Source organism: Ischnura elegans, chromosome 2 (assembly GCF_921293095.1).
Source record: "Ischnura elegans chromosome 2, ioIscEleg1.1, whole genome shotgun sequence".
Taxonomy (NCBI): Eukaryota; Metazoa; Arthropoda; class Insecta; order Odonata; family Coenagrionidae; genus Ischnura; species Ischnura elegans.
The window spans coordinates 139472531-139616709 of NC_060247.1; the positions used below are offsets into that span (position 1 = coordinate 139472531).

Consider the following 144179-nt stretch of genomic DNA (forward strand, 5'->3'; position numbering starts at 1 on the left):
TAAAATGACCTATGCCGTAACTGTAATGCAGAGAGTGAGACGATAGAGCACATAATTAGCGAATTTAGTGGTTAAATTAAATTAAAAAAGAAGAACTTTGTGATTTCACATTAATATTTATTCACGACCATGGTTTCAACGTTAGACGTCATCATCAGGTGAACTCTACAGAGGTCCATCACATCCTGTTAGTCCTGGCCTGGTATAAAAGGATGTGATGGACCTCTGTAGAGTTCACCTGATGATGACGTCTAGCGTTGAAACCATGGTCGTGAATAAAAATTAATGTGAAAGCACAAAGTTCTTCTTTTTTAATTTAATTATGAATCGCTTTCACCAAGTTACGCCTCAAAAAATCGAATTTAGTGGTAGTGAATACACCAAAAGACACAATAATCTCTGCAAAATTGTTTATTTAGAAATAGCATATGTTACCGGATTAAAATTGTATCATGAACCATTTTACCTGTTCACCCCTGCTACAGTTCTGGAAAATGAAAATTACAAATTATACTGGGACAACACAATTTACACAGACAAACCTGTTCAGTATAACAGACCGGACATAATCTGGATTAAAAAAAACGAAAAGCAGACCTTTATAATAGAAATAGCAGTTCCAGCTGACCACAATCTAAGAAGAAATACGAGGAAAAGAAACAAAAATATCAAGACCTCGCAAGGCAAATGAAAACTATCTGGAAACAGGACGTGGTCACCATCATCCCCATAGCAATATCATCAACAGGAATAAGACATTCATCACTTAAATTTGGAATTGAGCAATTAAAAATTAAAAGAGATACAATATATAGCATTCAAAAATCTGTAATACTGGATACATGTAGAACAGTTAGATTGTTTTTAAATGAATTGTAACTTGAGGCAGTGTCTTGGCAAGGCCCAATACTGGCAGACCTCCAAGTAAATCTTGTGGAAAATAAAGAAAAATAATCTTTATAATAATAAAACGTCTTTATTGGGCAAGATTGGGACTATAAAGTACCATCATTCATCTAAACCCTCGTCAAACATGAAATATTTGCAGTCAAATATATTGTCAAGCTGCTCATGAACAGAGAAATTACATAAAGAGACATAGAAGTTCCATTTTCCATCAACAAATAAAATTATAAGTTAACAAAGTTACCATTAACCAAGTGTAAAAAGATGTTAGCAAACGTGGGAAAAACCTAAGGATATTGACTGTCGTCCTTGTTGGAAAAAACCCACTGCAGGAAAACGCCCACACAAGAAGGGGGCGTGAATAACCTGCGAAAACCTACTGAGAGAGCTAATGTAAACCTATCTACAAATACAATAAATTACAAGGAAATGACACCCAGTACCTGTAAAGAAAAAGAACTGCAAATTCATAAATTGAAGTGCACAGCGTGCCTTATTCACACATGTCATTAATATTTATAAAATCTCTCGAATACAAACACTAGCACGATTCATACCAGTTTGTACAAATGAACAAATCACGAAGAAATTTTGCTGTCTCGACCGTTGATCCGAAAAAAGTGAGGAATTAAAAGTAGTATCTAAATTCTTTGCAAAAATACAGAGTAAAATTTTTCGCCACAATAAATTTGATGAAACATACCTCCGTCCTTTTACGAGTGATAAAATGCAGCAGAGGAAATATGTCCGTTCTGAGAACAATGGAAGAGTTCTACCGAAGCATAACACCGCAAAATAATTTTCTCGGATAGAATCCCTAGTGTTTATTCATAAATGGCATTCGCTGAGAAAGAAAAAAATCTTGTTATATCTATAGCCGTTTAAAAATATCTACTTTGCTTTGCAAGGAGCGAGACGCAGAAAGAAAGAATGGTAGCTAAAAAAATACATGAGTTGACCATTTATTGTTGACCAGTTGTTACATTTTATCATATGCAGCGACGCTAATTAAAAAATGAAAGATAACGAATCGCGGCAGTTATGATGGATTTGTGGAGATAAAAGTACTAAAGTTGATACTGAGAATACGTGTATAATTAATTTGAAGATGTGGTATTTCGTGAGGTGTTTTTTAGTAATTAAGCATTTGCTGCTGTGGTCAATGATTTTTTTTCCTGATAAGACAGTTTGATTTAGTGTTATATGTTTTTCGTCATTTGTGTATAATTAGACTATTGATTATTATTCCCAGATTTGATTTTATCATCAGTCAGACGAAGACGAGGAATTATCCTGGATCATGTTCATAAACCCATCGATCCAGCCATCACTTACATTCTCTCTCTGTGCTAATTATTAGGTTATGTACTACATCTACATCTACATAATACCCTGCGAGCCACCTCTAGGGTGTTTGGCATGGGGTGATCAATCACCAGCATGCAGCACTGCGCCATTTTTGACGGTATTAGTCGCGTTTTTTTCCCGAGGCCACTGATTTTTCAAGCGTGAGACGATGAGACTTGGAGAGGTCTTAAGAGCAGTTTCTCAAACGAACCGAATAGAACTAGGAGAATTTTTATAAAAATTAAATGGTATGGCAAAAATTTCTTTCATGATTTTCTTCATATGAACATCGTAACTATTGAAATCATACGCATTTTAATCAATTTAAGACAACTGCGTGTAGAAATCGCCGATTCAAAGAGTTCTGATTTGTTGCCTAAGCTTTTCAAGATCATCCTTTAACGAAGAATTTAGTATCACCTCAATTAAAACTTTGGTTTGAGGCTGGTTCGTATGGATCCTTATCAAAATGAAAATCATAGCGTCAAAAATGACCGAGAAGCTTGGAAGTAGTTCAAGTTTGAAGGAAGAATTCGCCTTTTCACCTTCTATAGTCTGGAATTCGAGTCAAGATTCCGGCTCCGGCCGATGGCCAGTGAATTAAAAAAGTAGGTCTCCTGGCCTCTCCTGTTGTGAGTGGGGGGGTCGGTCGTGGGACGGACGGAGACTTCAACGCGCTCATTGGCCGAGGTGGTCCTGCCAGACGCTCCATGGCGCCATGCGCGACGATTTTGTTTGCTAAATAACTGTTTTTTTGTTCAGAAAAAAATCTATTTATTAAAAAAAACGCTTTAAAACCAGCAAATATAATTTCAACTCAATTCCACCGGAACGATATGCATGCGAAGAGATAAATAATTGAAATGAAATACCCACTGAATTACTTTTTGAACGTCCTTTTGCCGTTTCTGAGACGCTTGAAATAAGAAAATAAATATTATGAAGCTTACTCATGTCAGTAAAATGGAAAACTATTGAACTAAATTATAATCTTTAATTTCATTTATTCATTGCTGGAGATTAATTTTTCTCGAAAAAACGAGTGTACATAAGGTATAATTCTTATTTAATATATTTTTTGCAACAATAACCTTCATATAAACTAATAGGACAGAACGTAAGAGGATTGATATAACATTTGACAGCAATCATTTTTCCAATTTTTCCCAAAAAGCCGCCAACGAAAATTTTTACCAAAAGCGAAAATAAGAGCCGCCATGATTTTAGGATAAAGTAAGCACGTCAAACATGGAGCTACAAGATTTTTTCAAACATTCTTTTCGGTTCATATTTTGTTCAAAATTTGAGAGCATCGCAACTAATTTCGCATCTTAGAGCAGCATGCCTGAGCAGAACATAATTATGGCCTGGCCAAAACAAGTGAGCCAGGTAGGTGACATCTATCTATCTAAACACTACCCAACAAGTCATCTCGATAGATACCTCGGAACATCAAACGCTTGCAAATGTATGATGGAGTTATTAAGCTAGCTAGCGATTATTCAAGTCATCCATTGTTTGGGGAAAAAAAATTCGTACACCGATCTGATCGGCAAATATATTTCCTACTTTTCTGATTATTTTGGACATTGAAATATGGAGAGGTTGTCAGTTAATGTTTTTCGTGACGTTCGGAAAGATATCTATTCTCAATCCCTCTAAAAATCTAAGACTGGGTGATCGGGTTGATGTGGTAGCTAGAGTATTAGCTTCCCACCCAGCGGGCTCATGTGCAAATCCCGGCAGTGGCAGAGAATTTTCAGAGACTGCCCGATTCCAGCTTGAATTTAATGTGGAGGACATTTCAAGCGTAACACTCCGTCCGTCGGATGGGACGTTAAGCCGTGGTCCCCTTGGCGCCTTAAGAGCAGGCTAATGCCGACGCCGGGTTCCTCCCCACCCTTCCTTCCATGCCCTAACCTCATGGCGCAAATGACCTCAGCTGTCGGTCGCCTCCTCCAAATACCATACCAAATCTAAGCCTAGCCAGCAGCCTCTGAGCTTTTAGCGATTCACAGCCTGATTTCTATAGACGTACGATAACGTACACTGTTTACTTGTGTCAATTTTTAGCGAATTGTCCCACTTTCCTGTGTATTTTAGTAATTTATGGACTGAATATTTCTGCGCCGATTAGAGCAAGCGTGAATAATCGTCTTACTTCATAGATTTAAGTTTCATTTTTAAGATTTACCAATTTTCCTCTTCTTCGAAAATCATGGCAAAATTCCTAATTTGGAATAACATCAATGGTATTTTACAAAATACACGTGCTCGAAATTTGAAAATGAAATAAAACTAGAATTTTGCTCTACTAATGGTGGTTTGATAAACTGTTTGTCAGGGAGAGGGAGAATGCTTCCAAGGGTAGAGTTTGTATTGCTTTTTTCTTTATCATCAATATGAGCACGTGGAGATAAGAGTTTTCCCAAATATCTCAACAGAGAATTGAAATAGTTTCCACTCCTTGTCAGAGTGTTTTTTTCAGTCCGTTTAAATAATGATCGAGATTTCAATATATGGAGCATAAGGCGGGTTAGAATATGTTGTGCAGACGGGGTACAACGTAAGGAAGGTATCAGGATGCCTGAGTAAACAGTGAAAATGCTCGAGAAATGAAATCATATGTGTTTGTCCTCCCGCGGGGGCTTAAGAAGAGGGAGAGGGGGTGCGGTGGGGTGGGGATGACCCACTCACTCACCCCCTGCCACGTAATTACGTATGCGACTACCCCTCTTTCCCCCCTCCCCTCCCTCCTCCAATAGCAGCCGATCAACAGTACCTTCCTCGTCTTCGCAGAACCTCACTCACGATGTCGTGTGGAAGGCCAATCATGTCTCACGAACCGCAGTGTGATCCGCATTCGCAACATAACGTTCAGTTTAGGGACCAAAGGGTGTGAAATTATCCGTGTATGTTGAGGAGGTGCTCTCGGGTTTCCTTCCGCGTCAATTGGTCCACGCCCTCCTCACTCCATCCTTCTTCCTTTTGTGAAAGTGCCCAAGTCAGGAAACGAAACGTTGAAGGCCATGGAGTAATCGATCCAGACGAGAACCCGAGATTATTTTCCTGAAAATCAATCGCCAGGAACGAGTCTAATCCGTTTATTCTCACGTCGGGCCTATGGCTTTTACTATTTGCTTCTAAGTTCACACACCAACCGCTAAGATGATTATTCGTCTCCATAAAGTTTCCGGTGAGAAAAGCACGTAACTGTTTTGGTAAAGCTACGGGAACGTGGTAGCATTGTGTATGGATTACTTGGCTGCTGATTGAAGAGTCCCGGGTTTGAATCTTAGATGAAGCCTTTGGGCATATTCCAAATAAAATCCTTGTAGAGCGAGGTGACTCAAGGTAAGGATCTGGCCAATCTACCCGTAAGGTACACATGTGGCTTATTTAGAGATTAGCTTTACCCTCACTCATGAGAACTAACTTTCGCGCCGAAGGAGTAAGTGTTAAAGCGACGTCCGATTCATTATTTGTTACGAGAAGTCGATCATCTTACATTCAAGCCATATTCTGTGGCTGAAGAGGGGCGACTGTGGAGCTGAGGAAAGTCTGGCAAGATGGTCGTGTGCGAAGATGGTTTTTCTCTGTTTGAGGAACTTCGAGTCACCGTGATTGGCGCCTCATTTGCATTTTGTGTCCCAGAATTTCTCGGGCTTTCGCCTCAACGGTCCATCGGCATGATGCTTCATACAGTTCCGCCGTCCGACCAGTTATCCGGCGGGTGTTGCAGAGACGCAAGTGTTGGCTTCCTACTTTGTGGACTCGGGTTAAAATCCCAGCGGTGACACACATTTTTCAGTGGCTGCCGTATCCGCGCTTTGGCAATTTCAAGTTCAAGTTCAGCAGTGAGTACGTCAGATGGGCCGTTAAGCTGTGATCACGTGGGTTTCTCATCTCCCGTCCATCCCTAATCCCTTCTCTCGTGGGGCAAATGACCTTAGCAGCGGCTGCTTCCTCCAAATATCAGACCGTACCATACCACATCGCACTGTTGCTCACCATGCCATACCGGTATGGATAAGAAATGAACGTTGTTTGCGGCGGGAAAGTCCACTCAAGGATAATTTGGAGAAAAAGTATGAATTTTAAATTTGAGTTCCTAGAAGAGCTCTCTTGAATATTTTCAATTGAAAACATCGTCAGCCCACAATATTGGTCTTCATGCTTTAATCCATACGTTAGAGAATTGATAACTTCCTTCAAAGTTGCACTTGTACGATCAACACCTTCGGTCACAAAAATATTTTGGCGATATTAAGTACTTTAGCTAATAATGCTGAAATATGCAATAATTGATTTCAAAATTTTCAGGTGAATTGAAAATTCCTTGATATCTTTTGATGCTATTAACTCGGCAACGCCCGACGTCACCTGCAGGTGACACAGTTTTGTGAAAGCATTACATGCAACAATGAAAACTTATAAGTGAGACACGGCATATTTTTGTAACATTTAGTAGTCATTTTCTGAGTCACACAGCGGAATATCATGATGCTTTGGCGAAAGAGAAGTCTTCAGTACACCTGGGAATAGAAAACAGTGAGGTGTCGCGCATGGGAACTGACGGGTTAAAAACATCAAGATATTTATTATCATTACATATTTCTATCTTACTATATCTTATCTTATTTATCTTTCTTTACATCGAAGCACGATGCTCAGGGGAACGTTTTGCGTCGTAAAATATATGTTTCACAATTTTAATGGTTTATCTTGTGAAAGGACTCCTAATGATATCCCTTCCCATTATTAAAATTGCTCAACCAGGTTGTCAACGATGTATGTAAATATATTCTAGTCAATGAGCAGGGGCAGATTGGTCAGGGCCCTGGGCCTCTACCTGTGTAATTCATTCGTGCCGACTGTCCCGTGCACCCGAATATACTGCGAACGAGCCTTAATAATTAATCCAAGATACTTCCGGGCTGTACAGCTTTTTATCACAAGAAAAATTTGAGAATTTTTTTCTTGTTGAAAGATTGTCAGCTCTTAAGGTAGACAACGGCATTGTTGTGAATCTGTTTACTCAATCCTCAGAAAAGCTGCAAACACTGGTAATTTAAATTGTGAATTTAACTGGTTAGTTTCAATCGCTCAAAAGTGCTCTCGTGAATGTTTCCTTTCACTTTTTAAAAGGGGGGAATTCACCTGCCTACCTTTTGTGGTCTTTGACCCCGTCGCCATTTTTGGCTTTGGCCAGCCATTTCGCGCACCGGCACATGCGTTACATGAATAAAGCAGCAGTCAGACCTTTGCAATTCAACTCTCTCTTATCTTCAGTCTAACGAGGAAGGAAGTTTGGAAATCAGCTACCCAAGTTAAGTCGCGTCATTATCTCGCGGGATATTTTGAAGTGGGTTATTACGGCCGCTGTGGTGAAAAATTCTGCGTTCCATACTACAGTAAATACTGGTCACATTTGTCGCTCTCGCTCATTCAGTGATTCGAAGTTTTAGTTAATTATGGTAGAGCTCTCCCCTATTCCAAATTACTCGTTTACAAATGCCGTTGCAACTTCAATTAAAGATGAAGATACCCCGTAAATCTCAGGGCAGGCGAGAGATGAACTTAAGAAATTCAGTCGAAAAGTTTTCTTCTGCTTTCATAGGAGCAGTGTGTTATTTTGGCTGATTTATGCGCATTTTAAGCGATAAAGCGCAATTTAGGTTAAACCTGTAGATCTTAGAGACGAGCCAGTTCACTAGGAACGGAAATTTTACGTACAAGCGAGCTGATCTACATGTTTCTCTTGATTATCCTCCTCTCTTTCCATGCGATACTTTGATGCATTAGAAATATCAGCTTTTCTGAGTTTTTTATTTGAGCGAGGAAGCAAAATTGAAACCTCGTACATCCCAGAATGTCCTATCTTGTTAACTTGGAAATGAATTTTAGTCAAGTCGATCCATAAACCGAATTTTTCTAATGATTACTGTAAAATTACCTTGTTAACTTGGAAATGAATTTTAGTCAAGTCGATCCATAAACAGAATTTATCTAATGATTACTGTAAAATTACGTCAAATCTTCATCAAGGCATTTGGTTATTCCATAATGGAAATTTGGAATTTATGGCTCCCAGCTACCTTTAATACCTGAGGTATTCAAATAATTAATTACTCTTAACTTCTCCCAAGCTGAATTTCGAATTAAATCATCATCACACAATCTTGGAGAAATATAGTATGATTTCGCGCGTAAGAAATATAGTCAGCGCGTAAGATACTGAAGCTTAAGAATGCTTCACACTCGGAGACCAGTGTCACAACTATCTCGTCACAAGTTAGTTTATCTCCACTCTGAAATTTATCCTGTCATAGGGGAACAAAAAATCCATAAAATTATGTTTAAAGCTGTTTATCTCCAATATGCTGCCAATAAAATTTCAGCAATACCGTTCATTGTATGCCAGGAATAATATGTCCGAGGGGGGACATGTAATCATAGGGGGGATCATTTCTGAGTCAGTATGCGAAACGGCGTGGATATTGACGGCTATTACGAGTCCCTTTAACGGTTTACATTCGAAGAGTTTTTTGACCACTTCGATTTTTGAGATGGCTGAAATTCGAGAGCAGCGCGCAGCGTTGAAATTTTGGTTTCTTCTCGGTAAATGTTAGTCGGAGTGAGCAGTTGATGTATTGTCCTCAGCTTATTGAGAACAAGCCTTAGAAAGAAATCAAGTGCACGAGTGGTATTTGCGATACAAACGTGGCAGTATGTTGATTGAAGACATTCAACGCCCGGTCCGGCCTCCCACGTATAGAACTGAAAACGTGAAAAAAAACTCGTGTTTTTGTGCACGAGAATAGGAAGCGTACTGTTGATGAACTCTCTGAAAAACTGATCTTTTGTGGAGTAAGCTGCCAAAGATTAGAAAAATGAGATGAATCGCTGCTAAATTTATCCCCCGCTTGTTGACTACTGATCAGAGAGCGGCGTGTCGCTGGCGGCCGTGTCTTGAGTTTTTGGCGAAATACTGTACGAAACTCGCCCTCGCTCACCCTACTCACCAGACCTCGCACATCGTGATTGCTTTTTGTTCCCCCGAATGGAAAGGGTGACGAAAGGGAAATGTTTGGTCACATTCCGAGGGTGAAGAGAGAATCGAAGGCGACGCTGCGAGGCATCGGAAAGGACGCGTATCAAACGTGTTTCGCGCAGTGGAAAAACGTTTGAACCAATGTATGAGAATAAGTGGAGAGTACCTCGAAGTTGTATAACATTTATGAAGCAAAAATAAAAAAAAAATTATTTTTTTAAATGAAGGCCGGTTATTTTTGAGTTTCCCCTCTAGTATTACATTCTATGCCATGCCCTACTTATTGCAATGTGATATAGTACTTATATCCTGCGTAATTAGAGTTATTCAACGTCCAATTAACTGGCCAAATATATTTATTTTATTTATTCTACATATTATTTCTGAAATGAAAATGTTCTTAAATTGGTTAAAATCAGCAGTTGAAATAATATTTATTTGTCATTATTTTATCGATGAAAACTACGGACAGAACCGAAAGTATCGATAGTGTTTTCTACTTTTCTAAATAGTAGCATGAAGGGGTTGAAAAATTATATTAAAAGATATCTCGTCGTTACAGGTGTATTTTGTAGGAATAAAGCACTGCAATTGGGTCTGTGGTGGAATTATCCGTGTGCTGTACAGCTGCTGCAATTCTTACTAAACTGTTGCTAAGCCGTTGAATTGAAGGATGCGCTATGCAATATTAATCCCATTTTCAGACGATTTGTGAGGGGTTCCTTTGATTATTCACTGATGAAGAAGTTATTATCACATTAATTCAACGATATTAAGGATTTATCGAATCGCAAAGACACATCATCCTCATTGAAGAAAGAAATTCATTTAAATCAGGAATGAACGCTCAATCAAGAAACACGTTTCAAACGCAAAATATTAGCATTTCGTTGCATTTTCTCCAGAGGAATTAACTGGTTCGTTCCCGTGCATGATTTAAAAAAGACGTAATGAAACACCATTATATTCAGTGAGTCAGTTGACATAGTGGAAATGCAGCGGATTTTAATAGCAAAAATCTGAATGTAGTGGTTCGAACCTGTTCCAAGGATTATTTTTTCAATGACACAAAATAGCAGAAAGATATTTTTCTTATCCATTTTAACTCATAAACTCCACTGTTGTCGTTATAAAATTTGTTTGGCTGAATTTCATTTTGTTTTCCGCGGAAATCAATATTAATTTATCTTGAAATCTCATTTCACGAAGGAAAGGGGAAACATTTCAGGAAGGTCTTCTTCTGCATCAAGTGCTCCTTCGTATTACCCGAAACCTCTTCCCGAAATCCCCCTTCGCCACAGTTATGCTAATCGTTTTCAATAGTATGTGAACACTTTGGGGGGCTGGCATATAACGACCTGCATCCGTTGTCCTCACGACACCAAGAGCCGACAAAGACGGTCGAGGACGCGACTGAGCAACCGCAGCTGGAGTCGAACTCCAGGAGCATGAGCCCAATCGGAATTAAGGTTAGCGAATAGAATGAACTGAGGAAACTCACGTCCACGCACACGTTGGACGTTCGAAGTGTTTTATTTCGAGCTCCATGACGAGGTTTTTCCTTTCTTTAGATTCGTATTCGGGCTCACCGTTAATGATTCACAAATACGTGAATCCATAGCCGAGCAAGTGTTGTAGGTCTATTCTGTGCGCGGCATTTGCGGTGAAGATCTGGGATGTTGAGTCCAAAGTAATCAACTTTTTTATTTTTTAAAGGAGATATTTTACTATTAACACAATATTTGCATATGAATCAAGAAGAAACTAATTCTGAATTGTTTTCAACGACTGAAATCATTCAAATGATGACTCTATCCACACATTTATTTCTCAACTAATCCATTCACGGAGAAATAAGCAGGCGAGGTGCCACTGGCTGTATCTTCGTGCTCTTTCGGCTAATTACATTCAAATCTCCCTTGAGTAAAATTCCTACTCATAGTAACTACAATTCTCACTAAATTTCCCTCCTACTGATACCATAGAAAATATTGAAACTCAATTTTCAAATTGCGCCGAACGTGGCGCTGCTCAATTTGTGAAGAAACGTTTGGAAACCAGTGTACATACCAGCTGCATACCAGCGAATTATAAAGTTATTCCATCGTATCTTTCTTGAACTTCGGTTTTTTATCCTACAATTTACATAATGTTTGCATGTACCTATCTTTATGAATTATATGCGTGAAAAAGTTGTTGTAAACGGTTAATTTGATTTAAAATGAGTGAATGTGTATCTGTGAATTTTTCAAACCTTCCTCTGATGTTGACTTCGCCATAGCTTATACCAATGCCTCTGCACGTGTCGTTGGGTTACCTCTAGATCGGTCAGAGAAAGTTGAATGTCTGACCAATCTCGAACAACTTCTCTGTACGTGCGATAGAAATTTGGTATTTAGTCGTGTAGTCACGACGCTATATTGGCTTCTGTGTTCCGTAAAACCATCTTTATCAATGTCTACAAGATGTCGTTTAAGGAAAATTTGCCTAAACCAAAGTAAAAGAACTTTTTTACCTCAAAGATAGACGTATCTGAGATGTAGTATGCGAATTTTATGTATCAAATTCTCAATTTGCAGAGACATTCCATAATTGTTCAGTGATTTAATGTTTCAAAGGCGGTATTCATTCCAGAGGTGGCCTGTAATCTTTCACCGTGAAGTGCGCCCTTAATAACTCGCGATGCACGCTGAGTGCATGGCTCACTCGTGCGCAAATGCCGTGAGCCAGTTTGCGTGATCAGCGGAGGAGACGAATTGACTTATTTGAATTTTTAAATTTCCCGTTTTCGCGTTCTAGGTTTTCGAATGCAATAAGGTATGAAAAATTTTCCTGGATAACACGCAATTACTTATACCACTTATGTTTTACAGAGCGCGACCCGGGTTTCAATGAATAATCAACATCTTCAGGCGCAAATTATGATTTGTTTATCTTACTATTGGTAGCTAGTTACTTGATGAATTTGAATGGCTTCCGTTTTAAAATTCATCAAGTAACTAGGTACCATTAATAAGATAAATCATAATTTGCGCCTGAAGATGATGATAATTCATTGAAACCCGCGTCGCGCTCTGTAAAAAATAAGTGGTATAAGTAATTGTGTGATATCCAGGAAAACTTTTAATGGAATACCAAAAAGTAAATCAAGAGTTAGTGAATTTTATTATGGTATGAAAAACTTAAATGGCCGTATAATATAATTCTAATCGGATCGTCCACTTTACAAATCACTGTGTTGGTGTGCGGGAAGGGAAGAGTTTCACCGCAGGGACCGAACCGCAGCATTCCAATAGGCACTAATGGCCAAACTCGCTTGCATTCAAATGCACACGCTCTCATGCATGCAACAAAAACAATATACTTTGCGAGGGCTGAAGATACCCAAAGTAAGGCTTTATTGGTCGACATCCCGGGATTCTTCTTATGCCTGGAGATACTCTGCTAAGGATGCCTTGTTGTTGGCAGATGCATAGTGTACTAGCGCACACAAGCACCCACACTCAGATTCACTCACTCACAATTGGCTTCAATTTTTCAGGAGAAATTAGCTCTTAGAAGAGCATGGTCGATTTCCGCAAGGGGACGAAGGAATTGTAGAATATGTATTTCGGAACTGAAAGTGGCCCTCCTCAGCGAGATGAAGGATTAAAGGACTTCCAACACGAGGTCGAAAGTAAAGAGGACGGAAGGAGGAGGTAACTGAATTAGTCTTTGAGAGCTCAATTCCCCTCCTTGTAGCATTTAGTTTGACAGCTTGTTTCAAGTTTCCTCATGTTCAACCCTGATTCATGACTGTCATGAAATTGTACACTAATAGATGTCTTGAAAATTTTACCAGCAATAAAATTCTTGCTAGGATATTTACGCGATTGTGACTTACTCTTGATTGAGCTACTAGGGTATACTCTCACCTCTTTAAAACAACATTTGCGTTGTAAAGAGGTTACATGAAACTGCGGTTAAACGTGGCTATTAGATAACCAATTTTGTACGGCTGAACAGCGTCAATAGTTAAAGGAATCTTGGTGCTGGGCCGTAGGGAATCATTCAGATGAATAAGATGGAGGAGTTAACTTTTGCCATCGGGTGGGCTGTGGATGTCAGTGGCGCAGCGAGGGGAGGGGGTTTGGTGGATAAACCCACCCCCCCAAGAGCTGATAGAAACTTTTAAGTTTAATCCATTTTACTTAATTTGTTTAATTTACTTTTAGAAGAGTGTAAGGATTAATAAAATATCATAAAGCCATAAATTTCACCATTTTGAACCATTTATCTTAAATAAAAATTGAAGCACTTGAAGCATTCCCCCCCCCCCCCCCACCTCCCGCTTATCCTGGCGGTTATACCACACACCTCAGGTCTTGTTGAGCCTAAAACTCTCCTAGCCTTAATTCCTAGCTGCGCCCCTGGTGGATGTGGCATGCAGGGAAAAATTGACGATCTAGGAACGATAGCTATAGTAATCACTGCGTGTGCATAGGCAAATACAATTATGAAACCGAAAGCCATTCTGTATATCAGGGTCTTAAATATGAATATAATCTCAAACCAGTGCCCAAGACCGGTCTCCGTAGGACAATAATTTCATTTTAGTAATTTTATTCAAAATACATCCGACGTCAATTGAATTCCCTGAGAATATTCCCTGCGTTCTGCATTTGAAAACGTAGTTGGTGGTAATATTTGAATCAAGCTTACCGAATCTTCATTTAGAAATTACTCGCCGTATATGAAGAACAGATAATGGTATACTAAATGAAGGTGAACTGCTTGATAAACGGTAAGAGAGAATTTACATCGGCTCAGAAATTAACTTGGAAATTATTTCAATTACGATAATAACAAATTAATGACAGTTGTTGAATGGTTTTTCAAATTGCACTCTTATTCTCTCTTACATCTGCAGGCAAACACAGCCAGCGTTGAACACACAATATAATGATCTTTTCACTGCGAGCCTGAAAAGCGATGTGATTGCAGGTAATCTAAGTGTTGAAATGGGTTGATTCCTGATGATATCCCTCTCCCATTCATAAATGTAATCGCTCCTTTCGTGCCTTTTACGCGCTCTTCTCCGTCTGCGGCACTTTTCTCCGTTCACTCCCTTTATCTAGTAATCCCTCATTTCCTTTCGCTCCTCCCATGTCTATTCTATTTATTACCCAACTCATGAGGGCCGCCAGTCTTTTCCCATACTTCATCGAGTAAGAATTAATCTATACATTTTTATTTTAAACAAAAAATATGTTTTAACTACGAAGCGAAAAAAATGGGTTCAACGCAATACGTATCTTTTGTTGGGGAGACAACTTCTATCCCTTTGCTCTGTCAAAGAAATCCATTTTAGGCAATTCCAATAAGCAAATACCGCGCTGGTTTAACTACATCAATAGTGGATACAATATAATTAAAATTAAAAATACGATAATAAAGACGAAAGTATGCAAAAGCACAAAAAACAGAATCTCATTTTGGTCACTTCAATTTAGAATGGTAATGTAAAATGTTATTTGATATAACGGTTAAAAAATACCATTTTACAATTGCAAGTGCAAAGTAAAGTCCTCATTATACACGTTTATGCGATGCATAGTGCAATGAATGCATTTCAAGTAATGAATTTCGAGGTGAGGCAGGAATAATATGAAATCAAATATCTTGGAGTTCGGATAATGTCAAACCTATCGTTGGGTGTGTAGGTATAAGGAATATTTTATGCAGACCTCCGAAGAAGCTAGGATGCATCATTTGCGTTGGGAAAAGACTTGTGGACTTAAAAGTAAAAGAGAGGTGCTACTTATGTTAACACTCGTCCGGACGCACCCTGAATATGCGTATGGCGCAGACTGATCTAATCCGAGAATGAAATGAAACGTCGAGGAAAGGCATGTCAAAAATCGCTTCGGGCGAAAGTAGAGCCTCTCACTACTTTTACAGGCGCTAAGTTTTTATTGATATATTTTTTTGTTTTGAAGTCGGCGTTGTCATCGTAATTCAAGAGCAGTTGTATAAGATGGTTGCACGTTGTGAAGGTCGAAAACATTTGTAGATATCGTTGAAGTATTATGTTTTTGGGGTTTGATATTGAGGTAGTCATATATTTAGCAATTCCGCACGAACGCAGAAAGCGCCATTCTCATAAGCCGAGAACAATTCTTCTTAATATTAACTCTATTCATTTGTAAGTCTTGACTACCTTAAAAGGAGAATTTAATATGTGTGCGCACATGGTTGGATTGTGATAGTAGTGTATGCTTTGTCGGGAAAAGGAAACTGAAAACTGAAATTAAGCAACATTTGAAATGGTACATAACAATGTAAACCAAAATTAAATTGTGTATAAATGATTTTTATAATTTTTTAAATTAAGCGTAATTTTTCCTTTGCTTTTGATACTTTAGTAATTTTTAGTAAAATGCGCGATCCTGGATATTTTTTCTCTTTTTTAAATGTTTAAGTGACGAAAAAGTGGCAATTCTGCATTAAATTATTTTTCACTAATTACATAATTAATTGAAAGTGTAGGTAATAATCTTAAAATTAGGAAACACTTGGACCTGAAATACATAGGAAGAACCTAGCAAAGCGACTCATTTTACAAATGAGTGGTATTTCTGAAAAAAGTGTGCTTTTTTCCCCGTCAGCCTGAACTTGAAACAATAGTTATTCTGTATGGAAGAGCAATAATTGTGTCAGGAATTTTTCTCTTCTTTCACCGAAAAGACAAAATTCGCTGTTGTTTGTACAGAGTCGAGAAAAAGTATTTCACGAAATATCGACCGTGGATAGATGATGCCAGGATAAACAAAAAATATGGAGGATGTGTTGGCTGAAAACGCACGATTTTCAACCAACAGAAACTTTTTTCCGTGACTTCGAATGCTTGGTCTGCCGGAAGTTGCGATGCATCCAATGTGGCATCCGGCAACAGGGATAACTCGCGACCAATCGGAGCGCTTGGCTTAAAGGTTATTCTGTTTAAAAATTGTGCATTTTTGACCTGACTGTCAATGGTAATAGGGTAGTTTTCTTCATCAAAGAAAACGAAAGGCATTGATTACTATTCGCTACTCATCATTAGTGTATTCATAATACACAAATTATTTGATTTTAGAATTCTCAGTTTAGACAAATGTTAATGGTCAATTTTAACCGCCTTTGAAAAAAGCCAGATTGGCGCCCATGCGATGCCACTCCACGTGACATCACAGGGACCTAGTCTCTATACGAATAGATAGGAGTTTTACATCGCCTGAGATTACCATTAGGTACATTCTTTAGGCTCATATCTCAGGGAAACATCTCTTAATAATAATCTAGCAAAACTATCTATGGTCGGAAAGCTTCTTTCGTTTGATAAGGTATTAATAATCCTTATTTAAGCCAAGCACTGCCTGTGCCTGCACATGTTCTCGCCCCAAGGCCACCTGGCATGGCGACAGCGGGAACCACAGTGACGTCACACGGGCTTTTTCCAGCATTCATACTTAGTAGTCGCGTTTTCGCGCGCTTGAAAATGTTCACTTTTCATTTAATCGCGAAAAATAGATATCGTCATTTAAAAATCTGAAATCGTGAAATTCGTACTCCAGGAGTAATAATCTTTCGATCTAGGCAATAAAAAAATAATAGGAAACCACCCTATTTTGGTTCGTGATGGCATCAGCTATCCAGGGCCAATACGTCGTGACACAATTTTTCTCCAACCTGTGGATACTCTAGAGGTGCGGACCGCGGCTCCCGGCCGCGACGACACTTGGGAAGCCAAGAAGGAGCTGATGATGAGAGTGGGCGGTGGCCGGGAGTGGACGTGGGCCTCACAGATTGAGGGAGCGAGTGACCTACATAGCGTGCAGAGGAAACAGGAGGGAGAGAGAAGATTGGGGAAGCCGCTCCCCTCCAATGGTGGGTCGGGTCGCGAGAGAATTCGGGATTCGGATTCGAGGTCGAAGGGAAGGGGGAGGATTGGGGGGGAACGGTCAAATTTGGGACGAACCCCTCATTATTAGGGAGGGGGATGAATGAAGAGTCCTCATCGACTCCGAGATGGAGGCAAGCATCGACTTCCGAATGCCCCAGTCGTCGAAGATAACGCAATATCTGAGACCGTGGGAGACGGATTATATATCTGCGCGGGATTAACATTTGAAATTAATTAAATAATGATGGAGAAGAATGACGATGATTAAACCGACAGACCGAATGACAAATGCGGAAGTCATAAGCAGAGCAGGCGAGATGAGAATGAAAACCTTGACAAGAAGACGGAACAACCTTATAGTCGACATCTTTAGACATGATGCCTGAAAAAGACAATCGTCGCGGAACAAGTGGATGGCAAGAACGGAAAAGTAAGACCACGAATTAAATACATGGAACAGACAAAGATGGATGCGAAAGAACAGAAATACGCGGGTGTGGAAAGAAGAGCCAATAGGAGAATTGAGTGGAGAGCTGCGTCAAACCAAACTTAGGATAAACTCGATGGCAAACCGGATGAACCAATGAATGATGAAAGATTGAAAAGTTATTTAAATCGAGTACACATTCTACCTTGTACCTACAGTGAAATTTAACCTTCATCGAAAACTCCCCCCCAGATCTCAGACATTTGTTTTATAATTATAACATTTTAATGTGACAAAATTCGCAATTAATATTAGGTGGACGGGTGACTCACAGACAAAACAACAAACTATTCACACAGCCGTAAAACTCACTATTTTGAAATATTTATCTTAAAAATTGAGGGATTTAAAGTTGAGGGATGGCTCCTGCACCTTCTCCGATCACCCTGGATGTAATTCATACCCCCCCCCCCCCCCCACATCCTTCAGTATCAGCTGCGCCTAAAACACCCTAGACTTAATTCCTGGCTGCGCCCCTGGCCAGTTACACCACCAAACCATCTGCTTCAAAGGCGAATCTCTGGATGGGCTTACAAAAGCAATTATACGATCGTATAATCGTCATACATAAAAAAAATTAATGCCATTGAGGGTAATCTATATTCAGAAATAGTATATAAGATTCCTGGTGATAGCCCTCTCCACTTAAGTGTGCTCTCCCCAACAAAGACCTTTGCCTCCTATTTATCTTCTGTGGTTGTTCAATCCCAAACACTTCCAATTTATTTGTCTCTCCGACCATCACGTTTTCTCTTGTATGCATCAATTCATATAGATAATGGTAGCATCACTCAGATTGCGAGGCGGAAACGTGGATGCCTAGGAAAATTGAACTTTTATTCGCAGTCATCCCCTAAGCCATTTCGAGTATTTCTCCGATTCATCACTCCAACGCTTTTTTGGCCAGCTCATAGAACTTAATGATGCATTTGGTCTTCCCTGCCAAACTTCTCTAATATTATGTATGATTTTACATGAAAAGAATATTTAAACTTTCTCGGGTTTCTGAGTGGGTAATATATTCACTAATCTTCGTCATCTCCACAATTCTGTCAGGGTGTACCAGCCATCACAACTGTTTTCATTTAACAACTACGCCAATGTTTGCTTTCTTTTAATATTATCTAAATTCTTAATTTCTCTAATGCTTTATCCATCTCGTTCTTAACGCGTTGCGTACGGATGGCGAGAATTCTCGTCATTTTTTCCCGAACGTTCCGGACGGATGACGAAGATTCTCATCATTTAGGCGTGCCTAAACAATTTTAAAGCGTGCAATATGCATTCGTTAGTACGTTTTCAGTTGTTGTTCGTTATTCATAATGATTTGATGCGTGATAACGTTTGATTGGGTAAAATTATATTCTAAACATTAGCTTTTTAACCATGTTTAAATCAAAGGCATTACGCCCTAATAGGCACATATTTCCAATCTCAATCGGCCAAATACATTTTTTGATCATTGTTTTCAGTCATTTGCAATTTTTTTTGCAAATACTCCCAAAGTAGTCGGCAGAAAAGCCATTTAGTAATGCGGAAATGGTCAACATGATATTTCCTATTCATGTATATTTAATGCTTGGAACAACAATGGATTGCAGAGATTTTCAATATTTTCATGTTTGAACTCACTGGTATCATTTTTTTCCAGCATAAATTGGCCCAACTATTAAACAAAATTGCGGAAAAGTTGGAATTTTGACAATATCAGGCAGTATCAAATACTTCAAAATTAAATATTCAATATCTATAGCTTTATCACCGGGATAAGACAATTAGCAAGTTCCATCGAGACTTCTCGAGTCCTCGGAATCTTTCTGAAAAATGGCCAGGAACATCCGAAGTTATTACATTTAGGTGTGCGAATTCCACTAACACCCAAAGTCGCAATTCATCGCAAGAATCCGGAGTATGGAAGGATCACATCGGGAAGAGTAGCTTTCATCCAACCATTCTCTTGTAGCAACAGAACTTTCTTCTTTATGAATCAGTACTTTTTTTCACAAACTTTGAACTGAACCATTAAAAAAATGAGAACTTTAACAGTAACTTCTCCTCAAGTCAACTAAATAAAAACGTACCAATTATTCGTTTTTCCCTTTGTACCTGGGAAGAACGGATATGCCATATGGGCAAAAAGGATAACTTGAAAATTAAAAAGTTAGTCTTGGCAATCATTTTTGAATCACCTGCCTACTTCTTCATATGAAGTGCAGTTCTCGCGTGCCCTTCCTTTGAGCTGGCTGCACTATATTCAGTCTTTGATAAACGGCTCACTGTATAATTCAGTTCACACCAAGCGAAAAAATCTGATATTTTTATGATTTTTATTCTTAGATTTCTCTGACTCCTTGCAACTCCTGGGTCCTGAAAATGCTGTAATCTTTGTCTCTTTGTTTTTTAATTTATCATATTTTTAGCCTGCTCAGCTTTAACAGAAGTGGACTTCAATATCGCTGATTGTAGCCTATTGTATTTACGGTTTGTTTTGGGAGCGACCATAGCTGCTTTGGATATCATTTGTAGTGGTATGAATATCGCCGATGGTGCTATGGTTGAAAGTCCTTCTACTTGCCCTATAGACAATTAGTGCAAAAAATATATAAAACCTCTGCGAAAATCATAAGAAAACAGCAACCGGCTGCATTGCAGAAGCAAATAATAGTGGTAAGTGGACCCTTTCTGCACTGCTCACTACTTTTACTGAGTTAGCTTTTGCTTTTGATAGATAAAACTTTTGATGGTGATAGTGGTGCTGTCTTACACACCTGTTTTTCCATGCTATGTAAATGGTAGTCACATCAATGTTGTGTTTCTCCAATGAAGCGAGTATCTATCCGTTTTGCCCGAAGCCACGATATTAGAAAGATTCATATAACTTTTAGATATCTTTGGCGGTTAATGGAAGACTATTGTCATAAATGAAACTTTAAGAAAACAAATGAACATATAGAAAGTGTGATTGATCACTAAACAATTAAATTTAGAAAAAATACGAACAAACCTTAGCGAAAATCGTAAGAAAAAAGCATAAATCGTTCTTATTCACTTTAACGACAAATTAGCGTTTGCATTGTTTTGTTTTAACAGTTATAGCGTCACCGTGCCGATCAGCTGATCCGGGCTACGCGTATTGTGACGTCATCTATTAGCGATTTGTGAAAAAACCGCTGATTCTTCTTACCCGCACTATGGTTCTTGCCCAGGTTGCCCTATACCTTAAAATACCAACAAAAAACTTCATACTGGTGAAAAGAAAGTAAGTTATATATTTTAGGAATATAATTTCATGAAAAAAATTTTTTGAGTGAACTTTTGTTAATGAAGTGTACTTTGCACATTATTTTAAAACAAAATCTTGGAGTAGAAACCTGCTCTGCAAAACATTGACGCCCTTAGAAAATGTCAAGAAATGACTTTGATAATAATGAAATTAAATAAATATTTATATTTGTGTAAAAATACTTTTTTGGGTGACGTTTGTGTTATGGAGTTAACATTTTCAGAATTTGTTTGCAAGCATTGTGACTTAAGGAAGCTGATTACTGGTGATAGTTGCAGTACATTACTTGGGAGGGGTGGCCATAATCTTCCAGCTTCAAGGGATCTTTAATGCTTTGATCTGTGGGTACATTTCTCAGAGAACGCCTATCCTGGGGTTAAAGAAGACTGTGGCACCATTTCCGTTTATTATTGAACAATATGTTATATTATTTAACGAACCGAATTTGCAAAAAATTATATTATTATGTTATTTGAAATAAAAGAGTGGTATTCTGAGGAGCTTATGTTTTGATGACAAGATGATAATTTTACAATGAAAATCTTTTCAGAAAGTGTTTTTTCTAAACTTAACTTTATTCTTCCTCTAGCCTGCAATTTCATATACTTACCAAGAGTAGCAACGCAATGTATGCCCGTAATTGTTTTAAGCTCTCTGATTAATCGATCATTGCGTGATTCAACCCAAAGTCTTATATGAATGGGTGTTGATAGAAGCTACTTCATACTAACCAATGGATGTATCATTCAACCATTAGGGGGATATTACGAGAGTATTTGGAGTCCGAGGGCTTCACCTGCCATAAACCTGGTATCCTTCGGTCAGAAGCCAAGTACTCCACCCAATACAATACCATACTCCCAGGAAACTTGATTTTACAAAAACTGATTATATTGTTTGGACAGTCCTCTCTTAATTTGAGTTGTTAGAGCACAGTTGAAAGAACTTAATTTTCAATCAAAGCGAAGCGGAAATAGGATTCAATTCGTTGCATTATTGCACAGGCGTTATGTCTACCCATTTCATTTTTCAATGTTTTTGTACATCTTAAAATCGAGATTAATTCACAGCTAAAAGTGTTTAGGAAAGAAAATTTATGATAGGCAGGAAAACGTGCGAGACAGATGACATAGTGATCAGTCTTGATGGGCGTAAATTTTTTGTCTGTTTGGGGACAACGTTTAAGTTCTCCATCCAACAAGTTAAGACTCTTTTTTACTTGTGGTCCGTCACTTTATTAATTAAAGTGGATGTATTGTTATTCATAAGATGCTTAAAATATGTTTCATACTAAAAATTTGTAATCATTTAAGTTGGTAAAGTGTTACGTACTGCTGGATTTTTTCCGGAAACACATTAATTAAGTAAAAAAGTACTCATACTTTTAATAGGTAAAATATCTCATTAGGAAGGAATAACCGTCGCAACCTTTTTCATCGGCAAACGGTCTGTAAGAGGGGAGAGCTTTGTAGTAGCTCCAGCGGTGGCCACCAATTAATTGGCAGCACCGATCAATGAAGAAGCGCGGTGAGAGATATCTGATTGAGTGCTTTCCTTTGAGTGACATTAAGTTGACCTCAGGCGACTTAGCCACAGACAGGCGATTACATCAGTGGGTGCTCGGAGATCCTGAGTTCCCTCCGAAATAAGGAAAAATAGTATATAGGTAGTACCCTAGTCTTAATTAGTTTTACAGAATGCCGCGAGGGCCTTCTCGGCTTTCAATACGTGATGCTCTCTCAACTTAATATCACAACTACATGGTGACTTAAGGAGAAGAATACACGAACAATAAGAAGAGCCACGCTCGTATTTTTTCGGTCCAATGAGGGATTTGTCCTATCGTGCCTCGGATCGAAGACGCATCCGCGTTCTTCGGCCCGAGCACTTGTGCACGAGAATCTTCCTGTTGCTGATGAGTCACGTATCTAGCTCCTTATGTTTGCTAATCGTGATTATATAGGAATGTCTGCTTCCTAAATTCAATCTTATTGTTTTCATTTCTCTTTATTTTATGACGAACAATGATATAATAAAAGCAATCGAGAAATAGAAAGGAAAAAAGGATAAGGGGTGGCCCCGGATGATTTACATAGGACAGAATATAAAGGAAGTTAAGGGAAAGAAGTACGTCACTATGAAAGCTAGCGGGTAGAAGAGACTTAGAGCTGTTGACTTACATGTGCAAGTAAAGATCGTTTTTTTATTTGCAAGCCACAACTCCCAGCTCAAAAGCTGTCTCCTGTTTTTCCGAAAGAAAAGATTCATTCCAGGGAGATAACGTGATCACTTTTAGTTGCACACAAGTTATGGCGTTGTGAATTGGTTGATAAGTGATTTAGGATGTGCGATGTTTCAGAGTACATTTCGGGAGGTGGTGTTTGGGTTTAAGTGGAAGTTGGTAGTACCAAAGGTTAAGCAGTTGTTTATTATCTGCATAGGCAAATAAGTCAGAAAAATATTCTCGTTGTTTTTAATTAAGTCAGCACTGGATTAATCTTTAAATAGTTTCTAATATTTAGCGAAGAAAATCTCCTTCCAGAAAATTAAAGCTATAATGCAGATTAAGAAGTTGAGTTATTATCTGTGACATTTAGGCATTACCTTTATCATTGTTTCCCTTCTATTGTCATTACTTACCAACTATGGTATTGTTCTTTGGTTCCTTAATCCTTGCCTTATTATTATGTTACTTACCTTCACTGATAATTCTGCCAACTCTGAGTCTATCGACGAACTCAGCGATAAAATTGGCATCTTTGCAGCTTGAAACGAACTGCATTCACTGCAAAAGTCCATTCAATTGATGAGTAACTAAAAATGGTCCAATTTAAATGTTGCCGATTTGTGTGACCAATATCCGTGCTTTGCACGATAGCTCTCGAAAGCAGGTGGACTTTCGTGATGACGACGTAATTTTTAGTCTAAATTCACCCAAAATTCAACATGGAAAACATGATGTTTGTTCTCTGGTATCCATTTTATCTCTGTCCACTTTTCATTCTACATTCACCCCCATTCCCGCGTCCCCATCGCCTCCAGACTGTGTCATCATAAATATCCTTTCCTTGGACTGAAAATGGGAGTAAAGTAATACCAAACTAGAAACACGTTTTCCCACTATCTGATTTCTCTCACACTTGTCATGCGAAAAATTTGCAAGAAATAAACCGCTACAAAAAATTGGTCTCTGCTGCCCAAATATGATATCGGCTTCATTGAACATGCATTGGATTTAAAAATATACAAAGTAAGCGAAGTCAATTGTTGTTTATGTGGGAGCACCACATACATAATCTGATTGATATTTCCTTTACTTGATGGATAACTTCATATATAAATAGATAAAATATGGGAGACACTAATTTTCTGCATCCCTTTTTCGTTCGATGGCCACAATTTTTCTGTCGTAGTACATTCGTCGTAGAGCGCCGCGGTCGAGGGCGGTCGCTTTTGGAACTTTCGCTGCGAACTTCCCGCCGTCAACCCTCTCTCCCCCCCCCCCCTTTTTCCCTCTTACAGTCGCTGATTGGCGTTCCCGACAGATGGGGCGAGGCGCGTAGTCTGCCGCGCCTCGATTGACACAAATCCAACTCCTGCTAGGGGTTTGTGAATTAGGCCGTAGTTCAATCACGATGGAATCCACAGTAACTCTCACGCAGGAACAATCATTTAATTTAGATATGTTACCAATATTTTAAACAAATAATTATGACAGGTGATTCTCACTCTTTGGAAATATGTAGCCTCAAGTATCCTGCGATTGTTGAAAAATTGGTAATTCATGTGGGGTCTCCAAGGATAAGTGTGGTTGTGACAGCAAATAATAGTCAGCAAAAGCTGACTTTGAAAGGGTGTAACAAAATCTTTGACTTGTAATAGCCAAACACAACATACGATAGATATGCTGTACTGAATAAATGTGTGGAAGCGTGTGGGAATATGGGAGTTAACATAAGTTAACATTTTCATATCTCTTCCACTTAACCCTTGCTGCTCAACGAGGCCGATGCTTTACCTTTATTTATTATTACATCGTTGTCATACATTTAATCTGTTTTAATCAAGTAAGGGCCTCTGATGGCAGGTTAAAATTTTTTATGGTACTAACTATAACACCGTCATAAATTACCAGCGAAAATGTTAAACAGCAGGCAATGTACCATTTTTGTTTACTGCAACGAAATGGATAGGCTCCAAAATTGAGCCTTGAATACCGTATTGCACTCAAAAAGTTATAATACATATATATATGACAAGGCCCTCGTTCTTGGATATATTCCTCCTCGAGCCTTGTCAATAAGTTGTTATCAAATAATGTAAATATTTATTTTGACATGTAACAGAGAGAGTAAAATCAAAATCATCTGGAACTCTTATTCTTCCGTGGTGGCTTCTGTTGAGACGAGCGGGCAACCGGCGAAAACCCCAAATAGACCGCCGTGCAGGCATCAGGGCTGGTGATCCGATGTTTAGTGGCCGCTGTGTTATCTTGCGATGCTGCCTCGGTGTCCTTAGCGTTGCTGGTGCAGCCGACATTACGGCGATGCAGTTTATGAAGTGCTGTATTTTCATAAAATAATATTAGTGTACCACATTACAATTATTTTTTATGCTTGAAAAACTAGTCCTTTAGTTATAACATAGCCAGCAAGGTTCAATACATTAAGATTAATTACTATATCTCTATGTCAATATTAAATTTTAGTTCAATTGGCGGAGAAGAGTTCCCATTAATAAATTTTCATCGCTAAAGCAATTGTTATGTACTCACGCACCCATTTTCTGGAAGTAATTCGACATTTATTTAGGCAATTGGATCATGTTATATGCTCTCAACGAATAAGCTTAGTAATTTGAGATGATAAAATAGACTAGATGCTGCCGAAAGAAATCGCAAGAGACAAATGCATGGTGCCTGATGGGCGTAAAACTAAATTTTGAACTAGTTATTGAAGTAGGATTTATGACACTTCAAATTAGAATTTTTGGTATTTCATATTATTTTGCATAAGTGGCGAAGAAATTTTATCCAGAAACTTGACAGACTTTAACTTAATGGCTTGGTTTACGTTTAAGAATTAAAAAGGAAATTGTACTTCAAACACGAGAAAAAAAGTTACTCTAAATTTTAAGATTATTTATCCAATAGCGCTCATATATTTTGGGCGACATAGAAGAGTACTGGAGATTAGAATTTGATGAAAAGAACGATGTTTTCCCTCACCCGTCCGCCTTTTCAATGGCCATCATTCCACTCGCACCCGCACTTAGCGCTGTTCCCCAGGCCGTCGCCAGCCGCGCTGTTCAGGACTTCAGCCATCGACGTCCTCTCGGTTGGGCATTTGCCGGGTCTACACTAGTAACTTAAGTGACTACTTAAGTTGGCTCTGTACTTAAGTGGGTAGTGTAGGTGTCACCAGCTTCACTTAAGTACACCTCCACTTAAGTCATCTTAGAACCCAACTTAAATTGCGTTGGCAACTGTTTCCGCACGGTTGAAGCTCTTCAAGTGTTGTAAATGGCACATAATACCCATCTCACTTCTGAATCATCCCGTTGATTATGTTCTAAGTTGTGCTGTATTCTATGATGTGGTTATTGAGCGTTCTGTTTCGTTAGTTAATTTCTAGTGTTGGGGTTATTAATTCGACGAATTTATTTTGTGGTGTTTCTCATCTTATTGTTGGTTTTATTTCCGTGAAAACTATTTGCTATGCCTGTTGCTCACGGTGAAACTCGATTTATAAAACTTAGAAACGTTTAGGAATTTTAAGACTGACAATGAGACGACGGCAGAGGATCCGGTAAAAGAGTTTATTTTCCATGGTGTCATAATCGAAAATAACGTAAACGAATGCACTCAGTAACTTCCCACACAGTTATTGAAACTATTGCATAGGGCTTTTAGTCCCAGGGATGCCGAGGGAGATAAAATGTGGCGATTTCATTGAACGTGGGAGGAATTAATGGTTGAAATTTAAATCAATGGTTTTAATAAAGCAGTGGAATTTGACTAGTAATAAGTTTTTTGTTTACGTTATGAATATGTCATTCCACGAAGTCACGCCAGTCATGCTTAGTAATTCTAAATTCCTCTGGCTCCATCACCTCTCGCCATTTAGCGTTCCCTTAGGAACTGAAATCGATCTTTCCTTTTAACCTTCTAAATCCAAAATGGTTAATTCACCGAGTTTGGAAGTTTATTTCAAATAACAGTCGCTTTGGATCAAAGAATCACTAGTTGCTCTCCTAGACCTTCATCTGTCAACATAACTTTTTCCCGATATAGACAATCACGGTGCTGAAGTCGACTTAAAGCTCAAGTGTAGCTACCGCACCACATTTAAGATTATATTTAAGTGAAGTCACTTAGGTTAAGTCTGTAGTGTAGTCAAGGCAATTGGGACACTCGGAAGACGGAGCAGGTCCCCTTTGGTGACTCGGAAGCAGGATCAATGGAAGGGAGAATCGAAAAAGCGATCAGTGGCACTGCGTCTGCAAGCCCTTCCGGTTCTTTTGTACGCTGAGGGCAATTCCAATCGCCGGCGTGGTGGCCTCCACCGCAGTTATGCCTCGTTCAGATTGCGATTGTTCCAGAAATCGTCGGAACTATCGTGCATCCACACGACGCTGGTTAAAACCTGTGCTGCCCTCTAGTGCTGACATCTAAAGTGAACGAGAAATTGACGGTTAGCAAAGCTGTTGAGGTATGCAGGGTCAGGATATTACTTTGTTCAACGTGTATTTACCAAATAATTTTTCTTCCGTATTCCCTTATTCTTCCTTGATTGGACAAATCCATGAAGAAATAATATACCGAAGGGATCTTCGCGAACTTTTCGTCTTTCTCTTGTCGCTTCCTTTTTCCGGTCTCCCAGCGCCTAACCATCGTAAAGTAGCAACGTTCGGAACTACAGTAACTATTTCTAGGACATGCATTCACACAGCTAGTTCTCCCAACTATCGTTAGGACGATCGCTCAGACAATCGTAATCTGAACATTATAGCTTAGGCCGTGTGAGTAAACCGGAAGTTCTTAGAAGAGTAGGAGAGGTCTTCTAAAACCGTTGAGTATACGACCGAACTATTTCATAGGCCACATCGTAAAACACAATGGTCTAATTAAAATTATTTTTGAGGGACAGTTTGGAGGGAAGAAAGGCAGAGATAAGCCTTGAATGAGATGCACAGCGCTGGTGATGAAGGATGTAAAACGGAACAAAAAAGTTTATTATTCATTTATAGAATCCAATGCTGCGCTATTAATGTTTCCCGGAATTTAATAATATTTCATAACATGCAACACGAGTATAAATATGGGTTTTCAGATAAAAATGTTCACTCTTCAATTACGTTTAATATAATTGGAGGTTGACCCAATCAACCACGAAAAAGTTGCCTCTAGCTGTTTGCCTTCCTCTAATTTTTAATTTTTCGGACTAAGAAAGATATTTTAAGAGATAAATGTTTGTTAAAGGATACTAGTCCATGGGAATCTTAACCCACGGTAGCGCACGCACGGTGGAGAAAAGACCGACGGGTTGTACACGGTTAAATAGACACGTACAAGACGATTAGATAGAAATAAACACGTAAAAGACGACGGAAGTACTAGAAAGAACATTTATGTGTCAAATTCCATTCGAAAAATGTTAAAAAAATGATTTATATTAATTTTTTTGCCGTGAGTATATAGAATGTAAGAGACAATATTCCGACTACAAGTAACGCTATTTACAACTCACAATTAGTCATCCATTCCGTCGTCATTGTGGGAACAAAATATGCGGTTGAATACATAGTGCCCTCGGTAAATGGGCATTCATGCTGCATTTGTTTTTCTGTTATTTTTTAGATGGGCAGTAAGCACATCAGCCATCAGAATGGCTGCTCATGTTATCGCCTCTCTCAGGTATACCCAATATTCCCCACACCCGGAGTTGAATTTTTTTACTGCTTCTCCCATTACAGCGTGAAAAATCCGGTAAAAATTTTAAAAAGATCACTCATAAACTTCCTACGACTGACAGATTTATCCTAGTTTGCTTTGTAAAGTACCATGCTATCGATCGCGCCAGTTTTCAAAAAGGTAGAAAAAGTGTTAGCGGTCATGGACATGATGTACGAGAGACACTGTAAGGGGACTGAGAACGGTCTGGAACGTCTTTTACACCTTTTGTGGACTTATAATAGATAATAACGTCAGGATTTTCGTTTGAGGATCCTCAGTGTCGTCTCGATGTATTGCTGATAAGAGCAATACAACTCTATTGGCTTTAGGTTTGTATGGCACTAGCGTCATTTATTTTGAAATCGAGAAATACTATTTTCTACTACCCTATTTTTTACTGAATTAAAAATATAAATCTATCCCTTATTTTGTCTTATCGTTTCTAGTTTTGTTATACCATTTTTTTAGAAGATGAAGTTGCTAAAGGATTGGACATGAACCAGTTATCAAGGGTGGCATTTTTCCAGTGTTATAAAGGTACTGGACCGGTCTTTTTACCAGTGAAGCTGGCTTGAAATCTATTTTACCTGTGACCTATTTTTTTCTAACGTGCATTTCCATATTACCGGTGTAAAAATTTTCTCCATCACAAAAGGCAAATATTTTGATCGGAACATCTATCCCGGAATTGTGGAAGCTTCTCATCTACTGTAACTGCTTCACGCATACTGTAATTACTTCGAAAATCACTCATAAGTTTCGAAATTTTCCTTTATCAGGGAAAATGTCTTTTTTCTTCAATTCATTTCTTTCTTGAATGTCATCAAATCTCAAAATTATTTGCAAAAATTTAAACCTATTCACACCCATTACAAGTGCAAAATATTCAGTTCCTGTTCCATCTGCTCACCACCGCTCAAAATATGTTTGTAGTTCGACTTTTGCATCCCAGTGAAATGCAATGATCCCAAAAGGGCCTCGAGTTCAATTAGGATCGTTACCCTTGCATCCCTTTGACGCAGAAAACTACCCTTCAGACATCGACTCTTTGTGTGTATGAAGGATAAAATATCTGATAATATATCATCTAAGAAAAAAATATGCCAAGAACCCAAAATATCCGATACGTTTACTTTGTTACCCAGAGGCCCAGGTAGACACTTCAGCAAATTGCACCTTTCTTGGATTCACAGCAGAAAAATTTGTAAATCCGTTTATTCCCGCGAAGGAAGAAGCTATCGGTGCTCATTCTCATTTTCCTCAGAAAATGAGTCTTGATTTGAACAACAAATGATGTTATCGCATTCCCATTGTCGTTCTCACTCAAATCTGCATACGCTCCTTCAATCTCATTGTCAAGCACTTTGAGTATATTATGTATGCTAAGATAACTCATGGTCGGGAAGTCCAACTTTTTGATTACTTATTGAAAACAGAGAGATACTTATAACATACGTATGAACACATTTAAATAGAAATGATACCACAGTTGTGACATTCACTGGCTCAAATGTAAATTTAAAGTTAAATAATTACTTTCACAAGGTGCACTGGCATAGGGAGTTGAACACAATATATCTAACACCAGCTGTAGTTGGGAAAAAAATTTAAGCGGTACTTACCAAAAATTTTGCCAGCAGCTGAACATGTATTATACCTACATCCGGCCGCGATTGAAATGTCAAACTCCAACTCTTATATTAGTTCCAAGTTGAGCCACGAGATAACTCTGAACAAGTAAATAATCATTTCCGATTTTCTTTCTGAAATCCATTGGACGATTCACAGAAGGGCTTTTTTTTTACAGATGTAAAAAGGTAGTTTAACCGGTACTCTATAATGAATTTAGATTTCAGGGGGTACGCCGTACTGGCCCGTACCGGCCCAACTGCAGAGCTGTCTAACACCAAATGGAACTAGCGTATGCCTCCCTCATGTGTTCTTTCCAGACTGAACCGGAGAGAACTATATACCCTAGGCTCCTATAGTCGAAAACTAAGGAGGTATGCTCATCCATATTTAAATAGTCATCTTCTACAACAATGTAAAGGACAAAGAAATGTAGCGAAACAGCTATGTGAACTGCGAGATTGATCGAGTAATGTAAAATTAAAGTCCGCAAGTAGACATTGTAATGCGATGGCACGCGCCATCGGGGACACGAAATAAAAAGGGTACAAATACTCTTATTCGTATTTAAGAACGGTAACTTGAAGAGAGCCCTGAAATAGTACATAATATGAAGTTTTGAAGAGAGGCGACCTCAGTGTGCTGAGTAGGAATTATATTTTTACATCGGGCGGGGGATTCCCGTCCACACGTGCCATCGCGTGTTAAGTTCAAAACTGCGTACATAAGAATTTTAAAAAAGCAATTGCAGATTTATAATAAAAATATATATGTAATTGCAGAATTTTAATATAAAATTAATATATACGAGTGATTTTTCTTCAATTTCTGATTGGTCAACAAAATTCCATACAGGATACAGGGTACTGACCCTCCGACCCACACGCTCAGTCATTTGCGATATGTGATGCCAGTTTAAGGAGAATATGAGCTCCATTGTTAAGATCACAACAATTGATTCTCCCGCCTAGGACGAACTATGGAGTGACAACAACGAAACTTGTCGAACTAGCTTAAGAATTGACGTTAATTGACATTGTGCTGATAAAAGAGAAAATATTTTGATCCACTGGTACTAGAGTTGAGCGACTTCAGGTCAAAATAACACTATTGAAACACAGCAACAATCACAACAATGGATGAACCAAAAGTCACGACGAAAATCCAAGAAATTCGGACAAAGCTTCAACAATCCTAATTCCTACAACGCCCGTTACCTCAGCGCAGAGGAAGCCAAACTTGCTCCTTGAGCAATTTCAATGGGACGTTTACGACCGCTCTCCGTGCCAAAGAGTTCATTTATTTATTTCACCGCCAAAAAACGGCAAAAATGCCTATACATTGGCTGATATTTAAGTAAATAATAGCAAAAAGATAACAAACAATAAGACGATAAATAAAAACTAACAGAAAACAAATTTTTAAACATATTATGAAACATAAGAATTAGACACTATGGATTAGATAATGGTGAGTTATTTAGATGGCATTTTAAGGAGGATTTGTAACTAGTGGTAGAGAAAAAGAGGTCCATGGAAGGGATTTTTGAAACCATGGAGTTTAATAAGGACGGGATTCGGTAGAACAGAGAGGTTTGAGAGATGGAAAGACGGAATCGCGGAATGTGAAGCAGAGAGTTATTTCGTAAGAGGCGAGGAGGAATATGAAAACGGAAAAGAGGGAGAATCTCGGTGTTCCGGAGAGAACCGCTAGAGATTCTATGCAGAAACATGATATCAGATAAGACATGGCGGCTAGCTATGTTAGCGATCCTGAGGGAGGAAAAGAAAGTGGTAAGGGCGTTTATATTAGGAGGCTCCAGGACGGGCAGTTGCCGAGTTACTGTGAAACCGGTCTTCGCACTCCAGCTTTAGTCACTAGTGGCGCAACGATCGGTAGCTGGCGATGCATTTGGTTTTGAATTCCCTTCACAACTGCACGACAACGAATACTTAGTGTAGCCCAGTGGCTAAAGATTTCAGATTTTTTTCACAGTTATGTTCATGATTTTCACTGAAATTTTCACTTTTTCTCTGCGAGAATTTTTTTGTCCATGCGTCATGTGATGTTTTCCCAATTTTTCTCTTTGAATTACTTAATATCCTTGTCGAAACATGACGCATTTTTAAGATACACGTGTCTTTGGATTTCTTTTTTATTGCAGTTCGGGTTTGCAGACTCAAATCAAGCCTATTTTTCGAATCGTTAGAAAAAAACCGTTGAAAACAAGATAGAGTGAGCCAGGAAGAGAATGTGTTCTTCCTCCGGAGTTGGGGACGGTCAACCATCTTTACACTTGGCGAGCTGTCACTCATCTAACAAGAGGCTCCAGAGAAGCGTATTGTTGGTAAATTTTTCTTTTTCCATCAAGATATTTATCAATTTTAACCATCAGAGAATATATTTTTTCCGGCTGTTTTTTCCTACTCAGCAGGGTGTTAGAAGATCAACTTATAACGAAATCCGATTCGAAAACTAGGCATGAACGATAAGAACGAGTCCATAATATCATATTGCAGCATAAAAGGAAATCAAATAAATGTGTATCTTAATAATGCGTCGTGTTGCGTCGCGAAAAATATGGTTAAAAGGAAGCTTCCTAATGAGAAAATGAGAAAACATCAGACGTCGCAAGTGCAAATTAAAAATTTCCTCGCTCAGAATTAAAATTTTCACTGAAAATCATGAGTATAATTTGAAGGGAGTACATTTCACTTGTAAATGTTTGACTTCGTTTTTTAAACTATTCTATGTGAAATTAAGCTTAACATTAATTAATTGAGCTTGGGCATTAAACGATCACATTCAACGCGTAGAGTATCTCATGCGGGCTAATACGTATTATAAGTTTTATCCTAGCGACTGGAGCGCCGCTATTTCTTTCGATCGGTGGGAATCAATGGAACCATGAGAGTGGAGAATTTTGTGTAGTATTAATGCTCCGTGAAATCCAGAATAGCGGTTTTTGAATTCTATATTTTCGTTGGAGTGAGAATGTGACTTAGAGGGAAGCGTTTTCAAACGGACGATGAAATACAGGTTAGCCATAAAATTTTGAAAGCCATTTGCAGCGAAATAAGGTCTTGTAAAGAGAAACGACCGATGCCTTAATCGCCGAGGCGATTTAGCTGAAAGTACACCGCAAGTGTGGTCAATATTTGGCCATGAAATGATTTTTTATCAAAAACTTTTTCTTCTATGCGTGACTCATCAAAGGTTGGAAAATACCAGCCACCGTAAATGAAAAAGATCATTCAAAAAATTAGTACCAACAAATTTTTAAATATTCAAGCGCCGAATTGTAACGCCATGTACGAAAAAAATAAGGAACAAAATACTGATAAAAAATTATAAATATTTAGACATGAAATGTTAACCAAAGTGTTAGTTCATTCTGACCAATCTGCTCTTGAGGTGGTCAGTTGTTCGGGGGATCACCTCGTCACCTACTGCCATCGTACCAAACTCCACCCAAGTACAAACATTATGCAGTAATATTAAATATTAGTACTGAATTATAAGTTGCGTATTGCAGTTCTAGATACCGCAGTTTACGACGCGAAAGTGAAAAGGCATTCGGATGGGAGTTAAGCAAATGGTCCTTTAGAGTTGAGTTGAACCTTCAAATCTTGCTGTATTAAACGAATAAGGATAATCATGAAAAATATTTATCATCTGTTCCTTTCGTGTATCTCATGCTAAAGCATGATGCTAAATGATTAATATGATATATGATATAATATGATCTCATGCTAAATGATTAATAACTCTTTGGTGTTTATGATTGGCTTAAGGATAAATAAACAGCCATCGAAAGGAAATGTATAAATGGATGAACGAAAGAATGCACCACCCAAATTGTGCAGACGATTGAACAGAAACTAGAAAATGTTCTAATTTTGTTCCTTAATTCAAGTTTTAACTCGTACGTACATTGCATTGACGCAGCAAAAGTAACGTAAGAGCTCAAAGATCTCTGCAACTATTTGTCGTCAAGCAACCCGTTATTAGTAAACTACGAAGACTACGTAGGTATGTGATGTCACGAGGCGGGGTCTTTTTGTGTTGAGGGTGGGGCCCCGAGTCTCCCCCTCTTCACTTTAGCCGACGCTCTTTTCATTGCCTCCCCCTGACCACCTGCTCCACCCAACGACGCGCAAACCGAACCTCTCCCGACCGCTTTCGTGATGCACTCAAATAATCAAGGCCAACACTTGACTCTGCCATGGGCTATTTGTGCCAGGCAACCTCCCTCGATATCCTTAGTAATTCCCCGCCCTCTCAGGGCTGTAAGTTGGAAGCAGCACGTCACTTTCGGTTTTCCCCCTTACTCCTCACTCTATCATAGTGAGTCTAAAATCAGTTCAGTTTGTGTTTGGAGGTGGACGATCTGCCACTGTGGAGTACTGGTAAGTCCTATCCTCGTAAATAGCCTATCGTTCCATGATGTTTCTACGCGCGAAATCATAACTTTTGACATTTTTTTAGCAAGAAGGCAACGTTCTTTGGCAATAAGATTTAGTCAAAATTAATGGTGTTTTGTACCAGCATTCCTGGTTTTGGCTTTTCATGTTTTTTTTTTAGCTATTATCTAAATCTGTCTCCACCAGCAAGGTCTAGTTACGCGATATATTACCACGCACAAGTTTATGCATGAATGCATGATTAAGGTTCACGCATTCGCACATGTTTCATTCAATCGTAACTTTTCATAAATGAGCATAAACCTGTACTAATTACACCATCATGAGACCAGGTCTTTAAGAATGGCTTTAATTGTTATGCGTTGCATTTATTTCCGCTGTCACAATTACTCCTTGCCGTATATCAGAGATAATGTCATCAATACAAATTATTTGTCATATCGATTAAGCCCTTTTTCTTGTTTTTTTTTAGTTTACGAAAGGTGGAGTGAATAACTCAATTAATGATGGAACAAGGATAAAAGCAAGCTTTCAACGATCCCTGTCAAGCCTGTGGCGCAACCCCTGAAGAATTCTCACCGGTCAAATTATTAGCAGCTGAAATAATGTGATGCTGCCTGCTGTGTTACTGAAGGGCAGCTACGAGTGATTATCTAGCTATTCAGTGAAGTGATTGTGTCAAGCGTGCACTAAAAGGTTCATGGTCAGTAGTGTGTTGAATGTGCAGTGCTGGTGAATATGTGTACTTTGAGGATTCGCCGATGGACAGCTGAGCTCTGCCGCCGATGGACGTGTCATCGAATGAAAGGTAGGGAGCCTTCTTCCCTCCCACTCAATGTGAAGCTTAAGCATTTTTGCAGACATTTATTTAAAACAAACTGATCTTAGTACCCTCTTTTTCTGACGAGAAGGAAATATCTTTGACACAAAGTGGGGTATTTTTGAAAATGCACAATTTTCTTTGAATGCTGGGTATAGTGTGTTTGTAATACAGCAGATGGACTAAAAAATATTTTCAAATTAATTCAATTGGTATTGAATGCAATTATTGTACTTTTTGATCGGGTGATCCGACCACCAATTTTCACAGGCTCCACTTAGTTGGATTACGTTTCCATGCAATTAATAATAAACTTCGCCATGTTATAATGCTTAAATTTTTCTGCACTCATACGTCAGTCTTAGTAGTTTAAACTCCATTAAGGTGTCTGAAAGTGCAAGTTACGTGCAGACAAAATTCTCAAGGAAGTACGTATCGAGTAGAAATAGGGTGAGATAGAAAAGAACATCTGAGTCACCACATGGAAACAGTGGGTTAGAGTGAGCGACCTTTTTGGTCGGGGGAAGTATTCTTTCCCCCTTCCCACTGCGCTCTTGACACATAAACCTGCAAACCTACGTGAAGCAGTGATCAAGGCGGGCATATTTGATCGAATCTTTCTCCCATTCCTATCCTATCACTCCCTAAGGTGATGGCTGGATAATTTTCTCAGGCATAAGACATGTTCTGTCTCTCTCTCGTGAAAGACATGACTTCAAAGGACTTGCCACACCCACTCGACCGAATTCATCTTCTAAATTATGGTTATATTTGTGGTATACCTATTTCTCGACACATTACTAGCTAAAATCTAAAGCTATTCTTTTGTATTGTTCAGGGTATATAGATCCTTTGCATACCGTCTTATATTTACTTCTTTCCTGTTAATAAAGTTAAACCCCTCCCCATGTTTTTGGTTCTTCACGTTCATTTCCAAGGAAATTGGAAATTTTGAAACCGTTTGGGAGCTGAAGTAAAACCCGAGAAAGCTTTCCTGGTGAATTTCTAAAACTCGTCGTGGTTTTCATCGGAATATGCAATTATTCGCCGAAAGTTTTGTCAGCTTCACTCATGTTTAAAGGTCTATTGGCAGATGAAGGCTCTCTCGTCAATTTTAGTTGCCTACGACCTACGTTATTGTATACTGATTAGCAAGCCTCCCAGGTTCCGTCTGAATTACTGGTGAAACATTTATAAACATTCTCATGCAAAACGCTTTTATTAAAATCGATGAACTCGTTAAGTTAGCAGTTAGAAATTGAAAATTACAGTAGTGGGGGTGACCAAGGTATGGACTTGGCGAGCGCTGAAGCTAACATTTACTGAATTATTTTCCGATAGTTTTTTCTTGCGGCATGCTACATTTTACTGTCAAAAATGGGGCTTCGTTGATCGCTAATAGACTCTCCTACGCTTTGCCACTATAGCCCCAGAACATCTCATAGGCACACCTCTTAGTAGCACCTAAAGTGATCAATTAATAGTAACTGACAATGGTTATTTTTTGGGGAAAATATAACCAAGTGCCAGTTTTTATGCTACTAATTAATAGCAAAGTCAAATTTATTAACGGAAATTAATTTTAGTGGTGAAAAACTAGGTTATACAAATGATGAAATGATAACAATATGACTTACCCAGAGTAAGATTCGACGATGAAGACCCAAGAATTTGACTGCCTTCACGGAAAGACATCAATTCTATGAGTCGCTCATTACATTTCCCTTCGTAGTAGCTATCGCTGGTAAATTATATCTTCAGCTGGTTATAGATGCTCCAGTGTTGCTCCCAGTGAACCACTCAGCTATCTCTCTCGTAGAATGATTACGGCATCAGGTTATTCCACCAAGACATCGCTTGAATTGAGCATGGCTACCTGGGAAACGAATCTGCGAATGACCTGAAAAAATAAATACTTCTTTGTTATTCATTGATTTCATTCAAGAGTTATTCATTGCATCGACATTTAGATGAAACAATAATTGCACACTTATTCAGGCTTAATGACACTATTTTGATGGCTAGAAAAAGTGCCAGGCCATTAATAAAGAACGCCATTATAAAAGGACAGATGCAAAAAGGCTTAGAAATCTTAAGCGAAATCTGTGGCATAGTGGAAGAACATTGCTGACTGAATTTAATAGTATTCTTTAGAAGACTGGAGACCGTGATTGCCATCAAAAGTTCTGCTTTGGTATTGTATAGATTTCACTGTTTATTCTTGTTTGGTTAACAAGACAACAAATAATTTGTGGCTATGATTTGGAATTTCATCTACGATTGAACGTGGGGCAAAAATAATGAGAACATCGAATAACAAATTCGCATATGGGAAATCGATAGAATATTCTGTTTCGCAGAATCTTTACCACCGAAATAATACGTAGATCCGAGGAAGAATTGGCCACTGATGTCCTTAAGTGATGAATACGATCCTTGAATTGAATGGAAGCTATGTTCAACGTTCAATGTGTCTTTTACTCAATTTTATTCGTCTTTATATTTAAATCGCCAAATTTGATACGTCAATGAAAATTGAGCTAATTGTAAAGGGGAGCATTTTTAAGCGAATTTCGGGATTAGAAATGTACTTATAGATAATGAACTCCACAATATCAATACACTGCCTATCTCTGCCACTCACCTTCGTATGCAATTATTTTACATGATGAGCTATAATAGATACATGCATATGCGTGAGCATAATCGTTATTAGACTAAAATTACAATTACAACCTCTGTTCACTAATACCATAAAAATTACTTGAGCTCACTCACCTCAATCAATACCGCTGCAATTCTTTTTTGTATTTCTGTTGACAGCTTGTCGTAATCGCTTTCCATTCTCGTTTCCGCGAAGTGAGACGGTGACTTCAACGAACGAAGAAACAGCTGAAACAGCCTAGAAAATCAATCTTATAAATTTCAAACTCGCGAAAACACGATGACGCAGTATGGACGGTTGGTGACGAACTGCGGTGTGTTGAGTTTTCTTCGTGACTAGGGGAAAGGGGAGGTGCTGGATTAGAAGCGACAGTTGAATGCAGACCGTCGATAGTCTAATGTACTGTTTTTTGAAAAGCGATGACTTGTTCTGCAAACCTACCTCCTGACCTTCGTAGATGACTAGAATATTCTGGAACATTGATCACGTGTGTTGCGACCGTTGGCTTTTAAAGGAGTTCCGCGCTATTTTTGTGTAACAGCGCCGTGAACAAATCTTATTGGTTAAGCGTAGTATTGGTTTTCCGCGCGATATATTTTTTATTTATAATATAGAATATCAACGTATTTATTAATATATTTTACTGAATTAATTTAAGATAACCTAAAATCTACGATCTACAACGAATTATATATGTTTTTCGTTGCCTTAAAAATAAATCGGTTCGGAATTATCGTGACGTCACATGCATACGTCATGCGGTTGACGCATTGCTGGAAGCCCCCTCCCTCAGTGCTTGACTTCACATCGCGGCGAGCTCTCTTGGGGATAAGAGGTGAGTACCTAAGTTATTTTTAGGTGGAATTTTTATTGCATTTTCTATTCTCTGAAGTGAAGGAATAATTCGCAAATACTGTACATTCAACTTCATTAAGTAATCCAGATCATAGTGGCTATTATTTTGAATGAACATTTTTTTTACGCAAGCCTTCTTTATTTTACAACTTTTTATGCTATGCGAGGAATTTGCATCAAGATTAAAATAAGTTTCAAAGTAATTTTTTAAGGAACGCGAGTGATAAGAAAACATCCTCTCCGGTTGAAGTCGTACCTGTCCCTGTGAATTTTGAATGGAAATAATTCCTTCGGTGTAAAGTATTGCGGCAGTTGATGAAATGTTATACTTCATTTGTTGCCAAAGCGGTTATATGACGGATACTCAATTATTTAAATTGTTTGATCCCCCTTAAAGTTCGTTTGTATTCGCTACAGAGCGGCATATCTGTAACTTATGAAAGTTGCATTACGTTACGTGGTGATGACATTTGAAATGAATAAGTAAACTGTGAGTAGTTTTATCTTTACATTCACCTTGTTTCTTAGAACATCAGAGATAACGGCGTCGATATAGGAATCACTATCCTTACGGCAATCGGATAGCTTACTTCCAGTACTCTGGTATTTTAGTTACGTTTTTAACGAACGTCAAACTCATGAATTTCATTGCTGCGACTGCAAATATGAGGTATTAACAGTGGACGTGGGACAGTGTATTTTATGCCAGCCACATGGCATCGTTATTGATTAAGAATGAACCTGAATTTTAAAAACGAAGCTTCTATCAGTGTTTGCTTCAGTTGTCAGCCAACAACCCATATTCGCCCTTTTAAAATGTTTTCTTATTGGTACTGTGAGCATGGTGAAGGTTTCTAAAGGGTTTAAGAGGTATTTTAAAGTTTTAAGAAGTATTCTAAAGGTTTAAAGAGGTATTTTAAAAAGACCTTGATATTTAAGTCTAGAAAATTGCACTCAACTCCGGTAATGTAATAGGTAATCTAATTTTGATGAGGAATAAAAGTAAGAGAATATTGACGATCATAATTAGATTTACAGCACTTCGTTTGGATATTTTTAATGTTTTCACATTTTGCCTTTGAGGTCGTTAATAAGGCAATTTGTTGTAGTTATGCTCAATGTTAATTGTGAACTTCTAGTGGGTGAATATTGTCAGTCTTTAATGAGAACTTTTTCTTTTCAGGTGCACGAATATTATAGAAATAGCGGATGAATTCCATGAAAGGGGTGGGGTTTAATGGGGAATTGCGATGAGGTTTCAAGGAAGAAGAGGACTGAATAAATATGGTGAGTCAATGTCATTCAATTCATGAAAATTATTTGATAGATCTTCAAATATTCCCATACCTTGGTCTTCTGTTTCTCTTTTCGTCTCTAAGTTGCTACATGTAAACCAAATACTTTACAGTTTACAAACAATAACTTCTGTGATAATTTTTTGTGAAAAGTGAACGATATTTCATCATTTTCTATTTTCTAACAGTGTTTTATGCTACAAATACCCAAGTGTTAATTAGTATGATCCTTCGTGGCTATGACACCTATGAAGGCAACTAGGAAGTAATTAAAATGTTATTAGGCTACGTAGCTGACGTAAATTTTGAATGATAACATTTTAATATTTAACGATGTTACGTGGAGAACAATTGAATCTCTTAAATTCTTTTTTATGTCCTTCATTTCTGGTTCTGTATATCCGAGGCCCTCCTTATCCGCTCTTGCCATCCACTTGCCCATCGAGTATTGCCTTCATCAGGCCACCAAGATAAATGCTTCAAAATAAGTCCGCTGATCTGTCCTCTACTAAGTTCTCACTAGGCTTTTTTTCTTCCCCCAGTCTTCCGAGGAATTCCGCATTTCGCAATCGGAAGATCCATTTAATTTTCACATAGCCGAATAACCATTAGTTTCTCCTTTTCTGTCATTGTCCATGAATCACTACCTTGGAGGAGCATACTCAAATTGTGAGCTCTAATGAATTGTTTCCTTATGTATGCTCAGATTTCCTGCTTCTTTTAGTGAGCTGATTCTTTATTTGTCTGGAAAGTTCTCTTCGCCTGGACTATTCTACTGGTTATTTCTTTCATCGCTAGTTATTGTACTTCCCAAATATCGTAACTGGTCGACCTCTTCCGATTTTCGTTTCCTTACTTTTATGATATTCTTGAATTATTTTCGTTTGCTACACTCATATATTTGATCGTGATTTTCCCATGGCATTGGTTATTGTCATACCCATATTTACAAGAGTCCTTTTGAATTTCTTAAGCCTTTGCTAATTTCCGTTTGTGGATATTCATGCGATGAATACTCCTGAATGCTTTTCTTTTATTTAATCGGCGCCTTTTTAGTTCTTAACTTGGCAAATTACGGGAGAAATATCACTGCCTTGGCTCTGTCCGTTCCGAATGCTTGATTCTTTTTAGCTGGGTCTTAATTGTTTCACCCCTACTTGTTTTTTTAAACAAATTGTGAATGATTTACTTTTTCTTGTTAAGGAACCCAACTTCTTTCGGGATTCTGAGCATTGAAATCCAATCCATGCTACTGCTAAGTCAAATTATGACCATTTCAATTGCTTTCGTACTGAGTTTCCCTGCTTCGCACAATTCTTCCAGATATTCAATCCCTCTATTCACTTTGAATTAGCTTTCAGTCATAAGGTCTCCGTTCGCGTCACTTGCGGTATTACGCTCGTTATTGGAAGTGGTTCCTTACAAACCTCGATGCAGCTTCTCCTTTTCCATGTACATTGTTTTTTGTGCGTCTTCGAATTTATTCCTTGCCGATGTTTCTCTGGCCCCCCTGACTTTACGACAAATCTCGTTATTTATTCTCATTTAGCATTCCTCAGTTTTCGTATTCTCGCAGTGTCTTCAGCGCAATCCAAGAATTTTTACGTGATCCATTTTAATGACTACCGTTTTTCAAAGAACTTCCTTTAGCATACTGTAAATTTTTCAACCTCTCTGGCTCTGATTTCTCGGTCACATCCGATATTTTTTTTGTTTACCTCAGCTTCCTAAAATTACACTTGGTACCGAGTTTCCTCTAATTTGCCTACTTGCCAAATGCATTTATAGATTTATGCTTCATTTTCTTTTATTATTTTAGCTGACATAGCATCTATTAACTTATAGCCGCCACTGTCCGTCGGCCAATAGGGTAGCTTTTGCCGTCCTTTACCTAGTTACCTAATCTTTTTTGCTAGAATTTAATCAACTAAGAATCTTCTCATGTCTATTAGCATTTTCCTAGTGTATCTTCTTCGGCTGTGATTATTTAATGTTGTGTTAGCAACCACTAGCTTGTGCTTAGTGCCAGTCTTTAATTTTGCTTACACCATTACTGTTTCCCAGCTTCTTCTCCGTCAAGATCTTCGCCGAAGTTAGAATTACTTTCACCGAGAATGATTTTTCTTCACCTCTTCCCTGTTCAATTATTTCGGACATTTCTTGATAGGCTTGCTCCTCTTCTTCATCTTCTAGCAATTTTGTGTAGGCTTATAAACCTTCGGGGCTGCAGTAGTAATGGGTTTATATCTTTGTTATTGACCATTACTAGCCTTTCATTTGTAGCTAGCTTATTTTTCTGCCCTCTTTCATAGCACTAAGCCCACTTCATCTCTACCGTTTAGCGATCTTTTGTGCTTTATTCTGTAGCTTCCATTCTATAAGTCTCCTACATGTACATAATACATCTTAACACATCTAAAGCTACATAATACCCGGCGAGCCACCTCTAGGGTGTCCGGCAGGGGGTGGTCAATCACCAGCAAGAGGCATGCAATTGGACTCCTGTATGCGCACCACATAGTGCAAAAAACGTCACGCATACTAACATATTATACTGCCATATTCTGTTAGAAAATATAATTAAAATTAAGAAACCTGCATTTAGGTATCTGTAAGGTAGTAGGTTACAATACAAGTCATCTAATCTATTTACGAGTTCTAACGATACCGTTATAATTTCTGATTGTGGAAAAAAGACATTCTGAATCTGTCTGTTCTACAGTCTATCTCTTGTATTTTATTTATATGATCTGATCTTCCCTGGTATGCTGGCGTCCGCAAGATATGGCTAATTTCGTTTGAAAACACATTGGTCTTGAATTTATCTAAAAGGTTTAGTCTATTATTCAATACACGGTCTGACAGAGATTCCCATCCGAGTTTATCTAACAGATCAGTTACACTAACAAGACTATCGCAACGACTTTTCACATACCTGGCAGCTCTTCTATACGCGCGTTCTCTGTTATTAAGGCTATTGCATGAGAGTGTCAAACACTGGCAGCTTATTCTAAATGGGGTTAACGTGTGAAAAGTAGCTAATTTCTCGTAATTTTTCGTCGCCATTTCCTAATATTCTTTTAACTAAACCCATTTTTCGATTAGTTTGATAGGTTATTTCTCGAATATGTTTCTTCCACGATAGATCATAATTGAGTCAAACTCCAAGATATTCCACGGATTCAACAGTCTCTAATTGGGTACTCCGAATGATAAAGCTATGTTCTGAGGATTAATTATTTTTCAGGAATTCATTACAACGCATTTTTTTCAAATTTAATTCTAACTGCCATGCATTGCACTACGATGAATAGCAGCATGGTCGTTCGTTAGTTCATCCCTATCTTTACTGGAACGGCTTATCCTTGTAAACTACAGCGTCTTCTGCAAAGAATCGTAGCTTACTGCGTACTATTTCACCAATGTCGTTTATTTAAAGAAGGAGAATGGGCCTATGACACTACCTTGAGGGACGCCAAAAGTGACTCTTACCTCGTTGGAGACAGCACCGTCTAATTCTAAACTTTGGACGCGGTCGCTCAAATGTTCTCTTATTCAGGAAATGACATCTACATCTAGACCATAAGATTTTATTTTTATTATTAACTTTCGGTGTGATACATTACCAAATGCTGTTTTGAAATCAAGAAAAGACGTTTCTACTGGAATGCTATCCTCTCCGGAGACTAAAATATCGTGGGCGAAAATCGCTAACTGGTTTCGCATGATCTACTTTACCTAATTCATGTTGAGTTCTCATTAACAAGTTTTGCACGTCTAGGTGTCTCATTTCTGAGCTGGCTACGTTGTGTTTGAAGGACTTTGCATGAGGTTGACGTTAAAGATATGGGCGGGTGTTGGTGCACAGAGGGCTTGCTAGTGGTAAAGGTTGGATAATAACCTTGCCTCCGCGTTAATGTACTCGTGAAAGACCGGCGGGAAATAGTAAATGTTTTCGTCTTTTTATATTTAGCTATGTTTAGCCTTGTAAATGAAGTTCAATAAGTAATAATTTAACACAAACTCCCTTTGCATTCGTTCACCTGCTGTCATTCAAGGATATATTCAATTCGTTCTAATACACTTATGCATCACCTTGTATCATAATTGAATGAACAATCGACAAGATTCTTTGCTAATTACGACCGTAATAATAATTTGCTAAATAATTTGTTTCATACCGTGTTTTCCTCATCTTCCACAATTCTTCTCTTCCTTATTATATGCTGATGAGCTTTTGCTCGTCAGAAAAAAATGGTGAAGTCCCAAAAAGCCTGTTTGCTAACTAAATATTTTCCGCTGCATAACAGCCTCGAATGTTTTGTCGGTCTGTTAGGAGTGGCTCGTGGGCAGGTTCGTGGAGTTGAATACTAAGTTCCATCACCCGATTTCTAACTGTTGCGCAGCTGCATTCAAATTGCGCCTCCCTGTATAAGGCTACTACTCTACCGACACAAATGATTATCCTCGATCAAATGGCGAATCCTGTTGTCCTCGAAATTGCGGGTGGCTCGAGGTCATCCGCTCCTTCGCCTGTCTATCAGCGACTCGTCGCCTTCCTTGAAGCGCATTACCCAGTAATAAACAGTACTCCGGGACGAATTCAGTAGCCCATCTATTTAGGCCACTGTTTTGCCGCCCTCCACCATGTCTATTATCTGTCCACGTAAGTCTGGACTCGACCGCATGCTCCTTCGCTTTTCCATAGCTTAGAAGTTCAAGGCTGGTTCTGAATTATCGATGAAGTTGTTTGTGAACCACTTGTTTTCCTTTAGTTCTGTATTCTACTGTCCATGGTTCCCATGTAATTTTCCCATGATTACCACTTCAACACTGGCAATATTCAATTTTCACATACTAGTAATTCGTGACATGGAGAAGTGGTAAGAGCATTAGATTGCTGTGATGAAGTCTCAGGTGTTTTTTTCTCATAAAAACTATGACTTCCATGCATTGATTTGCATAGTTATTGTTCAGTACTTACTCATACTTTATAGCGTTTTAATGTGTTTTTACAACAATACTTGCTGACCCGGCGAACTTCGTACCGCCTAACAATCAATGAACTTACAGTTTACTTACACTATTTATAAATCAAGAGCGGCTGTATCGTTTTTAATCATGTTTAATTTATTATAATAAAATAAGGATACAAAGTCAATAAAACTACGTAAATGAGTACCAAAATTGCTTGTCAGAAAGACATTTTCTTTATTGAATCTACATAGGGTGAATCGGAGCACGTTTACGCGGATTTTTTTCAACAAATTTTCTTACGTTTTAGCTTAAGAAATTTTGGGCATTGTGGTTTAATAAAGCAGTTCATGAAATAAAAATTATACGCATTCAGTTGTTGGCTATTTTCGTTATTAGCTGTAAAAAAATGTTTTTAGGTCCAACTCTGTTGCATACACTTGGCCCATTCAGGGGGCAGGTTGACACGACCCCAGACCGACGCTTGACTGATGCTCAAAATCGTGCAAGAAAAGCCCCTATGAAGCAGCATTCGCATTAAATGACTTAAGGCGCGCCAGTTTTAGTATCTCTGTTTGGAAAAAATGCACTGCGTAAACGTACTGCATGCGTAAACGCACCACGGTGAGCCCTACACATTCGGGTTTAATGTCTTGCGTCAAGCACCTTCTGAGAAACAACAGTTTTTGTTTTGTTATCAGGCGCAAGATGAAGCGGATGAAGCTAAATAAATATAGCGAAGCAAAGCAGTGACGCAGCGAGGGGAGGTTTTGGGGGATAAACCCCCCACCAAGTCAGTTTTAGTCATCCACATCTTCGTTCTTGCTCGCTAAATCAACCATCTTTGATTCTTTTGGTGATCAATCATATTCTGGAACTCTTTGTTGATGAGCTCACTGAAACTAATTTGCAATCACTCCAAGGAAATGAGTTAAAACTACTCGATTCCTCGACAGGAACACGGACATTACCGTTTGTCAACAATTGCTTGGAGATTTGTTTACAAACACGGTAGTGAAGTGTCAACTCGAGCTGGGCCACGGCTGGGCTTACAATCAGCTCGAATTAAATTTTTTAAATGTAATTTCAATTTAATTAATATTTTGAATATATTTAGTAATTAAAATGTTATATTGTTACTAAATTCAGTTATTAAAGTGGTGAAAACAAAACAAATTATTTAATTTGTAGTTTTGACCGACTTATCAATTGTTGTGTTACTATAACTCCTAAAAGCATGTCCATAGGAAAGAGATGAATTTTTTGTGTGAAATTATCCTTTTTTTAATGGCCTATATGTTAACCCCGCCTGAGACGAATCCAAAGAACCAAATCTCATTGAAATCGGTGCAGCCGTTCTCGAGTTATAAGTGTTCTAACTAACACGATTTTCGACTTTCTTTTATATATATAGATATAAATAATAGTTAAAAGGAAGAACTGTGAAAATGAATATTTTAATGTGCCTTGTCATATGCTTTTCTTTTTCCGCTTAGCCATGGCTTACAGTTCCACGATTCCAGTTATCATAATTATTACTTGAAAACTAATTTCTAATCATGCATTAGCGTTCTATTGAATTTAAGTGGTGATATTATATGCGCGATAATTGCCCACGTAGAACCGGGTTCTAATCCCAGGGTGCACATTTTTTTTCAAGAAATGTTTTCTCTAGCGAGGAAAAGTTAAGATCACTAAAGGTAACAATAAGATTCGCATCGTGCCTACTGGAATGTTATCCTCTCCGGAGACTAAAATATCGTGGGCGAAAATCGCTAACTGGGTTTCGCATGATCTACTTTTCCTAATCCATGTTGAGTTCTCATTAACAAGTTTTGCGCGTCTAGGTGTTTCATTACTGAGCTGGCTACGTTGTGTTGAAGGACTTTGCATGAGATTGACGTTAAAGATATCGGTCTGTAATTAGATAGCTGTTCCTTGTCTTCACCTTTGAATATTGATATTACATTAGCGATTTTCCAGTCATTAGGTGAGTACTATCGTTTTCAAAAGTAATATCTTAATTGCCCTATCACAATTAAGAATAGCGGATGGAATATACTGAGGTACAGTCACTTTCAAAAGTCGGTCCCCACGGCCAGCGCGAGCAACTACGTTCTCCGCCGCGCTCGAGCTTCGGGTATTGCTTATGCCTTCTGTGCCTTGAATGGGCCAGTTTGACTTACTCTCACCGTCCGCGAAAGTCCTACCGAGGCATTCTTCTTTATTCTTAGATTCTACCTATCCGACCTCGCCGACTCCTGGTGTCAGAACACAGGCGAAGCATAGTTCTCAGTCACGCTATTCTCACCGTGATAGTATTCTGAGACAGATGGTCTGTAATCTGGCTTGTACTAAAAAATACCGAGACGTATCGGCGTCGCAACGCACATATAAGGAAGAAAAGAAAATAGGAATTTACGTCTAAAAGAGTATTCTAAAAGTTGCCTCCAAAATAACATTCTAGATTACACCTTTAACACATTATTACCAAACACGATCAATGCATATTGTTCTATAGATTAGTATTTTAGACACGCTGATAGGCGCATTCATCATTCCAAGGCATTTTCTTGGGATATATATTATCCTACAGATTAATACGCGTCTCATCATACGAATAATAAAAATACTTATGGGCGCCAAATTATTACGTTTAATTCGTTTTGATATTTATTCCAGTCGTTACTAACATTTCTCTAAGAAAATGTTTAAATAATGCTTAATGCATTCCAGGTATCAGTAAGTAATTAACACATTTCTTCGTGTTCATCGAAAGTTGGAATGTCTAAATAGTTATCATAAATATATTTCCGATACATAAAAAACCTTCGGAAACATTAATTACATCACTTGTTTGCCTCTTTCTTACCATTTTAAGGCACATTTAGTATGTTTTATCTTTCACCCCTTCACTGAGAGGTCAAGCTAACTCTTTCCCGTTTTTTGCTTCTTTTTTTCATCTAGAATAAGTCGTAATTGGCGCCTGGTGATATCATGCATGTCAATTTCCTCTACATTATTATGTATAAGTGGTTTCGCACCAATAATAGAACTTACACTCACGTAATGAATACCTTGTGGCAGTCTTACGGGTGAACAAATACTGATCATTATCCTTCAAACAAAAAACTACGCATGCATAGTTTTCGTCCGATAAAAATATACCGCGTCGGGTACCTGATGACTGTTTCTGCGCAATTAATTAAAACTATACGTATTAACTACCAAATGTAAAGCTTGTGATGTAGCGATTTACGGTGCGGAAATTTAGACGACGACGAAAGATGGACAAGAAAAGAATGAAAGCAACCAAGATGTGAGTATAAAAAAACAACGGAAAAGGTGAAATGCACGAAAAAGAAGTGCTATCCTTAGAAGAGAGATTTGAGGAACGGGGGGAGGAGAAGGATGAAGGTAAGGATATGGATAGAATGAAAGGGCCCTAACGAGAATGGCTGTTACTGTTAATTTAAGTGGTAAGTTCAAGTTGGGAGGGGCGCAGGCGGGGTGATTCGTAAATTCTTTCATGTACTCCAACATTATCAATATACCTTTCATAATAATCAAATATACTCCCTTTTTCATTTCAGAAGGGCAGGTAAATTTTTTTTTTCATGACCACCGTAAATGGTTGACTCATAATCATAATGCCAGGCTGATATTGCTCGCACTATTTTTCTTAAAAAACATCGAGCAATACTAATGTACGAGTATTCCACAGAAAGAAAAGGACAACATTTCCTACGACGAATTGAGGCCTGAAAGCTTGCCATTTTTCTCAATGCCCATAAACATCTCGCTACTTCTTTCACTGAAAAATTATATTTATCTTCAAAGCAATTTTAAGGCTAGTTTTTAAAGTATACCGGGACTAGCCGCGGTGATAACTTTTACGGGAGTCACCCGCAATGCACAACCGTGCGAAAGATCCACAAGAAAAAATCATTCGCCTTTACCGGAGTCACGGTCAAGGCGAATGATTTTTTTCTCTGTGGATCTTTCGCACGAGGCAATCCGATTGCTCATCTGAAAAATATAATGCAAATCTCCTCTCATAAAACAATTTCTTTGCCTGTGGTTGTTCTAGGTAAAAAATTAAAATACTTCTTCTTCTATTATATTAACAGGATGAGAATAAGTTACGGTATTCAAAATGCAGGCACCATTTGCACTCCGAATAAACTTAAACTTGGGGAGTAACTGATATTTCACTTGTAAACATTGAAAGGTGTCTGAAAATCCTTCACCTTCGACACGGGTAAACGCGAGCATGATAGTAGCCGTGACGCAAACGACAATATTAACATTGGCGTGAAATATTTTCGTATTTTATCAAGACCATGTTGAGATATTGGATTATACTGCTCGAAATGTTCTGAAAATTTAATTTGTACTATATGTGCTGTATAAATTCACCAAACGATTCGGATGTCCCTCTCACTTCCTCTCAGGATGTGTTACTCGCCAGAAAAATCCTTAACTCTTCTCCGCTTTCTTCGATGGTGGAATTGTTTGGCCTTGGGGGGGGGGGGGGGGTTCACCGGGACCTTCCTACCTCTGAAATCGTGCTTGGGGCTCTTGGCGAGGGTTAAAGTAGTCAACTTGCACCATTTGCACAACCCGATCCAATCAAATCGGTCCCCAGCGGACAAGGAACGCGTAAGCAATACGCGAAGGTTGACTTCGGAGAATAACAGAGACGGCTGCGCCAGGTATGTGGACCGACTTTTGAAAGTGACTATAACTCACGTCCACACTCACGTTGGGTCGTCGAAGTTTTTCCTATCGGGGTTCGTGCGAGGGTTTTTCTATTTTTTGATTCATATTTGTACTCACCGTTTATCTCTTACTAATACGTCGCTCCGTGGCCGAGTAGGTATAAACCGTGCGCGGTAGTAGCGGTAAAGCTCTGGGAGGGTTCGAATCCGAAATGATAATACTTTTCCTTTACTTTTTAAAGTAGACATCTTTAACAGCAACATAATCTATCCAGATGACTCGAGGAAAATTAGTACTGAATTTTTCAAATGACTGAAGTTATTTAGCAAAAATTAACCTTCGAGGTAATCCGCATTAGAAATTTTTTTACATCAAATCAACTTAGGAGCGATAATGACGCAGTAAAACGAAAATTCCAAAACGCGTACTCCAGGGAGTCAATGTAATAAGCACTACCAGTGTAATTCACCTACCTAGTGAATAAGCGTGGAAATGAATCAACCGAAAGTCAGTCTACAAAATATGACATCAAGTTTGCCGCAGCATTAAGAAAAAAGAGGCAAAAATAGAGAATACGTTTTAGGGCGCAGGCATGGTAATAGGAACAGAGAGTCGATTACAGAGGATAGAGTATAATCGGCAGCGAAGCCTTTTTTTTAAGGATATAAAACTTAGAAATTCGATCGACACGACATGACTGGTGGTGGAGTTTTTCATCAGTTAAATCACATTTACACAGCACCGCACACGAAATTACCGGCAGTGAAATAGAAAGTGCATCGTCTACAATTAAACAAAGAAACAAAAGGAGAAAATATATATTTGCTCTTTTTATAGACCTCCAAACAAATAAGTTGATATTATTTACCAATTAGGAAATCGTATATTCTATTCATTCACTTTGAGAGACAGCCAAGGTATAATAATTATTGGTCGAAATTTTAATCTCTCACCTCTAAATTGGGATTTTTAGACTGCAACCCGAATTCAAAGAATAGGAAATTAATTAGCGTAGTATTACTTAACGCACAAGCAATTTACTCGCACAAGTAGCTGACAAGTCTATTAGAGGAAGTAAAAAAATATGCCTTTTAGCAGTAATCCATCCTAAGTCGACAAAACAAATCAATATTATTGACGGTTTAAGTTATCATAGAGTAATTTTTCCAACCTTAATAATTGAAGTAGGCTTCTTTGTTAAATCGAAAAGGATTAGATGCAAAACGAATTAGGTTGGGAGCCACAAGAGACCTGGAGGCTGCACGCTAGACTTACTTAGATTGCTTGAGCAATGCAGAATGTATCTTTATGGTTGACGAGGAGAACATCATATTAGGGCCTCACTTCATATTAGGAACTCACATCATATTAGGGCCTCACTACGTTCCCAGGTCCGATATTTAAGTAAAGAGAGTAAATTAGAGAGATATTTTGCCGAACGGATAGGTATTGGAATTTGTTTTTCACTCGCACGATAAAGGAGGACCTTAATAAATTCTAGGCGTTATTTCTTAAGAGCATTTCTTTTTGTGTGTAAACGGCCGGTGTCTTAACAGCCACCGCCAAACACCTATTGAGGCGGGTGCAGGATAGTATGTAGATGTTGATGTATTAAAATGATGATGAAATACTGCAAATAATTTTGCACTCATTAACACAATTGATATCATCAACATGTTCAGACTTATTAAACACGCTCACTCCTGAGATTGCTGTGATATATTTAGGTGTGGTGAATGAGCCGACTCTGGTATTTTCTTAAGTTGCCAGGATAAAATGAGAAGGAACAAATTTATTTCCACCTAATCCTGACACTAATTGTGGTTAACACACCCCCTGAAAGGAAAGCGTTACTTCTTTTAATCACATCATTTTCCACATTTTTGGTGACATAGAACCATAAATTTAAAAACTATGAATATCGATCGAATTACATTTATTTTTCTTACCCTAGGGTCATCAAATTGATTTCAAATACGAGTGTATCTGATTATTTTGTGAGAATTTAAATTACTACGTGTAGGAGCTACACTCGATGGCGATTTGACCTTAATTAGACGAAAATACACTAAGAGACAACAACTCTCACCTCCCCTGATTATTTCCTCTCCGTGAATGAATCTGTTTAGAAATGTGTTAACGTAGATAAAGTCATCATTTTAATTACTTAAGTCGTTTTAAAAAGATTCAGGACTAACTTTTTTTTAGTCGTCTGGATAGATTATGTTACTGTTCAGGATGCCTCTTTTTTTTTTTTTAAAGTATTATAATTTCGGAATCGAAACCTCCCAGAACTTTACCGCTTCTGCCGTGCACGATATAGACCTACTCGGCAACGGAGTGACGTATTTGTAAGAGAGTAAGAGAGATAGGAAAAACCTCGTCACGCAACCCGTAAGAAAACATTCCAACGATCCAACGTGAGTGTGGACGTGAGTTACCTCGGTAAATTCCATCCGCTATTCTTAATTCCGATAGGGCAATTACTCCTGGAGTTTGACTCCAGCTACGGTAGCATGGTGGCATACGAGTGACGGATGCAGGTTGCCTTATGTACCGTCCTCACAAGTTTACGCTGACCCGGCCCCGTCAGTTAAGGGGGACTCCTGGGTGTCAACATAATTTTGAAAACATATTACTTCTTGTTTCTTGATGGATTGACTGATTATTAACTGCAAGAAGGGGGCAATTACAGAGGATAGTTCTCTATTTACGCGAGAAGGGCTTTCGTCTGGACCAGGTGATTTCAATATATTTTCTATTCCGTGCGCACTTATGTCAATAGGCGGCATCTTTCGTATGCAGAGATTGTCAAATGTCTCGGATGAGTTCTCAGAAGGCTCTGTGAGCACTCTCTTGAAGTAGGAATTGTTTGAGTTACGACGTATCGGAAATGTTTTTCAACACATCTCCATTATCGTTTCTCAGCGAACATACGGCAGATCTTTTTTACCTTGAACTTCCCTAACATAAGACCAAAACGCTTTCGGGTAATCCCGTAACCGTTCTACTGGTGTTCTTTTTTTAAAAATTCGTGAATGAATTCCTGAACGCTTCCTTCGTGCGGCTTTACACAACCTATATTTTTTAAATTATCAATTCGCGTTCATTAGCGGATAAATCCGAGGTGACTTTTTTCATTTTAGCATGGCACGCTCTGTGTCGCCTCAACGATTTTCTCACTTCCGCATTACACCATTTCGATTCGCTACCTACCCTTTCTTGTTTTACTAGGGATGATACGAGTGAAAGAAAAGCTTTCCAAGCACCTACCTTCTACAATTAACTTTATTATTGAAACGCGCGGAAAGCATTTTTCAGATGACACTTAAACCTAACAAAGTCATCTCTTTTAAAAGTGAAAACTACGTCCTTTTTTTTATTTAGAGAGAAGTTACTATCCTACGGTCACTTATTCCTTCGACGGTGTTCACATTTATTACCTGATTAGGTGTAGTCGTTGCTACCAATCCAGAATACATTCCCCTCTGTTAGGTATATACAAATGCTATATGAAACAATGAATTTGATGTAAAATTGTGTAATAACGCCTCGAAAATCACTTTATCCCGCCCACCAGGGTAATGACTAGAAATAAATTATTATAATACATAAAAATTATTAAATCGTGAATCCACTTTTGTTGCTAAATACGGTTTTCCTGCGAATGAATCGTGTCAAATCACTATCACAGGTCAACAACCCTATGAATGGTTTGTCGCAGCTCTCCTCTCAATTCTCCTAATCATTTCGCACCTTCTGAGTTTCTATTTCACATACTTCTTTACTTTCTTCTTCTGTTCTTTTTTCTTTCGTCTCTTTCGCATATTTTACACGATTTCATTCTTTTCCATCCTTTCCATCCAGTTGTCCCTCGGAGATTGTCATCGTCAAGCCATCATGTCTCAAGATATGGCCTATAAGGTTGTTCCGTCTTTTTATCAAGGTTTTTATTCTCTGCGCATGACTTCCGCATTTCTTACTCGATCGATCCACTTGATCCTCATTATTCTTCCGAAGCACCATATTTCGAAAAACTACCATTGATTTCTTTTCTGTTATCATATTCCAGGCCCCTCCTCCGCATAGAAATAAGATTTTACCATTGAACTTCAGTGCATTATCTTATTCTTATGAATTACAAAGGTTGGAAAATTCCAAATGGGAGATTTTCATGTATAGCAGTCGATTCACTATCGAGTCTCTATTCAATTAATTATGAAATATTTTTCTTCTGGATGAACTTTCAACGTAAATGGAAACACAATCGTTGAGATTTACGAATATTAACTGTCGGCTTCTAATGACACGTGGCCAGCGAAGAGAACTGAAACAACGCCTTCCTACTTATCGGTATTGCGTATTAATTCCGATTCCCCTAATTAAGCACATGCCATGATTTTTCACATCTTCCTGCTGGTGATGATTTTTCTTACTCGAAAGATCATTCATTTCAGAATTGAAACAGGTTCTTTTTCATGCATTCTTGTTATTCACGGATTTGCACGATGAATTTTGCTTTCCCGGTTGGTTTATGCTTTAGGCCTTGCAGTTTCTTATCTTATCAAAAACGGGCTTTTGAACCCATGTGGCTAATTTAATCAGAATACGATGGCCTGTACTTGTCCCTGGTCATTAGTTACCTATTACCCCCTCCGACTACAACAACGCAAACCCTAAACGGAGTGTCCCCAGCGCTCCTCATTTTCACTCGGAATAGTGTGGACTCTTCGAGGTGTCGTAGCAATGAATCTGTTTGAGAAGGAAGACATCCGCGAGTCTTGATGTAGTCCTTTCATAAGCATGCCTCCTTTTTTTAGTCGTATACGGTTAAGATTTTGATAGTCATACATAATTTTATTATTATTATTATGCGTCACTATACGGGTCTATTTAAGAAAATGAATATTCATGTAGGTCCCGCAAAGGGATCAAAAAATTGAATATTCTGTATTAAAGGTGTAGAACCAGCGTTGGCTTCGGTTGTGATGTAAACCTAATTTATTGATACCACAGAAGTCCTTTGGTATCTAATTTGTCAAATACATTTCACTAATGATTTTGTACAGCTTGTATGTATTTTCTACTGTATTTTTTATTAGCATCAACAATTTTTATCGTAATTTTTTCGAAAGGTAAATTCATTTTGCAGCCTTGTTATTGATTACACCCCTTTTAAAAATGACAAGGAAGTTCGGTGCATATCAATATGGAGCGTATGTATTGCTTTTATAAAGCCTCTGACATTCTATTATATCTGCGTGTTTTTAATCTAAATATGCAACAATGGGCTATGAAGTCTAAGGCGTTGATTATATAATTTACATAGTGTGGCCTAATCAATGAAATGATGTATAATTTTAAGACGTAATGGACATACCAGCATATTTACTCTATAAATAAGTAATTTACTTGTGGTGGAACGGGTGAAATTAAGGGATTTTTGAGAATTTTATTCCCAATAGATCAGCACTCATTAAATGTAATGGGATTTTTATTTCTAATTTTGGATATGTTATTTTGAATACCCAGTGTTCCATCCTTTACGCATTGAGTAAGACGAACAATTTGTATGCCTTAATTTATACTTAGAATGAAATATTTATACAAGCACAGTGGATAATCTGCTTTTACTCGAGTATCAAAGCAACTTTGAATGTTAATCAATCCCTTGGAACATGGTATTCATTTTATGATCAGTTAAGCGTACCTACTTTTCCGACATTTCTTCTAATAGTTAGCAATTATTTGGTATGGTTGTTGTGAATTTAGCTGGTCAGAGAAGAATGGTCAATGTATGGGAATATTATAAGAACATGATGTTTTAGTAAATTTTGTATTTTTCCTATGACATCTAATTCGCTCATGTGAACTGAGCATTTTATCTAACTTTACAATCCGCCAAATGAAATGAAACCTCATCCATTTATTAAATATTGGCCTAATTTCAAGTAATACATAAAATGATACATTTATTTGACATATCCTGGTCATTGCTCGGTACTCACAGGATATATATCATTTATTACAATCCGTAAATTTAGCTTTTTACGAGTTAATAATCTTCTAAGAAATAGGTCAGCAAAGTTTTCATACTATGTGGTCCTGTTCTCACTAGAAATGTCGGACTTAACTAACTTGAATTCTCTTTTCTCTTCTTTACAGAATGAAAGGGTACAGAAGTCTTCGAAGCAGGGAAAAGTGAAATCACCAAATGAAGAAATTCAAGTCGCCGGCCGAAAAGAAAATTAAGGAAGAAATATTGCTTCAATGAGAGGAGGAGTGATAGGCTAGGAGTTAGTGGCTGCAAGTGATATTATTGTGCGATGGCCTGGGCTTAAATGTTTCCGTCTTTTACACATACATTCACAATTACACAAAAATAACACAAGCTATGAATCAAGGTACAAAGGTTCACGAGTTCTCGATGGGTGATGACGTCATTCGAATGAAATAAATACAAAGAGTCAAAATTGACTCGGAGGATAAAATATAAATACAAGGTTAAAAAGTTGCAACTAATGAAAGGTTATAATAACTGGTACCAGATAACGTGAATAAAAAAATGGCAAAGCTCATTGGTCAAGAACAAGGTAAAGAAAATGATGAAAATAGCGCTAAAGTTATGGTATTCAAATGAATACTAAAATAAAAGGCCTTATAAACCTTTACTATGGTTTATTTAGATTATGAGCTCAAACGTAGGTAGGGGTTTATGCGTGCGTGTGCGATGTGGCCATTTTTTGTGTTTTTCCCCTCCTTTTTTGGTTGTGTTTTTTGGAGTGTCATGTATATTTTTGTATGTGCACACTAATATTACCTCTCCACAGAATTAAGTCATCGCTGGATTTAAAGAAAAGAAAACGGAAGATGACGGTCGAAGAGGACCAAGACAAGAAGATAATGCGTGTGTTAGCTTTGATTTGGGCTTTTAGGGCCGAAAAAGTTGCGTAACGTAAGGCTAGGCGATTATATGCGTGCGTTAATTTTAGCCTTTTGAACCAAGGTTTTTGCATGCACGCTAATCCATTGCAGCGTACAGGAATGGGACTTTCACTGTGTTAAAGTATGTTGTCGTGGAGTGTATGCGAAGCTTTGGGGTTTTTTGTGTTAGGGTTATTTTATTTTTGTATGTGCCTACTAATCCTACCTCTCCCCAGGTTTTGAAGAGCAGAAGACATCGGCAGAAGAGGGCAAGGTAAAGAAGACAGCAAAGTCATCACTGGATTTGAAGAAAAGAAAACGGAAGACAACGGTCGAAGAGGACCAAGACAAGAAGATAATGCGTGTGTTAGATTTGATTTGGGCTTGTAGGGCCAAATAATTTTTTTAGTAACGTAAGGCTAGGAGAGTATATGCGTGCGTGGGGATTTTTAGTGCAAGGGTGTTTTATTTTTGTATGTGCCTACTAATCCTACCTCTCCCCAGGCAGAAGTCATTCCTGGATATGACGGACACAGAAGTCAACGGTCGAAGAGGACGTACAGCATGCTTCTCCGCTTCTTGAAGAACTTAAGTTCATGGCGCCATCCCGTTACAGTAAGATTAAATTCCACTTAAATTCATGTGTATTGATACCTCACTTTTAAATTAATAAGCTTATAAACTTTATAAAATAATTGAGTAATCGAGAAATTTTTCAGTACTTTGATTGAGTTAACATTTTGTTTCATGCTGTTGTCACATTTTACACTTCCAGTTAAATGTTTGCGGCAATGGGAAGACATTAGAAAAATATTTTTACCACAATTCCATTGCAATAACAGTGAGTGCCATTAATGAATATTTTTACTCCGTAAACTTTGTCCATTTCACGATTTATCATAAATAAATATAACATTCTCTTGTTAATGGCTACACTTATTAAGTTAATATAACTTAATTTTTTAATTAACTGCCTCATTCATTTGATTTTAATAAGGTTTTTGTTTAGTCTTTTCGCATTGGCAATGTTGATTTATGTTACTATACGCATTTCTCTTCACAGCTGTGACTCATTCCCGAAGTGATGTTCAAAATTTGGGAGAAATAGAATTGCTGTGGGTTGTGAAGACTTCAACACGGATTCTACCAGTCACGCACGAGGTAAGAATGGATTTCATTTATTTTCTTTTCAGCTAATCCACATGTTTTGGCCCTTCACATGAAAATAAAAAAAAATATTGTCCTGCTCATGCATAAAGAAAAAGCGAGCCATTTATTTAAAACATCCAATTTTGACTAATAGTGGCTTCAATAATAAATATTAATATCAATAATCAATTGCGTATTGCTTACTTCCTTCTTTGCGCACTGCTTTTACAATTTGATATCACTAGTACAATATTTCATTTAAACGTACGGTAATCACTGTGCATCTTTTTAAAGATATCAATTCAATAAATAATGCAGTAATTAATTTTGCTTTGCTAAAAGCTTATTTCACTCGTTAATTATTTTTGATTAAATTAGGAATGAATTTATCACGAGGCAGTAATAGATGTTTTTTTTCTTCATAGAATCACCTAGCATTTAAAAGTTTACCTTGTGAGACTTAATCATACTCTTTGATTTGCTTGTATTTTTTCGAAAATATATCATGAACGAAACATTTTCATTGTTATTTCCAAGTAGGTTCGTTGTATTTATTGCAATCCGTCATTGAAGTTTTACTAAGCTATTCGTTTTTATTTTTCTTTAGACTTCTCAATTAAATCTATATTATAGGTTCTTTTTAATGCAATTTTTAAATAATTTTAATTCTCTGAGTATTTTCTCGGAATTGTTCTATGTTTTCGTGTGGCATTAATGTGAAAAAAGGTCTACCTCCAATTCTGCATTAATTCAATTATTCAGTACTACACTACTACTATGTAGTGGTACACTAGTATAATATTTCATTTAAACGTAAGGTTATCATTGTGAGTCTTTTTAAAGATATGAATTCAGTAAATTATGCAGTAATTAATTTCGCTAGAGCTTATTGTACTCGTTAATTATTTTTTGATAAAATTAGGAATGAATTTATTTCAGTCAATATGTAATTTTGTAAAGATTGGGAAATGAATTATTTGAAGGGCCTCATCCAGTGCTGACTATATAAATCTCTCTTTAGTTACTCTTGTTTCACATTTATTTTCTTATATAGAGTGGAAAACCTCTATACGGTTGTTATTTGTATCGATAGTGCAAGTGATGTTTCTTATTGCTACAGGTAACTCTACTGTGTTACCCTGAAGAAGAGGTTCATGCAAGCGTGTCTCAAGAGTCGAAGACTGAAGAAACAAAAGGCCTGGACCCGTGTTGTTTTCATCAGTGGACTGTGAACTATTTGAGAGTGTTTTTTTATTGCTGTGGGCTTCATTGTAATTTATTTATTGTAATGTGTTGTTTTTTTACAGCATTGGGGGAATATAGGCAGGAGAGTAGAAAATTAGATTCTTAGGTCGTCGACATGCGTAGCTTATATACCAGGGTATTAAATAGATCCGACTTTGTACTTAGGTGACTTAGCTAGGAGCAGTACAGCAGGTCCGTATTATTTTCGACCTTAGAGATCGCTGCGATGATGGGTACCCACTTTAGATTATCATTGGGTGTATCGTAGGTGTGTGAATGTTGTTTGGTATGAGTGAGTGAGTGAGTTTGTATGCTTGTAGTAGTAGAAGTAGTAGTAGTAATAATAGTAGTGTTAGTAGTAATGCTAACACTAACTGTCCTTTCCTGTCACTAAAAATCCCTCCCCACCCTCCCTCCCCCTCAAACCCAACTGCTCCCTCTACGTGGGGAGGGGGATAAACAGAGTAAAGTCTATGTAATTCACTTATTTGTTGAATTAAAAATAGTAAATCATGATTGAATTGTGGCATAAGACTTTACTCTGGCTAAAGCAGTGTGGTATCTAGTGCCTACTTCTGTGTATGTTATATTCATTTAGGAGGTGAAGAATTTTATCCAATTTTTTGCTCGTGTTTAATTTTCTTCTGTTGGAATTGTTTTCATGGTGTATTATTTATTGTTCCTTGGTTTGAAATATATTTTATGACAATAAAATAGATTCAATTCTCTATTTTATTACCTTTATATTATTACCTTTTCATTAGCTATTTCTAATTATATATGTTGCACAAATTTTTGGAAGTTTAAAAAATAATTTCTCGTAGCAATCATCTCTTTAATAAGTGTTGCTGTCTCTTATTAAACCTATTGAAAATATAGTTACTGTCTTTATTTATTTATCAATTGATTTTATTCCAAAGGAGGTTCCGGTTATATATTTATTTTCAAGGCCCTGAAAAGCGTTCTTTATTGATGTGTTTTAAAATGGCATGATGAAATATATTTAAAAATAAAAGGATATTCACAGTTATAAATGTCAAATGCATAATGTATCTTAAAATACATTTATATACATTAATTTTGTTTGATTTTGTATTGTTTTAGCATTTTAAATCAGTGTTGTGCCTATTTGCTACATTATAGCAATAATTTTTTTTATCGCTGTATACTTTTCTTATAAGTACATGCAAAGTTAACCATAAAATATTTGAAGTCCTGCGCTTTTTCAATTTATTTTTGGGTAATGGGTTTTAATTTTTTTTAATTAATTTTTTTGTGAATGCAATAGCTGCATCTATTTTTCATGCATTTTGATAGATTTAGCGGAAAATATTGAGGTTATTTGAGTCATTTATTGAAGAAAGATAATAATATAATAATATTTTGACTGCTATTTTATTTAAGTTGAAAATATGTTAATCACAGCAGAAAGAAGAATGTTTTGGACCCCAGGATATCAGTCCAGAAGTAAAATTTGATATGGCCTTATGGGGCCTTGCAATTGGGGCTTACATGCAATTTCGAGATTTAATAAAAAATCTGAATGTCTCGGAGAAAATTAGGTAATCTAGTTTCAATGTCATGGGGAAAATGGTAGCACTACTTTTATTAGCAAAAAGTCAACCGTGGCCCTCAATATAATACTGAATTTAGCGTCCGCCATTTTTTACGTAGCGACAATAAATATCAAAAGACAGTGAAGTGATTAGGTTATAATTAATGGAATGAATGAGCCTCTAATATAAAATGGATGTTATTCAATTCATTCGCTTTGAAAGATTTCACTTTCCTTCATCCGCTAGGCACGGTATTCCCCTTGGCAAACAGACAGCTACGCTGTAAAGGCTGTTGGTTATACTGTGCCGTAAGTTCGAAGAATCGATATTTATTTCGGCATCGCAGATAATCTCTACGTAATTACAACAGGCTTTGCTGCGTATGAGCTGTAAATATCGAGGTGTAACTCGGTTGCCTAGAAATAGTCCCTTTCCCTACTTTAAGCTCACGATTTAAGTCCATTCTCCGTAGCAGTATGTGGAATGCACTCAAAGAAGGAAGCTTTTCATTGCACCTCATGTAGTGCCCAGCGATTGCATAATAAGAGTCATTCGTAGCAATATCTATTAATTTTACTTTCTGTGGATTATTTAATATCACTTTTATATCTATTATCCGCATATAAAAGTGAATGAGACCATATTGCATCCACCCGCTTTCAACGTCGCCGTACTCTCCGTCGCCGCCGGCCAGAACCGGAGTCAACCGCACGCTCGAAAAAACGATTTAAAATTCGGGGTTGCAAGTTAGTGCGAGGTTTTACTTTAGATCCACAATGCAGAAACTTCATAAAACGACGTAATATCAATCACTTGGCGGAAGTCCGTGGCAATATCTACTTTTTCTCTTCGTTTATGTAAAAAAATTGGGCTGAAAACAGGCTCCACCATTTTGTTTTACATCTACGGTTATTGATGAAACAAAATCTTGGAAACCCTTCAAGTGGAAGAAAACGAAGTGTCAATTAAGTTGGTATAACAATTTTGTCGATAAAACTATTCATGAAACCACTGCACGAGGATACATTTGGCAATTTTCAGAAAAAATCGAGGGTGGTCGTTTTTCGCTATATTTGTTCAATTTTAACCTCCCTTATAATGTTAACGTGAAAACACAGGAATGAAATAATCTGGAAAGTGATGCACAATGTAATTGAGAATATGTATGCGAAGTGTCAACTTCCTAGCTCGTTTTTGTGGTTTTTGCCAGTTTTTTTCGATTCTAGCCAACTGTGCGCCACTTCAATGTTCATCGCATTTACTTCTCGAGTTGAATTTCTCCGCGCCGGATCCCACAAGATTGCCGTGTATCGGAGGCCTGTCTTTACCACTGGCAAGTAGCTCTCCTGTGTTGGAGGGCGTCGTCGAGGCGATGGAAGTGCACACTCCTCTGCTGCGGAGGCAATTGAAAGTCCAAATGATCACGCAAAGTACTTTCGCAGCGAATGGGATGCTGCTCCATCTCTTGAGACGCGAAACCGGAATGGGAGATTGGGTGAGGGGAGGATTGGAAGTGGAGGGGGGCCCTCTGCCCGGGTGAGGAAGAAAGTGCACCCTGCAACCACTGCGCTCTTTTCGTGCCTAATTATATCTTAGATAAAATAGAAAAATCCCTTTTCACAGCATAGTAAACCTTGAGAAATTATGGACATCTTACGAATCACAAATTATTGTGTAGCATTTTGCCAGTTGGTTAGCCGGAAATCAAGGTTGAATATTTCTTCTGCAATTAAGATAACCACTCTAAAGCCACAGCTGAAATAAAAATTACTTTGTTTGCTTTGGTAAGTTACGATTCATAGCAGTAGGATAAAACGCGATTCTTACGGCACATTTGAAGCATTTATTATATCAACATATATTCATTTTTTTATTTTGATACCATATTCCTTTTGTCATATTGTTTAATTTGTTTCATTTGAATTATTTTCGTATTTTTTCATTTTATAAATCACTTATTCATCTACATCTACATAATACCCCGCAAGCCGCCTAAAAGGCGTGTGGCAGGGGGTGTTAGGACACCAGCCGTTTACAGCTATTAAAAACAAAAAAGAAGTGCTCTAACGAGGTTGGGACAAGCGTTTATTAAAGTCCTTTATTGTTCGGGGGAAAAACGAATTCCCATATCTATCCGTTCGGCAAAAAATCTCTCTTAATTTATCGCTTCTGTCGGACCTGGAAATATAGTGTGGCTCTAAGATTATGTTCTCTGTGTCGCTCTTAAAGATATCCATTCTTAATTGTTCAAACAATCTAAGCCTAGCGCGCAGCCTCCGAGTCTCCAACGGCTCCCAGCCTAATTCGCTTAACATCTGGGTAACACTGTCCGTATGCCCGTAGCGGTTTTTGACGAAACGCGCAGCCTTCCTTTGTATCTTATTCAGCTCGCGGATTAAGTCTTTCTGCACTGGATCCCATACACTCGCTGCATATTCAAGGTGCGGTCGGACGAGAGCGAAATAGCACCTTTTTTTTACTTTCTCATCCGAAAATCTTCCCACAATACGCTTGACGAATCCTAATTTCTTCAGGGCTATGCCGCAAATATTCTTTATATGTGTTCCCCACGTGAGGTTCGAGGTTAACGTAACTCCCAGGTACTTCACTTCGTCTGTTGCCTTTATGTTAATGCCATCTACTGCATAAACATTGTTAGTGTTGGACGAATTCCGCAAAAAATGTACCGCCATGCATTTGCTCAGGTTAAGTTCAAGTCCCCACTCTTGACTCCACAAATGAACGTTGTTTAAGTCCGATGATAGATTTCCATAGTCAGAGTGATCACTAATTTCGCGATAGATGACAGCGTCGTCAGCAAATAAACGTATTTTACTGCTAATGCGGGAGCACAGATCGTTAATGTATATAATGAACAACAGGGGGCCGATTACGCTTCCTTGTGGAACACCTGATGTAACTTTTACAACATCAGAGCTAATTCCGTCAAGAACTACTTTTTGTTTACGATCTCTGAGGAAGTCGCGCATCCAGTTTACAACTGTTTCGTTTAATCCGCATGACTGTAATTTGTATAAAAGTTTGTTGTGAGGTACAGTGTCGAAAGCTTTCTTAAAATCTAGAAATAGTGCGTCATATTTCTTATTCATTACTCATGTATCAAATGTACTATTTATGTATCAAGAAGACTTTTTATTTAATTATACAAAGTATTACAATTGTTTTCCGCAGGTGATCCCTCAACGGGCGAAAACTTCTGGGGTCACTCTAACATGGTTTTTTATTCATAATTTTTTTTTTACTTCATAAATTGCTTTAAATTCTTTCGTATTTTCATCATTAACAAGTCAACTATATCATTTCTACAACTGATATTTAACCTCTCCAGTTTGAACTGCGGAAAATTATTTATTGCGACGGATTAAGGAATCTTAACTTTATGTAGATGAATAATTTGTTTTAGGGTGTGTCCTGAAAGTAGTAGGACTGAGTCGAGAACAAAAAATGTATTTCTCATATAGGTACATCGCTTCAAAAATCTTCAAAGTAGCCCCCTTGGGCATCGACACAACGCTGCCAGCGAGTTTTCCACGCAGCGTACGCTTCCTGGAAGGCTTACTCCGGGATGTCCTTTACAGCACGCGTCACGGCCTTTTGGAGAGCTTCCACCAACCCGTGGTGACGCCCTTTCAGAGGGGTCTTGAGCTTGGGGAAGAGAAAGATGTCTGGGGGGCGATATCCGGGGTGTAGGGTGGGTTGCCACGCCGTGTTTCGCCAGGTAGTCAACGACAATGAACGCGGTGTGGGCCGGTGCATTGTCATGATGAAGGATCCACGAAGCGGCGATGGCTAGTCGGACTCGGAAGATGCGTTTACGCAGTCTTTCCAGTACTTGCACTTAAAAGCTGCATTTACCGTTTGCCCTGGTGGCACAAACTCGCTGTGGATGACACCTTTCGAATCGAAGAAGCACATGAGCATGGATTTTTGCTTCGATTTGGATATGCGAGCTTTTTTTGGTTTCGGCGATGTCGCTGTGTGCCATTCTGCACTTTGTCGCTTCGTTTCTGGGTCGTATTCAAACTTTGAGCGGTTGATCTGCTCATGGCACTATCCCCGTAAGCTGCCTTGATGAGTTCATGGGTCTCCTTGCCGCTTTTCTCGAGTTTAACGCAGAATTTCACTGCGTAACGCTGCTCCACTAAACGTTCCATGACGCACCGTGACGAGGTCACTTGACAGAGGCCTTGAAGAAATACGATTCACACTCCGCAAGAGCTCAGAGCCGACTGCCGCGCGTTCGCAGCGCTTTGTTAGAGCCCCTTCCACCACCTGCAACCCTGAAAACTCCCGTCCGACCATCCGCATGTGTGGGAAAAAATCAGTCCTACTACTTTCAGGACACACCCTGTATATCATCGTGGTTGGGAGAAAGAGCATTTAAAGAAATCTATGTTACCATTTCTCTTCAACTGGAGATAAAATTTTAATCAACTTTAAATTCTTGTTTCTACTTGTTTCACTTTCCAAGATCTTCGGAGTACGAAGTCTCCTCAAACACAAATAGCGTCAGGAATTCTCTTTGTTCGCTTGTAAAATGTGTTCTGATAATTTGAGTAGATGTCACTCATTGCAAAACTTAAGATTTCGTGTTTCGCTGCTTGTTTTCACGCTCGTATGCCTTCCTTCATTCTCTGGAGACATCTTTCCGGCAGAAGTGGCCCTAACTTGTATCGCCTAAGGGCCTTTTCTCTCTTGTAACATCTTGAAGGGAATGTAGACGAGAAAATTACTTCCTTTCATCTCCACAAGCCTTAAGCAGTTTCTGATCTTAATTCATTATTAGCCCGGTTATCGTCTCTTTAACATTATGTAACAAAAAGTAAAAATGAAAATAACCAGATAAATTGCTGCAAAAGATTAACAAATATTATGTGGAAGTTTAAAATATTTTTAACTATATTTTTCCTCCAGAAATTACCCGAAGAGTTTCTTAAGGGTATTGTGATCTTTGTTTAACATTAACACGCTTGTGCTTGTTTGTGCTTCCCTGTTCTAGGACTTTGCCAAGATAAACAATTTTAAAAATGCAATAATAATTATTTCATAATACTCAGAAATAAAAAAAAGGATGACGATTCTTACGAAAAATTGATCAAATCGTATTCTGAATACCATCAGCTTTTTGTGTATTTTCTTTTTTTGGCCAACAGTGCTAAATAAAAAATGATATTTCCAAATAATACCTAGTTACCAAGGGATTACTTATTCTTCGTCTGAAGATTCTCACAGCTTCTTTTATCAATGTTGGTGGTGGTTCTCGGGTATTACTGTGTAGGTAACATTTTAACTCTTAATTAACTCCTCCTACTGGGAGCGTCATCAAGAGAGCGTTATTTCTTGATAACGCTCCCAGTAGGAGGAGTGAAACGTTGAGTAAGAAAATGTTTTCTACACAGCAGTACCCGAGACCACCACCAACATTGATTACTTATTCTTTTCCACCTTATCATCGACCGTCTTGGATGGCTTAAATGTAGTGAATAGAAGAATAATTATGCTACAAAATCAAAATACACTAATCAATCGGTCAAACAGTTCGTAGCTATATCTGAAAATTTTGTATCAAATTGCTTAGCAGGCTTCATAGCTAAAAAAAACTTTCAGGGACTAAGGTTGTACATATCTTCAGGTAATTTTCTAGGTGTCCAACAGTTGCGTTTGATTTCCTGTTTTTTTAAATAATTATACATATTTTTTTCTCATTTTTATTGCATTTCCAGTGGTAAATAATAGACACCTAAAAGATCGAGATGGTAAATAATAAATGATATTTCCCTTCAGCATTAAATGAGTTTTTTTATTTGGGAGGATTACCTTGGCGTTTCTCTGGTTATGGCCATTCACATCATAATGATAGTATTTATTATTTGTAAGGCAGCGAGAACATTCCGGGTGATAATAATCCTCTCTTCGGTGACGTTCTCTCTTTGACCATCATCATCTCTCCGCAGTCCTTCTCCCTAAAGGGCAGCGGCAGCTCCATCCTTCTTCCTCTTTCTTTTCCCACAGTCTTCGGTTACAGCGTGAATTAGGACCCACGCTATATTTCACCTGAAGCCGACGGATGGAAACCATAGTGACGGATTTATTTGTGCTGCCTTGGTAGCTTTCGGAAGTATTTCTCTTGATTTTGGGCCCCTTTCGTGAGAGTTACCATCTCAGCCGTTGTGAGTAATTGCACGTCATAAGAACGGAGAAGAAGAATTATTGTCTCTGCAGCAATATTTATTCCTTCGAATGTCTTTATACGGCTATAACGAACCCTGGCTCTGTTGAAGTAAGGACACTGTTGATATTTTATTTTCCTCATGTCCTCCACCATCACGTAATTCACTGTTTGCAATCGTCCTGGCAAGGCGTAATTTTGCATCAGGTCTTAATCGTGATTTGAAAGAAATTTTGCATTTTTGGTTTCATTGGAGCGGTTTGTCGTAGCATAGACCCCTCTTGGAGACAGAAGTTGCTAATCTGTGTTTAATATGGATCTTTTGCGCCAATTTGGCGGAAATTGGCATAGCTGCTTTGTTCATATCTCTTTTCCATTGGAATATTTTCCTCTTTAGAAATTTGAATTAAATTCATGTGTGTGAGTTCAAACTTTTTTCGTTATATATTAAGCATGTCCTTTTGATATTTTGTTCAAATTTATATTTAATGGGGTACCTGGTTTTTTTCAAAATGTAGTTGCTTTAAGTATTCAACGAGAAACTTAAACACATGAAGAGCAAATGTAACTTTCCAATTTCTTATCCTTTTTGTCAAGATATTGATATTTAGAATACATTTAGCTGCCACCCTTGAGGTGTGCCCGATACGGAGGGAAGAGTCAATCAATATACCTTTAATATCTTTTAGGTTTTTATATTCCCCTCCGTTTTATTTGCAGTTCAGTTAGTTTACATTTATTTTGATGTGAGAGTTAACTTATGGACTTTTATACCTCTCGGCATTTTTTCTCGTTTTTTTTTGTACCCAGTATGTGCAAATTAACATTTGTGAATTATTGCTCACCTCATGCGAAGCTTTCCGCGGCGACGCTCATGATGAGTGCAGGTTTCCGAAAGACCCGACCTAAATTTTCTTGCGGTATTTTTACGAATTTATCACAGTATAAATCTTGTATAGATTTCGACATTTCATGCAAAGTGTAAAATACACACACTGGTAGAGTTTTTTTCGAATTTAAGGATACTAGTGGTTGAAATATTATGGTTCTACTTGTAGATTTGGAAATGAATTACGAAACATTTTTTCTAAACATATTTATTGTTATCAAAAATAAGAAAATTTACACATTCAGTATGTCATTTAAGTTTTATGTCAGTCACAGTACACATATACACCTTCAGAGGTAATAGTCACAATGTCAGTCGTTGAAATATACAAGTCACACAGTCATCAGTTGTCAGTCAGTCCCTAAATCTTTCACTCCCGTCGCTAATGGAAACGTTCTTTGTTGCAAGTGCACAGTGGAAAGACTAGTTCAATGAGGCGGGTTGGCTCTCGGCTTTTGAGTTTCTCAGTGAACTGCAGAGTGATCCGTTCGCTCACTGATCTTCACTTGCTCCGAGCATTCGTTATTTGGTCGTGGGTGAAGGGTCAAAACAGTAAGAAACATAGTCAACGTTGAGGAAAAGGATTTGAACCAGGGACAAGATGTTGATAATGAAGTATTGCTAGTCACAGCTAAATGATGTTAAAAGAAATGTGAATTTATAACTTTATCATAAATGTTATTGGCTCAAGCATAGTTAAGTCACATGAAGGTTAGGAAAAGCACTACATGTGCGTGGAAATTGTGAAAATTTGAATAGTTTCTCTCTAAGTGTGTCTTATAAATAGTCATGTCTAGTCACGTTGGAAAGTATTTGTTTAGCATCTTATAATATTGTCGTCTTTGCACATGAAAATAGTTGAAGAGTATTGGAAGTCGTCTCTAGTCAGTAAATATACCTGCTTATATTCCTGAGTGTCGATATTGCTTATTTGTCCAGAATAAAATGAAATATGTAAACAGTATTTTTGATTAAAAAGTCAAGTTATTTAGTCCGGTCAGATTTTTGTCATGCACTGAATTAGTACGTGAAGAGTGCAGTTGAAATAAGCAGAAAAATATGGTTTCCATTACCTAAATGATCATATTGGATTTAATAGTAGTGTTATCTGTAGGAAAGAAACTCGTTAATTCGTTTAATAATAGAGAAAATATTTAGTGTGTTGGAGAATAATTGCAGGCACTGGAAGTTGATTAAGGCTCGAGCTAATCTATCATAGAGTTTAAAAGGAATAAATTATAAGTACGATTAAAAAAATAAATTACCTAGGCGTCGTGTTTGGGTCCTACCGTCCTCCTTACTCTACCCACTTCTTTTTGTACATTACTATATTAATTATTCTGTGTCCACTATTGATTGTTCTGTATAATAATAAAATCCTTATTTCCTTTGAAAAGATTTACTGCTAATCTTTTAGAGTTAAAATCTCTTTGTTCCGAATTGGAAGCCTTTTCTGTAAGCCAAATATCGTTTCTCAATTTTTGTGCGTGCACACGATTTTTTTGCAAGTATTTGAGAATTGAGTGTTTGCGTAGTGGCTTCAAGAGTAAAGTTGACGGCAGTAACGTCGTGGAGATCCTCAAGAGCATCCTTGTGTCAACTGCGGATCGCAGTCTGAGCGGTGGATTCGGGCAAGGTGCAGGCGACCCTCTCGCAGTCCGCTGTGAACAAGAGAAAGAGAGAGTGACATGATTACTTTTAATAATTGTGGGCGCAGTGCCACTTCACTGTCACCAAAATAAGGTCTCATTAAATGAAAAAGTAAACATATACATGCCAATTATTTTTCGGATTATTATATATTTCAGCCTCAAGGGTGCGAAAAAAAGGCGACCAAAAGGTCCAACTAAGATAGATTCCAAATTCACCAATAACTGATATAACACCGATTATACCTTCGATATTATTCAAAATTCAGTAAAAAAAATCTTATCACACATAACACATCAACAATACACCGTCATATGGATTTTTAACTGTGAATAGAAAACAAGGGAAAACTTTAGTAGACCTGCATACTTTGCAATAATTATGCGACATCAGAATTCCCGGTATGTAAAAAATGAACAGTTGTGAATTATTGCATCACTAATGCTTATTATTTCGCGGCGATGTTCATGACAAGAGCAGTTTTCCGAAGGAGCCGGCCTCAAAGACGAAAGCACTCTGGCAAGTGTCGTCACTCGTGACAGACGACCGGGGGTGGAACAGCCGGAATACTGCACTCCTCATCACTCTATGACTTTGAAATTTAAGTGTGGAAAAAATATTTGTAGATTTTACAAAATTTGTAAAACGTAGAACTACTTTTAGGATTAAAATAATTTTTATGTGTAAAATAGTTTTTCTCTGTGGATCTTTCGCACGATTGTGCTGCGCGGGTGACTCCCGTAAAAGTTATCACCGCGGCTAGTCCCGGTATACTTTAAATTAGTCAAGAGCGAACACCTCTATGTGTTCTAAGTCCGGGCCTGCTCTCCGGCTGTGGCGCTGTGCGCACGACTTGGACTGCTTGTGGCATCATATGCCCTGCAGTCCAGCAACACCTTGTCCGGCAGTGTCCGAAAATATCCACAGGGAAGAATGACGCCTCGGTAGCTTAACTGGCTAAAGCACTCGACCGGAAATCGGGGGATCCGGGTTCGAATCCCGGTCAAGGCGAATGATTTCTTCCCTGTGGATCTTTCGCACGATCGTATTGAGTGGTCTAATATCGTGTGAAAAGGCGTGGCCCCGGTATCCGGGAATCTATATAACATGAAGCCCCTTAACGACCACTCATTCATTCATTCATTCACGTATACAAATGTTTGGGGTGAACGAGACGAGATACGGCAAAAAGTCTAATGAAGACCCCCTCTAAAATTGTCTGAAACCCCAGGAAAAATTATGAAAACACTAAATTTACAATTATTTATCCGTCTATTCATATAAAATTGAGTGTATGAGGATTAGTTCAAAAAATGGCCACCAAATTCCAATGGCGGCGCGGCAGTCATACAAACGAACTATCATAGCAACATATTTGTTTATGCAAACAAGAGGAGCTAAATTGGGAAAGAAGATAAGGGAAATGAAACGAAAAACTGATAAATATAAGGTAGGAAATTAAGAAAGTAATAATTGAAGTGTCTATTTCTTTGCGTCTTTTTTCCGCAAGAACAAACATCTGTTAAAATCAAAGCGCATTCAAATCAAAAGCGGAGAAATGTAAGGTAAGTAATTAGTTGTTGTTTTTGGTATATTGCATCGAGAGTGTGGTGGTTATTAATTTCAAAGTTAACAAGTGCTCTAAATGCCATATTAGAAATATGATTCGTGCTGTTGACTATAGTTCGTATCTTGTTGGCGATACACGATTGTAGTAGAAAGACTTTTAAACAAGTCTTACATAATATAGGTTGGTAAAAATGATTTTATTATCGTGTTTTGTGATGGTGATAACTTTTTATTTTTGTTTACGTTCTTTTTTCCGTTAATTTCCTTTTTAATGTACAATGTTATCCGTGAGCTGCAGGAGTGAATAGGCAGTGAATAATACAATATGGAAGATAAGTGCAAATAAAGGTATTTCTTATTCAATTATTTGTCTTGCGTTAATCACGTTTCCTTGAGTGACTAAGTTATTCAACTGTGAAAATTATCGAAATCTTGACATTCACAATGTCTTGTACACCAAAGGCTGTGATCCGTTACTCACTCCGTTCTCACCAGAGTTATTGCGCATTGCGTTTTGGATATTAAAGCTGAGATATTTGTGTATCCCGATTCATTAAAACTTTAAATAGAGGCATTTCTGAAGTGAAATCATTCACGATCACGATAAATAATATTTCGATAAAATTCGTTATACTAGCCCCAATTCATGCTAAGGCGCATTTGTTTCTAGATATTGATATTCAGTCCCAACGTAATTCGCTTACGAAGGGGAACAGCTGTTACATCTTATTCGTATATCAAGAATTTGGTTGTTTTGTGGAAAATAATTAATAAACGTGTTTTTCATTGTAATTCGTAAAGTCGTTATGTTATGATATTACGTATGCATTGGGTGTTACAGTGGAACGTGGTCTCAACGTTTTTTGTATTTGAATTGAATAAGTTAGAGAAACTCGTAGAAATTTATTTTACTTTTTTAGCCCCTCAGAAAAACGTTTCTCTTTATAAATATTTACATTCACATTGTAGCCTACGTACCATGCGCTCGTTTTACGTGAAAGTGGAAATATTGCTTATACCTAAGTTAGCCAGCTTAAAAGTAAACGATCCTTAAGTAACAAGTAGCAAACAAAAAGTGTAAGACCTCCCACAGTGAGCATAACAGGCCGAAGGCCTTTTTCGGGGGGGCCTAGGGGGGGCAGAGCCCCCCCAGCGAGCTAAGCGAGTACTAGATATATAATACTACTTCCATATACTTAACAATTAGATATCATTGGGTACCCTTGTTTACTATGAGGTAAACAAGTCTTCGGTAGCCCTCCTATCGAAAACTCATCTCATGTTATTGCTGCTATGCACGGGAGAGGTAAATTTGAAGGGACGACGTCGTCAAACTGAAAAATATTCTGGTTGTGCCATGATGCGAGACACTAAGAATGAGATTCTCCATGAAAAAATATTTTGACCTACCCGGGATTCGAACCCTGATATCCGAATACACCGTTAAGGAATTCGCCCTGAAAGAAGATTGCTTGGTCGTGTAATGGGTTAGCATGCCTAACCTGAAATCGGAAGATACGGATTCAAATCTCGGATAACCCAAAATATATTTCCATGGCGATTTTCCTCCTCAACGAATAGGTACCTGTTTGAATTTTTGACTGAGACTGCGTACAAAATAATTATTTTTCGCGCAGTGATTTCAGTGTTCCAACGTTCTCTTGGAGTCGAATTCAGGTAAGGGGGCCCCAGTCCTCCCGGAATGGAATTCAATATACTCTACACTCTAAAAATGAATCCAATCGGAGACATTATTTTCGGGTTTCCCAGTCATTCTGGTTTTCCATAGCCCAAGTTTCCATCCTCGACTCTCGCATCGCAAGCCATGGAAAGCCTGACCATGTGGAGAGCCCGAGAAGATTCCTGCTACTAGTTCTCCGGGAAAGAGGAGAAGTTTCTCCTGTGGAAGCGTTTCGGTTTCCTTCGTGGGTGCAATTGCGCGTGGGATTTCCAAAGAATGCGAAACCGTATTCTCGCGAGAATCGATGTCACCCTCCTCGAAACCTAATTCCCTTTCGCATCGCTGAAATGGCGAGGGTTTCATTCCCAAAGGACTTCCATCTCTCTCGTGAAACCTGTTCCCCCTCGCCTCTCGAGAGAGCAGAGCGCTTCCGCCGATGCGAATGCTCTTGACCCTCAGCCTCTCATTTGTGTGTCAGACGCCGCCGAGGAGAGCGCTCTACAAATTCCGCGCGTATGCTAAGTGCTGCGCCTCCGCTTCGTTATGACCTGCATCCGATTGGTGCGTCCGCCGCGCTCATTTCACGCCCCCTTAATGCGATCACTCCCGAATTCAATTCTAGTGCGGACATCCGCAGTTTTTTTGTTTCACGCCACGCCTTACTGCCGCTGATTAGTCGGTAACGAGTGTAAAAGTTGAGAGGATTTAGTATTCCTTTGAATTCCTTTTGAATTGAAATACGCAACAAATGATAATTAAGACAATTGTTGGCCAGGTTAATGTATTGAATCATTTGATCAAACGCGAAAGAACTAGAAAAATGAAATATGAAAGATTTTAGGCCGTGTACACATTTTTAACATGGCTGTGACTAACCATATGATTAGTTAACTACATCATGACTTCATGAATAACTATTCATGACTTCATATTCGTTACATTTGTTAGTTAAAGAGAGTTTCTTGCTGAATGGCGGTGTACATAATGGGTAATTTTGTGTCATGTGCGGCGTTAGTCCGGTCACTCATTATCTCTTAGTACCGTGGAAAGCTTTCTGATTCCATGAATCGTAAATCTCCTGCATACGTAGAGCAAGTATCTTCGGGGTTTGAGTCAACCTACGAAAAAGAACTGGCTTAAACTACTCTGAATATGCGATACTTACACACCTTTAGCTTATTCTGGAATTAGCTCTAACGTCACCTATCCTAACCAACCAACGAGGACTTCTGTTACTTTTAACCTACGTGGAGTTCAGTTCTGAGTACGTCTATAAGAATTTATAAATTCAAAGGCAGAATTAACATAAGTAGTTGTGGTTAAAATATAATCATTGAACTCATGTAAGTACAATAATCACGATTGTGAGAACTAGGCGAAATCTTGATTGTTACTGACTCTGATATAGGTGGGAAGCAAGGAATTCCGAGGGGAATTTCTTTTCTCACGCAGGTAAATTGAATTGGCTGCAGTAGGTCGGCCACTCGACTCAATTGGTTCGTGGGAAACAATAGCCCATTGCCATACAATGAGCGGACGAAGGAACTTTGTTTCCCCGATTGTAAATTGCTCCACCATCATTCTCATCACCAGATCTCGTAGGGCTCGAGATACGTACTAAATATCGACATCACTTTACTCACGTCCTCCATCATCGCCAATAACCTTTATGCCCTATTTTCTCATTATGTCAATGATTATTGACCTAATTTGATGCAAGTGGGAAGCATGGTGGCTTAATCGATACAGCGCCCCACTTCTGTTATAAGCGTCCCGGTTTCAAATACCGGATGAAGCTTTCTGACATCTTATAATAATAATCGATGTGCGAGGTGGTCCATAGAAAGAACTCGCCCCCATTCCTTGAATGTGTGCGATTCTCTCGTCCTTGGCTACTTCAAGGATGAACTCTACCCATTTCTTTCCGAATCAACATATCGGGTGCAATCAATCCGTGAATAGATTCGCAGGTTTTGCGGAGTCCTGCAATTTGTACGAGACGGAAAAGGAGTAGTGTTTGACTCATCATAAGCTCACAATTCGAAGATTGGTTTGACGCACTTTGCACCCTTCATTCCACGATTGTCCTCATCAGGCCTCATGATGAGCCCGATCGAGTGTTCCCGCCTCCTTCTCAGGGTTTTTCGAAGATTTCTCTTCTCTCCTGTATCTCCATAGCTTTTCCGCATTGCATAGTCGGTCAAACCTTTTTATCTCCATCATTTTTCTTTAGCACCAGTTTTTGAATTGTACTATCCTTGACTTGTCTGCTGCCGCGGTCAAAGTCCATGTCTACCTACCAAAAATAGATATGCTCTATGTGTAGGATCATATGAATTGTTTCCTTTCTTCTATGCTTGTATTCTCGGCTGTAATTAGATTCTTCACTAGTTATAATACCCAATACGCCTATTGGGTATTATAACTAGAGTTTTATTGACTATTTTATGGACTATTTCTTTTTTGCATCGCGTATAGTCAAAGGCGGATTTAAGGGAAAGAACGGGGGAACGTGCCTCTCCCAGATACTTAAAAAAATAGGCAAGGTTTTTAATGCGGTTTTCATAACATTCGTTTTGTTTTGAATGTTACGAAGCCTGAATCATTTAATTTCATATTAATAAATTTTATATTTAAATCAAGAGAATATTTCATATGGCAATCATTGTATGCTATTTTTAATCACAAATATAAGAAGACCGTTTACCTATCAGACCCTTGTGTCCCTCCCCAGAAAAACATTCTGGATCCGGCATTGTGTGATTAGGCTTCCAAAGTAGCACATCATTTTGACGTTTTCATTATCTGTTCTTCCAGTATAATGCTTGTCCTGATATTCTCTCATACGCTGAATAATCGTTTTTGATTCAAATCCCTCTTTGTCTCTACTATAAAATCTTTATTTTCGGAAAATCGTAGCATGCTATTTTTTCTCCGTGTATATTGACACCTTTCATTTTATTGACGGCTTCCTGGATGTAAACGTTAAAAATTACTTGATACAGTGTTCGCTCTTGTCTCATTCCGTATCCTATTCTTGCTTCTTTAAAGTAGCGACTAGATTTCATCACAACTGCTTGGTTTTTATGCAGGCAGTATTCGCTTAATGTTGTCTAATGAGGGGGCCCTTCAGCGGCCAAGTAATCACCACCGAAGAAACATATCTATGGCTAAGTTGTAACTACACGTATCACAAATTCGGCCGGTTTGAGACAGGTATCTTGAACAAAGCGTAATGACATTAAAAGAATAAAATACAAGCAAAAATAACTCTTTGTTTGCAAATGAATAAATCTTTTTCAGTTTAATGAACTTTGGTTTTTAAAATCAGTGAGCAAGTAACAAATATTAATCGTTTTTTTGCTCTCCTGAAAATCTGCTATTTTTGAGATACGCTTTGTTAGAACTGAGCCATCGATATTTCCTACGAATGTTCAACACCCGTAACTGTCTTATCAATGGGGCGACCTCTTCATAGTACCCATCAGTTGTGATTATGGGGAGCATGGTATCATAGTGGATGGAGCGCATAGCAACGGACAAAATATTCCCGGATTCTTGGGTGAAACCATTCGGACGTACCACTTAAAACTCCTCGACGTGCCGATTGGCGCTGGGAAAGGAACGCAGAATACCAGCGATACTCATACGGCAGTGGCTTAGTCCCTGGTGACATCTATCTTCACCTATCCAAACTTACTTGCCGGATGAATCACTCATAAATCGATTTTTAGTTGTCTTTTATCATTGTCAAGTAGCTACGCCAGTCGGTTTTATCGAGTCCGTACAAAATTGACTCCCTAGTTATAGCAATAGAGATTTTCTTCTCACACCTACCTAATTTTGGGTAAATTAGTGTAATTTTGAGAATATGATTATGTTCATAGCTATAACAAAGCCATCCATAACTAATTTAGTGGGTTGTATTTCAGGCGATGCACTAAGCGAAAGCTAATAAAGAAAGGCTGCTCTGAGGATGATCCCCGAGTCAGAGCTCGAAACGTTGGCTCACAAGGATAATTTGACTTGGTGGGAATCCCGAGAAGAGTTTACCCGTACAAATAGTGTTCCAAGCCTCACTTCACCATGAATACGAGAGGAAAGGAAGGAGTTGTGCACCGAACGGCGAGAGAGGGCGTGCTGGATAGGCAAACGGATCAAATGACGTCGTGAGAAATGTAGTGGAGAGAAAGCTTAAAGGAAAAGTCTGAAGAGGAAGGACAAGAGGTTAGAGCGCTATGGACACATTACGAAGGACTCGAGTAAGAAGGACGTTAGGAAGCTTTAGGAATTGACTTGAGGAAGGAATAAGTGGAGAGGTGAAGTAGTAAACCCATCTCAGCCTTACAGTACTAAAAAGAAAGAATGTCTTCTGTATTAATAACCACTCTTTAATGCTGTGCTGCGCAATAGACGCTTATAAGATTTCCGTGATTTAGCACTGTTCCGTCAAGGATCTCTGATTCAAACAAATAATAATTACAACTTTTTGTAAATACGTATTTTTGTAAAAAAATAATCATTCCTTAAGTAACAAGCGTAAATTCCGGCCATTTGGTTATCAAATAGGCAAAAGAAATAAAGAATTATTTTAGCTAGAGTATAAATTCGATGATAATGTTGTGCATTGCGATGGCAGAATAACATTTCTATAATGATCTCTTTACGTATTAATGATAATTCTAACTATATGCTTTTGCTATATTTATGCTCTGGTTGCGTCGGATCTATGGCTATTTGGAAGACTTTTTGTAGTCATAGATAAGCGTCAAGATTACCTATAGCCTAAGAAATATCCTGATTTTAAAATTTGATTTTAAATACGCTAATGGTACAAAGAGCTCTAAGCATTGGTGGATGAAGTACAATACAAGGGCTTTGAAGTTTTCGTGAATTTCCAGTCTTCCTTTTCAAGTAGACTCTCACTGTCACGCATGAGGCTTTCCACTCAAAATTCATTTTTTTGCTGGCTATTTACGCAAGATCCCTCAATTGCTGTGTCGATTCGCGTTTGCTGCTGCCATGGAGACAAGCAATTTCGCCCAATGGCGAGTAAAGGGGCGGAGAATGCTTGCAATAGAGTTCAGATCCCCCCAATCCATTTTCCGCCGAAGTTTGCGCCGCATGTGGGCGTTTTAAATTGCGCGTGTCTAACTCTCACCTCGGCTGATATTTTTGGATTCTCGGATACAATTTCGCGACGCGCACCGTGCGGCTACTTTCGCGCTATGGCCGAGGGCGGCGCTGGCATAGCGGCAATAACCGCCCATTCCATCGCGCGAGTTATTATTGCGAGTTTTTCTCTTGTGTGATATTCTCATCCCCATTTGCTTACGCCGGACGCAACAAAACATTAAAAAAAAGACTGCTTGCCTGAGGTCACGTGCTTGCCTCTCCTATGCGACAAATTCGTGTTTGCGAGTCTCAGAGTAGATATAAACAAGAGCGTGACAAGGCTTCTGCGCAGACGACCAACTTTGGAATGATGATAATGACCAGAGGTCACGTGAAGAGGCAGATTGCCTGATTCCAACGATAGCGTCAGATTTTCAAGCTTATTTCGATTGGAAATTTCTTCTCATTCAAGTACGCACTGGCAAAATGAACATGAGTCAAAATTTAAATGATTTATGCTCGACTGTTGTGTGCTTCAAGCGCAGCATTCCGTCCGTCGTATGGGACGTTAAGCTGCGGTCCACTTGGAGCCTTTCGTTAAGAGCAGGCTAATTCAGACACCGGGTTTCTCTCCACCCTTCCATCCCTACTCTCTTCTCTTGCGCAAATAATCTAAGCTGTAGGTCGCCTTGTAAAAATGCCTTCCTTCCTACCCACCAATTTCTAAATTTGTTCGCTAAATTTTTCATTTTACATTATAATAGCGACGTTGGATTGACCGGTGGGGTTTCAATGTTGGTCTTACCTTTTCTTCATTGCATGGTAACATGCGAAGTGTTCTTTGTTTTTTTATTTACTCCTACCTCCCTTCGCTGACCTATCAATGGTGTGCTTTCCTTTCGTGCATTTCCCTCATGTGATCGCTGCAAAGAATAAATGAAACGACAGGCGTGAAGCGTTTTGTCCGCAACCAACTCTTCCCATCTCTTCCAGTGCCTATTTGTAGGTATGGCAATTGAAGGCGACCGATAGCGTAGGTTGTTTTAAAAAAATGGTAGGGTGGAGAGAAATCCGTTGTTGGCATTAGCCCCCTATTAACGGAAGCGGATTGCTCCGGCTTATCTCCCGGTGCGATGGACGCAGTTTTGTTGCTCTGGCATTGAACACAAAGCATTCAAGTAGGGATCGGGCAGTCTCGGGAAAATATCCGCCATTGCCAGGATTTGAACCACGGGCTGTGAAGGCTAAACTGTTGCCGTCATTTCAATCCTATTCCGATCGTGTGATTCTTAAAGTGCGTATGAGTGCATGGGAAAATGGACGTCTGATCATGCAAACTGGCTTGGTGTGGTAAACTGAGAAATAACTTGATGGCTCTTATTAGACGATTTTGAGGATAGCGTTTGTTCCCGAGCTAGTTTGATTCTAGATTTAATATGCATGCATCAAATTAATTCCTAATTTAAACGGGTATTTTAGATGACAAATTTATTTACTGATGCCTATTTTTTCAAACTGACATTTTGTTATTTGATTAGATTGTCAAGGGGTTTCAGTGATGACCTTAGCTTTTGGTCACTACGCAGCCACTTGTTTACGCTGAGGCTTCATTGCAGAGGTAACAATGGCGTTTTCTGTTCTCGTGCAATATTATCTCCATTCCCATTTGCGATCGCTGGAGGAGCAAAAATATTTAAAAGAAAGGATAGGCGAGAAGCTTGTTGCGTGCGGTGAAAACTCCTCTACGCGCGATTCTCCAATTCACCCCTGCATATCGGAAAAAGAGCGCTGCGTTCTCGCAGCTTCACCCTTTCAACTCGCGCCGCGTATCACCCTCGTCCAATCAGATCGCCTCGAAGGCAGGCGCCGTCATACGCACGTCATTAGCGCGAGCAGCGGATCGTGAAAACGCAGTCAACGTGCAAACAGGTCGACGGTGACCGCATCATGTGTTCGGCCAATGCGTGGGGTCGACTGCAGAGGGGGGAGGTGACGGGCGGCGGCTAATAATCGCCCCCCCCCTCTGCTCTCGCGTCCACTGCGGCTGCTGCATTCACCCGAGCCTTGTATCTTTTACGACCGCGGGCGACCAGAGTGATTTTGGAACGAGCTGAAGCTCCCAAAGCTTTCAAAGCCCTTTCCCGTCACCGCATCAAAATCATCATTTTCAGAAATTTATTTTTCCAAGTAAAGCTCAACGCTTAATGGGTGGAGAAGTGGTATATTAGTTGAAACTGATACTGAAATCACCTCCTGGTTCCATATTTAACCACAGAAAACTTTGAAAAGCCAATAAAATGTGTAAGTGTATAAAAGCTTCAATAACACGAACTAATACCTATAACTAATACCTTAACCCCTTCCACTTAAATTTCTTTTCTTCATATAGTGCTCCTATCCTCAATTTATTATTTTTGATTCTTTCAAAAGGAACGGTAGGAATTGAAATGATATTTTGTGTTTTTAATCAACGTAGAAAAATGAAATAAAAAGTGATTATAATTTCATACGGCGAGGTATCTAGTTACGTACATCGAGAACACAGCTATCGCTGCTCGCATAATATCAATTGATTACTTCCATTACATCATATTAAATGAAATATAAGTTATTCATTAACATTGCTGAACTTTCAAAATATTGATATTTTTTCCCTAAAATTGTGTTAAATTGATGAAAATCCGATGGTACACCCGTTATTGCTCGATTTGGCATTGAAAGTTCATGACGAGCTGGACTCATCATTTCAGCGAAAGTGGTTAATAATATAATATAATATAATAAGTTGAAACAACTCAGGGTGAATGGTCGCTATACTTTCCGGCCTACACTATTATTCCACTCCCCAAGCTACCTCACCCTGAATTTGAATGAAAATAATGAATGCATGGGTCATTAAGGTGATTGAACTCCAAAGTGATAGCTTTTGATTTTTCCCCTTTATTATCTTTAAAATTATTGAATCATCCCATATTAAATGAATAATGGCGAAATATCTTGAAGTGTTTATTATTTAGAAGATTTTGAAAAATAATTAAAAATATGTATATCAAATCTTTTTCGGGATTCGCTCTGGTAATCCTTTTCACTATGAAAAAAAATGAATGTAAAGTTTAGATTCAAATATGTAATTTTTTTGTGAGACCCGGGTCGTGTTTACGTAAATAATGACCCTTTCGAAGTTTAATATCATTATCGTCAATAATGAAAAGGTACGAAGGCACAAAGGAAAGGTACAAAGGAAAATTTAACCGAATAAATAGTCTCTGCTTTCGCCGTGTGCTGTGGACCGCATTGACAAACGGAGAATGAAGCCGAGATTCTTGCAATCAAAATGATGCATTAATGTGGGAGTGGTATTGCGCATTGTCGTTATCATTGAATCAATCATCAACGAATAACTTCTATCCTGAATAATGAGATACACATATAATGCTTTGTGAACCTCGGTGATAAAATTACCCGAGCGCGCAAATGTATTTATTTTATTTTGATTTTAAAGAAAGAGAACCGCATACAGCATACAGTTGCCATTCTATAGTGGTCAGGTAAAAATACATAAATTAGAGGACGAAGACGCAATATAACATGTAGAAAACAATAATTACATTTACAAAAACAAAAGGACAACAAGAATCTGCAGGTACAGACTACCTCGGTGACAGATAGGATAGGGAAAGCCTTATGAAGGATTTCAATGTAAGTGCAAAGGGGTCGATGTGTGGAGGGAGTGAGTTCAACACAGAAGTTTTAGTTTCGGCTTGTGATCTAAGGTCCTTTGATGCTGCTTAAGGGCTAGTATGAAGATGTATGCATACATATTGATATTCAATAATATTATGGGTTAAAAATTTCCGATATGAAAAATCGTGCTGATAGAGTGGAATCAACGTCAAAGATGTGATACATTGCTATTCTTAGAGGATGAGAACAGTAGTTTTGTGCGATTTGGGAGGGGTGTCAAGGATCTTATGGTAGTCACTTAGTACAGACCGAGCAATGGTGGTGTTTGCGGTAAGAATCGTATTGGTTTTATCAAAAACCACCCAGACCTACTGTTTATTCTAAGTGACGCGAAAAAACGTGATTATGAGAACTGTTATTTATTGTGAGTGACAAGGTCTACTATTCAACGTGATTGAATATAAATGTTTCGCTGATAAAATAATAGTTCTTTGTTGACGATAACTACATTTGAGGTTCATTTATTTTGGAATAACGGAAGAGTCAAGTGAATGGGGTCGTTTATTCAGAAGTGAAATCGAAATTCATTGAAATAATTCGTTGGATGGGAGTTAAACACTGATCACGACGAGAAACAAATACATCTACCTCACTCAGTTATTCCCTCATAAATTTGAAAAATGAAAACGCGAAAGTTGCCGCCCTCGTTGTTGACGTCATTAAAATTTTCGGCCCGTTAACTCGTTCATAGAGAGCCGCTCATCGATTTATTGGAGCTTTTTTTATCTATTATTTCACCTCTTCCACAAATGACGATAAAAAATGGCGAACGATCCCGTTATGTATGAGACTCATTGATCATAGATCAGCGGATGGCGTAATTTTATATTTACAGCGTTTGCAGTCTTTGAAACATAATTTATCTTATTACTGGTCCGATGTGCAAGCAAAAATAATACTGAAACAAGCTTTTTGGTAATTTTAGGCATTACAGCGTGCTTACATTTCGCTTAGTTTTTTCGTAATCTATATGCTAAAAATTGATTCATTTTTTTTATATTTCAAACAAACTTAATGGTCTTTATTTCTTTATAATGTATTTTTAATGGTCCACGAGACGTGTTGACAATGCATAGATTAACTGTGATAAAGTTGATGAATTGTAAATTTTACTCATTAACCTCGTGATATCACCAGTATAGTACGAAATTTCGCGCTCATCTAGATATGTGCTTCAAATTGAAGGACAGCATTCCTTCCAACAGTCACTTTTATCATCTCTCTTTAAGCTTAAATTTAAATAATCGGCCCGGATTCGGTATGTCCGAGATGACCGCAAGCAATAGTGGTGTGGTCGGTGTGGGGACATTCATTCCTATTTTTAATAACAAGAAATCATGAATGCTGGAAGCATCATGCGTCGAAAGTTAGTGAAAAAAACCAAGATATTTTATACAAACGCGTTTTTTAAAAGCATTTACAGAGAAATTTTCGCTGATGTCGGGCTCACTAAGGCTCGTTTTTGTAATTAAGGGCTTTCGACACGAGTGACAGATCGTCCATTCATTTGAGCATTAGCGCGCAGATGTGCTCCCTTGATGAGTATCGTGCTTTTTTTACATATCATCGCTTCAGAAACCTTTCCCCCCCCCCCACACACCCCCTACTTCCCCTCCCCCGACTCCCGCTGCTGGATAACGACCACTTGATTTGTTTGATAATTCCATCCATGCCCTGTTTCTCGGAGCTTTATTCCGTTTTATATTTTTCACACACTTCTGGGATCGTTTAATATCACGAGTTTAGCTGCTAATGGATCACCTCCCTAGCTCGTAAGGAGTTCAGGTTGTTGCGATGGCTAGAGCGATAGTTACCGACCCAGTGGATTTGGGTTCAAGTCCCGAGGGCGGCTGATCAGTGCTTGAATGCTTTGTGGAGTGCGTTTCTAGTAAAGCAAAATTTAAATAAAATACATTCATAAGTATTTATTAATCGATTGTTTTAAATGTCCTATGGTATCGTAGCATTGCGTTGGCGATAGCGCTGGCTTCGTACCCCGTGGGCCTGGATTTAAATCGCGGAAGAGGAGATGAAATTTTTCATAGGTTTCCCGATCCCTGATTGAGTACTGCTTGGAGGGCACTTCAAGCGGCACTGCAACACACCGTCCGTCGGAAGGGCCGTTGGGCAATGGTCTCCTTGTAGCCTCTCCTTTAGAGCTGGCTAGTGCTGGCGCCGGATTTTTCTCCCCCCTTCCTTTCTCACCCTTTCCTATTATATGGTGCAAATGACCTCAGCTGCCGATATTTTCCTCAAAATACCATACCATAATGCATTAATGATGCAAGGCTTCACTCAATTTTTGGATTTACGCGGACATTTGTGGTCTATTATTGAATATGGCGTTTTTATTAAAGTAATAAATGTTATAAATTATCTAAAGGAGGATATTGTGGCATGACCTAGTGAAATTACTTCATGATTTAAACGGCAAATCTTCGTAAATTTCGCATAATTCACTTCTTTTCTCCTGTTTTTCCTTGAGGAAGAACATGTCGGTAAAAGGGTAATGTGAAATAAGTCGGGAGTTAGCAAGCATGCATTTTAATGTTTTATTTGCATAGATTAGCTGCGATACATTAGTGTAATATTGTTGCTGATGATAAAAATACTCTCCGTATTATCTATTTTTTCTCGAGTCCACAACTTTAAAACAGAGACCACAATTTTGGCCTACGAGAGAGAAAATACTTGAGCAACCTACCATCGTTTCCAATAATATGTAGACACCCACGAGCACCACTTAACTGATGTGGTCGGGTCGGTAAAAACTTTGAAGGTTGGCACATGAGGTAACTTGCATCCCTCACCAGTACGCCAGCAATAGCCGGCGAGGACGGACGCGGGGGAGATCGGGCCAACGAGACATGAGTGAAACTCCAGGCGGATGGAATGCACTGAGGAGACTCACGTTCGCGCACGCGTTTTGGCCGGCTGGAGTGTTTTCATTCGGGCTCCGTGGCGAGGTTGTTCCTCTCTTTAGAGTAATATGTGGACTCAACGTTTATATGTCAGACAGATGTGGCTCCGTTGATGAGTACGTTTTTTTCACGCGGATTTTTAGCACTTAAGTTTTGGGAGGATTCGAATCCGAAGTAATTATATTTTTTTCATTTTGAATAAGAATCATTCTTAACATAAATATAACAGACACAGTTTACTCAGTAAATAATTAATTCCGATTTCTTAAACGGCTGAATTTATTACAATGATGATTATTTATGATAACACATTTATTTCCAAGCAGATTCATTCACTGATAGGAAAAAATCCGAAGAAGTGGCAGAGGTTGCATCTTCGTGTCCTTTTGGCTTATTACCGTCCAATCTCAGTTGAGATAAATTGATTCTCATATTAACTACATTCTTACTAAATAACCAGATACATTCGCAGTTAAAATCATTTTAATAGCCCGAGAGTAAGAAAGGTAATTGTTATTCGATCGATAATTTCAAATTTCTTTACCGCATCTTAAATGGGTCCTTCAGATCCAGTGATCTCCTATCCTTCTTTTCACTACGCATTCCTGCTCGCAAAACCCGCAATACTGAACTTCTACACCAGCCCAACTTCCGTCTGGCAATATCTCAACGATCCCTCTTTTCCCGCCTACCTTCTATTTTCAATTCAGTCTCCAATACTTCTTCCTCTCTTGACATCTTCGCCTCCCGCTCTAATTTTAATAACCAAGTGAAAAGTCTATCTTTCTGACACTGACCTTTGTATCTGTTGTATAAGCTGAAAATGATTGTTACTTATGATATTATTATTTTTTTTTTTTACATGTTCATTATTATATTTATATAATTTATTTTGTTTATAAGCCCAATGTAAAGGCCTTAGTGCTGTTTTTGGTGTGACATAAATAAATAAATAAATAAATAATCACAGTTTTCAAATTAACAGCACCCAATTACGAAAAAATGTGGGAATTGCCGTGAATGAAAGCACAAACGCTTTTCTATCAGTGGGTGGGCGAACCACAATGGGGAAGTTGCATGAAATTTTTTTCATCAAAATAATACATGATTCTTATAGCAATTTTCACCAGGAATCCATTTTCACCAATCAAATTTCTCGTAAACCATTGATTTTAACATGAAATTCATTTTAAACAGTGAAATGCGTCTGCAAACGCGAAGTTAGCTCTGGTTGTTTGTGACGTCATTTCTCCCTACGGCGTTGCATTACGACGGACAATATCTCGTAAACGCTTAGAGATAGGTCAAAACAAACAAAAAATCGTTCCTGAAGGTCTTTACTTTTACGTTTTACATAGAAATAGCACTTTTTCGGCCCCAAAAATCTCAATTGAGGGTCCTCAGTACTTAGGGCCCTTGGGGCACGGATTGCCGTTATTTTAAAGTAACCAAATTTTAACACGTGAATATGAACCTCATTTGGATCATTTTGAGACTAGGAAAACATAACTTTTCTCAATTCTGAAAAGTAAGGGCCGGCCTACTCTACATGCTAATTGCGAGCAGGAAAGGGAATTGGAATATTAAGCAACATCTTATTTTTGTCAACCCAAAAAAATAGATTTTTCAAAAGACTAGCCACCGGAATAATGGAAGCAGAGAAATATCGTGCCGCTGTCGAGGGTGAGACATTGAGATCTTTTAGGCTAAAATATTGAAGGATTTGTTGAGTCTAATTTTCCTGAACATAGCAATAACAGGTAACCCAGTTTTTCCTGATAGCATATTGACATTAAAATATTTTTCACAATCTACTCTTATATACAATGCTGCCTTTTTACCAAGAAAAATACAATATACTTGACCCTTTGGCTACATATCTCCCCGTCTGATTCAATGTCAGTCACTTATCATATTCATAGGAGAAGTAGCAGCATTGGCGGAAACAGGTTTCTTTTCTGAACACCAACAATTTTTGATTCTGGTTTCAATTGGCATGACTTTTCCTGACCTCAACTTTCCACCACTCCCTCAGGTTGTATTTCCTCCTATGGCTCTAAGTCAGTTGATTGGAGGAGGTAGTGATTATGCGGCGAAGGGGGGGGGGGGGTTATTCGCCAATTCCCTCCGCCACTGGACTCCAGAAACTATGTATCTCTTAAACAGGAAATATGCATGCATATTGTATGAGGTTTTTAAAACAAAGTTTATATTCATGCAATTATTGATAGTTAAAAGTGTCGCCTTCCCGTAGTGAAATTATGTAATAAAATATGAACGATTTTAATTTTTCCTGGTGAATACTTCTGACGAATATTTCTCGGGTTCTCAGCCAGGTTAATGCTTTCATGTAAGCCAAAAATAAGTCCTATGGATGAGAATTATCATTATTATTACTAGTAATTTCTTACTATAAAGTAATAAATTACGCACGTACTTATTTGTAGTCTTTTTTTTGGCTTACATAAAAGCATTAACCTGGCTGAGAACCCGAGAAATATTCGTCAGTAATAAAATATGCGTTACATTTTTGGGAGTGCAATATTAGTATTAGTGGTACGGGAGGAAAAAAAAGTTTGGGAATATAGATCGTTGTTGTCATGGGTACTAATCCGCGATTGACTGGTTCAGCTGAGTGGTGATCGACATCAGTATGTGTGTGGACTCACCCGCTCATCGATGCGCCTGTATTACCGTCTCCTCCTCCTCAGTCCTCCCGGCTTCTGCCCGCCGTAGGCGAGGGCGTGAGAGGCCACGGGCGACGAGTGCGCCGCGTAGTGGTCGTAATGGTCGGGGCCCTCATACGCGGGCTCCGAGTGGTGGTAAGGGGCGCTGACGACGTGGACGGGCGCCGCGTGGCCGTAGTCGACGGAGTGCGACGTGGACACGTGCTGCGAGGGGTAGCTGTGGTGGCGGTCCAGCAGCTTGCGGATGCCGATGACGGTGGAGATGACGAGCGAGATGAGCGACGCCAGGATGGCCTTCTTGGCGATGAACGCGATTGCCAAGTACGTGAGGATCATCACGATGATCGCCTTGATCTTGATGCCCACCAGGATCGGAATCACCGCCTTCAGGATCTTCTTGCCGCGACCTGCGAAAGCACATCACATCCATGATCAATATAATTGCCCTGAGTGAATTTGTCACAAGACAGATAATCTCAATGCCAGTTAATCCTCGTGGGAATAAAAGGGTACTCAAATCCTTTAAAATTAAAAAATGTCAATGCTGCAATCAATGTTTAATTAGAATCCCGGAATTATTTATTTACTTTTATAACTTCATAAAATTAGTGAACTCGAAAAATAATTCAATGGCATCCTTAAAATATCCTTACAAATTTTATCTTCCAAGTCACTGCCGGTAATTGTAAAAATGTTCATTACTTGTCAACATTAATTACTTAGAAACCTAGAGTAATAAATATTTGCATTTTCGTAAATCATCATCACAATTTTCACGACCTGGTTAAAAATACACTTATACCCTCATTAAAATTTGTTTTTCATTTCAATTATATATTAAGAGAATTTCATTTTATCTTAGCTGTGCTCCTTTTGGGAGACTCGCAATGGGAGATAGAACGACTAAAATCAAAATGATAACCTCCGAGCAACCTCAAGGATGTCTGTTAACTCTGTTCAAGCGTGCACCATATATTCTGCTCGTTACGCAGAAGTACTTTGGCCCAGATAGTTATGCATCGCAAACTTGATAAGACAATAATGAAAGTAATTGCTATCTAAGTAATTAACTACGTACGTAATTTAATAATACTGGGAAAAGTATTCGGTAATGATGAGTAAAGAAAGGTAACATAGTTATTGATCGGTGAAATCAAGTACCATTTTTCATATCGTGGTGAATATTTTTCTTATCCATTACTATCTGTTTTCGCGATATGTACAACCAACAGTGTGTCCGTAAATTTTCTGCACGACATTATTTTGCGACTTAGTGATACCTGGGGCAACCTAGTCCATTATATCGTCATTGACGTAAAGTCTTATGGATGAGAATTATTATTAGTAGTAGTAATTTCTTACTATAAAGTAATGTAGCGGTTGAATAGGAATACGAGGAGAATTTGGAGATGAACCCGGTCTTTCTCGTTTCCCAAATTCGACTCTTCCCTTTAGTTCAGTCTTTCATCTCTCCCCCTAGACCAGAGGTTGACCAACTACGGCTCGCGAGCCGCATGCGGCTCTTTCGATGTCAAGTTGTGGCCTTCCAGTTCCAAGCGCGAAAAAATAATTGTTGTAAACTTTTATTTCAAAATTCCAAAATATAATGCGAACAGGATAAACAGCACGAATGAAAGAAGGAGAGAGGATAAGGCGCCTCTATAATAAATACATTGTAATTAGCTAAATGAAAGCACTGCCGAAATGTAATTAATAATAATAATAAATAATTTTATTACTCCACACACAAATTACATGGCAATAGCAGAATTGAGTAATTTTAGGTAGCCGCGAAGGATAACCTGTTTGAGGCTACCATCCAAAATAATAATACATTATGCTTTACATATAGTGTAGCTCATTTTGTGTTACCTTGATAATCTATACTAACACAGCTTAAGTGCGTACATGAAAAAACAACTAAAGTAGTATTTATAATTCATTTACATCAATATTTTAAAACAATATTTGTTCTACACTTTTTTTAGTGAGAAGCCAAGAATGTTCATTTTGCAAAAACTTTTTCAAAGGCTTTGAAATAAAGCATGAATGGAGTAACAAATTAGAAACATTTGGTCCTACGTGCAAAAAACGTCTTTTAAACAAAGTCAAATTTGGTTGTGGTAAGGACACACTTATTTTACGCAGGGTAAAGGGATAAGGCAGGGACTGAAATATTTTAAGAGTCGCCACTTCTAGCATAAAAACATCGTAGGACCTTATAAATATATAGATGCCTCAACGGAAGCAAACGCAAATTAATTGCGAGATTGGTTTGGCACTCCCGTCTCAAAAGGTTGTTGACCCCTTCCTTGAAACTCTGGAATTTCCTTGCGATCTCTGCCGTCTCGAGTATTCCGTTACTCACAATCAGTGTATTCTGCAATTGGTCCTGGAAACTAGAACCAAATGTCGATCAATTAAGTACCCCGCGCGTCTTTCATCACTTTTTTCATATTTTTTTGATAAGGCATTTGTTTATACTTACGCAGTCAACTTGAAACTTTAATGGTAGCACATCCTAGTCAACGTAAGCATTTGTATGGCATGTGGGCGCATTGTATTTAAACGAAAATACTGAGGATAAGTTTCCAAAATTTTGAAACCGGCAAATGTTGGCAATGATCTAGTCTACATACCCTGAAAAATAAGTGATAGACTGAGTTTAAACCAAGTAATGTGGGACAAAAGACTCCGTTTAAGCGTGGAGGATGACTCTCTTTTAGAAGAGCAATATGAGAGTGTATTTCTTTGCTTTCGGATGGAGCAGAGAGTGAGGGGAACCAAGGAGAGAAATCTCCCGTCCGAATTCGCGAGGTACGTATTCTCTTCTCTGCTTTCGCTCTTCCGCAGCTCCAAAATTCCTCGTATTTGTGTCAGCGGCGTGCGAACATTCTTCCCAAGGCCGCTCGAAAACAGTGGAGGTTATACCTGTGCGCGTCACTCTAGCGTGTGTTGATAGCGAAAGTGCGAAGCATTCGGCGTGCGCCATGCGGTTGACACGTCTAGGTGGGACAGTCATTAAGAGTGAGCGTGTGAATAGATTGGAAAGTGAAGAGGAGAGGCGTTTGTTTGTTTGGAGACCGAAAGCATGAATGACTGGCCTGGGTGTCACCGCGGACTAACAGTTCAGGAAGTGACCGTTAGGGGAGCGCACGAGGGAAACACCGCGCTCGCTTAGAACAAAGGAGCGTGTTAATTAGCGAGCTCCTTTTTTAACGCCTGTTTTGTTCAGTAGGGCCGCACCGGGGCGAATTTCCCGAAAACCCCGTCCAAAGCCCAAAAAAAAAATTGTTTTGAAGGTTATTTTAGTCTGTGCAACTTGAAGCTGGGTGACGTGTAGTGCCAATGTATGGTGGGTGAACCGGGATTATATAGTTTTTATCTCCATTTCAGGTTTCACTGCGTGATAATAGCTGCCTATTTCGACGTGCACTGAATATTTGTCGGGCTTCCGCTCGGGTTAAAAACTCCATCGTCGCCAGCGTTTCAAAGAGCGCGCAGATCATAATCGTCTTCAAGGCTGCCCAATGAAGGGATCGAACCACTTGGCTCATATATCCACGATTGGTCATAGTTAAACCCGAAGCATTTCACTCAAATTCTTCCGCTCATTATATGATGAAGGTATTTTTTTAATCAAGTGTACACAAATCAAATATTCAATGTCAAAGCAAATCACGGAGAGATTAAGTTAAATTGGTTAGCTTGTCAGTACTCATAAATGCAATTTAACTTTAAAAATTGAGGATTTATTTAAATTGGAAATAAAGAAAAACTTTGTAAGGTTCACTGTTGTTTACTTATGGGCACCACCCGGGTTTCGTAACTTGGTTACATCGTCAGGTGTTTATATGGTGTTTTAGGATTAGGTTTATCAGGTATTTTAGGATTTATTTCAAACTGACTGTAACCAGAGCTTACCGCATTCGTATGGATTTAGAACATCCTTAACATTTTCCAAGTAATGCTACACTTTTATTAGCCTTTGCAAAACATTTTTTTCTCACAACAAATCCACGCATGACAAACGTTAATGCAGGACGCAATTCTTGACGCCTTGGGCAGACCTAGGGAGAGGAGTCACTGCTGTGCGGAGTTCATAGTAATATTGGCATTCATTTGTCGTCGGAATAAACTGAGTTTAAAGAGCACTCTTTTTCATTTTAAACCTTTCTAGTGAGTACTTTAAAGAAAAATGTCGTGTTAAACTGTGCCGCATGGATTGTGGTTGGTATAATCTAAGCTTGAAAACAATATACTGAAGTGATGTTTATATCGCTCGTTTTATTTTCCGAATATAAAACCGTGCTATTACTGCTCGTGAATGGTTTCGGCTGCTATGTCACGGTGTCTGAGTAATGAAGTCTTTGCGCTTTTGATTATTTTGAGACTGCAAAAGCCTTGAAAGAGACGGGTGTCGATATTGAAAGGGTGTAACACCTGCAACATTTCAGGCTCTCGCGGCCAATTTTCAAATTTCCCAGATGCTTTCCTTGATCTTGAGTGCCTGCAGCCTTAATTTGGAGTGAGGGATTCATTCTTCATTCCTTTTCGAAACGCAGATAGCCGCTGCAAGATACCCCACGAGTCGAATGACGCCTTTCTGCGGGAGCTATATTCAGCTCTCAAGTGCCATTGTGTTATTCGCGGTGATTGTTACTGTAGAAAGACTTCATGAGTGAACCTATCGGTAGTGTCAATGGCCGAAAGGCGAAAATTCTAAAGGAGGAAAGTAAAATTATCTCCCCAAATGGTTTTGGCTCCTACTGCGATATTTCTAAGGTTTTACGAGTTATGTTGCTCCGGGGTTGTGCTGAACAAAGTTTGCGTTTAAATAAAGTTATTTCCTTTCAAATGGCGCTGTAAGTGCTTAGACTAGGTGGGTAGAAAAATTGTCTCGAGAAAAACCGTGTTCCTACTTCACCCATCACGTCTAAATTGCGCAATTGATAGCCGTAAACTGATGAATTATAATGTCGTGATCACATCCCTGTTGGTTTTTTTTTGCGTAACCGAGATGGATTTTGCTGCAGTGGTGACAGCTGTGATGTAATCTGTATTCCCGAATCTCACGAGGCCTTCCGCCATTGGAGAACACTCGGAATCGACACTAAGGAATTCATGGCCTAGTGTCGAAAGAGCGTGGAAAGAGAATGATTAGGGGATGAAGAGTATATTTTCCAACCTCCTTCGGAGCCACACCATGAAATACGATTTCTTGCAGCAACACCAGTATTTGTCTTCATGGTTAGACAAAATATTTCTCGTATCCTATCATTTCTATTGCAACTAGGAACTTAGAGTTTTAAGATAATGATCTATGTATAGCTCTGATGGATATCTGTTCTAAATAACCAATCTAAGCCTAGAATACAGCCTCCTAGTCTGCAGCGGCCTACAGCATAATCCTTGCGAAAGCTGTGCAACACATTATGTTTGTTGGCAGCAGTTTTGAAGCTCTAACCGCTTCATTCGTATTTAATTCAGTTCACGGGCTAAATTTTTTTTCGAGTGCATTCTAGTAATGGCCCGTTTCGATGGGTTCTTCGAAAAGGGGTTGCAATGAATTTTGTCTACAAATTGATGCACAGGGAGAGTAGATTACTATTTTTCATGGTGATTTTAATGCAATATCGATTGAGCCATATTTCAAACTCTCTTGTATTGCGCCACTCCGTGACTTTGTGATTTAAATTTTATGTGTTAAGTGTAAAGTGATTTAAATTTAAGCTACACTTAAAATGCAAAATATTCGTATGGATTCGTAGTAGAGAATGCAAAACACGAAAAAACATATAGATATAGCATAAACATATAGCATAAACATTGGCACTGGTTTGAAGGAGATAGTTTTATATTTATTGCAATTTTGTATTAATGAGGACTGCATCCCGCCAATATATCGTTACGTCATATTTGTAATCAAATTACGGTTAGAGTATCTTTTTTCAGGAATAGAAATTTACGACGCTATTCCAAAAAATGCGTGTATAATTTAATTACCCTCATTGATGTGCTATAACCTTTTAATCACTTTAAGTTTAATTTCTTCTTAACATAACCTTTCGTAAAATCGTGGATACCTTATCCACTCTACTAAGTGTATAATTCAGCGGTTCCCAACCGAAGGTACCTGTACCCATTGGGGGGTATGCGACGAACCAGTCGGAGGTAGGCCGGAGGTAATGCCGGACACTAGGAACTATGTATTTATTAACCAGTAATTATGTATAGGACATTAAAAAAGTTCCTATTTATAATATTATTGATAGCTAAAAGAGTCACCTACCTGTTGTAAATTCTGTAATAAAATGTGCACTCTACATTTCTGGGGGTACAATATTAGTCATATACATAGAGAGGGGTACAGGAGGGAGATGAGGTTGGGAACCGCTGACCTAATTATAATTTCACTGTAATCTAATACTTATTTGTGAATTGCTAAACATATCTAATAATTGGAGAACGATAAATGTTTTCGTTAGTCGGACCTTCACTTGTGAGGCGAACATCTCAAGACTTTGGGTGTCTCCCTCTAAACCAGACGAACTTTCAGAGTAGACCATTCTCATCATTCGCCTCTTTTTAAAATGCAAAAAAAACTGCTGAGATAATACTCAAGAAAAATATTAATGTGAGATAAATTTCAATTTTTAACACGGACTTTTCTACGTGCACGAAATATTTCAAGAGAGAGCACTGCATTAAATTCGTGACAAATGATGACAGGTCAAGGGAGGGGTATGCGTCACCTTAAGCAGCCGCGAATGGCGTAGAGATATAATCCCGTGAGTTTATTTCCCATTGACCGCAATCTAGATTTAAACGGAGTTGTATTTATTGTTTCTGGCATCTAGGTTCGAGCGATGATGCGTCGTGCGTAAGTGAGTCATGGTGGCAGTCGGGTGGAGAAAGGCGTTTCCAGGATCAAGAGGCGAGTGCGCGTGTCTTTGCACGAAACGAGGCCGTTTGAGCGTGCAATTTCATTCGCAGTGACTAGGATATCCGGTTTGGTGAGTTCAATTAATCGGAGAATTCAATATCCTGGAACGTAAACGCAGAGAGTAGCGCCACGAAGATATTTCTTCAGTGAGTGACTATCACTATCTTATCATGTATTTATAGACACCCAGTTGTTTTTTTTAATAAAAATAACCCTTGCTACCAGCAGTACGGCAGCAATACGGCAGTGTGTTATCATTTTTACATATAAGCATTTTGGTATCACTTAAATTTTCCCTTTCCCAACTCTCGAAAAAAGTTGATGTATTTGATTCAGGCAATGAACGCTCTTGATGGATTGATTAAAAAGTTCGACTCTTATTTTTACGCACTCAAGCTGCATTTTTGAATTATAATTTTTAAGTAGAATATATAACTTATTGAGTTTTCACTGAACAGATTTGTGTAAAAATAAATATTCACCTTAATTTAGGAAATACATACTTTCGTTGAGCACTCCGCTCTTATGAAGAATGACTAATATTTGAATGCGCAAACATTTGAATCAATAATTTTGTGCTCTCTGTGACTCTCTTAACAGTATCTAGATTTGGGTAAATATATCAAGCTGTGCTTCCTTATCCGGCAAATGTGTTCAAAATTGTTAAATTTGTTTGTTTACTTGTAACCATGACTGATGTATCATAGTTTGATAGCAGATAGTGCACTTTTTCTTTATTTGCTGTGAAAAGAGTTTTGCTTTATTATTTTAATATTTTTACGCTAGTTGTCAGCATTTTCTTACAGAAATTCTGTTGTAGGAAATAATGCTTTGAATTTTCGCTAGAGAAATTTATTATGTGAATCAAAAATTACCAAATTTTGGCTACTTTTCCTCCTGGCAAGTAATGTTTTCCGGTTTTAAAACGACCAGTATTTGAATAACTGGGTACCGGGAGTGTGCCTGAACCATATCAAAGTGCATTCGCTTAGTAGCCAATGTTTTAAAAAAATTCGGCCATATTGGGTTAAATTTATACCTACTTGTTAATTATTTTTTTGAAATTTCGGATCATGGGATTAATTAACTATTTCTATTTTTTCACTCATGCACTGTTTATTTGACCTTTGACGTGCTTAATTACTATCTCAAGTATATAAAAATAGGGGAGCAGTAATTAGAGAAAAATATGAAATACTTCCCATGCAACAGTTTTTTTCTTTCTAATGAAATAAATTTTTTTAAATTTCCGATACGATCAAGAGAATTCCAAGTATTTTGCAAGAAACGTTAACTTGTTATCAGGCAAAAGGCGGAGGACCCTCATTCTCTCACCTAGTAAAAACCCGAGGGTTCGCTTGGATAGACAGGCGCCCCCTGAGCTACGTGTGCATTTCATTCAGGAAAGAGGGGGCGGTACAGTTACTGTCCCTGGGACTCCTCGCAATGCGGATATTTTGTGTTGGTGCGTCCGAAGGCTTAACTCGGGATTCGAACCAGGGACTCCCAGATCAGTAACCCAATGCTGTACCCATTACGATATCACGCTCCCTCAAGATTCGTATGAGCGATAATTATCGTCGAAACATAATGTATGCGTTATTAAGTTTCACTGTAGATTAAATTACAGTCGAAATATGACGATTGCAATTAGCGAACGGAATCAGTGGATGATTGAAGGAAGTTTTGTAGCTCTATGAAATGAGACGAAATTTTCATTGGACTAGTAATGAACTGTTATTTAGTAGAACCCATAATGCTCAGTGATTAGTGTTGGACGGGAAATGTAATAGCCGTATTAATCCTCTTTATTGGTTTCGCAACACAAACAGCTTACGTAATTGGTAGTGATTAACCTATCTATGATTGAAAAGCAATTCTTTTAGTGGTATATCCGAGTTAAGTGGCCCGATAGCTAGAATAGTAGCTTCATTTATTTGAAAAAAGAATTTAAGTGAGAATAATGAGATAAAAATGTACGGAAATTCCCTAATCGAATGCTATTTCGTAGTTGAGGAAGTTGAGTTTTTTGTTAATTTTATTCGACTTGTTCCATGGGGTAGGTACGAGTTAAGAATGCTATATGCGGTGTTATTAGTTTTTTCGTCACATTTATTCTCACGCTGTTGCGGAATTTTTCCTCTGATATATGGTGAAGTTGTGATTATTTCAATAATGCTGTGATGCAATATTTTTTACTGACTTCGATCGGAATTTGTTAAATTGGCAGGAAAAGCAAAAATTGTGCTTTGCCATGTAGCAAATGAAGGTGTTTTTATCAAGTTGTGATTCCCTCACTAAAATTGCTAGCACAAATTAATCTTGCAGTATGGTGATAATAGAATAAATAATAATAATAGCGAAACTGCTACAAAAATATAACAGATAGTGCATGACTTGAAGTAAAGAATTCTTAGCATTAAATAAAATGTGCTTCGTGTTAAAGTAATGCTTGTGGTGGAGGCTCTCTTTGGATCACATTCTATCAAACCCCTATAAAAATATCTTTTAAATAAAGTTCACATGTGTAGATGTATTATTTTGGCTCATTTCTACGTGTTCCAATGATTTCTCATTAATGCGGCAATGTTTTATTTGGGTAGCGAAAAGCCGATTCTCGTATTTTCAAATTCATTTCTTGTAAAGGCACGCGGTTGCCTGTTCCGTAGTCATATCCTTCATTAATATGATCTTAGACTGACTACGGTTATTATAACCGTTTAGAAATGAATTTGGGGTGAGTTAAAAGTGGATTTTGGTAAATGAGCGCGTTCTACAATAAGGTGAACAGCTGGCCTTGAGACTTAGAGAAGAATGGCGTTAACTTCGTCAAATATGAAGCATTTACCTCAAATATGAAGCCTCTAAGAAGAATATAATTTTTACCTCAAATATGAAGCATTTACGTTGGATTGATAAATTTCTTGAGAGTTGGCGATTAAATATGTCTAATTATATTAATAAAACTTTTAAAATAGTGGTGGAGAATAAATATGGATTTCTGTGGAATAACTCCCATGAAAAAATATCTATAATAATTTCTATCTGCATATCTATGTATAAATATCTATAACTCTATGTATCCAATTGGCGGAGAGAAAAAGTTCCTTGATGATTAGAGTTAATTGTTGTGGTAAAAAGACGATTATGCACACGGCTGAACTTCTGTCTCCGGAGCCTGTTGATTTCCGCCCATAGGGCGAGGAATACGGCTGGCTATCGAGGCATAGACGGGATGATTGTGGCTTGGGGATAACTAGTTGAGTGCATGATACGAAGTGGATGACTTAAATATGGGAAGAAGATTCTTTGCGGATGTTGAATCGCGGCCAAGTTGATGTCTCCAATTTGCATTCATTTGTCTAGATCGATCTTTTAAGTAACGCTCCAATGACTGACCGCAAATAGCCCGTAGTTGTACGCAGACGGATGTATCGGAGGCATCGCCCGCCATTGCAAAGGCGAGACCGACAACGGATGTCCCGTCACCTCCCTTGGCACGCCACGGACAACTCTAGGCTGGCGCGATCAGGGTGATTGCCGCCATGTGCGCCTGTGCGGCATCCACTATGTGCTTTAATAATCCATTTGCTAGTTTAAATAAGGGAGATAGTGCAGAAGATTCGTTCGTTATCCCACCTTGCATTATGTGAATACAGCCTAGCCAAATCTTTCAAATGTTTCCACGGGGGAAAAATCATATCTGTTGGCAAGGATTCGAACAAGGATCGCTGCAGGGTTTATAGAGCCGGCAAAACCCGCAAAAGGAAGAAGATACGTTGGTAGTTCAAGTGATAGACAAATGATGTTTTTCCTCTGCTGAACTTCCGCAATTTCAGTGAACTTGTGGATCAACTTGTGAAGGTACGTTGTTGCCTATTCTGTGGGCATATCCTTCATTAATATGATCTTAGACTGACTAAGGTTATTATAACCGTTTAGAAATGAATTTGGTGTGAGTTAAAAGTGGATTTTTGTAAATGAGCGCGTTCTATTCCTTAGCTAGCGAAAGCCACTAAAGCTCAAGTTACCTTTTTTCTCAGTCATATGCAACATCAGTGGCAAATGTAGGCCCTCATTTGGGGGGGATGTGCAAACTCATTTTACTATGAGGTTAAGTAAATTAATTTATGTAAGGGTACCTAAAGATATTTATATTTAATATAAAATAGTAAACTAGTGGAAAATATGGCTAAGGATGGTTGTATGCCATAAAAGTGGCCTCGCGCGTGATTCAGACTAAATATTTAACTTTCTTCATAATTTTGAAGATGCTGGGGAGGACTCCCTCGGGTCCCTCTTGCATACGACCCTGGGTAATATATATTATGGAGGGTCGCCGAGCACATTGATACTATATATCCTCTAAATGCTATCGAACGTCCAGACGTCCATATAACTTATATCTTTGTATCTAAATTGTGTCTTGATCCATGGATTTAAGATAGGTGGACAGGAATAAAGAGGTTATGAAATTTTTGTTATGAAAAAATTAAAATCGATCGTTTACGAACAAATTAGGATGCCCACATTTGCAATGCAAATCATGAATGCCCAATGTCACCATTAACTTTGATACAATTTGGGATCAAAAATCTCCATGTTTAATTTTGTGAGTAATACGTTTTGGCGATATGGCGTAAATTTAATTTCCCATGCGTCGTTAAAATACTTTTACAACAGCTGTGGCTTCGAATTTTCCTTGTATTGATTTGGTGTATGGTTAGCTTAATGACTTCGATGGTTTTAATGAATAAATAATAAGTTTTTAACAAACAAAACCTTAAAGATGTGGTTGAAATAAATAATATTTTAAGTTTTAGTTAAAATAAAGTAGACACTTCAAAACGTAAGTTTAATATTAAAAAATGACTGTCTTGATTAGGTGATTTTGAAGGTCTCAAATATTTCATATCTCAAGAGGACTTGTTATGCTTTGGAATTAAGGGCTTCAATTTCTCGATGAGGGATATGATAAGAAACTGTATGATTAAGAAGAGCGCCAATGACTCGCTGAGCAATCACGCCTCACCTTGCGAGATGAAGTCTCCGATCTTGGCGCCGATGCCCGACGCGGAGATGGCGTTGGCCACATCCCTCGCCGTCGACACGAATCCTTTGAGCGCTTCGGCGCCCTCTTTGGGGTTCCATCGGAGGCTGCGCTCGCTCAGGAAGCGGACGGCGTTGTCCACGGCGAACGCCTCCAGCGCGGCCTCCCGCTCCTCCGCGCCCTCTCCCGGCAGCTCGAGCGCCGTGCCGCGCCCCGACCGCTCCTCCCCGGCACCCGACTCCCGCACCAGTTCCAGCCCCGCGCCCAGCCGCACCCTCTCCTGCCCGAAGAAGGCCCGCATGGCGCGGAACGCGTGCACCTGCACGCATTTGATGGAGTCGCGGCGCAAGCACTCGCTGAACGCGTCCTCGGCGTCCGGGGGGGCTTCCGGGGGCGGAGGCGCCGGCGCCTCGGGCACGGAGGCGCCGGCGCAGCACGAGGCGGCGAGGGCCAGCATCAGGACGAGCGCCAGGGGCGTCATGGCCCTGGCGCGGACGGAGCGGCGGAGAAGAGCAGGGGGTCGAGCACGGAGCCCTGAGGGACGCGAGCGAAGGAGCGCGCGCTCGGCTGTGCAGAGTGCAGTGGTGCGGCTTGCGCGTCGGAGGACGCCCAGGGCAAGCGAGCGATGAGCGTGTGGAGGGCAAGGGCGCGCCCCGGCGCATGTTATATATACGCACGAGGAAGGGACAGGGGACCCCCTCCCCCCGCACTGTAAACACGTTCCCATTTTTTCGCCCCCCCTACCCCCGACACCATTAGTGCAGCTCCACCCCCGGCGGCGGCGGCGGCGGCCGGTCTATTCGAGCACCCTCTCTCTGCCCCCGCGAAAGGGGATGATCGCCCCATTCTTCCAACCCGGTTCCGCCGCCTCCGATGGAATGAGGCGGATGCCTCCGAAGTGAGCACTAATTGTAAAGTGGAAATCGCAGCCATTCACGCGCTGCTCTCTCGACGCGATGCGAAACGCAGTCTATTTCATCAAGGACGAATGATTCGCCACAAAACTCCTGCCAATATCCAATTTGAGTCATGAAGGGCAGTAAACGTTCCAGTTATTTGGGTGAAATGATACTTACTCCACCCTTTTCATCTATAAATTTAACCGATCTATAACTTCGTCAACCGGGAAAGATTATATCTTATTTTTTATATGACTATTATTTTCATATTTCGGAAATGTTCAAATTCATGATTTTTCATTGCTAAAATACAAGAAGCAGTCGTTATTTAATAGATGAACGACAAGATTCCTTTTAATCCTACCGAAAATACAAAGCTCTAATTTGTCTTGTTAAATCCATTTTATATTTGCGGTGGTTTATTTTCGTCGAAAAATAAGTTTTAGCTGTGTTATCAAAACAAAAGAATGTTAGTGAATTACATGGCACCTTAATACCCTTTGCACGGGACTGAACGAAGTGATTTGTCCACGCAATTTTTATTACCTTGAAGCATTTGTTTATAAAGGTTAGACATTTATTCATCGTTCTCTGTCAAGTCACTTGCGATCTTTTTGGTTTTTCAATCATCCCTCTTGTGTTATAAATTATAAATTTATTGCAGGTAGAGCATATTCATTGAAAAATTAAGGAACTTAAATAAAAATTTTTTTTACACTTTCTTGAACAATATTGTGCAACCTTATTTTTCCTCTATACTTGCTTATCAATGCGAATATTATGAATTTACATACTGAAAGTAAATGGAGGATAATCTTAATGTTTCATTCACTAATTCCTATTCTTCAACTAGAGATATTATGACAGCATTGTAAAACAACAGCACTCAGCTTCTGCCTCACTACAGCTATTGCTTTAAGTCAAGGGTGATAGATCAGTAGGTGTTAGGTCATGTATGATATTATTGAAACCTCACTGAGGAATATAAATTTAAATAGTGTTTATCTAACGCAAAATAGGTATAGTATTTGCCAGAAGTGTTTTTAATGAATTTTCTCTACGTTTTTCATTAGGTATATTAGAGTATTTTCCTAATTAAAATGTTTATACTAAATTTGTACGTCAGCGTTAAATATTTCTGCTATATAGTGGAGAAAATTATAATTGGGTGTTATAAATATTGAATGCGTCATTAAAATCATTAAAATTGTAAGGGCTCCCTCCAGCGTCACAAATAATGTTTGGAGATTTCCTTGAATTATTCGCTCCGCCGTTTTATCTCATAATCCTGAATCGAGCTATTCATTTGTGTCGGTATGCATTTTTTCCGTGAGTACTTTGGTAGCTCTAATCCTGATTACAGGTAATTATTCGGATAATTAGGATGGTTATGCAAGTAATTATCGCGTTTCAGTTGTAGTGCCGGATGTTGAAGAGAGCATTACATGGTAGTCTGAAATATGGTTAGCTGACATTTTAGGCTGTACTTCGGAATATTCATATCTTTTTGAAAAAGCCTATGAGTCCACCATTTTGTCCTTCTTTTTTAACCGCTAGGAAATATAGGGAATTTGTTTCTCACGTATGACATACAATTGAAAATAATGCTGTAATGACTGTAATTGAGGCGAGTTTTCTCGTTAACGAGAAGTTTTATCGGATAAACTGTTATCCAGCTGTATTTATTTTTTTAAATGCTTGCACTTATTTGACTGTTCTTTTATTTAGATGCCCTAATTAATATTTTTTTGGCAGCGTCCATTTTGACACATATCTGAGTATTAATAGCAAGCTAAAATCGAAAGAAATATAATGATACCTCCGCTATAGTTTGCTTAAGAGCCTATTTCCTACATCTTACGAATTGTGAACTACGAAATACAATAAATTTAGTATCCCTATGTATTGAGGACGATGTCGTAGCAACAAAGTGGTTGAATTGTCGTGCTTCGTACTGACGTCCAATAGCAAAGTTGTCGTGGGGTCAAATTGAGGTGAAGCTATCTAGCTTTGAATTCCTACTTGAAATTCGTGATGGGTATCTTTCTAACGTGAAAAACTGATGGAGACAATTTGAAGATGGTAGCTGCGAATTTTAAAACGTATTTAATGTGTTTATTGTGACTTATATCCTAATAATTCACCAAATAAATTATAAAACATTTTTAATCTCTAAAATGTCGAAATAGTTAAAATGTTTTTAGAACTGTAAAATATATCTTTATTTGTAAATGCTTAAGCCGATAATTGCATAACTTAGCATTTTTTCAAAATTTCGTATTTTATCTGAGTAAGTTATCCGTGGCGTTCTCAAGTACTTTTTTGAACAGTTCTCTTTTGACCGACGCAGTTCAGAATTTCATATTTACTCCATCATGGCTCTAAACAAATGTAAAAGAAGAACATTAAAAATATATAAATATGAAAGTGACCGTCCATATAAGAGTGTAAAAAAAGAGTGTAGTATGCAAGAAAAATAAAGGCAAGGAGAGGATTTCACAGGTCAATTATAAATTGACTTACAATCGAATTATTCATGTTTATGAATACCTTTTTTCATCGTTTTATGGTCAAAATGAGATAACAGCAAGGTAAAACCCCTCCATGAACTGGACTAAGAATTCGATTGATTTCTAAATTTACAGTTTACATTGTGTTACTTAAAGTATATTTAACCTCATAATGCTGTAGATAATTTTGACTTTAATTTGATTTAGAATTCCCTTCGATAGTTTTTTTTACCATCTCATTGTCATTTGGCATATATTATATTCTGTTAAGACTTAAATGATATATTTAGCGATTTAAGGTTATACATTAAGGAAATTAATTGTGATTTACAAAATATGAATTTAATTTCCACCCACTACAGTTTTTATTCCACCAAAAAGTTACATTTGTCAGATGCAAGCTCTTGAATTATTCCCAATGTATTTGTTTTAGTAGACGCACGGTGGGTGGGGGGGGGGGTAACTGATGGGGCTACAGATGTGTTGAGTGGATGTCTGAGGGAGGAGGAGGAGGAATTCTGGGAAGAGTGGTGTGAGGGATGTTTTGAAAAGCTCTAAAGGCGTTGAATATATTTTTCATTCCATCAAGCCAAATGGTATCAGCTAATTATGTTAATCATGAAATAATGCGAATTTAACTGTAAAACGGTGATCAACGACCCTGTTTTCGACCTATAATGTCATCCTCAGGACTTAAAATGATTTGATTTATCGTAATCCCTGTGGTTCGATTCTTTTAATGCATGAATCATTTGGATTGAAATTTGTGTGATTTTATCATTGCCATTACTTTGTTTCGGCTTTTCCTGACTGGCGAATTAAAAGTGGGGGGGCGGTCTGCCGCTATTGTTTTATGGAACACAGAGTAAATTTTAAAATTTAACGTGACTTTTCTAAGCAAGCTCCATTTATTTTCCTCTGAATGATGCAGTGCTGAACGTGTATGCGTTTCATGGCTATTTTTCCATTATTCGGCTCTCCTGGAATGTCCGTTGGCATTGCATACACTTCAGGCGCGCAGAAAAAAGTCGCCATCCGCCTTGCCTTAAGAAACTCGCTCATTCCATTCCTTCCGCAAGCAACTGTTGCTGATGCATTGAGCCACCACATTGCTGTTGCAATCATGTGATGGGCATAATCTCTCGCGCTTAAAATGGCCTGACCAATAGGAAAATAGGCAAAATAATATGACCAATTTTCAGTTTTATTTCTTTTGAGAGTTTTAACGTAGACTCTCATCCTAGTGGGCTCGTAAACCCATTTATATTACGTACTATATTGTAGTACGGTTTAAGTGATTAAGAGACTACTTTCATTCGTTTTATCACCTACCGATCGACGATCTGAACCCTTATGCAGATCAATTGATGACGTTATAAACAGTGGATGACTTCTTCTTCACTACTCTGGGGTTTGTCACACTGACGCTTCTTGTTGTACACACTCTTGAGAGTCTGCGAGTGGTTCTTTTTGAACGAGTTAATGCGCTAGAACTTAAATGACGTCACCAACTCATGAAAATATGGGTGGTGACTTTCTCGATATTTTACAATCGCATTATCAGAAATAGGATGGATGCGGAAATATTTTTGATTTCGTCGCAACTTATCTCTGCCTTCTATTATGAGAATCCCTTTTAATAAATTGGGATTTACGTTCAGAATTTTAATCCCCCTTGGCTTGGATTAGCTCTCTCATTTATTTTCCTTTCCATGTGGTTTGAAATAGAGTTACTAACATTCTCAATTTATGAACACATAAATTTTAAAAAAGTAGTGCATATGGTGGAGGTAGTGGTTGCTTCTGAAAAAGCAGGCACTACTTTAATAATTCATCAAAAAGGAGCAACATTCCGTGACGAGGAGCCAAACATTGGTTAGCAATGAATTCCGTTGTGATCTACCATAGGTTACGGTATGAGTTGACGTTTTAACCTCTCAATTTTTTAATATTCTCTTCCAATTTTACCCAAGCTCCCTTCTTGTAGCCAACAGCAACAGTACAGCATTCACTGCATACCCTATTTTAAGGCCGCAGTTAGAAAGAATTCTGAGGGTGGGGTGTACTGGAAGGTAGGAATAGAACTTGGGGGATAACATTTATTAATTTTACTTTCTGGTGATTATTTTCTATCACTATTATATCTATTATCCACATATAAAAGTGAATGAGACCATATTGCATCCACACGCTTGCCGCGTCGCCGTACTCTCCGCCATCGCCGGCTAGAACCGGAGTCAACCGCACGCTCGAAAAATCGATTTATAATTCGGGGTTGCAAGTTGGTGCAAGGATTTACTTGAGGTCCACAATGTAAAAGTTTCATAGAACGACGTGGTATCAGTCACTTGGCGGAAGTACGAGGCAATATCTACTTTTTATCTACGTTTATGTAAAAAAAATGGGCTGAAAACAGGCTCCACCATTTTGTTATATATCTACGGATATTGATGAAACAAAATCTTTAAAAACCCTTCAAATGGAAGAAAAAGAAGTGTAAATTAAGATGGTATAACAATTTTGTCGATAAAACTATTCATGAAACCACTGCACGATGATAAACTTGGCAATTTTCAGAAAAAATCAAGGGTGGTCGTTTTTCGCTAAATTTGTTCAAATTTCACCTCACTTATACTGTTAACGTGAAAACACGGGAATGAAATAATCTGGAAATTGGTGTAGAATTTATTTGAAAACATGTATGCGAAGTTTCAACTTCCTAGCTCAAAAAAATCTTTTTTGATGTTTTGGCCAGCTTTTTTCGTTTATAGCCCACTGTGCGCTGGCGTTGTCCCCATCAGTGCGTTCCATACAAGCTTGGATTATGTTGCCGAGTAGGGCGTATTTTAATAAGTTTAAAAAAAACGCCTTCGCCGCAGTGATTACGGTCGAGTGATCCACTTAATTCCAATATTTTGAATGTGGTATCTGTACTAGCAAGGAATATTATTGAAAACTTTTGAATTGTTTTAAATAATATAACTCATCATCTTCAGCAGGTATAAATTCTAAGATTAATTTGATGCATCTCACCACGTAATTCGGCTTATCTTTCAATGTCCTTCATCACCTCATATCTCATCCCTCGCCTTCGCATGCCTTTCTTCCCTTCCACCTTTGCATTCGGCGACAACTTTCATTTTCTCATTGTCTCTCACAATGTGGCAGATTAAATAGTCCCATCTTGTTCTCAACGTTTTCAAAAGCCTTTTTTACCTGTCTTACTCTTCTTACAACTTCCATCTTACCCTCGCGAGCTGTTCATTTGATCTTTATCATTATACTGCAACTCCAAATTTCAACAGCTTTCACTGTTTTATCATCTATTAAAATGGATATTGAAATTATTTGAAAATTTCAAACAATAACTTATTTCGTTGTCGAATTCGCATCGTTCTGAAAGGGCTGGTGAATTTTTTTAATCCATTATTTATACACACTTTCCCACTACTCGCCTCAATTGGAGTGTGGGTGGGTTTTTTAGACACCATCCGCTGCCTAAAAAAAAGGGAATTTTCCAACCAAGTTCCACCTACGATTCATTAAAGTCCTTAGTCGTTCGGGAGAAAGTGAATTCCCATATCTGTCCTTTCGACAAAGTATCTCCCTTAATTTATCGCTTCTGCCGAACCTGGAAGTATAGTGGGAGTTCTAATATGATGTTGTGCGTGTCGCTCTGAAAGATAGCTAGTCTCAATTATGCAAGGCACCTAAGCCTATCGCATAGCCTAGCATTTAAATGTGCGGATGCGTGGAATCGCATTCCCTGCTCAACTGGAGATGCAGTCTCCTCGAGCGCTCTTGTTTCCGTGGATTCGATTGCGTGTACTCATTTCGCTTGACCCTGCTGCGAGGGAGGAGGCAGAGGTGGGAGTCTTGGCACTGCGAGTGACTGCTTTTTACCCTTCGTTGATCCAACCCCGCCCTCATCCACCTCCCCCCCTCCCCCGATACGGTGTTTAAGGGGGAAGGGGGGGGGTGTGTTGTAAGTGGAGGGGGGACGATGGGAAGGAAAGCGATTGGGAATCGACGTCGCTCCGCCGCTTGCATCGCCCTCTATGCGCTTCCTCCATTTTCGCTGACAGTCCTATCTTTACCGCCTCATCGATTCAATCCGCGTTTGCGAACTAGCTTCAATTGTTCTTAATGGCCATTATGTTTATTGACTCTTTAACATTGACGCACTGTTGTCCAGAATGCCGGAAAATGCGGCACCTTAACCTGTTGAAACCAGTGCAGAGTATTTATAGGTTTTTGCGGTCGCCTACCAAAAATTTCACCTCGGGACTAAGAAAATAAAAATTTTTGTGTGAATTAAAAATCTGTTATCGTTTTTGGATGTTCTCAAAATCTTGTTATCTGGAATGTAAACTCTGTTTAGAAGATGCGTTCAACAAATTGTTGCTCCAAACAATGGTGGTTGATGAATATCAAGCACATTACTTAAGATTCCCTTGAAGGGATATATGATCTATACCTATTCTCTTAAATTCCTTATTCCAAGTTACTTCTAATGTCCATACCCAGCTAACAGAAAGGAATAGGTGGAGATTTAATCCATTTTTCAAGCATAATTCTTGCATCTGGAAACTTCCTCACGTTATCGAACATGCACTTGAAAGTTTCAAGTGTTGACAATAACATATACCTAACCGAGCAGAACTTTTTCCCAACTGATTATATTTCTCTTTTGGTAGAATGCGTTTCATTTCATTATGAAAATTTAGCCAAAATACGAAAATTATGTATTACTAGTGTACTCTTTAAAATTTGACTTGTGATTACTTCTATTTCCAGTTTACAGAACTCAAATAGAAATTATGTCCGCGATGATAAAGCCGTCTGAAGTGGAGGACTTATTAAACGGCGCACTGAAAATAGTCTCGAGTGCGTTCGCTTTCAGGCAAGTGAATTCCTGGGCACCTAATATTTTAAAGATTAAGTATTCGTCGATTCTTAGTTGATTTAATTGTATTTCGTAGGGGTACTTTGGAAATTTGGTTATTTGATCCAATTTTAATACTATTCTATTGTATTAATACTAATTTTAATAATAATAACTAATATCAATAATATATTATATATTACAACTAAAATTAATAGTGTGGTATGCGTATTAGCGTATTTTTTGTATTCCATAGGTGTATTCTCTGCAGTGTTCTATAGGTGTTCTGGCACTTCGCTCTTGAGCTGGCAGGCTCTTTATTCATTTATTTCGATTCTCATGGTGCCATCAGGTGATAGCCTACTTGTATTAGTATCTATTAAAAGGAATAAATAAATATCTTTGAACATTATATAGCTAAGCTTCTTTGCTAAATATTGTATTTGATTTTACTGATATAGGTGGCTTTAGTAGTGCGGTAATAAAGGTCCTTATTTTAACACGTTGCGTACGGATGGCGAGAATTCTCGTCATTTTTTTTTCCCGAACGTTTCGGACGGATGACGAAGATTCTCGTCATTTAGGCGCATCAACCAAAACAATTTTAAAGCGTACAATACGTATTCGTTAGTACGTTTTCAGTTGTTGTTCGTTATGCATAATGAACTGATGCATCATAACGTTTGATTGGGTAAATTATATTCTAAACATTAGCTTTTTAATCATGTTTAAACCAAAGGCATTACGCCCTAATGGGCACACAATGGGAATTTAAATACCTCGGTACGCAACGTGTTAAGAATGCTTCTCGGATTTATAAAAAATATTTATAAATTTAGACAAGAAAAAAGACAGATCAGGAGAAAACGCGAATATAAAATAAGGTAATGAAAGTCCAGTTTGCGTCATCATAAAAAATCCAAACATATTATAAAAATGATATTCCGACATTTAGGACTAACATGGACTCAAAAATGATATTTAAAATGAGTTGGAGTGTAAAATGTAATTGCCTAGAGTGACGTATGTTCTCTTTGGCAATGAACTGAAAATAACATTATATTCCCCGGTTGTAAATGTGGTAAGACCCAAAATTCATTCCAAAATATCATGATGCATCCGAATTACGTGGTCCGCTACTTCAATGCCGCGGGTGGATGTATCATGTGCCGCGCAGATGACTACTTGTTTCGTGTATCTATTTCCTCGGAAATAAAAGTATGTAGGTGCAAATAGATAAGCGGACTAAAGAATTGAGTGGAGAGCTTTGTCAGGCCAACCGTAGGGTTGTCGGCCAGTGATGATGTTTAAGAAAGCCTGGGTTCGAATCCCGGCGATGCTAAATATAATTTCCATGGTGAATTTCCCCCTCGGTAAACGGAAGTCATTTTCAATGGGCCCTTCAATTGTCATTGTCATTTATTGATAAATATAAAATAATTTTATCATAAGGGAATCTGCGGTATCCTCTAAATTCCTTCTGTCATCAGTGTATTAGAAGGGGGAAATACAAACGCCGCTCAAACAGCCGCTCCAAAATAGTTATTCTCAAAATCCACATTACTATTTTCAAAAGGAAACAATTACAGAAGTGAGCTATTTCAGATTTATCTAATTGATGATTATTTGGTTTATTATAGAGTTCGCGTGAAATTGGTGCTGATAAAGTTGTTAAAACTTTTTTATTTTTGTCGAAAAGTTAATGTAATCTGGATCCGTGCTAAGGAAGAATATTCATTGTGAATGAAATTTTGGGCAAAGCGAAAGCGAAAAGGTTGAAAACCACCCACTCAAAACTTCGCTGAAAAGTTTTGTTCTTTAAACTTTCAAAATTTTTCTCATTTCAATTGAAGAGTAGCTATGCGAAGGAAATATAGACGGGGGTAGTATTAATAACATGAATTTGGGAGACGGCCACTACTCTTATTGCTCTATGATACCTATTTTGTAATATTCTCCAGGTGACAGTCGGGAATATTTCCGCATAAAACTATATTTTTATCTCCATTGAAAATTCATTCTTCTTCGGTACATCTTACCTTGTAAAAGTTGTCTTTTTTTGCCTCTGGGGCATTGCAGAGTGACTTATCAAAATATTTTCATTTGGATTAAAGCCCTATTCGTCAAGGAAATCGAAATTTTATGTTGCAAAATATATTGTGCAGATGCTGGTTCGTGTAATGTGTAAGAAAAAACGACACAGTTTTCAGCACATTTCCCTTACAATTGGCATCTAATGCAAAGTATTTTTAGGGGAGTGCAAAGGCTTGATATTGTGAATTCACGTAAAACTTAAGTATTGAGTTATTCTATTAAAGAAAATTGACTGCAGGACATATTTGGGTTTCACAAATCGTGGTTCGTAGAGGCTCAGAGAACTGCTCAGAATAGCAGTTTCTGAAGGAAATGAATTCATTGTCAATGAAATTTATCCCAATTCTCGTATTGATACACGAATGCATTTTCCTCAAGGGCAGGTTCTTTAATAGCAAGAAATATTGATGATTTTTAAGAGACATTTCCTTGACCACTTATTACCAGTTGAATTTTAAATATTCTCTTGAGTGGTTTCACGAGCTTTATTTGCCATTGACGAAATAATGTCCACTTTCGACAACGCTATTTTTTCTTGTAAGCATGATTCCACGGCTAGAACATATTTAAACGCTTTCTGAGCTGTGATTAGAGCATACTCTGATTTATTGTCAAGTTGTTGGCAAAAATTATCTGATTTTGTATTTTAAAAATAGCATCGAGATATATGTTGAGTGATACTCTCTATGGTGTAGCCTATTTATCTACCTATCAGAATACAAATTTGATGGAAATATTAAAGTTTTGAATGAGAAGGAGATTAAATAGTTATGTATGGAAAAAATAAAGGTTTATGATATTTTATTGCGGTGGATTAGGGAAGAATATCTCATTGCGTGTCTGGGAGAGGAGGTTGAATGGTGGAGCGATGGAATCCGCAAAGCAGGAAAGGCTGCAAGCGGGAAAGTGGAAGGAAGGCGACTTCAGTGCGCGGATTGATGGAACTTGGCTGCATGCCGGGCTGTCGAGAGAAATAGAATCTCCGGAATCGGGGTCTCTCTTGCTCTGCGCCTCTCGTAAGCGAAGGATTTCCTCTAATAAATTCAACTCTTCTCGCTTAGGTGAGCAGAAACCTGTTTAGTGTTTGCCTTCGTTTGGGTTTAGGCCGCGGCGGATATTGATTGGGAAAGGAGGGCGCCCTCCCCCTCCCACCCTCTTTGCCGATTGCATCTCTACACCACTGCGTCATAGCTGCATTCACACCCACCCCACCCGGGGTTTAGGTACGTCTCCGAATGTAAAGATGCTAATTTCCTCCAATATATCTTTTTCTATACTTCACTTAAGCGTGTACTTAGCTCCATTCAGGCTTTTTAATCATTTTTTCATCAATCATTACGGATGAAATATATATAATTTACTATTTTTAGATGCTCCGTTTATATAATTATTTCATGTGTTCTCCGTAAAATAACTGATAACTTTTAGTGCGGCCTGCTAATCCTCTGGACTTCGGCAATTATCCTTCTCTATGAACCAATGCGCTCGATCACATCATACTTATCATACATTGATTACACCCACTTGGATTCAGATGGATCCTCTTAAATAAACGTTTTTTACGTTTCTTAAGCGTCTGGCTTCAGATTATTCGCTGCGTCATATGCTCCTCAGTGTTTGTAAAAAATAGTATATCAGCCAGGTAAAGAAATTTTGGATTATTTCTGGTTCCATATCCTATTTAGATTTTAAGTTCTTGCAAATGCTATTAATGCTTAATCGTTAGATTTTTTGTGTCTTAAAGCTGTGTTTTGGTCAAGAAATAGCTTTCTGTAATTTAGTCTCGCTTATATAGTTATGGGCTGAGTTAAGAAATTATAGTTGATTCCTTCCATATTTTTCTTCGAATAGGTATTTTCACAACACCTCTAATTAACGAATACATTTGTGGGAAGGCAAAGAATTCATGTTCATTGAGTATCGTTGCTACTTCAATAAATCACTTGCTCTTCCGTTACGGAGCACTTATCTGTCCTCAGAAATTTTAAGCCACGGAGATATTAGTGGAAATAACCGCTGAATGTTTACTGACCAATTTTTAACATTTATTTATAGCTTGAGTGAGAGTACAGAGACAACATAGCGGGAACGATATAGTGTAATGGGTGGAGCGCTTGTTTCCTAATCGATGGGTCCTCGGTTCAAATCCTGGGTGAACCCCTCGGGTACTCCCAAACATGGATCATCGAAGTGCGAGGTGATATCTACCCTCACCTCTCCAAGTCAACCATCGGGTTGAAACGCCGAGTGAGTGATGCAACTGATGAATCTAACACATATCCATCAACATCACTGAGAACAGAGCTATTAAATTAGAACCAAAATACAGATAAGGGGTATTAGGTTAAAACCCATGTACTACTATAGAGACTCGGAGAAGAGTAATAGACACAGAATTAGAGGTAATTTAGCAAATTTTCACTTCTCTTGAACAAACGGTCATTTAAATCCTGCCAGAGTGCAAGTAGTGGGCCAGTGCACGTCGACACAAATAGTTCTTCTTCTTCATAAATGGGCTATAAAAATACCATCAGTACATTTTAAAGTAGGATGGAACTACTGCATGCTTTGGGAAGAGTCAGCCTTGCTTACCCGGACTGTGATAGGCGTGTGGCAGAGATTTCAATATTTTTCTCGACAATTTAGATATTTTCCAGAGACGCTGCAGCGGAGGATTGAGGAGGCGCCGAGGGCGAGATGCAGGTGTGCGGGACATCGCTTTCCTCTTTTCCCGAGTGTCGGAGATGCGTGTGATGAGATGAGAGACCCTGCCTGCTTTCCCCCGCCATCTCTCAGAAGGGGAGCGGAAGTGGATGAGGAGTGTCGCGGAGGAGGAGGTGGGTCACTGGGGTGGCACTCGAACTGCTCCTCACCACGCGGAACCATCCCTCATCTCGACGCTCCGAATACACACGCCACAAATGCACACTCGTCGCGCTTTCCACTATTCTCACGCCCTCTTCCGCCAACCTCAGCGGCGCCCTTGCCGCAGCTTCATGGAACGGACTGTTTGCGTAAAATTATTTATTTAATCCAGTCCAAAAACAGCACGTGGCCAATTACAGAGGACTATAACAGTCACAGGAGAAACAATTTAATAATATTAAGCAACGTAACCGATAATGAACAAAAATATTCATCAGTATTTACAAATAAATAAACGATAGTAAATTTCATCGGGTGGTGCGAGGGATAGGGGGAAAATTACGATAGTGATGGTGCAAGATAGATGAGGGATGAAAAAAATCAGAATTTGGAACACATTTCGAAAGAACATGAGAGTGGAGCAGTGTAAACTGTGCAATTTTAATGAAATAAATAATTATTTAAGCAACCGCTTTGAGTAATCCATAATTCGTCTCGATAATTGCATGAAAATTTGCCGTTTTTGGTTTACATAACATTCAAAGAGAATCGTCCAACAATCAGAATAAACGCTTGCTACTTAAGCATGTGAAATTTCATAGTTCGGAAACTTACGTGGAACAATGGCAGTATCTTACTTCAGCCAACGTTATTGGTAAATCCTTTTCTCTCAACCCGATTGTTGGGCAACACCGCTCAATTTGATCCCTTATAGCAGTCGCATCGGCTAGTATCGGCAAGATTTTTCCTCCATTATGTTTCACTTACTCTTTTAAATGATTCTGCAGCCTAAAGATATTTGAAGATTAATGGTTAATTTGCAGGAAACTATATCGAAACTTTTAAAAATATTTTCCCCAATTTAAATTATTATAATCAACACTAACACGGACCAAATTTACCGTTAAATTATTCAAAAAGGTACATACGTATTGTATAAAAATTAATCATATTTAAATGCAATTAAAACAGCCATGGCTGAGAGAGTATTTCACAAAAATCGACTTTTTCATGGTGCCTGGCGTTGTGCACCAGATATGTCCGTGCTTGACGGTTTGCACAGGTCAACTCAGCAATCGCAGAGACCTATCTGTTAATTATCATTATAGGCCGTATATGTATATAAACGCATGCAATGTCCACTCCACACTCAGTACCTTTCGTGTATCCAAATTTCGAGGAAAACTCCTATAGTGTCTACCACGCGTGCAACATCAAGAAAGGCTGTTCGTATTTTCTGAAGGGTCAATGGTTTGTACATAGATATCGATGTTTCGGCCACAGATTGGGTTTCAGAGTCAGCTCTGTGGATATTCTACGAAATTTGGAGTAGGTAATAAATATAAGATTCGCATGATCCAGGAAAGCAGTAACGGTGAGTTTATTAAAAAATTTTGAAAAATTAAACATTTTCAATTATAGGAATTGTTATTTTAACTATCACACTTATAAATTGATATAAAGTACCTGAAGACAATTCTTAGCTTGAACATATATATTTAGCGCTGAAGAATAAAATACACTTTGTGCCGAAACGTCAGCATCCGTGTCTCTAGATACACGGTATAAAATCCGAAAAGCCTTCCACGACAAGCTACGAGGATCTTCGAACATTTTTCTTCGAGTACAAAAATTCCTGAGAGGATAATTATCCTTAAAGTTAAAAGAAAAGAACATTGGTTAAAGCTAATGATTATAATCATTATCTTTAACCAATACCAACCAGGATCTCCGTAGATTAAAGGAAAGAAGATGCGCTGGTAGTTCAACAGTCGGCAATTCGGGAGGTACTTGATTGAATCCCTATCAAGTCAAATGGTTTCTGCTCAGTGGAAGTTTTGCACATTAAACGCAATTGCAGGTAAAGTCCACAGATAGTCCACGGTTATTCCTCGAAATATTCTTTTTGGTTTAAATGGAAATTAAAATAGAGCTTCAAAGTGTTCCAAATAATATGCAGTGTTTACAAAAGTAGTATCATGTATTTGATTGGTGAATCGAATCTGTTTGAAGGAATTATCCCAATATCTCTCCCTTGCGGCTATAAAGCTGATAAAAATATGTGCGTGCTGTTTTAACCACAGAAGACATGAACGGATAAGTGCATAATAAATAATTTATGAATTGTGAGTGAATACTGTAGATAAGTGCATTAAATTTCTCTCCCATTTTTATTTGGGATAAAAATGTTTCAAGGAACGTAATTCGTACCAACCGTGATTCATGGCTTACGTATTTTAATTCATTAGTTTGAATGTACCTCACTTGGTTTTCCATGTACCAAACATCAATGATTGCATTCAGAACAATCCCAAAACTTTATTTGCTTCCTTTTTCGCAATGACATCATGAGTACCTATATAATCCCTGGTCAAACAGCACATCTAACCTATGTTAAAAATCAATTGCTTTTAAAACATTCCAAAAAAGGACATCTTTCAAATTTGAATTTTGAATTTCTTTTCTCCCTCTATTCTTACTTTTTCCTCATCATCCACACGAACAATACATGTTATCTTTATTAAGTACCCTTCGGTACAGAATTTCAAATGCTTCCACTCTTGATTCTTCTGCTCTCTCTCTCAAGTCCCACTACAATAGAGAAACATGCTCCATATTTACCATCAGATGAATTATTTTCCTTACTTCTTGGCTTATAATCACAGGTGCTAGCAGTTTCTTATTTTGTCAGAAATCCTTCATTCCCCGAGCTATTCTAATGAGTATTTCGTTCTCGCTTCGTCCATCGTTGATTTTTCGGCTTCCTAGATAACAAGACTCATTCACCAGTTCAATATTTTGTTTTCCTAGCTACATTTTTGTCCCAACCTCCTCTCCGTTACTGCGAACTAATATTTAGTACTTTATATTTATATTTAATATTAACTCTTCTTTTTGTTTACCTTCATATTAGCTCGGGCTATTATTCTATCGATATTTGTCAATGTCTTCTTCAAATAGTTTTCTCTCTCCGCTGTACCAGCCATATTGTCAGCAATTCTCAGAATACTATCATTATAACTGATAACTTCAGGCTTGACTATGTGAAACCACTCCATATCGGAAATAAAATAATGAATCTTATAAAGTTCTATTATGTTATACCCTCAGATTGCTTATTCATTCTCCGTGGATATTGACACCCTTCCTTAGACTTCTCATTGATTTCGTTGCTGCATTTCTTGATGCAAGCATAAAAATTACGTGTGAACGCTCACTCCTTTTCCTATTCTTGCTTCTTCACAATTGGGTGATGTTGCAAGCTTAGCTACTTGGTATTTATGTTAACTTTTGAAAATCCTACGATCTTTGCAGAGCACTCCAATTTCTTTCACAGTACTAACCATTGAATTCCATTCCGCCTGGTTAAAAGACCTTATCCAAGTCCAAAAATGAAAGTGGGTTTGTTCTTCTCCATTATCTACTTTATGAGCAGCCTAAGACCCAAAATTGCTCTTTTAGTGCCCCTGTTTTTCCTGAATCTGGATTGGTTTTCATCCAGGAGTCATTCAGCTTTTATTTCTGAACTCCTGTGAATGATTTTAATGAATCTGCGACGCATATGTCCTTTGACTTATGGTCCAAGATTCTTCACACTTCTTCAATCTCTTCCTTTTGGGAATAGGAATAATGATGTTCTTCTCTAAGTCACATGATATATCTCCTTTGGAGTACATTTTGCAGACGGTTTTGTACAACTGAGTTCGAGTTTTCTCTCGTTTTATAAGTCTCTTATTGCAGCGTCAAATTCCGATATTAATCTGCTTCTCCCATGCCATCATTTTCTACTTCACATTTTGAGCGGATTTTGCTTCCATTGTATAACTCCTCTAGGTATTCTTTCCATCTCTTTACTTTGTCTTCACTTTCAATACAAATATATCCATTCTTGTCCCTTATGTTATTACATCTTGTGCTAAGTTCATTGAAGTGTTTCCCCATTTAGCCTCCTCCATTTATCCTTGCAGGAGGTTATTTTGCAAATCCTCTCGAAGGTTCACGATCCACGCTTCTCTAGCTTTCTTTGGTTTGCAGCATCTCTTGTCCCTTATTCCCTTGTATTGAGCCTTTCCAATTCTTATTATAATACTTTCTCCTTTCTTCAATGAGGCCTTTGACTTCATCCGTGATCCATGCATTAACATCTTTCCTTCTTATCAGCAATGAAAAACACTTCGTCACATCCGCCATTTATTTGCAATGCTCCTGTGACAGCCGAAACTGATAGCAATATAGATAAGAAGGAAAGATGTTAATGCATGGATCACGGATGAAGTCAAAGGCCTCATTGAAGAAAGGAGAAAGTATTATAATAAGAATTGGAAAGGCTCAATACAAGGGAATAAGGGACAAGAGATGCTGCAAACCAAAGAAAGCTAGAGAAGCGTGGATCGTGAACCTTCGAGAGGATTTGCAAAATAACCTCCTGCAAGGATAAATGGAGGAGGCTAAATGGGGAAACACTTCAATGAACTTAGCACAAGATGTAATAACATAAGGGACAAGAATGGATATATTTGTATTGAAAGTGAAGACAAAGTAAAGAGATGGAAAGAATACCTAGAGGAGTTATACAAAGGAAGCAAAATCCGCTCAAAATGTGAAGTAGAAAATGATGGCATGGGAGAAGCAGATTAATATCGGAATTGTTGATAACTAACTTTGAATTGAATTGTTGATAAATGAAATTGTTGATAATTAACTGATAGCAATATTGCTATCAGTTTCGGCTGTCACGCCATTATCAAATAAATTTAAAAAATTCCTCCCACTCCCTAAAATAAAGAGCCTTCCCAATACGAACAAACTTCAAGTTTCCACTTAACTTTCCGACTCCTTGAATTTTTCTAATGGCATCCTAAAGTCCACTTCAAATATTTTTCCAGCTTTGCTCCGCCGACTTCTCAGTCAGATCTAATTCTATTTTGCTCTTAAATACTAATTGAAATCCTCGTTATTGTTGCGGCTCCTCGAAGTTTCCTACATGCCATATGTTCTTCACTGGTTTCTTTGATTTTTTCAATTTCATATGGTAAATCGAAATCACAAGATAACGATCAATATCGATATAAAGCCCTAGGTACCTTTTTTAGTCCTTTACCTGGCTCCGAAACCTCTGCTTCACTAAAACATTAACATCCAGTTGAAATATTCTATTTTCTCCCGGCATACTCCATGTTGCACATTGCATCTTCTTTACTTCTAATTCTTTAATTTGCGCTCTGTGCAGAGCTACAGGAGCATTTCTTCTCTTTTACGTCTATTTTCTAATCCATATTTTCCAGCCATTGGTCCATTATCTCATTCAGGAAGAAACAGTCATTGAGAGGATGAATCGCTCATAAGAGTGTAAGCAACAACGATCCTTGCGAACCAATTAAGTCGCAACTAGCTTGAAATTTAGGCGAGGAATAAGAAAACAGAAAAATGCGGGTCGAGACCCTTTATTTCTCAGAACTGTGCCGGAAATGAGGATTTGAATAAAATATGTGGACGAACTCACTGCATGTTAGACCGAGTACTTTCGAGGCTCAGATCGGCTAACCTTTTAAGTGCTGATATTATTCAGAGCAACACGGAGATCACCATCTTAGAACTTCGTTTCTGTGACCGACCAAAACTATGAAATACAAGCGGTATTATGGCGACCGTGAAGGCACAGGATTTTCCCCCCTCACCCGCATTGTGAAGGGCTTTAATAAAAGCTGACACTGGCTCTTTGACAGAAGTCAGCTATCTCCAACACGCACCTTTTTTATCTACGGCTGTTCCACCACCATCCGCCTCACGCCATTGAAACGCCTTGTGGTGCAGTATTATGTTTTAGCACTATCCTCTGTGGTTGCGATAATTACTTACAATAACTTCGAGTGATAGGGTACCAATGCAAAATGTATGCATTTAACTCGTTTATATGTTAGATGCAAATTGTTGTGTAGATTGAGTGTAGACATCTTTAAAAATGCTAATATTGAATGCTATGTTTCGATGAAAATCTACAATTGTCATCGACCTGCATTCTTCGGTGAAATTTCCTCTTAGTAGCACCCTCTTCACGTTTGTAGGTTTCTGATTTTGCCTTTGAGAGATGTATTGACTTAGCCGTCAGAAGGTTTTTGTTATTTTTTCTCCCCGTCCTTTGGGAAGATTGGGAGAGAGGGGACCTTTTATATTGTTGAGTTGTCATTGGGCGGGGGTGGGGGTGGGGAGTGTTTGCGAATCCAATGGGTGGGGGGCGGGGGAACAACCCCCGTCCGTCGACCTGTTTTCGGAAGCTGTGGCGTGAAATAGTGCGCTGTCAGTCCGTTCGCGAGAGTGGATTATGCGACGGGGGAAGCTCCTTCCTTGTTTACGACCTCGGCTCCCTTTGTCCGTTTGGGGTCGAAATTTCCTTCTTCTGTCGATGCGTCCGAGAAATATGAGAAAAAGCCCCTTCGTACCTGTACATATATTTCTCCTTGTCTTGGTGTTCCATTCGCCCTCCCTGAAATGGATTTTTCTCATTGGGCTCGTTCATTCCGTGCTAGGATAACTCGTAATAGCAGTTCATGAAAATAATTTGCTATGTGGAAGGGACAGATAAAGTTATCTTCCCCATTTAGCTATTTGCTCGTATATTCACGATACAAAACGTCGTTAGTGTTTTTGGTTCTTTTACTCGTTCGGGGAAAACTTTTCATGGAAGGAATCGGTGAGAATCGTTAGGGAGCAGCAAACCACCCCAGGACCCGTTCACACTTCGCTCTCTTTACGCCGGTTAGCCCCGACAATGGTTACAAAACGAGGTGTGAACGCAAGTTACCGTTAACCGTGGTTGGGATTCTGACCACCGTTTTCCGACCATGGTTGGCGGTAGTTTATGCGTGTGTGAACGCCAGTTGGTTAAAAACTGGTTAGAAAAAGAAGAAGGCGAAGCAGCAAAAAGGTGGGATAGGAGGAAAGAAAGCAGAAAGTAAAGCATTCGAAGAGGAGACGGCCGTTATTGTTGACCTATATACATCAGAATTAATTCTAAGGAAAGTGTTATAGATTCATTCCGTAATTTGTTGTATATTACGAGATTTTAAACCTGATTTAAGTTTTGTGATATTCTATATTTCGTAGTGAATTAACCATTATCTCCCACCGTGTTGTTAAGGACATATTAAATAATCTTTATAAATATTTTGCTAGAATTATGTAAAATGCGTGAAACTACCTCAAAAAAATCCGATGGTGACAATGATTATAAAGTTTTGGTAAGATTTCTTTGTCTCAGTTTGAAAAAGATCACTTATTTATCCTTGAGCAAAAGTTCCTCCCATATCAATATAAAATATCAGGCTAACTGCCAGTTATTTATAACTAGAGAAAATAAAGTTATAAACGTCGGGTAATGTATCACAAAAAATACTTTTTGTGATACATGTAGTACGTTCTCTCTCTTATTTCATAAGTTTTATTTCAACAATCAATTCACATTTCTGCAAGTTATTCGTCCACCATTTAATTGCAGTAAAATAGTTTTAATTTACCCCATCAGAAGTCACCCATCTCGTCATATAAGATTTCTCCATCTGAAACCACCAGCGTGTCTTATATATATAATTCCCTACTTAAATATTCTTTCTACCGTCTCTTTTTCTGGACAGCAGCTTAAACGAACATAGCGACGCGAATCCATTGCCGAAGGAGGCAAATGAGGAAGAGAGAGAAATATTTGAGCGTTTTTCGCCGCGTGGATGCAAATGGCCTTAAGCGGCTCGTGGCATTATTGACTCGCTGCTGAGGTATTTTTGGCGGAGCTCGCAACCCTAGCCGGTTTATATCGATCGCTTGCACCCAGCATATCAGTTTACGGGGGCCTATTAAGTCGGTGCAGAATTCAGGGGCTCAAAGAGACTATTTGAGGATTTAAAACGACGAGATAATTGCCTGCTCCCGCTAAGGAGGGGCTTTGCGTATGTACAACAAGCTCTCGAAGGCTGTAGACGAGGGAAACTATCTGATAATGTAGGTATAATTCTGATTACTAGAGTAACGTTTTTCCCCCATTATTTGTTGCGTTAAATTTAAGCAAACATTGAGGGTAGTGCGGTATATTAGTTGAATGCCGTTTTTTCGTGGACTGAGAGTTAATTTTGGCCGCAAAAGATAATATCTTATCAGTACATTATAGTGAGGCTATTTATGGCATAGATTTTGTGCGTGTTACTATTATTTAAGAAAATAATTTTGTGAATGTATGGAGGATTAGTTCCGGTTCCCATACTTTCAACAGTATATTGTTATTTCTCTAAATACCGATAGTAAAATGTGTCAAGCGTCAGTTATTACAGTAACAGGATGGATGCTGTTGGAATGTAAATGATAATAGTCTCACAAAAATAAATAAATGCTTTTTTATTTCTTTTCATCGCTTGTAATTTTATTGTATTTTATGGATGGTTTATTCATATATTAAGTTAGGTAAATTCTTCGAATTAAATTTTAAATAAGAAATAAAAGAAATATTTTTAGCATTTCTAATAAATTTTGGTACTCACTCAATAAGCGCGAATATCATTTTCATCAATTTATTTTAAAATCATTGATAATATACCATTATTTACAGATTCATTGTACAAATGAAGTTACGAGGAGTGAAATAGTATGCAGCATTTCGTGATTTAAATCATTAAAAATCGGTTTCAGTTTTCATTTCCCTGGCTACATTTTATCTTCTTTGACGGCATATTATGTCCTTGATTTGTATCCCAAGCAAATTTTCTGTTATGACCAGTGAATGCAGTTAAATATCATTTTGTGCGGATCGTAAATTCTACGTTCTCTTGGCTGTAGCACACCTTATCGGCACGCATTAATCAAAGAAAAATTCAGGGAGTTTGAAGCAATCACCCTATAATCTTTAATTATCGAGATAAACGATAAAATACGGTGTCATTGTATATGGCGTTTTTTTTAACTTATCCGCTAATTTTTTTAAATTCTGCATGTTTATTTTACTTGAATTCTCTTCTTTTGATCCTGTTTCGTTGAGAGGAATTGCATTCACCTCAGGTGATCTATAATTTCGTACAGTACTTGAACTACGATCTTAATTCACCTGAGGTTCATTTAATTCTGTCATGTAAACACGCAGCTCCAGGCCTTTACATTAGAAAAAGCTACAGGCCCATTCTTTACGCCTTTTCATTTATCTGGAAAATTGCATATGTTGATGGGGATGGAATATCATTCGATGAGTTCCATGCTAACAATTTTTTTCAACCAATACACTCTCATCTCATAATCAAGAATCTTTCATAGTTCATAGATCGTAATAGTGTGTCAATATTGATTGTGGATTTACTTTTCCTATATCGTGGTTTCACTAAGTGAAGATAAAAAGGTTAAACAGAGCAGTCGTAGATACTGCCATGACAGATTTATTCTAAAAACATACATATTTCTTGTATTGTCAAAGATGGGTAAGGATTGGGAGATGTATTGCGCTCAAACGTCTTCATTTAAAGTTATTCTTTCGGGGTGAGGGCGCATCGTGAATCTCCATCGATCGTCTTGATTAACTGCAGATCCATATGTGATGCCCATGCTGCCGAAGCATGCGGTGCGATATCCCCACAAATAACAGTTTTTGATGAATTTTACTCCTTTTATTAATGCGGGTGGAACCAAAAAGAAATTGAAGACCGATTCGCATTAAAAAAAGCTGTAAATAAAAGTTAGTGGGCACTTATTGTGTGAGGTCCATGGTGGAGCTCAGAGAAAAAGACAGCCCACAACATTGCCAAACATTGACACATTGACGTGAAAATCAGCATGTAAAGTGAAATTTCTTTCTTACGCTTGGCTTACTTACGCTTACGTTGGCTTACGGAGTGTATGAGAGATAGCGACATTTTACTCCGGTATATAACATCTACAGATACGATCGACGCCATAGTGCACGTGGCGGAGTTTTTCTAGCATTTAAATCACATTTACACAGAAATGACTAGCAACGAAATGGAAAGTGTACGTTGTACAATTTAACAACGAAACAAAATTATTCTACATGTTTACTCTTTTTATAGACCGCCAAGCTCCGATGTTCATGGATTTAGCAAATTTCGAATTTACTTTGAGAGATAGCGAAAGTATAATAATTATTGGGAGAGATTTTGATATCCCATCTATAAATTGGGATTCTTACGCTCAAAAAACCGAATTCTACGAAAGAGAAGTCGGTGAGGTTTGATAAACGCGCTAGCAAATCACTCACTTGCACAAGTAATTGACAAGCCTACGAAAGGGAATGAAATGTCGTATCTTTTAGTAGTAAGCGATCCTAAATTGATGAAACAAATCGATGTAATTGACGGTAAAAGTGACCACAGAGTAATTTTTGCAACCTTAAAAACTCCAAACTCCAAAAAGAAACATTATATATCTGATAAATGAAACTTCATTAAAAATTTTCAACATGCTTAATAAATTGTATACGGACTTCGTAGCTAAAGCAGAGAATAAAAGCATAGCCGTATCACGGAAAGATCTCTTAGATATTCTATGCCAAAGGAATCAACGAATATATTCAAACAAAACTGAAATGTACTTGTTAAGAAAATAACTGGTACAACAACAATGCTAGGAAGGACCTTTAAAAAGAACAGAGAAAATAGTACAATTTGCTCAAAAATTTCGTTTTGTTAGGTTACAATTAACTGCTTCCGTTAAATGCACTTTATTCTATAATGTTAGCTACTGCCGTTCTTGCAGATAATATTTTTTTTAATCATCGTCAGAAGGAAAGAATTCCAAAAAAGGATATACTGGAAAACTGCAAACTGTTATTCAAAAATGGGAAACAGACATTAGCCAGGGAATTATCGGCCAATTTCATCAACATCTATTATAGGCATGCTGCTCGAACATTCCGTCATTAGCAATATCATGACTTCCCTAGACAGCCGTAACTTCCTCCATGGCCGTCAGCACAGCTTTTGGAAAGTTAGGTCCTGCGGAACACAACTTCCACTCTTTGTACACGGCATTCTCAAATCTGATGAATCGAAATGACAAGTCAACATATAATTTCCAGATTTTAAGAAAGGCTCCGGCACGGTACCTCTCAACAAACTTTTATGCAAATCACAGTCATACGGGCTAGACGAAAACACTAGTAAGCTGGATACGCGACTTGCGGCAGGTGATATTAAGCAGGAAGTAATTATTGATAGAATTAGATCTCATATAGTTAAGTGGACATCATATTTCTACCAAGATACGCAATGGGCTTTTTGTCCATTATATACATGAATTACCTACGGCGCGGCGACACATTTTTTGCGGTGGTTGTCCGCATATTCCCAATTTCAACATAAATGTGACAGATGAAATGTAGTATTACGATACATATCGTGGGGAACACATGTAAGAAATATTTTTGGCAGATCCTTGAACTAGCTAGGATAGGTCGGGCATGTTGTGGGAATATTATCAGGCGATAAAGGAAAAAAGGGGACTATTTCGCATTCGTCCATCCACAATTTGAATGTGCAGCAATCATATGGAATCGGGCGCAGAAAAGTGTAATCCGTGAACTGAATAAAATTCAAAGGAAATCTATACGATACGTCAAAAACTGCTACTGACAGCGCTACACAAATGATGAACGAATTAAGTTGGGAGCCGCTTGAGACTCGGAGGCTGCGCGCTAGGCTTACAGTGATTGAGCAATTGAAAATGAATATCTTTAAGAGTGACTTGGAGACCATCATATCATTACTACATTCCCTACTGCAGTTCCAGGTCCGAGAGAAGCGATAAATTAAGAGAGATATTTTGTCGAACAGATAGATATGGAATTTCGTTTTTTCCTCGGAACCATAAAGGACTTAAATATGCACTAGAAGTAATTTCGTTAGTGTTTTTTTTTAATGTGTAAACAGCTGATGTCCTTACACCCTTGCAAAACTACTAATGAGGAGGCTTGCGGGGTAGTACATACATGTATTTTTTACGTGTTTTATTTTGTACGCTTTATTTATGCATTCAATTAATAATTAAATACTATTAAAAATTATACAGGTATGACCGAAATAGATGTCACCCATACCTTCGAACTTATTAATCACGCTCACCCGAGAGTTCGCTGTAATGTATTAAGGTGGAGTGAATGAGCCGGCGATTGTGCTTTTCTAGATTGTCATGTTTGAAATCGTAATAAACCAATTTATTTCCACCTGGCCCTTAGAAATTGTGGTTCGCACAGCCATTAGAAGGAAAGAGTCAGTGCTTTCAAATCATCTTATTTCCCGTATTTTTCGTGCATAATTACGATAAATTTGAAAAGCATTATTATTAATCGAATTTCAATTATTATTGTCACTCAAAGGTCATCAAAATTAGGTCAACTACGAGTTAATCTGATTATTTTGTGAGAATCGTGGATGATTTCAAGAAGGCGTTTTCTCAACGGAGATTTTACAGTAATTAGCCAAAAGGACGATACTACCACCTCCCCTGCTTATTTTCTCCCTGTGAATGGATCTGTTTATAAATAAATTTGTTAACATAGATAGCCATCATTTCAATAACTTAATGCGCTTAAAAAATTTAATATTAAATTTTACTTGAGTCATCTGCATAGATTATGCTGATGCTAAGAATACCTCTCTTGAAAAAGCGCACTAAGTATGGAGGAAGAGTTCTCGGGTTTCCAGTCGGGTCCAAGGGTTGCGCGCATGAAGTATGATTACTTCGAATTCGAGCACTCTCAGAAATTTATCGCAACTACCGCGCACAGAATAGGCCTAGTAAAGATGAATCTAATGAGGGGAATAACATCGCCAGGGACCACAAAAGGAAAACACTCCGACGCGACGGCCCAAAGTGTGCAACGGCGCGAGTTATCTTGGTGCATTCCATCCGTTAATCTTAATTCCGATTGGGCATACGCTTGTTTGACTCCAGCTTTGTTAGCTCAGTCGCGTTCATCCTCGTCGGCTCTTGGTGCCGTGATGGAAATGGATGCAGGTCGCTTCATGATCCAACCTTCCAAGTTTTCACCGACCCGGCCGCCTAGTTAACTGGCGCTGGTGGATGTTTATATTGAGAACGATACTGCCTTGAAAATGACATGGTGTTCTGAAACCTAGGTCCGTCGAAATAAAAGGGCGTGGAAAGAATTATGAGCGATTTCATTACGTTATAAAAGGAACAATTGTTAACCATCGTCATGTCCTAACCGGCAGAGGTAGTGTTTTTGCCCTTTGGCGTGACGCAATTCAAAGCCGATGCATTTATGGGTAAAATTTTGAATAAGCGCTAAGGAACTGAAGTTAGCTCAGTCGCTCGATGGCCATGCGAGGAGAGTGTTGGATTCTGTTGCTTGTGAATTGTGTGCCTTTGCTGCTAAGTTAAGTAATTGCCTACTCCCAATAATCTTTGATAAGTTATTCCGGGAATTTATCCCTGCGTGCTGTGAAAGAGTGAATTACTCTAAAAGCAGTTGGCAATAATCTCAATTTTGGAATCTGCTGATCAGTGCATGATCACAGTGTCGACAGTGTGTTCGATGGTGTAAGTGTGGAATCATATCGTGGGAACGGTGTGATAACGTGTTTCTTGGTATCGTGAGAGTTATACAAGAGGAATAAACTAACCAGGGGTCGACGAATTTTTAATATGCCTTTGAAAAGTGGGAAAATGGCCCCATCTCTAAGGTAACATTAGTAGTTATAATTGTTATTCCTTTTTAAAACGTATTTGTAAATGCATATGAGCACTCTTTTATGAGTAAACCGGCATATTTTAGTTATAAATTACATTGAGTGAGTGCATATTGATTTCTTTGCGTTATGTAGCTATGGTAAAATTGATGTCATTCTATCTAATATATTTTGTGAAAAATACAGCACTAGAGTTCCCATAGTATTTCACCACTGTTCGCGCAACAGTCGATCTTACCTCCTGTCTGCATGTATTTACTTCGTATTTTTATAGGTACCGACTTGAACTCACTGGTAATTCCCAGTAAGGAGAGTGAAATGATGAAAATATTGAGTACCATAGACTGAATTAACTAAATAGATCATGCGCGCAGTGATAATCGGTTGTAAAATCATTTTGAATACACTATTTTTCGTAAGTCATTAGTATTTAACAAAATATGGATCTATTCTCAAAATAGATGAAATTCGTTTTATTTTATCATACCCGAGTATAGCCAAGAAATTGATCTGTTTTTCACGGGTCTTAAAGATTGACTGAAGCATTGTGCTCCATTTGAAGGGATGGGAAGTGCACTTTATTTTGGCATTTTTCTCTAATGTCGGGCAATTTTAATGTAACTGTAATCAAAAATATAAAACTCTTCAGCCTCATGGGACAGTTTGAAAGGGTACGTCGTAAGGCGTAGGCCTCCGTTTCGGAGGGAAGCGGACTCCTCTAACATTCTCTCCTATGAGGGGACTATCGCCATTTTCCACCTTAAACTTTCGCTAGGCCGCAATGCAGAGAGTAACCTTGGTGGCGAGAGGCGATCCCGTCCGTCAGCAGACATAAGGAATATTTTTAGTATGCAGTTAAAGGCGATTTTTGTGGCTTGGGGTTTGCTATTTTCCATCTCTCACGCATAATCGGTCTAACAGTGTTTCGCAATAACTTAAGGCGATGGACCAATAACAGTTGGGATCCCTCTTTCTTAAATAAAGACCAAACTAAGATTTTTAAGCCTGAATATTAATGTATACCAATGTATTTCTGCTACTAATATTTATCTGCATTTGTCTGAAAATGAAGAATTTTCATAAGGAATGAAGCAAGGAAGAAGAAAATAAAGAAATTTCTGCGTTATCTAAAGAATGTACTTATTCTGCATGAACAGTGGAAAAGCAAATGCGTTTTTATTTAAACAGTTATATCAATCATTTCATCACGATCGACATGTTTTCTTTTAACGCAGTTGATCTTAATTGCATATTCGTATTTTTCATTGAGATATTTCTTTAGTTAATATGTGACGAATTTCCAACTTATTTAAGCGTAAGCCACATATAATGCGATTGTCATATGACAATAAGCAATTATGACTATGTCGCGACTACACCATAGCGCATGATTCATTGGACTATTTGAGGCTATGGTACTTACTTAACTTTTCTTTATCTTCCTCATGTTGAGGGGTAGGTAGCTCTCTTTAGTAACAAAGTAAGCTTGTACTTTAAAACGAATATTTTGCAAAGGTTTAAATGTAGGTCGTACGTTAATGTGACTAAAAGTTTTGACTCGTAAGCGGTATTGATTTAGTGAAAACTCATTAATGAGGTGACTCTATTGCGGTAAATTTTACTGGGTTTTAAGGTTTAAAGTTCATACGTTTAACGCAATGATTTTGATTCTTTATTCATGTGATGAATGGATTGAACACTATCAATTTTATCACCAGTTGCCTACGATGCTTAAAAATCGTTATATCCAGCATTAATAGTAATAGGGAGTGAAAAAATCGACATTTAAAACTATATTTTTAGGGGCGGTAGCCATCAAATTTTGAAAGAAGGTTTTTAAATATTATTAAATGATTTCACAAATAACACTTTATTTCTCTTAAAGGCATTTCTATGGTTCCTCGTGCTAGAGGCCTTAGAGTCTATGCTTTTACCTTTTTCAGAAAACAATGAATGGACAACCTCATCACGTATTCTAATTCACTTACTTTATCATGTCTAAATGAAAAAATAGTATGAAATTACGTGTCTTTAAAGCCGTATTCATAGTCAACCTCGTCAATCAATTAGGATTTTTAAATCACATAGGACCGCCGTTATTCCTCTTGGCTTGCTTAAGAGTGCTAAGATATCGAAAGTGTAGGGTCAATAGTTAGTTTTTTTTAGAGTTTATTATAATAAATTAATAGCGTAGGAATTCTAACACAAAGCATTGCTCGTTCTAAATTGAATTTTCAAAAGTTTTTAGTCACAGCTAGGAAAAGAATATATCCATGACGAGTGAATTAGCCAGGACATACTGTGTGGTTTTGAAGGTGACGGAAACCGACATAAACAAGAGCTTTAAAAATTACCTTGTCTTACTAAACAGTTAATGTACGATTTTTTCTTAAATTCTATGGATAGTTACGTTTCTTACGAGACCACAAGCGTTTCGTTTCGCCAGAAGATAGTGTACCTGCCTCACGACCTATCCCCTCTAACCCCAGTGTGCCTATTGGAGCACTCCCCCGCAAGAGAGTGCAGAACAACGACCCAATGCTGCCCCAGCGTGTGAGAACCGGGGACTCGGTTAGCCAGGCCACGCCATTGTCTGTGTGGGACGGTGTTCTGAAGTCAAAGCCCTGACCTGCCTTAAGAGTGCAAAAGGCGTGCAATGGTCAGGGGTGTGTGCTTTTCGGGGCCCTCAGCCAGGCCGAACCACTGGTCGGTGGCGACTGAGGGGGTCTTTGTGTACCAGCCGAAGTCTTCTCGACTTCCGATCTCCAGATCGGAAGCCATTCTCTCCAGGCCGGAACAGCGAGTCTTGTTTCCCCGGGCGAGGAGACTCCTTCGGGAAGTGGGTGCGAAGGATTGGCTACCGTGGGTTAGACCCATTCGGACCTCTCAATTGTTCCAAATCCCTGTCCCTATCACGTCGTCCGTTGCCGTTGATTCTGCAAAAAGGTGTCGGTGTCCTGTCTGGAGCGTGAGGAAACGGCGGAATCCGCGGCCTTATATGTGTCACCGCTGTGATTTGATTGGTCCTCCCATCAAACTCTGGTGTATCGTTTTCCATCGTCCAATCACGGCGCCGCAATTTTAAAAAACGATTTCCTGGTTTACCCAACTGAATGTTTTCAGAAAGATAGATGTTCCATAATGTTTTCAATGCTATGGAATATGAAAATCGTTTCCAACTGAATGCCGTCCGTATTTCCGCCGAAAATGAAATTACTCAAATTCTCCCACATTATACGGCCATTTGAGTATTTTCCTTTTTACAGTTTTTGAGGCCGTGGAAGCTCAACTCCCCAGTTTTAAATGATAATAGGCTGTTTTCGATTCTTCTTCGTGGTTTCTCAGTTTATTGTTGTTGCCTGTTTTTTTGTGTGCAGGACTTCAACGCGTTTTTGTGTGATTACGAGGTCAGAATATGATGCTGTTTATTTTCTATGAATGATCTCTTTAGGGCCTTCATGTTTTTGGATGCACGAAATTTGAAATGATCTTCTTTTTCCTGTTTCCTTTTATGATACTAGCATGTGGTTCATGGACAGAAGGTGTCCTTATTGAATATCCGTTTTGCTTCAAAAACAAACTAAAAAGTGGATTAAATTGTTTCTTCAATATCATATTTTTGGCACTTCGACAGCAAAAATGAGTTTAGATTTTCTTCAATAGCCTCAAGTTATCAGAATGGTAGGATGCATTCATGTGACTGCGATAGACGGGAACGCATTTATGGCACTATCTGAACGTAGTACTTGTGAAATATGGCTTTTCTCATGAAATATTTTCGGGGTTAGAGGAATTTATGTGGAAGGGAGATGTATTGCAAGATTGCAAGCCTTTGCAAAAGGTACATCTTAGAATGCACCGTTCAAAACTTTGGTATGAACTAATAAGTTCGCCAGAGAGGGCGTGAGCTATACCTCGAATCGCTGGAAGGTCAAGCAAGGGGTTTGAGATTTCAGCCCAACCACCATGTTGTTCAACCCCAACTGCATCAAAAGTACATTAGCTCATATCCTATAGAGAGGTACAAAAACGCAATTATCCACCCAGAGTACTTCAGCAGCCACGGATAAATGAAAATTGATAACTGATTGGAAATGTAACTAACGCCTTTGATGTATAATGATTCTGCAGACTTCACGTAATAGCATCGAATAATTCTCCAAAAACGTCTATGGTTTCAAATCCAAGCCCCCTAATACTCGTTTAGAAATTTATGTCAACATATTTTAAAGAATTTGTTTTAATTTGTATAGTATTTAGCTTTCACTATCGTAACATCTGAATTTATCTCGTTGACTTATACCAATTCTATTTTCCTCAAATATAACGCCAAAAATTTTGGAATCTCTCAACTCATATTTTGACATTTTATCGAAGATAATAATTGTTTTATAAATAGGATCGTTGGATTTCCGGCGAAATATAACCTATTATTCTCCACGGTTTTGCAAGACAAGAAGGTAAATCTCTTAGCAAACAAGTTAAAGAAAGGTAATCTCCCTCTTCCAACACTTTTCCCACACATACATTTTGTTAATAATCATTAGCAAATACACAAAATTTTTATGTTCAGTAGCATTGAGAACGTTCTAGAACATGAATCATTCTGAAAACATTCAGTTGGGAAAACCAGGAAAACGATTTTTGAAATTGCTGCGTCGTCATTGGACGATGCAAAGTGATAATCCAGAGTGTGACGGGAGGATCAATCAAATCACAGCGGCGACCTATATAAGACCGAAAATTCCGCCGTTTCATCACTTTCCAGACAGGACACCGACGCCTTCTTGCAGAATCAACGGTAACGGACGACGTGATAGGGACAGGGATTTGGAACGATTGAGAGGTCTAACCCACGGTAGCCGATCATTCGCACCCACTTTCCGAAGGAGTCTCCTCGCCCGGGGAAACAAGACTCGCTGTTCCGGCCTGGAGAGAATGACTTTCCGATCTGGAGATCGGAAGTCGAGAAGCCTTCGGCTGGTACACAAAGACCCCCTCAGTCGCCACCGACCAGTGATTCGGCCTGGCTGAGGGCCCAAAAAAGCAGGGGCGCAGCTAGGAATTAAGGCTAGGGGGGTTAGGCACAACTAATACTGGGGAGATAGGGAGTATGGAATACCCGCCAGGGGAAGATGGAGGTGCGGGGCCCTCCCCCGGAAAAAAATAAGATAAATGGTTCAAAGTGGGGAGTTATTTCGGCCTTCTGAGGGATATTTTTATAATCTTTTCATTATCCCATAAGTTATATTAATCCAATTAAGTAAAATTGATTAAAGATGAAAATTTCTCTGAGCTCTGGGGGGGTTTTATCCCCAAACCCCCCCCCCTCGCTGCGCCACTGCCAAATACCAACCCCTGACAGACAGGGCTCTCTTCTTGGCACTCTTCTCACACGCTGGGGGAGCATTGGGTTGTTGTTCTGCACTCTCTTGTGGGGGAGTGCTCCAATAGGCACAATGGGGTACACTTATAACGTCTGGCGAAAGGAAATGCTCGTGATCTCGTAAAAAACGTTGCTATCCATAGAATTTACTAAAACATCGTTCACTATATGTTCATTAAGACAAGGTAATTTTTAAAGCTCTTATTTATCTCGGTTTCCGTCACCTTTAAAACCACACAGGATGTCTTGCCTAATTCACTCGTCATGGACATATTTTCCTAGCTGTCAGTAAAAGCTTTTCAAAAATTACTTTAGTATGAGCAATATGTTGCGCCCGAATTCACTCGATATTAATTTGTAATAATGATCTCTAAAAAAAAAACTAAATATCAACCCTTGAAATAATGACCCTACACCTCCGAAATCTGAACACTCTTTTGTAATTACAGACGAAAGTGTATCTAAGTATGTGAGGGTCGACCTCGTTATATTGGATCGTAAGTTAGCGATCTTTTTGTTAATTTCGCATGGGTCGGAATGCCGGTACACAAAATTTGGTCGATACGTTTCCTTTGTTTTGTCGTATTAACTATACCAGCCTTTGATGTAGTTTGCTTCTCGCACACAGTAAGTATACTTTCCTTACTGGTAATTAAGTATAAGTGCTTCTGAAACCGCATTGGTGCGATTCAGGAATCTGTGTGGTAAGTTTATAGGTCTTTGTATTGGCTAGTTAATGTTGTCCTCCTTTCCGTACGGTCCATCCAACGTAGTTTACCTACCATGTATGGGCTCTTTTTCTTTGTGTATATAACTTCAAATACTAAATATTTGAAGTGATAATGTTGTTTATCGCAAATCAGAAGCTTATAATGCCTGCTAAATCCTTCAGCAAATACTTGATGCAATCCCTCCATTATTATTTTTTATATTGTTATTATTAACACCCCTTCGATGGATTTACGCTTACCTTTTGACCTTTTGAGAAGACAGCAGCAGTCTTCAGAGTATATTTTCCAGATTAAGAGAACGACGTTTTACGATTTTCATTACCGTAGGTATAAGAGGCCTTTTTAATATCTTGGGAACACCACCCCAATTAGAGTTGGGTCTGCCCATTAAACGAGTTTTCATGATGTTCCACATTGCAATTGTGACTAAGTTTTTCACTGCGCGATTTGGATTTGCCCGTGTTGTTTGTTCGGACATTCGTACCACCGATGATTCAACCTTTCCTCCGGTTTCTGTGTCTAAGAATCTAAAGTACAAGTAAAATGATGTCCAATAACAATCAAAATCATTTAATACGGTAGTTTAATCAACAGGGTATATAAATTAGGGCCGATAGTACAGGAGTGATGGTTATTTATCGCTTTCACTGATTTTTAATAGATTGTAATATGTCACCGTTATGTAATACATTGGAGTTCCGTTAATCCGAACAAATTTGGAAGGAACCCTAATCGGAATACATACTTGTTCGTATTAGTCGAAATAATAGTAAAAAAAATCCGGTTAGAAACGGAATAATGAAGCACAAACGTGTAAAGAACCGCGTCAATGGACAAGACTACTCACCGTACCTCTTCTGAGACGCATCATACTGCTAGCTCATAGGCGCGCCAGTCTCGTTTAGCAGTCATTTCTATTGTATAAATTAAATTTCGTGCACAAAACACTCATCTATTCTGTGTATCGCTCTCTCTGATCGCATGCTGTAGCTAATTCTTTCAAAAAAAGGTTTCTCTCAATTCTTATTTTGAACGATGTTCGTCATACGCAGTATCAGGCCCGTATCCAGAAACCTCACTACTGTTAGATACGTCATCAGATGATGACGTAGCCGCTATAGCGGCCGAGCACCGCTACGATCACTCACTGCAAAGTCTAGTGAGGCCCAGCTTGGTGCATTTTCGGCGTGCGGGGCCTGGGGCATCGGCCGGCTTTCCCCGGCGGCAGAGCCGAGGCCAGCCGGAAATCATCGGTGATCGACACTAGTCGAGACACTTGGTACACGTCGCGAGATTTCTGAGCACGCAGATTCATCAGCATGTACCAGCAGCTTCTCAATGATAACTTTGCCGATTTAGAGGGACACTTTTTACACAATGAACAGAACCAGATTCACAGAAGAAACTTGAAGGACCAGGAAAATCCCATGGAACGGAGAATAAATTCCGTGTGAGATACCGCATCTCCAAAGACACCATATTTCCATGAACACCACTAAAAAAGAGAAATTTTATCAATAATTTTAATTCAGATTTGAAGAACAAGGCAAAAGATTTTCTGCAGAAATTTTACAAATCATGGCCTACTAATGTGCTCACCTTCGTTACGCCATCGTGCCGATTAAATTCAACCTCCACCTTCTTCCATGCCAAAATCTTTAAAGAAAGACCCACAGCGTCGGTTTTCTTGCACTCCAATTCAAATTTCCTATCAATAATTAGTTTTAAAATCAAATTCTTCTCCTACGCCGAAATTCTACTTCCATCCCGTTTCCATTTTGCTTACAAACAAAGTCACGTTGAGACATTTGTTATTCAATTACTGCCCCTAGTGCCCGCATTTCGGGGTACATAATGTCGCTACATTCGTCTACGTCATGAATCTAGCCCAAAATTAATGTGGTAACACTGCCCCCCACCAATTTGGAGCGATTTGGAGTAGTGAGGTTTCTAGATATAGCATTCAGCGGAGCGCGCCGCTACAAGTTGAAGCATGGTTTCTGGATACGGCCCTCAGTCTAGCTGTATGTAGACACCATCGCAGCCTTCGTCCTTCATCAACCACATCCCACCTATGTATCGCGGTTGTCTTCTTGACTTCGATGACTCTGACTAGCATATGCTAAGGCCTTTTTCGTAGTTTATGGGGAAAAATTTAAAAAAATAATCGGGGAATAAGGGCTTTGAGTGACATACATAGTGTATATTTGGACTCAATTTCCGTAGTATCTTGAGTAATCAATTAAATGAAAAAAAACTTTCGTATATTGGATTAATTTATTATACTTTTTGGCATTAGATGCAATTTATTCTCGATATTTATTTTTTAATATTCTTTTATAAAGAACACCATTTAAAACAGGGAATGTGGCATGCTGTCTCAGATTACAATACTTGGAAATTATCCACTATTGTTACTCAGTTAAATCTCAGCTGTGGTGTGTATTTCTTTTCCATAACGCCCATCCGCCCAAGGAGCAGTACAATCCACTTAATAATCCATAGCTTATTTTCAAATTTGGAAAATAAAAAGGTGCAATGCTTAATGCAAAAACCCATTACAATTTGAACATATTTGTAGAGCAAAAAATGTATACATTACACTTCAATACTTGGTAATGTCGCCATTATAGATTTTGTAGTATATTGCGAATGAATCCACTAGATTCCGGAATATATAAGGACGTCTCGATGACGAAAAAGGCCTTTCAATTTATTTTCGCCTGAGTCATTGCAAGCTTGAGGGCCACCTTGGTATAGAGGAGACAGCTGGTCGGTGAAGGACAGAACGAACTTCTGATTACGATGCGGATAAGCTGGTCAAAATTATATCCACAGTCAACTGCCCCAATTTTTATGCTAGACAGAAGTTGAATTTATACAAATAAATGAGTGCGTAGGAATTCAATGCGAGGCGTGTGCGAAGCACATTTCAGAGGATTTGGGGAGGAATGGTTGCTGAATATTTTTCGCGTTGTCTTTATACGTTGGATAAGATCATTTCCTCAATATAAGGGGCATATAGCTTTCGAAATTTCCGGTTATATGAGAGGATTACGAGAAAATAATTTTGGAAGACGGACGTCTTGAGGCAGTTCCTGAACTGGCCGTTTTCTGACGTCAACGAGCTTTGCGTTAATTTTTACCGCCACTCCAAAAGTCATCTCGCTAACTCAAAAGCAATTATACTTCCATTCGAAAAAACATTTCGCAAGCCAGGGTTCGCAATTTTCATATCAGCAGGCCGTGCCTATCTTAAAATTGTCTGGGTACGCTGGATACAAATCCTTTGTGGGTAGAAGTTTATCCATCTCTTTTCTGTAAAAGGCTAAAGTTAAGACTAATAAAAAGTGTGCATCATACGGCCTTGAAAAAATGTTCACAGAACTTTATGGAACAGTTTTCTGCAAGATATTACGATTTCATTGCATGAAATGTAGGGTTACATTCCAAAAAAAATCCGTTTTACATGGGCCACGTGATTGCGCAGGTTTGAACCGCCTTAATTCCGCATCATTGGCATGAAATTGCACGAATGCACGAAATGCACAAAATTAGAACGGGCTATTTTCCATCTCATGTCTCTTCATTTTCGCATGCGTTTCAGCAATTCACTGCTTTACACGACGCAATGATGACTGCGTCTTCGTACACACGCTAGATTGTGCTAATTACGTGCCCCGTGTAAAACGACCTTAAGATTTCATTTCACTGCAAAGACTTCATTGAAAAACAGGAATAGAAGGATAAACTTTGTTATTTCCACATGGTACTTTTTTGAGGCCGACCATGGTGACATTAACAGAGTTACAGAGTAAAATTATTAAGGTTACACCTTGATAATGTTACTCTGTAACGAAACCATGGTCGGTCTCAAAAATTTACTATGTGGAAATAGCAAAGTTGTTTATCCTTCCATTCCTGCGATTATGAATTTCCACCAAGTTACGCTGCCCGCTACTATTAACTAATTCATTGAAACAACTGAGACGCAGTTAGCCATAGCGCTACAGGAGACGTATAATTAAGGGCAAACGAAAAACCGGTGAAGTTACCCAAGGCTATTGCCGGGATCCATGGGGCTCCGCTCTGAAATCAAACGCTGACACTGAAGATAAAACCCTTCCTCAACAACCCGTGTCCCCCTTCGCTACTCATTTCCCTGGCCTTGAACCGCAGCAGCCCCTTGATGAGCTACAAAGAATGTAGTTACGGTCATATCGATCACTTAAATTCGTCCCCGACATCCTTGTGCTTGAGTAAGTATAATTGGAAGCTTCGTGGGCAGATAGTGCGCCCTGCTGCTGATCGGAAGGATTGCTTTGTGGACACTCCCGAATAAATCCCGTTGAGTGTGAGGTGGTCTTCGTAATCGAACCCACTCCACTCTCATTGTACGATATTCACGCGCTTGAGGCCTAGTCTGATGTGAGCTCTACCTTCACCTAACCAAATTAATCTTCGGGTAGAATCACTCAGTAAAATATATGCTATATGAATATTAATATTACTGATAAAAATCATCACACACGTAAATAAGTACGGCTGCCTACGATTTATTACTCTTTTCTTCGATAAATTTATCTTTTAAAATTTTTCGGATTCATTTTTATGCTATGAGGAAACTTTTAAAAAAGGTTACCAAAATTTATATCAGTATGAAATTGATAAGAGGCATCCTATTTTGCACACCTGCCTTGAATTGTTGGTTAAATTTTTTTGATTACGGTAGGAATGCGCATTGCAAAGATGAATAGTTTCACAGATTTGTTTGGAAAAAGTAGGCAGAGAACGTTACGCTGCAAGGAATAAATTTTCCGCGTGTGTCATAAAATAGAGGTTGGTGAGCTACACCTCCAAAATACTTTTACAATTTATATTCCTTTGACAGTGAAGGGGTGATATGCGAAACAAATCGAGCTAACACATGAGTTGCACTCTCCGAAATTAATTTTTAAGAGACATCCTAATGCACAACACTTGTCTGGACTCTATTGCTCCTCCTACCGCTTGATGTACGAAGAAAAGTCTCTCTGTTTACGGAAAACCAATGAATGAGGCGTCTATAAGTATAAATAGTTCCTTTCAAGCCTTCAACATTGTCCTTGGAACGCCCGCCTCCATTCTTGAGTGGTCATTCAACCTCGCTGTTGTGTGCTGATCTAGTTGACCGCGTCTCCCCCGATAGGCGCCACCTCCCTTCCAATTGCATGATGGGAGTACTCGCAGTAGAGAGAGGGGGGAGGGGAGGGAGATGGATCGTGGGCGGCACGTTGCCCTTATTTTTCCGCGATGCCCTTCGTCGTCGGCGAAAGAGGAGAAAGTCGTCCCGTTCGCATCCAGTTCGTCGCTTTGACGAGACGCCGACTCTCCGTGGCCCACTGCCTTCCATCCTCGTTCTCCAACGGAGAGGGCGCCCTATCTTGAAAATGGGCTGCAATGGGCCTTCCTTCACTCATTTCCTTTCAATTTAGTCGGAGGTATCGAATAATCCTGAGTAGCGAGATACCATAGCCTAGTTAAACGATTTGTGGCTGTGATAAGGTCTACATAGAAATGTGAATCCTACTCTGTAGGCATAGTTTGCTCGTTTTGGCGCAGTTATGGGTGCGAATATTGTTGAAGTGAGCTGCACATGAAAACACTTTATATTGTTTTAATTTAAGATTTATTTTCATAATAGATTTCAAATTTGAAGAACTCATATTTAAGTAATTAAAATGTGTACGTTGATGCTCAGGTGTTGTATATTTAGTTATCCAAAAGCTTGCCAGGGAATAATTTAAAAGTATCTGGCAATTTCCCAAAGATACTTTAATTTCACCACCTATTTCAATACATTTCGTATTATCTTCAGGGCCTAACGTGAAAAAAATGCAAAATTAATCGAGACCCGTCGTAAAATTGAAGTGCTTGTGGGAAATTGTCAATGACTTTTACTTTATTTATTTTTTTATAGTTTCGTGAAATTAAGGCTACAAAAAACTTAAAATAGCTGCGAACTTAATATAATTTTCAGTCCTCATAAAAATCATAACTTGTTGAATGCCATCGTCGCGGGAACAGGGCGATATAGGTGCCTCCTTTCTAAGTCGCTTCAGGGCTGATTATTATTAGGGTGCGAAGAAAGATGACTTTTTTTCAGGATCAAAGTTTCACTCTGTGGGAATGTTGCCAACCTGTACCAGGGTCTCAGGCCCGTAATTTTTTCAAAATCAATAATACTAACTACTGACGCTCGAAACCTAATTTTTGCTAAATTTCGAGACAAAAATCTATGGGTAATGAATTAATAAAACTAAGCACGTTTTATTTGTAACCTATGGTGAATTTCACATTCAACATTCTAATTTATTTCGTGGCATGGATACCTTTATGTATACCCGCCTGCGATTTAGGCAATCGCCCTTGCTCGTTCTGTTTCCTTGAGACTTGACATCCATGATAACGGTGACGGAATTTCGCGATAGGAAATGCAGAGTCTTCCGTTAAAGTGTCTGTCTTGTATATCCCATACACATCCAAACGTAGCATTCAGGCACAGAGGCTATTAATTAAGATTCTGCGTCACATTTCGGATACTTCTCCGCAGCCTTGTTGGCGATGCCCATGTTGAGAGTCCAAACGACGGAAACCGTGTAGTTATGAGACACGGCTGGAAACGCGAACGAGAGCAGCTCCTAAACACGAGTGCAGGAGCAGCAGCGCGCGTTATTATTCTCATATCTTGTGTGCTCTGTCTGCCTCCTTCCCTCCTTAGAGTCCTGGGCGAGCCAATTATCCCGTCAATGTCCGGAAAAAAACTTCACAATGCGAACGTTTTTCATCCTAAATTTTGTAAAACGTTTTTCAATTATTGCATATTGAATTTAATTTTTTAATTGAATATGTACGCACAAAATTTAATCATATTTATTTTCTATTGAGTATCCAGAACCAACAGTTATTTTCGGATGGGATATCACATTCCTATTTCCATTCTTTTCGCGATTTGCCGTGAAGAACGGCATTTTTAAGGGTATTCTTCTTGAAAACTTTTATTCACATCGCATAATATCAAAAAACTGTTAATGAATAGCCTATGGGATAATTACGTTAAATATTTAGCGTTCCTAGTAAAGTTTCCATTATATTTAAGGATATTTACCCCAACTTCCTTCCCTCCCTCTCCAATCGAAATGGATCTTCCCTCCTCGATGGAAATGCACCAACGTTATTTTGATACTCAAAGCGGTTAGCAAAAATGGCATTTCAAACTATCACCAAATAAAATTGTAGGCAATACTTCATTCCGTCTGTGAGTGGATAATTCTCAGCAGGATTCATTATTTCACATCTCCGTCTTTATCCTCCCATTAGCGTGACATCCTTCCAGGAAGATCACGCTAAACGGATCTTGCTTTCTTCTAGCAGCACGCCGCCACTGCAATCGGCAACTCTAATCAAATTGATGCCATCCTCCTAGACTTCTCGAAGGCTTTTGACACTCTTCATCATCAACTCCTCTTCATAAACCAAGCCAACAGTTTGGCATGCATGAGAGACTCCTTAGCCTTCTTTCCCACAGAACCCAGCGTATATTACTCACCGCTGCCTCCTCTTTATCGTCTCCGATGACGTCTGGTGCTCTTTTGAACAATGCACTTGTGCCATAACTAATTCAATTTAATGATCTTCCACCATGAAGTCTTTCGTTGGAAACGCATTTACTTATATTATACTGATGATAGCCAGGTTTACAAGGGGATAAAAAGTACTTCTGATATTATAAATACTCAACTTACCCTTTATCAAGCTACCCTGTGGTGTGGTACTTGGAAACTAATCCTAAGCCCTAGAAAATTCAGAATCATGACTATTGCATTAAAAACTATACCCACCGTCTTCAACGACACCTTTTGGTCATCTCCCGTAACCATACCCAGGGCTACAACTATAAATGATTCTGTTCTGAGATAGTTCAACTCCTAGGTACCTAATTTATTACTTTCACTTTTTATAGGAGGCATTCTTAGTATCAAAATAATCTACGCAGAGCAGATGGCTCAAGAGAGAGTATATATTTATTTTAAAAACTACTGAATTTATTTAAATGACGATGAAATACTATTAATAAATTTACATTGTGATCGAAATAGATGACACCCATATCTTAAAACTTGCTTATCAATCTCAGCCATGCTTTTGATGTGATGTGTTTAGGTGTAGTGAATAAGACGGCATGGAGTTTTTCTTAAGCTTTCAGGGATATAATAATAAGGCGAAGTCAATGTATTTCCATATAGAAATATTTCGTTAAGATGACTCAAAAATTTATTTCAAATTGATGAAATATATATATGATATCCAATCTATCATATTTCTATTATAATAATAGTCTTCGGATTATCTAGGGAGAAAGAGTTCCAATTTTTTCCATCAGTTCCTTAGAGATAATTACGGATATGCTTTTCTTAGACACGATGTCTTTCGTACAACGTACTCTTCACTAGGTTCAAAATGATCTTTCTCTTTCTCAAGTCCTCAATTTATTTGTTTTTATTGCTTACTGCGAAATTGCGTTTTTTTAAGAGCTTTTTGGTAATTCGTATATAATTTTCTTCGTCATCTTTATGCAGAAAGCAAACATTTAAAGATTTGATAATTTATCTTGATCTATGCCTAAGATGTCAGTATGTTTGATTGCTTATCCGGGTGCGTTATTTAAAAACCGTGATCAAAGAAATGATCACAACATCCCAGTAAATAATGCAAAATATGTGGCTCATCCATTTACTAAAGTTCTCGATCAAACTATTTCCAATAAATTCATAAAAAGCACCTTTGGATGTTTTTACTCACCTTTGGCCTACTATCTTTCACGAGATTTAGAGTTAGATAGAGATGTCTGATGTGTTTCCTAGTGACATGGAAGTTACTGGCTTGCGGCTTAATTAGAAGCATGTGCCATTCTCACCTGTTGAAGAGACACCTTAATGATAAGATGCTCCAAGCTGCGCATAATCACCCGAGTCGGGAGATGAGTCTAGCTCGTAGATTGGTAAGTGGTAAGTGGGAGCCGTTGGTGCACACCTTCATTCACTTGACTCAAGGGCGCTCTCTGCCTCGGTTGAAGGCGCCTCGGCTGCCTATAATCACCTTTTGGTTGCTTGAAGGTCGGTAGCGAGGATCTGAAGATTTTGATACACCCTAGAGGATGAACGTATCTGAGCATGTGGCTGTTTTAAAAGCTTATAGCCACAGTGTGAAGCATATGAACGAGCGTTTCCAGTCATGTCTTTTTTCGTGTTAGATGTCAATGAATCAAACTACTAACATGCGTTTACACTTTTCCATTCCCGATATTTATATTCATTATTTCAATGTTGCATATTATTTGTTGTAAATGATTCATTCCTATTACTGATGATATTTAGTGCTGAAAGCATTAGTCGTATAGGTTTAAAATATTTCATGCGGAAACGTGTCTAGTATTTTGCGAAATAGGGGTTAGGGATGTCAATCTAGCCCACTTAATTCTCTCACTGCTTGCCCTCAATCACCAATTGCTGGCATTAGTCCGATCAATGAACGTTGAACGTCTTCGTCGTCGAAAAATACCGTCAAACCAGCATTCCTCCAAGAGAAGTCAAATACGATTCTGAATCATGAAACGCAACCACTTAGTGATTGAACCCTAAGACTGGTTTGGATATGTGCTCACCTCGAAATAAAGCGCAGGTGTGTAAAGTTTACTCATTCAGGGTTTGGCGGGTTCCTTTCCCTGGCCAATTCCCACTGAGCAGATTTTGTTTGGGAGCGTAGGAAGACTTCAGCCCGGGAATAGAACCCGGGACCCATCGATCCGCAGCCAATTGCTCTAAATTTCAGAGTAACACTTTCCTCTGCCCACTTGCATCAAATTAGGAGAAGTATCATTCACCCAATGAAGCAATATGGCATAAAGAGTTTCAGGCTGAGGAAGGAGGCCGTGAGAAATCAAACTAGGATCCCCCTAGAATCTCGCCGAGTGCTCGGAGCTATTTTGGCCATCACGGCATCTTCTCTAATGATGAGATATTCGATACTATTATGGCCGTTTTACACGGGGCACGGAATTGCGCAGGTTATAGCTGCATTTATTTCTAAAATGGCGTGGAATTGCGCGAATGCATGAACGAAATTGGAACAGGGGCTATTTTGCCGTCTCTCATCCACGCATTCTCGCATAAGTTCTAGGAATTCACCTCTTTACACGACGCTTTTTTCGATTGCGTCTTCGCACGTACGTCAGATTGCGCAACTCCGTGTACCGTGTAATTTTGCACACATTTACCAAGTGTCACAGTTCGAAGTTCGCAGTAAATAGCACAAAATGGGACATTTCTTCGGTGCAAGGATAATTTTCCTTCTCCTGGACTTGAGCTGAAGCCTCCAAATTAGCACAGGGAATCTTAATCACATATGGTGCATAGTTTTAACCTAAAATACCATGTATTTTTCGATATAATTTTACATAAACTTTGATTCAATACCATTAAAAAAAAACTAAAAATTCCAAGTCTAACATCCTTTGCCGATCGTGAAAAACAACTCCAACAGAAATAAAGTATTAAGACCCTTGTTGCAGGAAAGTTAGCCTTCTCAACGTCTAATTCTTGTGTTGTTTCCTTGGGAACTAAAGTTTTTCACAAATCCTCCAAAACGGAGGTGACTTCAAAGGGGGAGGGAATCTCACTTACTTCCCGGTTGTCAGAGGTAAGCATTGGTGGGTTGTTCACGAGGCTCGATCGTATCACTGAGCAAACATTTGTGGGCATGCGAACTTTTCCCCTTAAATACCTTCGTTGACTGAACTTATGAGCTTAGGCCTTTCTTTGGGAAAGCGAGCCATCTTATAATCCATATAACCACCCCCTTTCGTCACCTCCAGCCCTTGCGTATTTCCATAATGAGTCATTTTGTACCTTCTAATTTACCGGTGCGCGGAGTGATTCTCTTGATGGAGCGGGCAGCGTGCTCCGGCGGATAATAGTGATCTTGGAGCGCGGTGGTTCTTCCTGAGCTATCCCCGGAATGAGGCATTTACCTTTCGCATGGACAACACTCACTGGCCGCACAGTGGGCTGAAATCGAAAAAAGCTGGACAAAACCTCAATAACTATTTTTTTGATTGCGGAAATTGAAACTTTGCACATTTGTTTTCAATGCAATAGAGCATTTTTTGACACAAAATTTTTTATGGGTAAATTTTTTAAACAAATTACTTGGCCTCAAAGTTGAACAAATATCGCAAAAATTGCCCGCATTGAATTTGTTTCGAAATTCAGCATGTTCAACCTAATGCCACACCTTTTGTAGTATTTAAATAGGAAAAAAAATTACAATATTATCATTCAGTTTATTTTTGTTAATTCTTGGCAACTTTCACGACTCAGTTGTATTATTTGTGGCCGAAACGATACAAAATAGCGGACCTTG

General features: G+C 38.5%; 1 protein-coding gene and 1 long non-coding RNA gene across 2 annotated transcripts; one reads left to right on the forward strand and one right to left on the reverse strand.

Annotated features, from left to right (window-relative positions):
* Positions 1-34910: 34910 nt before the first annotated feature.
* On the forward strand, positions 34911-57043 carry LOC124174168. Its single transcript, XR_006868889.1, has 4 exons — positions 34911-34993; positions 35481-35816; positions 40532-40635; positions 56505-57043. It is a non-coding gene; the product is annotated as an uncharacterized LOC124174168 (long non-coding RNA).
* Positions 57044-69803: 12760 nt separating this feature from the next.
* Positions 69804-100285, reverse strand: LOC124174169. The gene is made up of 3 exons (XM_046553278.1): positions 99638-100285; positions 87642-88066; positions 69804-69953 (listed from the first exon to the last, which is right to left on the reverse strand). The coding sequence occupies exons 1-2, from the start codon at positions 100134-100136 to the stop codon at positions 87663-87665; spliced, it is 903 nt and encodes a 300-aa protein (XP_046409234.1). The 5' UTR covers positions 100137-100285; the 3' UTR covers positions 69804-69953; positions 87642-87662.
* Positions 100286-144179: the final 43894 nt, after the last annotated feature.

Excerpts from the sequence above, each read along its gene's own strand:
- LOC124174169 (XM_046553278.1), bottom strand. The coding sequence starts at position 100,136 with ATGACGCCCCTGGCGCTCGTCCTGATGCTGGCCCTCGCCGCCTCGTGC. Across the intron at positions 88,067-99,637 it reads CGGAGACTTCATCTCGCAAG|GTCGCGGCAAGAAGATCCTG; the intron begins GTGAGGCGTGAT and ends GTGCTTTCGCAG.